Genomic DNA, 144179 nt, shown 5'->3' with positions numbered 1-144179 from the left:
TAATTCATGTCGACCGTGGTCAAATATTAAAATTAGTGATATGTATTTAGTTCTTAAATAATTGTATTGCGATATGCATAGGCATAGGGTAAATTTTTCAATTATTTCAATTTGACATTTTAAATTTATTTAAATTTATGACTATGATGATGAATTTGCACGCTTGACGGGCGTGGCGCGTTGCATGCGATCCAAAGCCGGGCGCCTTCGGCACCCTCATACTAAAAGCGTAACACTATACATATATTGTAACATCCCCATACTGTATCAATCCAAATAAATAATTTCTGATTTTCAAAGGAGTCAAAGAGCACGAAGGAATATAATCATTTTGCAGATCGGATCAGTAAAGGTGAAATACTGTAAATATATCATACTTACATACTCACAATTATATTATCTAGGAATATAATATTATTTACCTATATTGAAATTGGTTGCTGACCTAGTGAAAATACTGAAATATTTTAACTGTTGATGTAGGAAAGCTAGGCGCTTTCAAGCACCTCGTAAAGTATTAGATGCTTCAGTTATCAGAAAGTGTGTTTTTATAGCACTTAGTGACTTTTTCTTACGTTTCATATGCTTTGTTTCCCATTGTTTGTAAATGGTAAAATCACGTGACCGCGCGGAACACACTGACGCAGATCCGTCCTCTACAAGCGCTGCCGCGCGACTGAAGAGGGCGTAAGTGCGTTCGCGAGTGATGGCGGTTGCGGATTTAGTAGGTATTGAAACATAGAAATTATTTTAATGATGTTACCGAGACAAAGTGATCCAAATCATCTAGATTATCTTATTACCTATACATTTATGTAAAAAACAAGTCTAAAAAGTTTGTATTGTAGCTCTGAGATTGATTTATTGTTAAAAAAAGGCGTAACTTTGGATTTTTTTTATATCGAGCAAAGTTTATCTAATCAAGTTTTTGAGATCCAAAACATATCTGCCAGATCCTAAAGTATAAGATATATTTTTTTCACAATTTTAAAACATTGTTTCTTATATTTCCGATGGATTCAAAAAACTGGTTCGCTTAGCTCTTACGGGAAAAGCACGCCTTAAGGTAGGGTTTAAAGTCATGTTGGTATCATTTTCAACCAAATCACAGATGTACACCATCCTCAATTTCGTCTAAGTCGGTTCAGCGGTTATTTATTTCCCATACAAACTTCCACCCCACTTTTCACACCCTCAGAAGATGATTTTGGTTATAAAAACTACCTATGTCCTGTGTCGGGACTGAAACTATTTCTATACCAAATTTCAACGAAATCGGTTCAGCGGTTTATAAGCGTGAAGAGGAGTTTAAAAAAATATATATTTTTTTTAAATTTAGTTTTTACTTCGAAATAGTGTCAATGTGATACCATAAATGAATTCAGCACCGACACAGCCCGATTTATACGAAAATGATACCAAACATGGCCTAGCAGCTTCACTGATGGAGATATCAAGATAAAATTGAGAGCCCTAAATAAACTTTCAAGAGAGGATATCTCGAAAACTGTTCAAGATATCGAAAAACTTTACTACATAAAACTTGTAACAAATTTTATCAGCTTTCGGTTTGTCTAAGTAGTCATGTCGCTAAGACGCAAAGTTTCCAAGATATAAGTGAAAAACCGAAAAATTAGAGCTTCTTACCCCCCCTTTTCCCCCCAGCACCGGGGCTACGTCCGGGGACTTTTGACATGTTCACCTCCTAACTAGTCCAAACAAAGTTACGGAGTCAAAAATTGTGTTTCAAGCATTTCCCTCTACAAATTTTTTTGAGCATTAATTTCCTGACATAATACGAGGCGGCTAAATATTAGTACTTAAAATAAAATACAATGAAGCTCAACTCAAAAACAAGTATTTCATTTCATTTCATTTCATTTATTCAGTCACAATTTACATTGTATATGAATATAAATTATAATTAAAATTAAAAATAAAACTTAAATTATATCATGCAGCTATAACTATTATTTTACAAGACTTAATAATATTATTATATAATATTTACAGATATGGTATGTCAGAATAATTATTGAAATGTTAAGTATAATATAGGTTTAGTCAATAAAGATTATTATCATTAATAAAGTCCTGGACAGAATAATAGGACTTCCTTAAAAGAAACGCTTTAAGCCTTGCATTGAAAATACGATGATCTACTATAGATTTCAACTCGATTGGTAATTTATTAAATAATTGAATAGCCTGGACACAAGCAGCATGCTTCGGTATATTGAACTTGGCTATAATTTTATTAGGAATGTCTTTTCTTCTAGACAAGAGCCTGTTCTCTCTTTTCTTCTTCTTCTATTACTGGTACAGTTTACATTACCTCTGAGATATCTAAAGGAGACCCTGTTGTTTATTGGCGCGAAGTGTAACTGTCAAGTTTAAGCTTCCAATGTAGCCCACAAGGGGGCAGAACCTACTATGCAATGCACAGGAAAACCTATGTGATAATATGTGAACAACTATACATAGAAGGCAGCACTTGCTTTGGCGTGAAGTGTCAATGTATACAGTTTATAGTTTATGTATAATTATATTAGAAATGTCACCTAAAACTTTGTCACCTAAAACTTTGTCACCTAAAACAATTTTAATAATTTATCGCTCGCCTTTTATTTTTTAATTCTTTGCAGTTATAGTTATAGCCGAAAAATAAAGTACCGGTCTACGTATGTACGCATTCTGTAAAAAAATAGACTTTTTTATACCAATTACGGAAACTCCGAAATTACTTATTTTATTGGACTTTCCGTAAACGAAACAATGGTGTTCCGGATATATGGGTCAGTGGGAGGTGTTCGAGGAGGCCAACACGTCACAGCCCTTTCGACAATTTAATGAAAACACCGGCCAAGTGCGATTCGGACTCGCACACACACGAAGGGTTCCGTACTTTATCTACCTATAAAAACGGTTACCCATCCAAGTACTGACCCCGCCCGACGTTGCTTAACTTCGGTCAAAAATCACGTTTGTTGTATGGGAGCCCCACTTAAATCTTTATTTTATTCTGTTTTTAGTATTTGTTGTTATAGCGGCAACAGAAATACATCATCTGTGAACATTTCAGCTATCACAGATCACGAGATACAGCCTGGTGACAGACGGACAGCGGAGTCTTAGTAATAGGGTCCCGTTTTACCCTTTGGGTACGTAACCCTAAAAAAAGACGGCTCCTCCAGGAGCTGTCAGGTGCGTGGAGCCGCTCCCCGACAGCTCGTCACAAGCTGCCTGCGTTAACTGATTGCACAGGCACAACCACCTGGTTATTTGTTATGAAGGCTGTAGAAACACACTCTAAAATAGGGTATTTGACCGTATTTGAAATAAATTATTTTACACCATGTATGAAATAAAGAACCAGAAGATTAATCGAGAAACGTAGACAGCAGTTATTTTTAGACACAATTTATATTTTAAAACCCGTATAAAACTATAAAGAGTAGGTCATTTGATTGTGACGTCACCTGCCATGCTAGTGTTTCATATAAATTCCCCAGTAGCTATAGTTCGTTTTTTTTTAGCATTAGAAATAAGGTAAACAATCTTGATGTGACTTATAATTGAAAAACACATTTTAAAAATAAGTTACGGCAAATATGTAACAATTATGAATCTAATACGATCATTTATATTCTTCTGCTTTCATAAGTAATAGTTACTGATTTTTAAAAAGCGTTTCTCAATTAAAAGACATTTCAAGATCGCTTACCTTCTTTCAAGTTCTTTCTAATGCTAAAAAAACGAACTATAGTAGCACAATTGTTTTGACAGTTCGAAAAAAGAAACTGATTTGACTAGTAGTCAAATACGCTATTCAGCTCTAACAAATTAATTACAATTTATGAAATATAGCCATAAAATTGTACCACGTATACGCCGTGTTTACACAAACAATGGTGTTGCTGAAGGAGATCACACAGGTTCTATATTTAGTAATAAACAAATCAGTTATTCTTGTTATCGTCACATTGCTCGATGTTTTGTTTAAATAAGAAAAAAATTAAAGAAAAACTTTAGAGGTCAAGGACCTAAACCAATACCAATCTATACTTGTTCAAAATCCGGCATCTGGACGAATGAATGTGCGTCACAAAATAAGCGGCAGAAACTGGTTTGCAGAAAATATTCCATTAGTTACTTTTAAAAGAAACTACGATTTAGCCAAATTAATAATGGTTTATTAAATAAATAAAAGCGGACAGATTTTATCCGATCCATAAATGGTATTCACGTATTGTTTCAGGAATAACTTACCTCCGAGACACTAATGCATGAAAAATATTCTAATAGGTCAACTGATTTTTTTTATTATTTCTACGCCCCACCAACCTAACAGAAAAGCCGATATACCTCTTCGGCGATGGCAGAATAACTTGGACACCTTTTTCAATTTCAATTTTCATTTATTTAGTTAAGTACCAACTGAGATCATTTTTGTTAGATCTTACGACTATGACTTATATTATAAACTATTGTTAGTATTATGCTCTAATATCTAGAAGACCGAGCAACTCGGAAAACATATAAAAACTTGAAAATGCGCGTTTCCACAGAGAGAGGACCTAGCTAGATCGATTTATCGCCCCCGAAAACTCCTATATAGCTAATTTAATCGAAATCCTTAGAGCCGTTTCCGAGATCCCCGAAATATATGTATATATAAATAAATATATGGTGTTTCATACTTAAATATATAGACTATCAGCTGTAAAAATATCCGTGACTAATTTGTTAGCACCTTATATAGACATAAATAACGAAACAAGAATTGCTCGTTTAAAGGTAATATAAATAAATAAATAAATAAACAAGAATTACTCGTTTAAAGGTATTAGATAGATACACTACATGTCATTTTTGTATTTTCTAGACTTATCACTGTATTTGTATGCCTTTCCATATCTCGGGACCATGGGGTCCCGGACCTTTGGGAGACGTACGTGGGGCCGAAGCCAAGAGCGCTGAGGTTAAGACAAGTTTGATGTGATGTAAATACCTACACCAGCTAGAACCCATTCACGGGTACAAATGGATAGAGTTGGACCAAGAAAAGTCTGCAGTGGGCGATTTTGATAGCCCACGCGGTGCAAGTGTTATTTTAAACTTCAAACTTCTATGAAATAATGACGTATATGTATACCCTCCTATAGAATCCCATGGTAAAAGTTGCTCAGTATAATCCCAAAACCTCCCTGGCAACAGGAATGCACTTATTTTTTGGCCACCGTGTATAGATCTGATTAATTTTATCACCGGAACTGAAATATAGTCTGCGTTACAATTTATATCGATTAAAGTATTGCAGAACAGAATGCGCGTGTCTGTGTGAGATAAAATAAATAAACATACTTTGCAAATACATACCTGTACCTACGCCAAAAAATTGCAAAAAATGTATTGAAATAGAGCTGAGAGTTAAATAGACTAAATTTGGGGCGGCCAAGCTATGCATTTTTCTAGAAACTTATTATATTAATTAGCTTTTAATGATATTTCTAATTTGGACAAAACGTTTGCATTAATTACGTAATTATTTACGGTTTGTAGGCTCATGTTGAATCAATATGGTAATTATTAAATAATTAGGCAAGTCATTGTTGGTTTAAATATGCCTCCTAATATTGCTTTATAACGCCAATGTTCATTTGAGGTGCCAAATATTATTGCACTTGCTACCATTGGAGGTGGAGGACGCTCTTTATTTCGTAAGTTATTTTAATATTTTTAATTCAATATGTATTTCTGTGTATGTACCTATACATGGTGTCATGGTGTGCCCTGTAACAGGATCTAAAATTGAAATGGAAAATTATTACGCCAATTAGTTGTAATGTGACTTATTTATGTGAATAGTTGAAATGTGTTGATTTCAAAGAACAAATACTAATGCCAATAAAGTTCGAGGGCCTAGCAAACACTTATTACAAGTCGGGTTGAGGTGATCTTTTAGATATTGGACAGCAAATATTTAAATAAAAATGTGAGTGACGTAGTGATGACGCAGAGCAGTGGGTTGTCAGCGCCGGCGCTGCGCTCGCGCCGCCAGTCGCCTGCCGGGCTCGCCGACGGCACCACAGCCCTGCATCCACCTGTACGGTGATACGCGAAAGTCGATACGTTATTATTTGTATTCACGAGGTGCATTAATCAAGCACACTCCTGTATAAAGGATAGCCGTATACTTTTTCCGTTCATCGCGCCTCCGAATAACTGCACGTACGTACCAAAATGAGAACATGACCATTTTGTATTTATTTTGCAATTAGTAAGTTTTATTAAAAGCGGGTAGTAACTTAAACAAATTAAAGATAATGTTTTCATTACTTTTTTGTGTCACGAATGTCACTATGTTCAATTAATCTAGTCTTTATCCTTAGGGACCGCCCGCCCGTTAAATTTATACTGCTCTAAATTAATTAGTTACCTACGGGGTTTCTGATAAATTATTAACAAATTTCGTTAAAAAAGGGAAATAACGTAAGTGTGTTTACAAACGTAAGTAGATTTCATTGATAATATTGTGGTCACTAAACCTTAGTGCATAACTATTTTGATTTATCGATTATTGACCTAGACACGCATAGAAGCCAATCCGGCCATTAGCGCGGCAAGTTTGTTTACAAACTTTGTGGCATGTTGCATACACATTACACAGCTAAACTTTCAAAATTAGCTAAATGATTTCAAGTTTGTGTGATTTCGTCTGTGTTACTGCCGGCTGCTATGCAATACTTTAGTGTCGAGGACGCCGCCCCAGTATGTTTCAAAATTGAAATAACGCATTATCCTGACCATGTTGCTCAACTTATTGAGTGTTAAATGTTGATTTTATACCGATTACATGTTTAAATGTACCATATAATACATAGGTATTATATACCGACTTATAATATTGTTACTAACAATATATACCAAAATTAAAATATTTTTATGAGAAGCAGGTATATAATTCAGTAATAAATCAGATAGCATGGCATACTAATACCTATGTATTTAGGTTGTTGTCCTTTTAAAGATAAAAACAAGGAAACTTATATGTTTATAATTGGATCGACCATTCACCCGTTCTTCGTTATCAATTGGTTATGACATACATTTTCAAAAATATTAACCTTGTGTTAGGTAACATTGAACTTTGGTGCCTCATCAAGCATAGGCCTAACTTGTAAACAGACGCTCGATCGAACTAGAATGAGGACGACCCTAATTTAAAACTTGACAATTTGGTCTTCTTCAGTTACATAAGAGTTCGGCGTAGGCTTCGCGCGTCAAATTGATATGGCGGAATGTCGTTGTCTTTACGCAATGTCCCAACCTAGCGCTATTGCCTGCCTCCTGCGCAATCAAGACACTCTTATCCTTGTGACATAATTACCCAGATCTAATTAGGTGCACCCATTTAAATGGAATTCTAAGCCACCAAGGAGGCGACTGCGCTCCAAGTATCAAAGATCTCAATGTAATACCAATACCTACTTATTTAGTATCGCTATCTTAAAACCTTTAAAGTTCATTGTCTAACACCTTCCCGTTCGTCCATCCCACGTTTGCCCTCAGTTGGCCTGTTTACTTAACCTGACTATCTCTTATTTACGTTATATTGGAAAGACCCAAGCGGCAACGTTGGCAGCCCTACCTTCACAGAGGCGTAGGGCCTACGAAACAAATAAGATAACATTCACCGGGTCGGGTTTTTCCAACTGACCTAGGCTCACCTTTGCTCATATTTAGTAATAAGTTGTTCAAAACTTGCAGAACATTAGTTGAATCGATGTTTTGAATTAAGAACATTAATTCAAGAGGTTTTTGGATGGTGCGAACGTATTGGTTGTAAATAAGGGCGTTTTCATATTGTATTCTTACCACAGCATCAAAGTGGCTATACACGTGTATTGCCCAGGCAAGGGTGGATACGTATCCGCCCTTGCAAAATGTATTCTAGCAAGCTAACGTTGGAGAACATTCCATGCATCTAATAGTGGGGTGGCCGTCTAAGGCAGTGGGTCAGTGGTTCGGGTAGGGCGCGGGCGGTCTTCTGGCGCAACACCCTTACGTAAAGCGTGGACGGCTGCGCCCGCGGGCCGCACGGGTGAAAGTTGCCGGGCTTCGCGAGATGGGCCTTCCTCGCCACATGCTCGCTTGTCCTCCAAGGGTGAACTGTGGACTTTATGCACTTGTGTCACCGTTCGAATCGAGATCACCTAACCATTACCATCTTATGCAATACTTACCGGTGAATTATAAAAGTCGACCTTGCCGACGTAAGCGCTAGCCGTGATTGTTGTTTATTGATGATCGTGTGTAATACTCAAGGTCGCGGTTTGTTTTTTGGCAAACTGGTGTTCGAACCAGTTTACATACACATGATATGCACATGATGATAAATTCTGTCTTATTAATTATTTAAAATAATATTAAAATTTGTCGTCTAGATTGCACATGCCTTATAATTGCTTATTTTTCAGCTCCAATTGAAAAATTGTATACTTTGTTGTAAAATTTGAATAAGTTTCAAGTGTACGAGTGCATTTGCCGCGAAGATCAGGTCAAGGTCCCGCACAATAGGCGGTTGCGCAAGCGCCGACGGACGGCTAGACCGAGTGCGCTGTGCCATCTCGTTATTTTCGGTTAATGTTGGTAATGAATGCACTAACCGCGTAAACTGACAACCGGCCTGCACTCGCGATTCAGAGACAATAGGAATGTTGAAACAATTTGATTTTTATACCATAATCTAGTTAAATAGGTAGAAAATAAGCATTCAATCATAATAAAATAGAAATCTTACGCAAAAATCTTACGCGCTAAATTAATGTAAAAAAATACACTCCATATCAAAAAACACACTTTGCACCATTAACGCATAAACCCTCACTCTTCCGTTGAGCACTCCAGTACGGTTACCATCAGTTTGTCACTGACATAAACGCCGTCGAGAATGTAATTTACTTTCTATACATCTCACTCGCACTCGCATATTAGTGCAAACGGGATGTATAGAAAGTAAATTACGTTCTCGACGGCGTTTATGTCAGTGACAAACTGATGGTAACCGTACAGTTTACCATCTCGTTCACCTCGCCTATAATACTCATAATCGCTGCACTATTATGTCTATTATATTATCGCTAACAATCATGTTGTGCTTCCTATGAACGATTCCTCGAAATAGTCAACGGTGTTTCTAGTACAATGGCGCATTTTCAGAAAATACTTAGTACTAGAACCTATAAGATCCTTATTTTTTACCACGGGACTCAAACAAAATGCATACAAAAATGAGCCATCGATTTAAATACGCTAATAAGACGGAAAACACTACAGAGGCTATAGATAGACTCGTAAAATATAAAAACTCATAACAAATCACCAAATCACGGATTAGCAGATAGTTGACACTGCATAAATGCATATAAGTTTGTTTGATTTATAGTATAGGCAAATTGCATCCCCCTAAAAAAACGTCCCGAAAATATAAACTGCGATGAAGTTTATTGCGTACTGAAAGTGATTTCGGTTATCAATTTTGTAGGTACCTACTACCTACCTACTTAATCATTTTATGTTCAAAGGATACACTGGCGAAAAAAAATATATAAAAAATATAAGGAATATTTAGGTAAAAAACAATATATAATTAACTACGGTAGCAAAGCAAATTTCCTTTAGCGTGCGTGGCTGACTTCAATTTGCGTGGCTTCGGCTAGTATTTATTCTGTACATTAAGGATTGTTGTCAGAATCAATTTGAGCTGTAGCCATTTCCTTAGAATCATCGTCATCTAGCATAGGCGATGTGTCTCATACCAGGTACGTGACAATAGCGCGTCACAAACGTGCGCGTTAGTCCAAACGTGCTAATATCACAATTCACAAGCTACGACCTCATATTTACTTTCCATTATACCTATCATTCAATTCGTTAGGTGTGAAAAATTGCCTCATACGTGGAAATGCTACTCTATTCTAAACATTGTTATAAAAAGGCGTAATAATCATACAAACTTAGCGAAGATGCATATACTCGTATACCTATATGCCGTAATAAATAATAACTACTTTTGTAAGTTACCTCGTTCTCCTTTATACAACACTGGTATAGTTGACGAAATATAATTTGCTAATCTCTCGAACAACTTGTACAGTCGACGTCAAAGATATGTTTACACTTTTCGCCGGGTGCCCCTTAATACGCCTATTAACATTAATTGTCATAATATGAATTCGCATAACAGATTTGGCATAACATAATTGTGCATAACATTGAACATGTATAATCATTAAAAGGCATAATATTTAACGTGCATAACAATGAATTCGCATAATTGAAATATGCATAACGTTATTAACTATAACTGTAATTGTCACAAAATGAATTAGCATAATTTTATAAAGCAACCGAATTAGATGAATCAGGGCAAAACCAACTCGGTTAGGTTAGGTCCAGTATAGCTTATTACAAAGGAGTAAAGTGAAAAAGTGTAAACATATCTTTGACGTCGACTGTACTTGCCTATTCTTTAACTACATATGTACTTATACAGTATTTTTTGATTATTTATACTAGTCAATCAAGTGAATCAAGTTTAGTTAAAAGTGCGAAAAGCCCTGATTTATGGTAACTCTAAATTTTGATTACCATGTTATGTCTATAATACAAGGGTTATATACCTGATTTTAACTTTATTTCCACAAATAGTAATCACATATACAAACATATTAAAAGTTGTACGTCACAAAAAATAAATCACACTTAAAACTAATTACTGCTACTTAACCTTAACCTACCAAGCTATAACTAGATAAAACTAAAACATAACTAAATTTAAAAAATCTCCCTCAACTCACCCGCTTCCGGGAAACTCCCCAAAATGCTGGCGACATTCCCCCTCTGAATCGCCAGGCCTAGCCTCTGAACAAAAACAAGCCCGCTCTTGGGTCGCCTGAGACGCCTACCAATCGAGCCGACACTTCCTTCATAAATTTTTTGGTGTCGGTCGACCAAGGACCCAATGTTTCCACTGCAAGCGCCGCAAACTCGTATTCGTTTGTTAAGAACGCATACTTGCCGCGCTTCAGTGTCTGTGCCTGGTCCGCGGCTGTCCCAGGCTTCCGAGCAGACCTCTCAACGTGGGACGGGGCCAGCGTATCGACGCAGGTAGCGTCCCACGCTAAGGGGCGACCCAAGCTCCATGGCACGAGAGTGCAGCCGTCAGGTCTCTTGCCGTCAGCCGCCGAGAGGCCTGACGGCTCCAAAGTCGCGGGAAGAGAGGCGGTGCTGAGGGCGCGGCGGATTCAATCATTCAGGGTAGAATGCGTATAAAAACGACCAGCGCTCATCCTGCAGTGCAGGCCATGCCGTCCAAGAGTGTCCACTGGTTGGGCGCAGCGACTGCACGCATGGGCCTCACAAATTTTCATGCCCAGACGAAGGCAAACCGCGATTTGCAGAGCATTCGGTTCTAGTGCGGTGCCAAGATTGCGCGATGGGAGCGCGTGCAGCCAATATCCCGCCTCCTTTTCCGACACAGCCAAGAGTCTAGCTCGCTCATGGTGGTCACGGGATTCCTCAACGAGGTGTTGGTGTCGCATCTTAACGTTGATAACGTCGAACGCTACTGGGCTTGACTTCTCCTCCGAGACTTGGTTGACAAGATGGTCAGCCCACCAAGCAGATTCTGCCTCTGCCAGGCACGACACCGACACGTCAGCGGTTGAAGGGATACGTAGAATACCGCCGACGAGAGGGAGTGTGCTGTAGGCAGATGACAAAACCGCTGGGAGTGCTATAATATAGGTCCGCCATACCTTACTTATTATTTACGAATTATATAATTCCCTGTAGGTACTTAAAGTTTAGTTTCTTTATGTATAATGAAGTAAATATTTTGAAATAGTCGTAACATATTTTACTAGTTCATTTAACGCAAGAAGTCTTTTATATTCCGAAATGGATTAGCCCTGTAATGTAACATAGGTTGCTTAGTTAACAATAGCACCTACTTGACGTACTTATATAAAAGGCTTAAAAAATTCGCCATTGCTACTCTTGAATTAGGGGAAAAAAAAACTCTTGAATTAGGTACATGTGCGGCCAAGAGCTGAAGTAGAAGCGGGCAAGGCGTTCAATACGATCTACACATTTGTTCAAATTACTTAGTTACCATTTAATAACAATAATAACTTATTTATTTATTATTATATTATAACCCCCTTATTCATAAAACTAAGCAACCTCTTACAAACCTCTGCTAAATTTTGTCTCTTTCTAACGTACAGAAACGTTAAAATGATGGATAGGGACAAACGATTATCAAGGGTTTGTTACATTCGACATACGTTTATAAATAACGCCATCAATAAATATGTATTACTTATTGCACCACAAATTAAAACAAATTCGGAAACAGATTTACAATGTAAATAAAGGCAACACCAGACGGTCTTATCGCTAGAAGCAAGATACAAATAATAATCTTAATATAATATTCGAAATATCCAGTTGTGTTATCTGATTTCTCGGATAACATACCACAACTCGAGATAATGTAATGACACAATCTGCAAGAAACGAAACATGATAAAATCGTCTTTACAAAGATTAGTTAGGAAGTATAAATTAATGTTTACATTAAGGGTTACATAAAAAAAAAAAACCGGGCAAGTGCGACTCGGACTCGCGCACGAAGGGTTCCGTACCATAATGCAAAAAAAAAAAAACAAAAAAAAAGCAAAAAAAAACGGTCACCCATCCAAGTACTGACCACTCCCGACGTTGCTTAACTTTGGTCAAAAATCACGTTTGTTGTATGGAAGCCCCATTTAAATCTTTATTTTATTCTGTTTTTAGTATTTGTTGTTATAGCGGCAACAGAAATACATCATCTGTGAAAATTTCAACTGTCTAGCTATCACGGTTCGTGAGATACAGCCTGGTGACAGACGGACGGACGGACGGACAGCGAAGTCTTAGTAATAGGGTCCCGTTTTACCCTTTGGGTACGGAACCCTAAAAACAATAAAAATACAGTTTCGATAAAAACATTAGGTAACCTTCGCTAAAATATTTTATATATTTTACGACAGTTTTTACGCAGTGTCAAGTTTGTATAGTCTAACCTCGTCCCTGGCACTTAGTATAAGAGCGAGTAAGTTAAATATTCGTATTTGCAAAGCGTTACGCGAGATCGACGCGACGATGATATTTCCTATTCCGCATCCGTACGTCACGTTTGTTTCTGCGTACTCTATTCTCATTGCTCCAGCTATTCTAGGTAATCAAATCATTATGGAACTCGTTTTTAACTAGATATTGTATAGGTGACACTAGAATGTGAGTAACAACAACTGCGTACGTACTGCCGAGGGTTCCGTACAAATTTAACTTTTTTTACAAATTTATAGTTTTCATGTTTTTCCCTGTGGTACTTAAAGTAGTTAATTATAAGGACGATATTACTTGCCGAATTTCATATTTCTAAGTCAACGGGAAGTACACTATAATTTATGAATCCCTTGAGAGTGTTGAAATAACCGCCATACCTACCTATCTTATTTTTACATTAACTTGGAATTTTTAATTTTTCACAGTTTTAAGGGACGTCTTGACAGACGAACGGACGGTCATCAAAGTGATCCTATAAGCCTTCCGTTTTTGCCTTTGAGGTGCGGAACCCTAGAAATTCATATATTATGACGAATACTCTTATCAACTTGCATTGTGTTATCGATAGGATTCTAAGATACCGACTCATAGTCTAGTCACGAAATACTCTTTTCGGGGTAGGATAATCATTCGTTATCTTCCTTGTATTGGCGATAATTAAGTATTAGACCTGACAACCATGTAAATATTGCTGTTGTGATAACAATCTAGATTTAGGTGGTGAGTCGACTGTTGATTAATCTTACATATAAGTAAATAGATAGTAGATGTCATTTACTTTTTTCGTTAAATGTATTAAAATTCCAACAGTGGAAGGATTGTGCTTTTCAAGAGTAGTATCTACAAGTAGGTAAAAATCACGAAGTACAAAGTCCGCCTCTAACAGCGTGTCAACAGTCCAGTTTGAGTTGAGAACCGGCATATATATTGGTCATAAAACACTTAGAAAAAAGTGTATAATAAATGCGAATATATTTGAGCAGATACCTTGGCGACTAAACCAGTAAATTAGAATATCGGTTAATTTGCAAAAAAACTTATATGTATTAATCAAACAACTCATAAATATATATAAATAAAATAAATAAATAAATAGGACATTTCTTACACAAATTGACTAAGCCCCACGGTAAGCTCAAGGCTTGTGTTGTGGGTACTCAGACAACGATATATATAATAGTTATACTTAAATACATAGAAAACAACCATGACTCAGGAACAAATATCTGTATCATCATACAAATAAATGCCCTTACCAGGATTCGAACCCGGGACCATCGGCTTCATAGGCAGGGTCACTACCCACTAGGCCAGACCGGTCGTCGACTCATATATTTATATAATGTATATTATTTATATGTATACCACAATTACAGCGTTGTCAACTATAAATGATAACTTCATTATTTTTAATTAGGTCATTTACTTGTTTCAGATAACTGCGTAGAACCAGCTTTTCAAAATGACGAGCATCTACAACTGGTACAGAGACCTCTTGGATAACAGGAGTGGTAGGTATCACTATGTTTATATGCTGGCTTAAGCGTAGTCAAAAAAACCACGAGTGACGCGTAAACCCGTACGTACATCAGTTAGTTCCGGAACCGATCGATAAACAAACTAATTGTTGAAGCCTCTAGTGTTTATGTGCTTGTGTTTCCTTACGTCCGATGGACCCCCTGTACACCTGAGTATATGCAAGCTGGCTTTGCGTCAATTGCCAGCCCTGCCGGTTGCTCCAAGGTTTACCAGCAAGAGTTTGCTCAACAAAATTACATAAGCCTTAGAATGTTCCACACTCCAACTTCGCACCGTGGCGGCGTCTTAGCGTAACGAAAACGGAGTTATGTCAATGTTCTAAGCTTCAACACATGTGCCGAACCGGCATTGATCGCAGATCCGCGCTATGACGCACAAACGAATACTTCACCGTTATTTATTCACATTTGAATATTATTTACCTGCCATTCTAACTATCATTGATGATAGATACCTACCTACAGTCGTTTGTATTTTTCAATCGTTGGAAAATCCATTAACCTTTCTGTGACTATTTAAAACCGGATATACGTACCTCATAATTGACGTAGTCATTCTTGTTTACCCAAATGCGGAAAAATCATAATCGCTGCTTGACTTGTCTAGGTAAATAAATGCAGGTCGTCCTTGTTGGTCCAATGGTCAACTAGTGCTATTACCCGTAGCGTATGACTTATTGTAATCATCATACACTACCCATTGTACTTAAATTGCTGTACGATTGTGTAAAATTCATGCTCGTAGTTAGAGTTACACAATTAATTAATATTTAAAATTTCCATTCCAATTATTTGAACAGAATCCATGCACCGTGGTAGAAGTGATAGTATATAGAACAGTGGTTCCTAAACTTTTCAGTCCGGTCACCCCTATGACTAACTAGGGAACCTGATTTTACCCCTCCTCCCAATGGTAATAAAAAATAAAACGTGTACGTTTGTTGTATTGTTATATTAGGTTAGCTTATTACCCCCGTAAAATACCAGTTTTACCCCCACGGGGGTAATTACCCCCAGGGTAGGAACCACTGATATAGAAAGATGGGACGTTCCCACTTTGCGTGACCTGAAACAGTTAATTTATAACAACGTATATTTGAGGGACGAAATATTTTATGGAAATGATTATACACCACGCCCGCTCAGTATTGAAGAGAATTATGATTGTGTTCCAGATCCCCGGGTGAAGGATTGGCCGATGACGTCGTCGCCGTTGCCCACGGTCGCGATATGTCTGGCCTACGCCTACTTCTCCAAATCCATCGGGCCCAGGCTCATGGCCAACAGGAAACCCTTCGAGCTGAGGGGCGTCCTCATAGTATATAACCTATTCCAAACCCTCTTCAGCGCCTGGATATTCTATGAGGTAAATACCCAAAATTAATTACGTCCTAGAGCGATTAGCATTCTGCCACAATACATTTCCGCTTCGACGAGCATGCTGCCTTCACGGATGGAAATGGGTTGACTGTTATGACGTATTGTTAGATAATTAACCTCGCAGACGGAAAACATTGACGTAAATGTAATTAAGTAATATTCAAACCAATTTAATTCTCCTTGTTGATTTTTACCGGATTCGTGACAGAATCTGCCTCTAAATGACAATGGTTCACTTGTTACCATTACCAACCACAATAATAGCTTATAGGAAGTTTAAATTCTATATCAAATTGATATTTAAACATATGTACTTACCTACATAATAGTTTATATTTATACTGCCGAATAATTTATACAAAAACATACCACATGTATAAAAAGCTGTACATATAAAGTAAAAAAAGTTAAATTCTTGTGTGCCTACTTTTTCTTGTACGATATATCGTCGAATTGTCTCTCAAGATATGTAGGTATCTCTAAAAAATATATAGTTTCGTGAGCAATGCATTTTTTAATTGCAGTACCTAATGAGCGGCTGGTGGGGTGAATACAACTTCACTTGTCAACTCGTCGACTATTCGCGGAGGCCGACAGCAATGAGGGTTTGTATTTGATCCATGTTATGACTGATACTAGTACTAGGACTACAGACTTAAATCTCATTCTCTAATGCTTAACACGCTCAATAATACACATATACTTACACCATGATGAGAACTCGCTCGGTAGTATTTAATAGTCATAGTCGGAGTCAAGCTAAAATGCATCACATAGTCCCAGGGGTAAATAAATAAATGCGGTTTTGCATTTTACATAAACAGTAAAACGAAATATTGTTTATTGAATACTTCTGGGAACCTTGGTCATGTTTAAATTGTACCCTTAATTTAAGTTTTTATTATATGACACGGACATAAGAATATGACACGGATTAGAGTTGGGATTTAAAATATAATTTTATCCATTCCGTTTTATACGTAATGTCAGTGACGATCGGAGTCCTCATCACTAGGTATATGATAGAAAATCATAGAATTAATTTAAATACATCTGTCGTTTATATCCAGTAAGATTTGCGTGGTAACGTTAATCTTCCGTATATTTTGCAAGATTATTATACATATAATTTTGTATTCATAAATTACCATACCATCTAAAAAGCTTGTCATGGTTCAGTGTCCTTGACATTAAAGTGTGACGTGTTTTGCAGATGGCAGCCACGTGCTGGTGGTACTACTTCAGCAAGTTCACAGAGTTCTTCGACACGCTGTTCTTCATTCTGCGCAAGAAGAACGAGCAGGTGTCCACGCTGCATGTGATACACCACGGCATCATGCCCTTCTCAGTGTGGATGGGCCTGAAATTCGCGCCAGGTAAATGACACAACATACTTACTCCAATACCATGAAACCGTTCATTTTTGCACTGTAAAATAAATTTTCCCATTGAGAAATCATGAACAAATATACATAACGAATTATAATGATATGAACCCTTTGCGTGGCAAGTTCTCGCAGCGGGGCATGTCTATTTGAAATGTAATTACATAATTGTAATTTCAACTATTCTAAAATAATATATGCCACTGAAAGGGTTAATATTCTAGGATATAATTCGTAGTTTGATTACTTGATGAAGGTATACATAGTCGCTCCTGCTCCTTACGGCTCGGCCTTAATACAATGTCGTATTGTATTGTGCGACTGGCGACGGCGGCAGCGACAACCATAGGTGGGAACGAAAGGTCCGATCGCTATGACTCGCTCCAACCTATGGTTATCGCTGCTGCCGTCGCAAGTCGCTCAATGTATAGTTGTAAAAATCAATGAATTATTATTACATATACGGTGTCTCGAGTCTTTAAAACGAAACATCGCCGTGAAACTGAGAATTTCGACTATTATCAATAAATATTGGTAAGACAAAGAACATTTATAATATAAAGTAAAATTGTACAGTGGCGACAGCAGTCATTTAAAAGTAGGTAGAATAAAAACATCATGGTGATAAATTAACAGCTTATTGCGAGGAACGGGGTGGATTGATGTTTTAATGAAAACCCATTGTATAATTAGCTTTCGCCGTCGGTCTCAAAAGTATCCTATGTAGGTTTTAATGTGCACCAAGTTTCACCAAATGCGTTGTGATGTTTTCTGGATGATCTTTCCCACTTATTTATATTAGTAAGATGATATATGTACTTTGTTTTATGATCGTTATACTTCCCCTCACGAGTAAAATACAAGAACACAGATTAACCAACGAGAGCAATCAAAATTGTAATAAGATCGCATGTACAGATTAATTTGTTTGCAACAAAAAACATCTAAACGTTTCCGACGAATTTCAGTAGAAGGCCGAATGCAAGACTGATGCATCAGCGCTTTCTAAAACAATGTCACGTGAGTCATCGTACTTACTGGTGATTAATCGCTGCTCGATGAATTAAGCAGGCGACGCAATCGGCCATCGCTGAGCTCTCGCGGTCATGGTTAATTTCGCGTATACAACCGCTTTGTTATTGAAACTTGGTTGGGATTCATAATAATCATAACAGTCAGAAGGACAGGTTAAATTTATTTATTTATTTATTCGTATGGCAAAAATACAATCGTTCATAACATGATATACGAGTATAGTATATTATAGCAGTACGCCCAATTGCTGGATCCATTGGGTGACATTGTTGTCTAGGGTGAACAAGTCCCCGGGGTTGCCCTGGTATTTGGTGAGTGGGCATTCGCGGATAATGTGGTCCATGCTCTGCACCGCAGCCCCGCATTCGCATGCTGGCGACTCTCTCCAGCCACATCTGTGCAGAAACTCACGACTTCTACCCCAACCCGTTCGTAGGCGATTTAACTGGCACCAATTTCGTCTGGGTAGTGAGAAGCCTGCTGGTTTTTCTAGAGGGTCGATGTTTGTCGATGATTGTTTGTCGAACCTAAGGAGGTTGGCGGGTAAGTTCTCGTTCCATTCGTGGGCCCATCTCTCATTAACGTCGAAGGAGGTGTTTAAGAGTATCGAGGCAGTCTTATGTGGCGGTTGACGTGAAATCAGCCGGTTGGGTGGAGGGTTCTTGAGATCGTCGTAGGCGGGTAGATTTGGGTTGGCCAGAATCTTCTGAGCTTCTCGGACCAAAGCATGTTGCCTTCTTAAGTGCGGAGGAGCTATGTGGCTCAGCACAGGTAGCCACTCTACGGGGGTGCTCTTGATGGTTCCTGTTATGCATCTCATAGCTTGTCTCAGTTGCACATCCACCCGATGCACATGCGCACTGTTGAGCCACACCGGCGCGCAGTACTCTGCTGTTGAGTACACCAAGCTGAGGCAGGTGGTTCGAAGGACATCAGCATTTGCTCCCCAAGTAGTACCCGATAGCTTGTGCAGGATATTATTTCGGGTTTGGAGTTTCTTACCCAGCTTTTCTATATGTGGCGCGTACGTAAGGCTGCTGTCGGGTACAGGTTAAATAAAAACAAGCTAAAATAGTCACAATAGCGAGCAAAAAAAAAACACAAGGCAACTTAAAAACTTAATTATTAATTGTTAATTTATTAAATAAAAACAAGCTAAAAATAGTCACAATAGCGAGCAAAAAAAAAACACAAGGCAACTTAAAAACTTAATTAATTGTTAATTTATTGCCGCTAATACAATAAATAATTTGTTCTTCATACTCGCATTATGCGGCGCTGTGTACTCTTTGTGATGGGGAAAAAATGTTAAACTCGCGACAGGTCACGTGACCGTAAGATTCGTGACCTGATCGAAAAACTGTTACAATGTCATTGAGTTTTCACTTCTGCCGGCACTCCCGGAGTGCAACCCGTTGTATTTTTTGTTAAGTATTTTTTTAACAAGCATGTTAATTTATTTGAAGCGATTGTCAAAATAGAACAGTAATAACATGAAAACAATTTAAAAATCACGGTCACCGCACACCACTCCCATAGTCGTTATTATGACAGCGCATCCGCTTATTTTAGTTCATGTTTACGACCTGTACTCGTGTGTACTTTGAGTTCTAGGTATAAACAATCTTAAGAAGTATATAATAGTACGCCACTGGGCTGCGCGTTTCGCGATGGTGTAATATTTAACAAAGTACTAAAGCACCTACCTATGTATGGTGAACACATAGGGCGTTATAATGCTGTCTTTAGGCTTAATTTGAATAGTTCGAATAATATGAGTTTGACTGCACTGTGCTGTTTTTCGCGCGACTGCTTCGCCGTTTATACCTTTTGTCTTTTTTTTGCTGTCCGATGCCCTAATTCAGGAATAAAAAATTCAGATTGAAATAGTCCCGTTGCGTCAGCTAATTTAGAACCTGCTTCATTAAGATCGTTTTCCGATGTTTTTTTCCACTACACATAACCTTCTACGTTTTGTTTTTACAAAAGTAAATTCAAACCCGGAACAGACTGTATCGTTAATTAAAGTTAGGTTATGGATTGAATTTGACAAACAATGTATTATGACCACTGTGTTACTTATTCGTTCAATTAGCATTGTCTACGTGACAACATAGAATCTAATACGTCATTTTGAATAATGATCACGGTCAATATTTTTGGTATAAGTAAGCCTAAGCGGACACACTGAAAAATATCTGTTCACCTCATCACCTTGTAAAGGCTCTCTTGATTGTTCAAAAACTAATGGGAAAGTTGCATTTTATCCACAAGGGTGGCAAAGTAAATTGATGCAATTTTTGAGTTGTTTCCTTAAGTTGGCTGGTAGTTGACTTTATATGATGATTTTGAATGACAAATATTTAATACCGTTCATTTGGATTTGGTTTGATTTTGTTTAATGTTTTACAGTTAGTTTTTCCCTCGAGTTGGTGTGGTGAACATTTTTGTGTTTCATTCGGTGGCAAAAATTGTTTAACCCACGTGCCTTTAAACCCTCGCAATGCTCAAGATCCAATTCCAGATTTCAATTTTGTAATCATCGCTTGCTCGGGTATCAATTATCAGCATCAGTACGAGCGTTTAAACAACAACTTCGCCCCCTTGTAAAACAAATAACTAATATTTTACTATTTTTGTTGGCACTTGTTGAGATGAAACTTGTCGTTTGTCACCTCTTGCAACTGTGAATATAATGCCGCTGTCTCGATATTTAACTTGGCAGTTCTAGATATATTGTACTTATTTGAATTTTTGGATTATTTTTTTCATATCATAACTTATTTTGGTTATAAATACCTAAATGTCATTATGTCATATAAAAGTCAATATCTGGGAGACCGAGCTTTGCTCGGAAAACATATAAAAAATGCGCTTTTTCCCAGAGATAAGACCTAGCTAGATTTTTATCAATTTTCGCCCCCGAAAACCCCCATAAGTATAGCAAATTTCATTGAAATCGTTAGAGCCGTTTCCGAGACCCCCGAAATATATATATATATATAAATAAATAAATAAATAAATAAATAAACAAGAATTGCTCGTTTAATAAAAGTCTTCCTTATGATTCAATACCTACTTTTTTCTTTTTTAAATACCATTAAAACAAAACAAGCATTGTTTTTGTGACACTGAACCCTATCAATTAGACAAGTCACCGTTTGACGCAATGATTTAAGTTCTATGACTCGTGAACTATTCAAATTAAGTTGGTACGCAAATCTTTGTTTACTGTGGTATTCACCAGAAGTTTGAGTTTTATACAAATAAGGTAGCTAGGCACCTGCATAGAGAGGTACTCTTCTGGTTTATTTATTTATTATTATCATATGCGTCACTTTAATGCTGTGACTTCGCCAAGTTAGCCCGCCGGTAACCTTAGCTACCTTTTCTTAACCAAATGGATAAGTGGATAAGTATCAAATCACATCATAAGGGATAGATCAGGTAGATGTATGAAATAAATTAGTATGTGGACACCGATAGGCCCGGATCTAGGGCGGCAAAATATTAGGGGCGGCAAATTGTGACAAAAAATTAGCTGATGATAACAAGAAATAACTCACAATGTAGTCAATATGATGGATGCTGAGAAAGGGGCGGCTACAGGGCCTGGGCCAAACACTGCAAATCCGCCACTGCCGATAATACTATTGTCTCACGGTTGGCAGATTACAACTATACGTTACAAAATAAATCTTAATTGCACTGTACATTCTATTTACTTTTTATACTGGAGTGACTTAAATATAAAGCCAATACCTAAACGATTTTTACTTTAAACTAATTAATTGTTCAGTTTATTCGTAATTATAATTATGCAACGGTACTGTAACAAGGCGAGAAGACGCCTGAACGCTCTACTAATTAAGCAGTCGAATTGTTTTATCTTATGTAATGCGCAATCCCTTTCAATTGGATCCCCGCTGGTTTTTGTATACGATCATTTCTGCAAATAGTTGACGTATTTGTAAAATCAGTTGGTTAACACTATTTTGTTTATCACGCACGGTAATTGATTTTCAAAAACACAAAACATATTTTTTTTATTTTATATTTATACCTAGCAACGAAATCTCCTACAACTTATCTGGGTGATCTAGCCTAATATATTATACATATTGGGCTAGGTCACCCACATTATGTTTTTTTTTTTTTTAGGTATTAGTTTTAATTTTAGGTTAATTTTAATTGTAAGTTTGTTATTAATTATGTTTATGGTTTTATTAAAAATTAAACTTATAAAAGTAGTCAAAGTTATTGCAATAGTTCCTATTCCATATCCAATGAATACATTTATGAAATGAATACGTTATAAACGTTAACCAACTATTAACTTCAATTCAAGGAAAATCGCAACGCAATATAATTTTATCCTTATTAAGATCAGATGCATTTTTTATTACTTCCTCTAAGGGCCACTTGCACCATTAACTAACCCGGGGTTAACCGGTCAAACCTGCAACTACCATGGTTACCAGTACAATTTGACACTGGGTTAACGGTCGGTTTAAAGGGTTAACCTGGAGTTACCATGTGTACCAGTACAATTTGACACTGGGTTAACGGTTTCATGGTTACCAGTACAATTTGACACTGGGTTAAACGTTTAACCTTAACCCCGGTTCAGTGGCATGGTGCAAGTGGCGCTTAGGCAATTAGCATTTAATCGATGCATATTAATTAACCTTTAACCCGGTAGCGTTATTCATTATGTTGTTTTATTTTAGTCCCATAGCATCAAAATCCTGCCTTATCTTGCTACTACTAACGCCACTTGCACCATCCCGCTAACCTGGGGTTAACCGATTAAACCGTTAACCTAGTGTCAAATTGTACTGATAACCATGGTACCTCCAGGTTTAATCGGTTAACCCCGGGTTAGTGAATAGTGCAAGTGAATTTATTTTAAGCGTGCCAGCACGTTTCTAGCGTTTGAAGAGTTTTAATTATTGTTTTCTGTTGTACAGGCGGCCACAGCACGTTCTTCGCGCTGCTCAACACGTTCGTGCACATCGTCATGTACTTCTACTACATGGTCTCAGCCATGGGACCAAAGTACCAGAAGTACATCTGGTGGAAGAAGTACCTCACCGCTTTCCAGATGGTATGTATTCTCGTCCATTAACCCCTCCATCAATAATTCCTCCTTAGGGATAACTCCTCTTAATAACTTGACACAATTACTCCCTTCGGTCGTGTTTTAATTTATCGCCACTCATTCTCCTAATTCTCGAATTCACTCGAATTTCCTATTTCTCGCACTTGTATCATAATGTACTATTTCGCATATTTCGCATGACAACATTTTTCATTAATTGTTGTTAATTAATTGTGATTAATACAAACCGCGATACAGTGTTACGCGGTACGGTAGTACATAAAAGGAATTTGATTTTTTGTGCCACTTGGCACATTGTCACATTGACAATCAATACGAAAGCCGCTAGTTTCATGGTATTGTCACTGTGACAAGGCGGGATGTGGCGGCGGAAATCAAATTCCTTAACCATACAAATTACGACATTAAGATAGGTATACTAAATGTGTATATGTATGGTTAAATCGTTTAACGCCTGCGTCAAGCATCGCCTAGCCCTTTAACACGTGTAAAGGTTACTTGCGTCCATGTCACATTTGCATACCCTGATGTTTCCATTTGTATGGTATTCACAGATTACCTTCCAATAGACCACACATTAAGGGTCGATTGCACCAAACCGTCGGTCATCGTTATAGTGTTCGCTAAATTTTCTTGTATGGGAAGTTAGCTGAGTGACGTTGGCCAGTCCGTCAACTGTGGTTGGTGCAACCGGTCCTTAATGTCATATAATATAACACTACTGGCTTTTATTAGCCATGAGAATGCTCGGACAATAAAGCATTCTGCCGCCGCAAGTAGCATTGTCCTAATAGCTTTATGTGGCTATAAAAAATTAATACAAAAGCGTACGATGCAAAAACTGTACGGCTTGCATCGTATTTTATATGCACAGTCAGCAGCAGAAGTTGCTAAGCGGGCGAGATGTTCAAAATTACGTTGACACACTCTTATTCTCTTAACAATAAAGTCGCGTCAAGACCATTTTAAACACCTAGCCCGCTTAGCAACTTCTGCTGCTGATTGTACCTACATACAAACAAGATACAAATATTTATGTTAGAAAAAGCGTGTTTTTCTATAGCTATGCTCCGTCTAGTGGTAGTTAATAGTCTGCGATAGGAAGATAACTTGTTTAGAGGAACTGGTTTTGCTTTAATTGTAATATTCATATTAGATCGGCAATAGACATATTTTGTGACTGAATGTACAAACAACAAGTGTGTGATTGAATCGATATTAGTTGTAGGTGTGTAATTTAATGTGTTTATTTATGTTTTTAATTTATAGATAAACTTTCATAATTTATCAACTAATTTATGTACCTATTATATATGACTATTTTTACTGATGTAGGCCGTATTAATATTAAACAATCTATTAAATTCGGTTTAAACTATTTTAATGTATAATCACGGAGCTAGCTGACAGCACTTTAAATTACTATTTTACAAATCACAACTGTTTTCTCATTCTGTACTTGGCTTAACACCCACCATACATAACATTTTTTAAGGTAATTCGAATCTTGTATAATAAATAGGGTTGGATTTATTTCGTTATTTTCCCTTGGGGGCAATTCGGTATACTAAACTGATAGTCTTCTTCTTCTTCTTCTTTTATTTTAGTGGCGGTCTGGCCAAACTAGTTGGCACAAATTTAAACTGATAGTATGTGATATCATATCACTCTCCACACGAGATAACTATTTGTTTGACAGGTGTGGACAAATAATGATAGTTAACTGTCAAAGTTTGACAGATGTGACTTAGAGCATTTAATAACCGGAGCCGCCTTTAAGAAATTACCCCTCTGCCGAAAAACTTGCACAATTGTGCAAACTTTTTTATGGACTGACGTTTATCTAACATGGCAATGTACGTTACGTACAAATCATGTACAAATAGCCATATATTTGACGTGCACCTCCCCCGCAAAAATCGGCAGACCGTTGTGTACAGAAAATGACAACCAAGGCGTCTCCAGTTACTAAATGCTCTAAGAGATGTGTTCACCACGCTTTTTCTTTTTAAGAAATTGTTCAAATTATATCCTAACGTAATTGTAATGTGCCTCGAGCTTCGAGCAACACGGAAGGGAGGCGGCATTCGCACTATTTCCCCTCTGCCGAGGTACAAGATTAGCGCATCAATCTAATCTAGCGCGGGTAATAAAACTAGTTGCACTTGGATTTTTCACTAGACCGAGTCCAGACGCGCGCGTGAACACTGCTGCACAAAAATGCCTGCTGTTTGCTCGGTTTTTTGTTATAAAAAGAGGTCGGGGACATCAAATTTACAAAAAGAAAGTGTTACATTTCACATGTAATATTTTTTTTTACATATCATACGTTTAATTACATTCAAACACAATTATTATATTTTAGTCTCATGTAATTGTTGGATTTATCGATTTTGATCGCTCAGTACAAATTGCGGATCGGTCGAGCGACAAATCTGACTTCTCGTAATTCAACGAAAATGTGTTAGTGTGCGTGTTGTGACTCTTGTCACTCGTCCGTACACAAAAAGAGATCGAGGTTTGCAAGATTTGTCTTTGACGTGTGTCATTTTCTATGTATTTGTGTCGTCATTACAGATAGGATTTTGTATGTAAGTTTGTGAGAAGTGCACCTTTCCCCCCGCGAAAAATGGCAGAAAGATTTGTACGGTGAGATATCGCTTGGGCCCCTCCCTTCCGATGTGTCGGAAGCCGGTGTTGCTCGAAGGCCTCGAGCCATTTTAACACAATACAAGGCACTCAACTTGTCTCCCACCAACCCCACCAAGCACCGTTGTTGAACATTGAGCCCTATTACAACGGAGTACGTTATTGTTTGCAGGTGCAGTTCGTGATGATCTTCAGTCACCAGCTGCAGGTGCTGTTCCGGCCGTCGTGCCAGTACCCGCACGTGTTCGTCTACTGGATCGCCATGCACGGGTTCCTCTTCCTGTTCCTCTTCAGCGACTTCTACAAGGCGAGATACACGCAGAAGGTGCAGAAACGCGCCGATGGACTTTGTATGGTAAGCTTAACATACACGATAGTGCCCGCTAATTCTAAAGGTTCATATAGACACTGAGAGAACTCGCCTGCCTGTTTTATTATATTATACCTATCAATGTGGTGAACAATGTAACAAAATTGATATGCCTGTTCTCTGCTTTATTGCTGGGAAAATGCTTCCCAGTTTTTCTGTCACGTATCCGAATTTATCAATCAACAAGGATCAGAACCTATTAGATGCTCTTAATGGTTGATTTTGTCCACAAAACCTCTCATGTCCAGCCCAGTCTTATACACCTACCTCAGCTATACTACTATGTCAAACCCTGTGTTTTCATCCTCTTACCTAAAGTCATGTCATAGTAATGGCAGTAAACTCTTTATTTTGTTGTTTATGGTTACTTGCGTAACCAATTTTACCTATACGTAAAAGTACTATTCTAGAATCCTTTGCTTCTGTTTTTAATATAAGCTCTAACACTATTAAACAACAATCTTGTGGTATTGCATAAGCAGTAGTACTATTGTGTTAAAATGTCGGAGGGCGTTGACTTCTTCTTTTTTATATTTCCTAGTATCAGGTACACTGTCATTGATGGTGGCAAGCTACTCTATTTTGGTCGTTAAATCCATAACTAAAGTAGTATCCAATGTTTTGTAAAAGTGTAAAGACTTGCGCGGAATACCGTCTTGCGAAATGACTTAAAGCCTCAAGGCCGCGACTGCCCGCAGATACTACTTTCGGACGCGATTCGATGTGTGTCATGTTAAACGAAGTTTGTTAATGTTATGCCATGTTGCAACACGCCGTTGAATCTTTTATGTTCGTCTTGCCTCTAACCTAACGCGTGTCAAAAAACTTGACACCTAACTACCCGAATCAGCATGGCATTAATATGTGATGCAAGACTTAGGGTGGGTTGCACCAAACCGTCTGTCACCGTTAAAGCGTCCGCTAAATTTTGCTATGTGGAAAGTTTCATAGTTCACTGCTGAGTAACATTGGTCAGTCTGCTAATTCTGGTTGGTGCAACTGGGTTAATTTAATTGAAGTTGCAAGATGAACTGCCGGAACTGGGTTGGATAGTAGATACTGTGTGGAAACAGGGGTAGGAGCAAAGATGATAAACTTAATCGCCAAACGCCAATCGGGATCGTCAAAAATGTGGCTTAAAACTATGTTACAATGGGGTAGTTAATTATGTTTTTTATAGAATTGGAGTCTGCTAAATTAAAGGGATGTATATTTCCAAGTACGTTTACGAGCTCCGTCAGTGCGCATGTCCGACTTGCACTTATGGGCGATTAAAATCATTGATAGTATCCATTTACTACTTAATAACATGTGGCGGTAGTCTTTTTATTGACCTATAATTGCGAAAGGACTAACACTGGGCAGGAAGTGATTACCGGGCGATGTTTTTCTCGTTTGATTGTTTACATGTTAATTCATAAGTGACTGTGAAGCGGTCTAAAGCGTGGGAGAAACGTCAGGGATGGTTATTTTAATTTCATTCCATAGTACGAGTAAATTAAAAGGATCACGCGTGTCTCTACACGTGTCTGCGGTTATTATTTTAATTTGTACGTCTGCGTGAATAATAGCAGCTTTAATAGGGATACTTTTTCTCTCACTGTGGCAATTACAGAGGCGCGATTTTTTTATTGAAGTGCTTTTACATTGTTTCTACGCGGGGAGATAATAAATTTATGGATTTCCGTTCATTTACAAGAGGCTATTGTGTGGAATAAGATGTGAAATGACAACTGTAAACGTGCTAATTACGCTAATTAAACTAGTAAGCCTCTGCCCGCAACTTCATGTGCGTGCAATGATAATTTCCGTGCTAAAACTATCCTATGCTTTTTCCCGGGTCTCAAGCTATTTTCATATTACCTACCAAATTTGATCTATATCGGTTCAGTGGCTTAAGGATGAAGAGGTAAACAGACAGACTAACAGAGTTACTTTCGTAGTTTTGATATTAGTAGAGATATAATTTTAATCAACAATTACTTAATTATTTAAAATGCACTTAGTTTGGCCAAATAAATGATTAAAAAAATAGCCCTAAAAGCCATATTTTATCTTCCCAAACCCATGTTATGGGAAATGCTAGTGAAGAAAATAGACAGTATGTTTTCAGTCTGCCTATAGTGCCTATGCTTCAGAAACAACCATTTGCATATCCACCCGTTTGCTTTTGTTAACTGCAGCTACCAACCATCACCCTTATTATCTAGACACTAGAGTTCAATAAAAAATGAGTGGCTACTATGGGTACTGGAGCAGGCGTTTGACAATATGTTGTTTGTTGCAGGCGGTGGACGTGGGCGCGACGCGCGGCTACAAGGAGGGCTCGCAGGTGCCGAGCGCGTACGCGTCGTCGGCCGCGGACGCCTTCGTGCGGCGGCGGCCCGTCTCATAGTGCCTGTGCCTGCAGACATGTTACACGAAACTTTCTTAATGCACAAACTCACCGCAACTCGAATGCCTTGTAATTTCTCTAAGTACAGAACTATGTTCCGAATATATTCTATGGATTGTTATCGATTCGGCGAGATGTAGGATGTTTAATGAGGTGTGGTCTGTAATTTTTAGTCACAATTGTAGATCTTACTTTGATTTCTTCGCGATATCGTGGACGGGCATTGTGTATTATCGTCACTGTAAATAATAATGTTTTTGTAACGTTCGGGTCTCGGCTTACGTTTTGAGGAGGGTAGTGGATTGTTTGTAAATATTATTTTATCGCTTAGGTAGTCCATAATGCGAATAACTGAAATACGTTACCATAAAATTCTGTAAGATGTCCAGTGTCCATATTATTTCGGTATTTTCCTAAATAAAATGTATTTTCGTAGTTTCTTTCACGTATATGATGTCTACTGTTAATACCAAAAAATGAACAAGTATATGAATCGACACGATGTGTCGGGTCTGTGTGAATACTGTATAGATTGCATTTAAGTTGTGACATGAATATTGTACTTGTTCGCGAGTACGGGAGCAGCGGCGGCAGGGGCCGCTGGTAGGTTATGTAGATGTGTGCGCGGGCGACGATTCGCCGAATAATGTTAATTATTATTTTGTATCATGTTTTGGTGTATTAATGCTTTGAATGTTGTGCAATGTGAAGCGCCGGTTGCTTGTCGCGACAGATATGCTCAAATAATACTGCGTATTCACCGTTTTGCTATTCTATTTATTATTTTAATAAAGAAGTTTACAGTATTTTTCTCGTGTTTCATCATTACCCCTACCACACTAGCAATAGGTATCAGCAACAGATTTAAAGTCACGGACACGAGAAAACGTCATCTAATGACAGCGAGATTTTAAAATTAGTGTTCTTTCTTTCGTGCAGATATCAAGTTGAATAACGAAGTGCAAAATTAACCAACAAAACTTCAATATCGTATTTACATTTAAATGTTTTTACGAGTAGTGTGTAATCATTCACATCCACTCTTTTGCCGACACCTAAGACGCAATATAGCATCCATTTTATCCTATTTTACCGATAAAAATGCATAGTAAATAGTCCTAGTAAGGACTCATCATCTCCACTCAGGATTGGTAATCCATATTCAATGGCAAAAACCAAACAGTAAACATACCAAATTATCAATACTTAAGTAGTTAGCTAACCGACTAACTACCGAGCCTCGGGACCGTCGGGCGCCAATTTCCACATGAACTTTGCCGGCAAGGCTGCTGTAATCTGCATAGCATTGCAGATGATTATTAGGGTCTTGAGAAATACATAATGTGGCCATTTACTGGACCGAGTCGCAGCTAAATTCGCATTTTGCGTAGGTTACTTCTGGGCCTAAACTTATTCATTGCCTATAATAATGTTTAACATACTATGCAGTCTTCAAAAATTCGTTTTAACTAAAACGCTATTATAATAATTTATTGCAAAGTGTATTAAATGCATGTAGATACATCGGTTTTATCACGGAGTAATAAATAAGATAATTTTTATCCTCCTAAGGCCCGAGATCCTATAACTTAAATCATTTCGATGAAATTTAAACCATATTAAAATAGGATTGTTGTTTCGTTCAATTTTCAAACAAAACAAACTCAACTCTATTCCCTGCATTATAGGTTCAAATTTCAGTGGCAAATTTTGGTATTTTAATTTGTATGGCCGGGCCTTTTAGGAGGATAGGCCTCATGTTCACTGATCAGTACATTATAGGTACCTAGGTATGTTTTTAAGCATTAGATCCCTAAGACGTAATTAACCTTAACTTAAACTTACACCGACATAGTACCTACCTACAACTCCGAGCCCTACCAAATTTCAAAAGTATAATGAAACTTGGTGTGCATTTGGCTTATATTTTCTCGGGACGAAACATGTGGAAGTGGAAACAAGATAGACGATATATGCTTCTCTGTCATATTTACAATAAATACACTACTTATACTCTGTATCTGTAGGTATTTAAATAAAAGTAAACAAATAATTTGTACATTTTGGGGTAGTTATAACATTTATTGGTTTAAGCTTAGAATAAATTTAAAAGTGGAAAAATTACTGTCTTGGGTGAGACTTGAACTCACGGCCTCTGGATAGATACTCCAGCGCTCTGCCATCTGAGCAACCAAGACCTCATCCATAGCCAGCAAATCTTTTCACTATATTATAGGTCAAGGGGATCCTTAGCGACATCTACCGTAAGAGTGTTACACTTCTTAACGCATTCACTGCCAGGGGGCGTGGCCTAGGAACAAACTTGTATGGCGGTGAACGCACATGTGCGTTGGGGGCAGTGAATGTGTTAAACGGCTACCGGAATTCCAAGTCATATTGGAAATTCACCAGTTACGATGTGCTACCCATACTAAGATGTCGCTAAGGGTCCCCTTGACCTATAATATGGTGGAAAGATTTGCTGGCTATGGATGAGGTCCTGGTTGCTCAGATGGCAGCGCGCTGGAGTATCTATCCAGAGGCCGTGAGTTCAAGTCTCACCCAAGACAGTAATTTTTCCACTTTTAAATTTATTCAAAGCTTAATAGCATCGTTCGCAGACGTTTATGCTTGTTAAAAATTAAAAATGTATTGGTTTACCAACCAAATAAAAACCGCCTGGATCTGTCACTGAACGACCTGACTTTAACCTACACATTATTTGATTGTGTAATGTTTTTATTCTACACTCAACTGGCTTGAGGAGCCATTTGAGGGTAGATTTGTTTATTTTTATTTAAATACCTAAAGATACAGACTAAGCTACGAGCACATCGTAATTGCGGACTTCCGGTTCGAGCGCCATCTTGATGGCACGCGTCGGGATCAATTGCTTTGTTTTTTGCTCATTAATATTGTTTAAAGTGTAATATCGATAGCCTATTATACAGTAAACTAATGTGGTAGTGTGCAGTGAATGGAGAATTTATCTTGAAGCACGTTTAACCATAATTTTGGAGTCAACGGCCGGTTGTCCACGTGTTTCTTGTAAAGTCCGCTATCGCTTTACAAGAGCTAAATCACCGTACACTGTCTTGTACTAACCGTACAATTTCAATCGTTTTACCCTGCTACTACGACCTTGACACTGGCGAAATAGCCCCAATGGGCTGAAGCCATAATTTTAAAAGAATGAATGAATGAACATCGTAATTGCCAGTACTTTGCAGACACAGAGAGTGGAGTGTCACAATTTCCGACAAATATGATTAATATGATTTTTATACTAGCACTTCCATACTTTGTCACTTCAAAGTCAGTGCTGGGTGCAATATTAGTTTAGCTTTCTACTCGCTGTTCATGATAAAGAGATACATTTGTTTACGAACCTTATTTTATTAGATAAGTAGGTACCTAAATGTATAACAAACCGCAATTGAATGTCTCTCATTTGGTGTAAATTTCCACAATAAGTAGGTACAGTCAGCCCCGATACTATCGGATAAATCAACGCTTTAAAAAATTGCTATGCTAGCTACATATGCCCACTTGCCCAGTCTACGTCGTCAATGTCGTAATTCTTTATTATCGCTAATTTTAATCAAATTTGCGCATAATAACAAAGTAACTACCTACTTACTTATAAAAACAGCTCCCCAAATTCCAAAGTTGGTACGTAAATTCTAAAGGCCCCTGTACACAATAGACCGGGAGATAGTGACACATTTTACTGGGTAATTTGTACCAGTATGGCGGTTCGTCAGGGGTCTACAATGGGCCAGCGCCGGCCAGTCCAAGGGATGCAGCCATGCGGTAGAATGAGATAGCAATATCACTTGCTCCCTCTAACGCATAAATGCGTCCCCCAGACTGGCCCACGCTGGCCCATTGTGTACAGCTAGGGACCTTAATAAGTTGAAATACGGTACACTTATCACCACACGTCACATCACGGTGTCAAATGTGAAGGTGGTAAATAATTCGGGTAAGTATATGTACATAAATCGAATCTACATAGCTACTTGATTTAATTTGAGTAGAAACCAAACATCCCGTTGACGTCAAAGCTTATTTAAATTAATTTACTTTATTATTGGAACATTATTAGTATTGGATTTCTTAGTTTATTTACAGGTATACTTGGTAAGTAGGTATACTTAACGAAATTATACATGAGCAAACATACAAAATGCATATATATTTACCTACATATGGATATTATATGTAGGAAGATCGTTCTTTTTGGTGTCTGTAAAATGCAGGTATTATAAGTACGTACCAATTAGTAAACCTACCAAATTACCTATCAAAAGTAAACTCCACTATCTACTTGTTGAATCTGTAGGTACTTACCTAATTGCAATTACCATTATTGCGTTATTTTATTTATCGGTTTTTTAGTAATAATAATTTATTAAATGCATATATAAATACAGAGAAACACATAGCTTACATTTTACTTCCTTCCGACATCCGATATCGGATCGGACAATGAGAAACTTAAACCTAGGTTTGTTTGTACGGATTATGCGATCGATAACACATACGCAATTCTTCCTATTCGCGATTCCCATACAATATGGATTCCACACAACTGCAGTTTACTTGAGTTTACTACATTCGTGATGGCACACAGTCGTTTTTATTACGCAATCAATATTCTTCCTATTCGTGATTCTACACAATATTTTTTCGACGCAACCGCAGTTTACTACATTCGTGATTCCATACAGCCGTCATTTTAACGCAATCGGGATTCTTTCTATTCATGATTCTACCCAATATGGGTTCAACGCGACTGCAGTTTACTACATGCGTAATTGGACTCAATTGTTATTTTTACAGAATAATATAGCGTTTCATCTTAATCAATAAATTCATACTTTTAACTCGGCCGCAATCAAGAGGCGCTGGTAGGTGGGTAGTCTAGCGGTGGGAGCGGGCGACTTTCAACCCGGAGTCGCGGGTTCAAACCCCCGGCTCGTAGCAATGAATTTTTAGGAACTTATGTCCGATATACGATTTTTTGATATTTACCAGTCGCTTTTCGGTGAAGGAAAACATCGTGAGGAAACCGGACTACTCATCCTACCCATCGAGTTTGAAAAATACTATAGTCGCCTGTGCTCAACCCATAAAAAGGTCAAATATTAGGTACGGCGTTCCCTGAATAAAAGATTTCCTTTGGCAGAATCTATACATATAATAAAGCTGAAGACGGTAGAAAGTCTGTACATGGAAGATATTTGAAAAAAAGTTGGCTGGGGATACTTAGAATCGATAACAGAACACGTTCCAAAAGTTTTTAGAATTTTTGTCTGTTTGTCTGTTTATCTGTTTATCTGTTTGTCTGTTTATTTGAACGCGCATCACGTGAAAGCGGCTGAACGGATTTGGATGAAAACATTACTTATCTGTCGAGAAAATCCCCGGCCAGGTTATAGGCTATAAAAATTCAACATCTAAAAGGGGGGGTAGCCACAACAGTCGATTGACTTAAGTTTGCCCCTGAATCTTATGGCGCTACTTAGGAAGGAGGGGCAAACTTTTTTCAAATATGTGCTACCACTATTGAGTACCCTGGTAAACTAACAGATGGCGCTGAATTTAGTACGTTGTGACATGAATAAGCTACCGAGGAAAGATTTTGCCAAATTAACTCTAAGTTTAGAACAGGGGGTACGGATATCAACAAAAATAATTGAATAATTATGTTGATTTAATAAATTAATAATACAACAAAATTAAACGACAGTAAATTAATTGCCCCTCATTGCACAGTCTTTTGGGGAACTGAGTAAACATTAATTAATAAAGAAAACTAAAAATGAGTTTACATAGTTACATAGTGGTAAAACACACATAATTATCAACACGCGTATAATTGCATAATTATTTAAAATTATTAATTTTCTCCATCATGAATTATACCTAATCGTAATTATATCGCACCCATATCAAATCCATATTCATACAAGGTGGGTACTTTGAAAAAAAAAAAACATTGACTGCAGCAGCATTACTCTGTTGCAACGTTACTGCTGCAGCACTGTAAATTTTCGTGATAAAATGATGTGACTGATTTCCATACTAAAAGTAAAAATGTACAACTGTCTATCAAATTGCGTTTTTATATCGAAAAATTTTCGCGCTCGCTTCGCTCGCGGTTTCAATACCTTTCTGAGGTATAGCGACTGCAGCAGCATTACTCTGTTGCAACGTTACTGCTGCAACACTGTCAATTTTCGTGATGAAATGATGTCACTGATTTCCATACTAAAAGTAAAAATGTACAACTGTCTATCAAATTGCGTTTTTATATCGAAAAATTTTCGCGCTCACTTCGCTCGCGTTTTCAATACCTTTCTGAGGTATGGCGACTGCAGCAGCATTACTCTGTTGCAACGTTACTGCTGCAACACTGTCAATTTTCGTGATGAAATGATGTCACTGATTTCCATACTAAAAGTAAAAATGTACAACTGTCTATCAAATTGCGTTTTTATATCGAAAAATTTTCGCGCTAGCTTCGCTCGCGTTTTCAATAACTTTGTAAGGTATGGCGACTGCAGCAGCATTACTCTGTTGCAACGTTACTGCTGCAACACTGTCAATTTTCGTGATAAAATGATGTGACTGATTTCCATACTAAAAGTAAAAATGTACAACTGTCTATCAAATTGCGTTTTTATATCGAAAAATTTTCGCCCTCGCTTCGCTCGCGGTTTCAATACCTTTCTGAGGTATGGCGACTGCAGCAGCATTACTCTTTTGCAACGTTACTGCTGCAACACTGTCAATTTTCGTGATGAAATGATGTCACTGATTTCCATACTAAAAGTAAAAATGTACAACTGTCTATCAAATTGCGTTTTTATATCGAAAAATTTTCGCGCTAGCTTCGCTCGCGTTTTCAATAACTTTGTAAGGTATGGCGACTGCAGCAGCATTACTCTGTTGCAACGTTACTGCTGCAACACTGTCAATTTTCGTGATAAAATGATGTGACTGATTTCCATACTAAAAGTAAAAATGTACAACTGTCTATCAAATTGCGTTTTTATATCGAAAAATTTTCGCCCTCGCTTCGCTCGCGGTTTCAATACCTTTCTGAGGTATGGCGACTGCAGCAGCATTACTCTGTTGCAACGTTACTGCTGCAACACTGTCAATTTTCGTGATGAAATGATGTCACTGATTTCCATACTAAAAGTAAAAATGTACAACTGTCTATCAAATTGCGTTTTTATATCGAAAAATTTTCGCGCTCGCTTCGCTCGCGTTTTCAATAACTTTGTAAGGTATGGCGACTGCAACAGCATTACTCGGTTGCAACGTTACTGCTGCAACACTGTCAATTTTCGTGATTAAATGATGTTACTGATTTCCATACTAAAAGTAGAAATGTAGAACTGTCTATCAAATTGCGTTTTTATATCGAAAAATTTTCGCGCTCGCTTCGTTCGCGTTTTCAATAACTTTGTAAGGTATGGCGACTGCAGCAGCATTACTCTGTTACAACGTTACTCCTGCAGCACTGTCAATTTTCGTGATAAAATGATGTGACTGATTTCCATACTAAAAGTAAAAAATTACAACTGTCTATCAAATTGCGTTTTTATATCGAAAAATTTTCGCGCTCACTTCGCTCGCGTTTTCGATTACTTTCTAAGGTATGGCTACTGTAGCAGCATTACTCTGTTGCAACGTTACAGCTGCAGCACTGTCAATTTTCGTGATAAAATGATGTGACTGATTTCCATACTAAAAGTAAAAATTTACAACTGTCTATCAAATTGAGTTTTTATATCGAAAGATTTTCGCGCTCGCTTCGTTCGCGTTTTCAATCACTTTCTAAGGTATGGCGACTGCAGCAGCATTACTCTGTTGCAACGTTACTGCTGCAGTACTGTCAATTTTCGTGATAAAATGATGTGACTGATTTCCATACTAAAAGTAAAAATGTACCACTGTCTATCAAATTGCGTTTTTATATCGAAAAATTTTCGCGCTCGCTTCGCTCGCGTTTTTTAACATTACTCTGTTGCAACGTTACTGCTGCAGCACTGTCAATTTTGGCCCTAGGGAGAGGGGGCACCATGGTCTACAAATGCTTAGGGCATCAAAACAGCACTGGTCGTTTGCGGAGTCAAACGATTTGGGACTCGCATTTAATACGCATTACCATGCTTTCTAGAAAAAAATCCAATCATTCGCGAAAGTCTCGCAACGCATTGAGGTTACAAGGGGCACGTGGTCTTCCTCAGGAGTCTGAAGAAGACCACAGTGAGTAGCGCTCTAGCCAGGCAGGCCGCTTCGCTTTCGCTCGCGCGCGTATACCTTACTGTATCGTCCGATATACATCTACTACTCTGTCGTGCGTTTAAATCACGTGTAAAATTTGAATAAGAGCGAAAAAAACTATTGATTTTTGGAGTGTAGTTTTATTTAGTGGTACCTAATTGTAAAATATTTTATCTAGACTGCAGTCCTCTAGCATATCCATCTGTCAACTTTACTTCAAGTTCCGCCTCGGAGAGAAATTAGGATTAGTAATTAGCCGCTTACTGACACAGACCGAATTCCACGCGGGCGGAGCCGCGGGCACAGCTAGTTAATCCTAAGGCCCAATCCTGCCAAAGGAAATCTTTTGTTCACGCAATGCAGTATTTGAGGACCTGCATCACCCTCGACTATTCCTACTGCTATCTTTTGCTGCATAATGTTGTCAGCTCATGTAGGATACAATATAACCACCAACATATTATAAATCCATGCAGGCCTACGAAGTCGCGGGCAACAGCTAGTTTATTATTAATAGGTACTCTTGTGCTAACGATATTTTAGAATCATATACCTATTTTGATTGCGATTTTACTGTTTTCGCAGCTGAAATATTCACTGCGTGGGCTTTGGTGAGCCTGATGCATCATCGGACCATAGGCAGATATATTCTACATCAATGCATCGGACACGTTGTGGCACCCGTGGCCGTTATTCATCGTTCGGTTCTTTGGACGAACAAGTTAAGGCTAGTGACAATCTTCTATTTGTTACATACACAGTACTGACCACGGGCGTAGCCAGGTTTTAGTATCGGGGGGGGGGGTTCAAGAAAATAAAAACTGGTCAAGTGCGAGTCGTACTCGCGTTTCAAGGGTTCTGTACATCACACAATTTATAGCAATTTTTTTTGTACGTGTAACGTGAGTGAAACTTTGTGTTTTAAAAGCGAAGGTCGAAAAGAGATAAACATATCTTATATTTTTAAACGAGCAATTCTGTGCATGGTCCTGGGTTCGAATACCGGTAAGGGCATTATTTGTGTGATAAACACAGCTATTTGTTCCTGACTCCTGAGTCATGGGTGTTTTCTATTAGGGCTTCCAATACCGGGATCCCGAAATACCGGGATCCCGTCTGTTTAAACGCATTTTTCAATACCGGTATTTTTTTTAATGCATTACCGGGATCCCGGTATTTTCAAAAACAAGGAAAATGTGCCGATTATACCGTTTAAAATCCTATAAAATGATTCAATTCGGCTGTACACAGAACATTACTTGCCCATTTAATTAAAGATCATTTAATTTAAACAATATCTGTGCATATGCGTCAGATAAATATTTGGTGATGTGTTCTGATGTTCAGGATATGATATTAATATAATGAGGAGGCAAACTGTCACTGTTTCTGTCTGAGGGCTTACCGCGAACCAATTGTGGAAATATAGGATCTCCCTTTTTTCCCAAGGACCCGATATGCATAAAACGGTGAGAAAAAGCTTTGAGTATCAAAAACTATGGCAAATGACAAAGACCGTTTGCATCATTTGTAAAGGCTGCATTTTAAGGAAGATAAATATTTTGGAAAGAGTAAATACACATGTAGCTTAGTTTTAATAAGTAGTACATAATTTAGGGCATAATAGCTTGGCTACACATGCTGTACTCCATACGCATCACGACTTTGTGTACCTATCTGTTGTGTCGTAGGGCGGGCGTATATGAAACGCCTTCTTGTACATCCAGGTGATCCAGGTATACACCAAAGTTTGTTTTCGATCGAACACTTGTAATATAAGAGGAAAAACTGCACGTGAGCCTTCGAAAATTTGAATAAACGGTAAAATACACAAGATAACCTGAAATATATTAAGTGATTATCTTTGTATCAAATCAGCCTTTTTACCACCAACTGTAGCATTTCTCCTTCGAAGCTTGGTTTGTAGTTCCCGTACAGTCATAAATGAATACATTTTTCTTGATAAATCGCCAGTATGTATTAGTAAAAAATTCGCAACCATACGCTTGTCACAATGACGGATCACAGAGACGACATCTGTCCCAACCTTTCAGTGTGCCTCCTCATTAGTTCTTTTATATGGTTCCTGTTTTTATTTATTGTATTTTGGTATGTTTTGTAATATATATAATATATGAATAAAGAGATATGTTATTAGTTTTTAAAACAAAAAGTAGAAAGAAATGAGCAAGGCATTATAGTATGGCAAACGAATTTTTGGTGACAAATTTGAATATAGTTGGCTGGTTTATTATGTTGAACTAAAAATGAGACTGGTGAAGTCAACAAGGCGGATAAAATGATTGCCAATCTGGAGGGTGAAATAATAATTATTGCAGATGGCGATTATTGTTTAATATCCTAAGCTAAGGACATACATATCTGGTGTTACAGTGAGCCTTTTTTTATAAAACTCAAAAATTTTAAGCGATTCATAGTAAATACCGGGATCCCGGGATCCCGGTATTGATGAAGACAGTTTCGGTATTAATACCGGTATTGAAAGAAGTCCGGTATTTGGAAGACCTATTTTCTATGTATATGTATAAGTATGTATTTATCTATATAAGTATGTTTATATCGTCGCCTAGTACCCATAGTACAAGCTATGCTTAGTTTGGGGTTAGGTCGATCTGTGTAAGATGTCCCCAATATTTATTTATTTATTTATTTTATATATTTATTTATATTTATATTTCGGAATCTCGGAAACGGCTCTAACGATTTCGATTATATTTGCTATATGGGAGTTTTCGGTTGCGAAAAATCGATCTAGCTAGGTCTTATTATCTCCGGGAAAACGTGTATCTTTGAGTTTTTATGTTTTCCGAGCAAAGCTCGGTCTACCAGATGTTAGTGCTAAAACAACAGTATATACAAGTACCTAATCAATCAATAGTACAGTCGCCATCAGATATATCGGAGCAGCCGAGGTGCTCAAAAATATCTGAATATCTGATGGCTCCGATATATCTGATGGTGACTGTACAAGTACCATTGCGGCTGTGTGCCAGATACAGCGCCTAGTTGACATTTTTTGTCTTCAATCGGACTCACGCTTGAACCTAAAGGGACACTTCTTCGGGACGCCTCGGACCTTCGGCCTTATGCAGATATCGGCCTAGGGCCTTCGCAATAGCTGTCTACACCACGTTTCACTTAAACCATTGCTGCTGCGTCCCTAAAATTACCTAAACGCATTTTTGTTCCTAAATCCGTCTCACACTTGACAGTAGATTTTTAATAGGTTTTCCTGTCATCTTTCGGTAAAGAACTATTTTGTGTATTTTTTTCAAAATTTTAGACCCAGTAGTTTCGGAGATAGAGGGGGGAGGGAATGGTCGTTTTTTGTCTACTTTATTGAATAACTTCTAAACTATTTATCCTAAAATTATAAAAAAAATATGCTTGAGATTCTCACAATGAGCCCTTTCGTTTGATATATAACAGGATATAGTTTGCTAAATTTTGTTTTTAAATTTTCTTATTTACCCCCCAAAAGTAGCCCCTATGTTAAAACTTCATTTGTTGACGTTACATGTCCGTCTTTGGGTCACATACTTACATATGTGTACCAAATTTCAACTTAATTGGTCCAGTAGTTTCGGAGCAAATAGGCTGTGACAGACGGACAGACAGACGCACGAGTGATCCTATAAGGGTTCCGTTTTTTCCTTTTGAGTTACGGAACCCTAAAAACGACTAAAAGTACATAAAATAACCCTTATACAAGAAAAATATTAGAGACTAGCTGTGCCCGCGGCTCCGCCCGCGTGGAATTCGGTCTGTGTCAGTAAGCGGCAAATTTCTAATCCTAATTTCTCTCCCTCTCCCCTGGAGGTGGAACTTGAAGTAAAGTTGACAGATGGTTATGCTAGAGGACTGTAGTCCAGATAAAATATTTTACAGTTAGGTACCACTAAATAAAACTACACTCCAAAAAAAATAGCTTTTTTCGCCCTTATTAAAATTTTACACGTGATTTTAACGACAGAGTAGGTGTATATCGGACGATACAGTAAGGTATACGCACGCGAGCGAAAGCGAAGCGGCCTGCCTGGCTAGAGCGCCACTCACCGTGGTCTTCTTCAGACTCCTGAGGAAGACCGCGTGCCGTTTGTAACCTCCATGCGTTGCGAGACTTTCGCGAATGATTCGATTTTTTTCGGAAAGGCATGGAAATGTGTATAAAATGCGAGTCCCAAATCGTTTGACTCAGCAAAACGACCAGTGCCGGATTAAGATATTTTGATGCCCTAAGCATTTCTAGACCATGGTGCCCCCTCTCCCTAGGGTCATCAAGATTACATTGAATTTTTTTGGTAAATTGAGTGACGTTCCTTGCCGCATTACAGCTGAGAATGGAAATCAGTCACATCATTTTATCACGAAAATTGACAGTGCCGCAGCAGTAACTTTGCAACAGAGTACCTAATGCTGTTGTAGTCGCCATATCTTAGAATGTAATTGAAAACGCCAGCGGAGCGAGCGCGAAAATTTTTCGATATAAAAACGCAATTTGATAGACAGTTGTACATTTTTTACTTTTTAGTATGGAAATCAGTCACATGATTTTATCACGAAAATAGACAGTGCTGCAGCAGTAACGTAGCAACAGAGTAATGCTGCTGCAGTCGCCACCCGAATGTTACCTTTGTTATATCTTAGAAAGTAATTGAAGACGCGAGCGAAGCGAGCGCGAAAATTTTTCGATATAAAAAACGCAATTTTATAGACAGTTGTACATTTTTACTTTTAGTATGGAAATCAGTCACATCATTTTATCACGAAAATTGACAGTGCTGCAGCAGTAACGTAGCAACAGAGTAATGCTGCTGTAGTCGCCACCCGAATGTCACCTTTGTCATATCTTAGAAAGTAATTGAAAACGCGAGCGAAGCGAGCGCGAAAATTTATCGATATAAAAAACGCAATTTGATAGACAGTTTTACATTTTTACTTTTAGTATGGAAATCAGACACATCATTTTATCACGGAAATTGACAGTGCTGCAGCAGTAAAGGGGCCCACTGATTAACAGTCCGCCGGCCGGTATCGGCCTGTCAGTTGTACGGAACTGTCAAAATTTTGTTCTAACTGACAGGCCGATACCGTCCGGCGGACTGTTAATCAGTGGGCCCCTTTACGTTGCAACAGAATAATGCTGCTGCAGTCGCCACCCGAATGTCACCTTTATCATATCTTAGAAAGTAATTGATGCGATCCGATAATCGACGATGGCGGAGAAATCCAAAATCCAAACCACCGTATACTATAGGTAATAGTTAGTAATCAATGAAATATGCCGCACGCCTGTTCTTATTTTAATTCTATGAACCCCCAAAACCCTCCCCCTGGCTACGCCCGTGGTACTGACGGATATTAGATCCATTTGTCTATCCAAGTTTCGAGCCGTTACTCCTACATTTGCACTAAAGATAGAATTAAAGGACAAACGTCTATCGGTTCTTCAATCTTTTATCTCCATTCTTTTTGTTTTCCTACCGGATTTTGAAAGACATTAATACTTTTTTTGTTACTTATGTTTAATTTTAAACATTGTCTAAAAATACACTTTTTTCTTAACTTACTTAATTGCTGTGAATTCTTCTATATGAGTTCAAAACTCGAATTTAATTTGTACTTGTACAAGTACACGGGGACTTACGAGGTTAAGTATAGGTACGAAATCTACATATTTCGGTTCTTCTTTGACGTATCTAGAAACTGGTGAGAGATTTTAATTTAAAACTTAATTATTAACACAAAAGTTAATTATGTCCAGAAAACCAGTTTTTTGGCCTAAAATTGTTCAACATTGATGATGATGCCAAATAGGTATCTCGAAGACAATGAACTTTGAAGTAAATATGGGATACTTACGATATATATTGCTTAAAGCCGTTACTGTTAATATGATAAGCTACAAAAAACATTAGAAAACTAAGGGATTCAGATCGAAGGTCATTGGGGCAAGGGAGTCCCTTAATTTGTGTACAGTATACTACATATTTATTGTTTTATTAAAAGAACTAAGTTTCATCTACATCAGTTAGCCGGCTACACAGTCATTGTTTAGGTATACTGCCTACGCATTAAGGTTAATACTATAGCACGCATTTTCAAGCGTACATATGTACATTAATTTTAGATAATGATTGAAACAGTTTTCATAGATTTGATTTTCTACCTTAATAGTAACAGAATAAAGTCGACATTTGAAATACACCGCACTAGAATGTCGTACTACTGGTAGGGGAGGTAGGGGACTATTGTGCAGTCGGCGGCAGTGGGCCCTTGTAAATCGTCCTGATTTACAAGGGGGTGCCCGAGCCTCCCGACTGCCCAATGGTCCCCTACCTCCCCTACTTGTTTATGATAAGAGAAAATTAAATGTATTAAAACCTAGTAATCCCAAACTAGAGGCAGGTAACCATTTACCGAGGAAGCAGGAAGATCCCTAAGATGAAAAGTTCATCACAGTTGTTGATCTATAAAAGCTAGCCATACACGTACGGATTTGTCCGTCAGATCTGCCTGTAAGATGTGTCCGGCGGACACATCCGTCCACGTGTGGCGAAAAATTTACATAGAGTAGTCTGCCAGATGTCTGTCCGCTGTCCATGCTCAAAACCAACGGATCGGACACGGAGCAGACAGATCCAAGAGCGGACTGGGCGTGTGTGTGTAGTAAGGAATGTGTCCGCCGGATCGCACCTCAGTTACGCTCTAGTGAAAACAAAGTGTTTTGTATGAGTTTTATAGAGCTTTATAAGTCTTTACCATGTTTATGGAAGATCAAGGACAAAAAATTTTACGTAGTCAAGGATCTTAAACAACAAGCTTAAGATCAATTGGTCGAAAAATGCAAATTCTTCGACCAGTTGATTGTAAACTTGTTTCCTTCTTCGAGACATATAAAACCGCCACATAGCCAGTTTTTGTTTAAACAGAGACATTGTTGCAGACAACCGTGACTAGCTAAATCCGGATCACAACTGATGTCCGTCGCCGTGTGTGGCGAAGTCGCGGATCTGATCCGAGACGTGTCCGGCGGACAAATCCGTGCGTGTATGGGTAGCTAAAGACATCGAGCTTCATCTACCACGACACTTCTCCGTGATTAAATATACCTAAATACCGGTTATGTAAACATAACGACTATCCAGCCAGTTCGTATACTAAATTGATCATTAGATTATAAGCTGTGACGCAAATTGAATGGAAATTTATGATATCGTGTTGGTTACAGGTTGATTAGTTGTATGTAAATTCTTTTATTGCGGTCTGAAAAATTGGTGTAAATATAATTGTCCCGGTGTAAAGTGTTATTCATAATTCAAGACCAATAGTGGTAAATATATTTACTTTATTATATAATGGTAGGCGAGAGCGTAAACCAAAAGCAAAGCCAAACTCTCTACCTTCCGCTATGACACTTCCAGGGTTAAGTGGGAGGAACTGGCAGAAGAATTAAAGACCGAACAAAGCCCTGACATCCCATCAGGAGATCACAACATGTATGGGGTTTCCACGGAAGACCAGCCTCAAGGTCCTTAGGTGGTATCTTGACATTAAGCTGAGTGGAGCTGGAGACCTTTTCAGTGACGCTTAATAATAAAATAGTTTTGTTGTCTCATGTACCTAATACCTAAATTTAAGCGTTTTCTGAATAAATTTCTTCTATTCTATGTAAACAGGGATTCAACGCGAATAACTTAAGGAGTTATTACATATTAAGCATATAACGCGCATGCATATGGAGCAGTGGCGGCGCGTCAAACATATCCATAGGCAAGCCGGGGCTAATTTGGCTTACATATTTCGTTTACAACTCTGCTCAAACGTCCAAAAACAGGCAAGCCGGTAGGAATCGGCTTTTATAGACGCGCCGCCACTGATATGGAGCATATGCAAAGCATATGGAGCGGTGGTGGCCGAGTGGATATGACGTCCGACTTTCAATCCAGAGGTCGCGGGTTCAAATCCTGGCTCGTACCAATGAGTTTTTCGGAACTTATGTACGAAATATCATTTGATGTTTACCACTAGCTTTTCGGTGAAGGAAAACATCGTGAGGAAACCTGCATACATCTGCGAAGAAATTCAAAGGTGTATGTGAAGTCCCCAATCCGCATTGGGCTAGCGTGGGGACTATAGCCCAAGCCCTCTCGCGCATGAGAGGAGGCCTGTGCCCAGCAGTGTATAGGCTGAAATGATGATGATGAATGATGAAGCATATAACACTTTATAAGCTCTCTCGTTTTGTACACATATTTAATTATACAAACGGGTCTGCCGCGATATAATTTCATTCCGACGTTTCAGTTGAGTTGCACCAGCTGTGTGGTCACGGAAAGACACGGAAAGAGTCTTTCCTTGACCCAACTGGTGCAACTCAGCTGAAACGTTGGAATTTAAGGTAAAAACAATGAAATTATATCGCGGTAGACCCGTTTGTGTAATTAGAGTTATTACATCTCTCATTTCGCTGGACACTTTCTGCTACGAGGGACAAGAAAACAACATAATTACACCTATTTGTGCCTCTCAACAGAAAGTGTCCTGAAACCACTTTATCTGACTATTCATACAAATACCATATTGCGCATCTTAACCAATGAAGGAAGAGAAGTGCATGACAGGCCATGACTTTGGCTTCAACTTGACATTCCGTCACATGCGGCAACGTGGAACAAACACTACAGTACACCCTGCCAATGAGCGTAACCTTTACATGCGTAGATGTGTCAATAGAGGTCGGCAAATATTTGACCAACCATTATAACTTACAGCATTATACATACCATGTATAGTAAATATAGACGACGTACAGATCCGCTCACTGCGTAGTGCGTACAGTGGTCCGGATTTCCTTGAAAGAGGAGCTTGGGTTTACTATTGGCTTGGTGAAAGATATTTCAAAAAAGGAACCCCAAAGATGTAACTATAATCAAGTGCTGGGTATTACATTTTCGAACTGTCTAATTAAATTACCTTAAACAAAATGTTTGCTCAAACAACTTAATCAAAACAATATTATTAGGTACATTTTTAATTTTAGCGAAAAAGAAGCAGTAGGTACCTAATAAGCTAAGTAGTACCTACATGAGTTTTTTTTTATGAATTAGGAAATATGTACCTATACTTATATCAAATTTCTTGTTCTTGAAAATTCGTAGCATTGAGCCACGATGACATTAAAGTCTTGCAAATGGATTATTTTTAAGCTGTTAAGTACATTTCACGTCACGTATTAAAATTTGAAAAAAATTCTAAGCTCAAGTCAAGGGTCAAGGGAATGTCCTCAAAATAGGATCGTCTAAATATACCTACGTCATATATGTCCACTAACGTCATATATTTTGCTATAGATGACCCGAAGGTTTCATATCCGCAGTCCATTACCTATTATTTGGCGGTCAAAATGCCCAGCTCACCTTGACTGTTAAATCAATGCATAACTTATTTATCCAACAATGCTTAGGTACCTACTAAAATAATATATGCCACTTACACAGCTGGATATAGATAGTGCTAATACAGATGTCTCAACTCAATGGTCTATGAAAATATTTCAAAAAACGGAAGGTCAATTATATTGTCTCACCCTAAAGGTTGACTCACGCTAGACCGGGCCGTGCCCGGGCCGAGGCGTCCGACATGTCATTTTCTATGATGGCTGATCGGTGATCACGTGGTGCTTTCCATAGAAAATGAAGCTCCGGAAGCTCCGGCCCGGCCATGGCCCGGTCTTTCGTGAGTCATCCTCAACGCATGTTCTACGAGTAGGTATGCCTGAATTATTTTTCGGAGCAATCGTGAGCTTGAAAACAAGGTCTGTTTGAAAATTCCAATAAAAATGCACTGCCCAAATAGGTATATAGTCCGAATGATCCGTCCACTAAATAACTACTTTTAGGTACGTATTTAATTTATTTATTAATTAAGACCAACGATTTTGTTACCTCCAGAGATATTAAATAGCAATTTTATTCTTAAGAATATATCGTAAATTTCGTAGTATAGGTATAATAGTTTCGTGGGCTGTTTATGTGGTTGGTAAAAATAATGGTTAACTTATAATATAAATAACTGTAAAAGGATTTGGCTTTACTATTTGTTTCTTACTATGTATACCTACGACAGAGAAGAAGAGATAACGAAAAAGAGAAGTATGCCTGATTTTCGGAATGTTTCTTTTTTTATCAGCGCTATATACTTAATAAGCTTTAGGCCAGTTTAGTTTAGGCTATACAAAATGACTTGATAAGGTATAAAATCTTATCCTTCGACTATTTACCACACCAGCCTATCCGCCTGTGAGAATAATGCCTAAAGTAACTTCCCAGCAACGATAATTGGTTTATCTGCAACAAATAAACTTAAGCATAGAATAACGTTAAACGGTTACACAATATATATGTACTTTGTACATATATTTACCTACACGGTAAAGTTTGGTTTGACTCATTGTTTAAAAATAGTAGTAACTTAAATCTGTTATTGGCGATATTCTACCAATAATTTTCCTTAAGTACGGTTCATAGTAAGGTGTAGTGGGATCATTACGACAGGTTTTTGGGCGAATTGAGAATGATGATCAAGTTTAGACTCGGAAATCCCAAGCTATATGAATCACAATTTACGAAGTTTATTAATTGACGCCGTTATTCTTTGATTGGATATATTAATAAACGCTTGATGAAAAAATATTACTGGTTTTGGAATAAGTATCAGTAAAAATATTTTTAATTATGCTGTATGAATAATTAAATGAATGATTGTTTATTTGCGGAATTATGGGTGACTTACAATAAGTTGTTACAATTTTAATTATGTAGTAGGACCAGCTCTACATAGTTAAGCAACTTAATAAGTATGTGTACTTAAATAAAAAAATCTATATTTCGTGGCCGAAAATTCTTACAAGATAAAGATGACTTGTTACTAATCTAAATGTAAACTTACATTAAACTATAACAAGCTCCTTAAATATTACCTCAATTTGGAATTAGAATATAACGGCACATAGGACACACAGCGTTGGCTCTGAAATTTGATTAGGTACTTTACATAATATACACCGACTGCAGGCGTTCAGAGTGAACGGCAGTGGATTTTCAAATTTCTAAATTAACTTGTTTATATGAAATACTTAACAAAATACTAACAATATTTTATAAGTCATAGTCGTAAGTACTAACAAAAATGATCTCAGTTGGTCCTTAAATAAATGATAATTAAATTAAATTACACAAACGGGTCTACTGCGGTAGACCCGTTTGTGTAATTAAATATGTGTACAAAACGCGAGAGTTTAAAGTGTTATAAATTAAATTAATTAAATTAACACCGACCTGAATATAACAAAATCAGGGAGTGTCATTATAAACGTCATATTTTCATATTTTTTTAACATTAATGATGACGACAGTGCCACACATTGTTATTGCAAATGCAGAGTTAGCTTTTGGTCCAACTCTGGGTACTATGATTTTCAAGTCATAAACTCGCTATTTATACTATTTTTCGCGTTTTCACATAAGTTAATGTAAATAATCTAAGTACTCGTTCTAATCATCCAAGTGGTACCTAACCAATGTAACCATATTTCCCTCTCGTGCTTTAGAGGAGTTCTGTGCCCACTTTTGGGACGTTATGTACCTAACTAAATTATTATTATATACCTAATTTTGGAATCGTACGGAATAAAACAAAATTAAAGAATACTATACGAGTTAATACATGTATGTTCTTAACGAGGGTAAGTACCTACCTATAATAATTTTGTGCAGTAATTTGACGTACCTACATAGTCGCATATACCACAGCCAACCACAGCATGTATAATAAAGTAATTTACTCAGCGAGCGAGGTAAATAATCGCCTGTGAAGTGGTTCTCCTTACACTATGCTTAATTATAAGGATGTCGACACGTACGACGTAATCTTTAGTTAACTACGATTTAATGATGATTCCTACTCTAAACTATGAATTACGACTAAAGCATTTTGTGTTTGTGTATATGTAAATACCTGAGTAAAATATACAGATAACTGCAAGTTAATTACAAGAATACAGCGACGCTAAAAAGAAGGTTTATGATTTTAGAAAATCATATTCGTTTGTTTGTAATTTTGCCCCAGTTACATTACGGCACACGCGTACATTGCCGTGGTGTACCTGCCAAGATAAATGTTCTTAGCATGATTTATTAAAATGCTAACATATCGTCCGCTCCCAGCTATTCCTACTAATACTGCTATGGTCCTAATTGTATATTATATGCATGTTATTTGCCGCCTGAATTTGATCTCAGTAAGTTTACATTTAATCATGGCATGCGTTATCGTCACTTTTAGTTCTCCTAGCTCGCACATGACAAATAACCGGTATCTTCTACAATGTATGTTACAATAAGCATTAATTTGTACCATGGTTACGCTGTCAAGAGTCAAGGGGTAATTTCGATAATTATACAAAATGTGCGTATCATGTGCCGCTGTGGGAAGATCTTCTTTACGAATCGACTAAAAGTTACTACGAAGTACAACGGGTAATGAAAGTATATACAGTCAGTTGCAGAGAAAAACCGGGCAAGTGCGAGTCGTACTCGCGCACGAAGGGTTCCGTACCATAATGCAAAAAACGAAAAAAAAAGCAAAAAAAAAGCGGTCACCCATCCAAGTAGGTACTGACCACTCCCGACGTTGCTTAACTTTGGTCAAAAATTATTTTTATTCTGTTTTTAATATTTGTTGTTATAGCGGCAACAGAAATACATCATCTGTGAAAATAGATAGATAGATAGATAGATAGCGTTTATTGGTAAAAAGTAATATTTTACATGTCAACAGTTCATCAATATTTACATAGTGCGGTAAATTTCATCACATTGTAATAATAATTATAAGTACTTTAATCAAGAAAAGTCATATACTTTTATACATTAAAAACAAATTAAATTATTAAAATAATAAATTTCAACTGTCTAGCTGTCACGGTTCGTGAGATACAGCCTGGTGACAGACAGACGGACGGACGGACGGACGGACGGACGGACGGACGGACGGACGGACGGACGGACGGACGGACTGACGGACGGACGGACGGACGGACAGCGAAGTCTTAGTAATAGGGTCCCGTTTTACCCTTTGGGTACGGAACCCTAAAAAGTACCCCCTCGGCATAAAAGCTAGTATTTACGTACGAGGGGGTACCTTATCTCTGTATAGGTGTATGTACCTACGTTACCTATGTAATTAGTAAGTTGGTATCGCATAATTGACCGTATAAATTTCTCATCAATGAAACATGATTTTCTAATGAACTATGCAGGTGGGTACTGGAAACGAATATGTGATTAAATTTGTAAGCGTTTACCTACATTTACTGTATAATTAATTAACCCTGAACCTACTGACGACTGACGACATTTCTGCACGACCACAACAGCAAGTGATATAAGAAAATCAAATAGAACTTGGAATTTATTACGCGATAATACGTTTAACAATTAATTACTTTTCGAATGTCACTTACGGTTGTTATGTCTGGCGCCGCATTATGTTCCTAATAACACCTTACTGAACCCGCTGGAGTCTCAACAGGCAAATTACACTGAACAACAATGAAGCTAGTTATTAGGGTTCCGTACCCAAAGGGTAAAACTCGGGACCTATTACTAAGACTCCACTGTCCGTCTGTCTGTCTGTCTGTCTGTCTGTCTGTCTGTCTGTCTGTCTGTCTGTCCGTCTGTCAGTCTGTCTGTCAACAAGCTGTATCTCATGAACCGTGATAGCTAGACAGTTGAAATTTTCACAGGTGATGTATTTCTGTTGCCGCTATAACAATAAATACTAAACAGTGTGGAACCCTCGGTGGGCGAGTTCGGCTCGGACTTGTCCGGTTTTCTAATGTATGGTGATTAAAAATTCTACGTGGGACCTGTCCCAAACAACGTTTAACCATTTTAGCATAAAGGTAAAGACATAGGTAGGGTATATTCACGTCATCGTTTTTTCCAGTCCCAGTATTTGGAATTGCTTTAATTGTCAATACTCGATGTTGATACACCAGCAACACTTAACGTTTAATTTTGTGCTTTAAAAGACAAGGGTTAGGGTCCGGAGGTCAGAGAACAGTTTTTGGAAAATCGTAGGGCATTTTTAGATCACAATACGGTTACCAAACAATTTATTAGCAATCTTGAGGCCTTTTTCTAGTGCCTAACTCCATCGATTCGAATACTGATTTTTCGACTTTCGCTCGATAGAAAAAAATCACGACACATAGAGCTAAAACGCACCTTAAAAATTTGTAAGAATTTTTGCACAAAAACATATGAAAATTGCTCCCAGAAATGAGCAATTATGTTTAATCGAACTTTTTGTTTTGTCACAACTGTCACAAGTCACAAGTTGTTGTTGTTAAGTAGGTAAGTCCCAATCGCAATGCTGTTTTTATTAGGGTTCCGTACCCAAAGGGTAAAACGGGACCCTATTACTAAGACTTCGCTGTCCGTCCGTCCGTCCGTCCGTCCGTCCGTCCGTCCGTCCGTCTGTCACCAGGCTGTATCTCACGAACCGTGATAGCTAGACAGTTGAAATTTTCACAGATGATGTATTTCTGTTGCCGCTATAACAACAAATACTAAAAACAGAATAAAATAAAGATTTAAATGGGGCTCCCATACAACAAACGTGAGTTTTGACCAAAGTTAAGCAACGTCGGGAGTGGTCAGTACTTGGATGGGTGACCGTTTTTTTTTTGCTTTTTTTTTTTGTTTTTTTTTTATATGGTACGGAACCCTTCGTGCGCGAGTCCGACTCGCACTTGCCCGATTTTTATTAGAGCCAGAAAAAGAATGAAACAGTGCGAAAATACGACAATGTTAAGTTAAGCAAACAGCGAATGAGCGAACACAGGAAAAACACTGACGTATGAAAATATAATTAACATAATAGGTAGTTATTAATAAAAAAATATCGATGTAAAAAATAATCAAATCAGGAGCTCATTCTGATTAAAAAAGGGTTAATGATATGATATTACTCGCTGTGCATCGCGCTTACCCCATTATGACAGGCAAGCAAAATAAATACTTTTAAGTTAAATGTTTAAATACATCAGACAAACCTTACAAAAAAATCTCCTTAAAAAACAATGATGTAGTTCTGTATTTTTTTGTATGTTGTTTGAAGTCCTTGGATGAATGTGAAACTATGTTTTGCAAAAAAAAAAGTTGTGCTCCCTGCGTAATTTACAAAAAACTGCAAAAATTTCGGACTTTTTTCAGTTTTTGCACTTTTATTATAAAACTATGGCTTTATGGTCAAAACTTGCTATGTAATGTTGTAAGAACATTAAATTTGGAACAATTTAAGCCCATTTACAGCGCCGTATGTCAAATAGGTCATGAGATATGGAACTTAAAAAAAGGGTAATTTTACCCTTAGAATGAAAATTTCAGTTTTTCCTATATTTCAAGACAAATATCGGCTCAACCGCTCATGCTATTAGATATATTGCGATAAATAAAGTAGTAGCAAATTTAATTACCTTTCATTTAAGTGCAAGAAAGGGTCAGTAAGTTTTACAGTTCTCTAGTTATCGTAATAAAATGAAATTGCAAATTACGCAGGGAGCACAACTTTTTTTTGCTTGCAAAACATAGTTTTACATTCCTCCAAGGACTCCAAACAACATACAAAAAAATATAGAACTACATCACGCAATGTTTTTTTATTGTAAGATTTGACTGATGTAGTTAGTTAGTAAAAGGTAGGTGTTATTTAAGCTTATTGTCTCAGAATGACGCTCCTGTGTTGCCTTTCCCAAAAAATTACACTAATCCTGTTTCGTAGCACAGACTGCTACGAAATGCTACGAAAAGAAATAACGTAACGAAAGAGCTACGAGCCGTTATCCTTAGGTAAAGTTTAGACAGTAGGTACAAGGACAGGAGGCGTATTGTGATTGTAATAACCAGGGATCGTACATTTTCCAGCGTTTTTGATGCACGAAGTGTTGTTAACGGAATTGGTATAAATAATTTCAACCCTAATGATTAATTAGCGTTTATTACGTTGATATTAACCTTAATTTACCATTTCAGTTGAAATTATCTATACCAATTCCGTTAACACCACGCGAATCGATTTGGTGCAGCGAAGTGGTGTTAACGGAATTGGTATAAATAATTTCAACCCTAATGATTAATTAGCGTTAATTACGTTAATATTAACCATTATTTACCATTTCAGTTGAAATTATCTATACCAATTCCGTTAACACCACTCTGCTGCACCAAAAATGCTGGAAAATGTACGATCACTGGTAATAACAGGCTATGAATTTGATCTGGATCTGTTATGGATTTATGGATATGATCTGTCAATGTCAAAAGTGAGGTTTATGGTTATTAAGGTAATATGGTTAAAAACTGGCACTAATTCATAGCCACAAAGGCGTAGGCATTGTTTGCCTATAAGTAGATAGAGACAAAACCGAATAGAACTCTGATCGAACCAAAAAAACACCTTAAATCAGAATTTCATTCAATGAAGGCACGCAAACAGATGCGGCAAAAACATGACATTTATTATAACATTAACGTATTTATAGCAGTAATAAAACATAAGCGTTACTTTGTTTTCAATATACTCCATACTGGTTTGTACACTTTGTACTTTATGTCCCTTATCGACACGTGGCTAGCAGTTAAAGTTGCTTCCATGCCGTCATGTAAGCTTTACACCTCACCATTACCCCAACCCAACGCATGCCAGGCTCGCACACAGCACGCAACCTACAGCAAACATGCGTCCGCACTCGCATTAGCTTAGATTAGGAGTATCAGGACATTCAGGACGCACCTTTGCACAGTGAACGAACGATGCAGAATGTTGTTTTTTATTACCATTATTATAATCAAACATTGTATTGGTGCTATGTATTAAACTACCATGTATATGATTGAATTATTAACAACGATTATTAATGGAAGATTGTGTAGGTAGTAGGTACCTTCAGCATCAAAAGTAAAACGGATCAGACTACGCGTCAAACGTATATGCCATTCAACGCGATTCGGGAAATGAATTGGAGATTCACTAGATATGAAATAGTGAAGATATGTGACGTTCCACGGCAAAAGGTACCTTATGGCGGCCGCAATAATATTGGAGCGGTGTTAATAATAGCGTAAGCGCCAACCGCCATAAGGTACCTTTTGTCGTGGAACGTCACATATCTTTACTATTTCATATCTAGTGAATCTCTAATTCATTTCCCGAATCCCGCCGATTCTCTAATAACTTTACAAACAACATATATCTCTAAATGTAGAACTATTAGTATATTACACAACACCTCGGTTCGCCGGGGTCTCTCCCAGAAGTCGTCGGCAACATCAAGGGTCTGCTGGGCTTCTTGGCAGAGTTGGGTTGGCAAGAGCAGTGCTGCCAGTGCTGACAACCCACCACGCAAAATAGGCGCAATTTTATGACGTCGAGTTGCGGAAACCAGTCCCGCGAATACCTATAACCTATATATGTCTGTATCTCACGGAAGCTTTGTTATTAAAATTACCTACATACATAAATTTTATGGCAACTATCTTATTATTACTTACTTCAATGAAAAAGGGATTCCCACTATATGACTGTGACGTTTAATGTTGCTCACTGGTTTGGGCTGTAAATTTTCCACATTTATTTGGCGTTGGCATTATAGCCAGGTGTCCGCTAAAAAGCCAAATCAGGGGTCACTTGACCGTTGAGCCGGTGACGCAAACGCGCCAGGTATGTGCGGGTACGTAAATAACGGACGGGTTTTTGTAGTGGTTTTGCATTAATTCGTCGGTCTCTGTCCGTGATCGTGTGTTCTAACACGTGTATAAACATTTTATGGCACATGTTTTAAAGCAGCTTTTCAGAAATGTGACAAATATCTATCTTAACATATTAATAAGTTGTGACTAAGGCTTTGTTTCGTAGTTGACATCTAGCGTCAAGTAGCGGAATTTATCAGTAGGTACTGCTAGTAGTAGACAATACATGTCGCGACGAACGAAAACTCTAATCCTCAACAATTTTCAGCTAATATGATAACCGGATTAACCGGAAATCAATTTTCCACTCCTGCTTATATTAGTTGTGAATTGTTTTAGTAGTAAATTTTTCGTCTGTAGCGACACTTTGTGACATCCGGTGTCAAGTAGCGGTACTGATAGTTCCACTACTTGACGTTAAATGTCAACTACGAAATAACTCGCGTTTTGGTAAGAAAACTGATGTATGGAGTTACCACTCTTTCTTTCGAAGTAAAAAGGCAGCTGTTCCTCAGTTTCTGTACAAGCGTCTACACTGTATAAGTGCGAGTGCCATGTTCACAGAAGGGCGCGCGCCAGGCTGGGACGCGCTGCTGCGCGTAAGGAGCGCCACCGCCAGAAAGGCGATCTACTTCTCCTCCAACACTCTACTGTCGGCGGTCAGAGAGTGGGACGCCAGTCCGCTGCAAGAGCGATGGAGGGCCTGTCGTATCGGGGTCGGGGTGACCCGAGACTCAGGTCCTTATAATTAATTGTTGTGTTTGTGTACGTCTTAATTTAATTTAATTTAATCATCATATTGTATTATGTAATTAGTTTTAAATGTTTTAATCACATATGGATTCACATTCTGGAATAAATTAATTTCATTCATTCATTCATTTACTTAGGTAAGTATATTACTCTATGGTCCTTACTGTAAGAGGTACCTGCCAAAGAATACCAAATTCCGCCTAATACTTACCACTCTTTCTTTATTTATATTTCTCTATGACTCTACTAGAGCACGCAGCACACAACGCAACACACTATGTAGTAGCATATAGAAAAAAATACATACACGTACTAGATCCATTCTAGATACGTTATAGTTTAGATATCAACTAGTTCTCTTTTGCAGCGCAATTCGGGCAACCAATGTCACTTTTACGTTAGATAGAGTAAGATATCTATTAGATGTGAATTGGATCTCTAAGTCATATCCTGTGGAAATCGTTCAAGATTATCTCCAGAATCGCGCAAATGTCAAATTTGACAGGTTAGATCTTAAACATATCGTTATCGTATCTTGGTGATGTCTAAAAGATATCTAATAGATGTCTATTTCAAAATCCGAATCGGGCCCATAGAGTGCTCACTCCATACTTCAGTTTTAGTGCCAAAAAGAGAGAGAATTAGAGAATTCTAGTATCGAGTAGCGGTACTGATAATAGGGTATTTGACAATTTTTTATGAATGGTATCAATCGATCAGGTTTGCTTTGAGGATCAAATATCTGTGTGGGACCCATTGTCTTAAAGCAATACAAAAGTCACAAATGATGGTCAAAGTCTGCCCCGCACTTTACTAACGAAACGCTTCTAACAAAATGGCAATACATCGTGACGTCACGATGTAACGTTAGAGGCCGTTTCGATGTATGAGACTAGTAGTCTCATAAATACTTCTAAGAATAAATTGACTAACTGGCTTTTAGAATTTTTTTTTCTATAGCGTAAAAAAATATCTGGATCGGAACTGACATTTGGTTTTTCTATTGTAATACGTAATTCTTTTTTTTTTCTATTTTATTAAATGACATTCATAATTTGGTACCTATTGTTAAATTCTAAATGTTATCTTAATAATAGCCTTGACATTGATTAGGTACTCCATTTTTACCTATATTTATATTATTTTATGCTTTATTATTGCCTGTTTTTACAATATTTGCACGCCTGCATGCAGACTGAATGCACGGAAATATTTTATTTTGTAACACCTTCTCATTTTTTCAGTGAAATATTGCGTTTATGTATATTGTTGGTATACAATATTTTTTTTAATAAAATGTAAGGAATCGTATGGTACCATTATTTTTTCCTATTTGGAAGTTGGAAAAAAATTTTTTTTTAAACTTTAAGGTCTTGTATTTTTTTATTATTCCCATATTATATTTTTTAAGTTTCTAATTTATTGTGATAAATTGCTCATCTTCTATCTATTTAACTAGATTTAGTTATACAATTCAACATGTGTCAACAACCCTATTCCGCTACTCGAGGCTGGATGTCGACTGCGAAAATAATAGTCGTTTTGGTACCAAAACTGATGTAGCACTCTATTCTTACTTATATTTCTCTATGGTAGTAGGACGCACAGAGCCGGAGCAGTGCTGCATTCATTACACATACTTAAGGTACTGATTTGGCCTTTAACTTTTACGCTTAATACAGAAATTACGGAATTAGTGGTGGTACAAAGTTGCCTAGGTACAAAATTAATTTTGCCGAACCAAATTGTTTTAAAATCCTATTTTGACGTTTTTAATTAGCGAATTAGAAACAATAGTGCGAAAAATAAAAATGGTTGAGGAACTCGGCTTTGGCATACAAAAGCAACATGCCTAATATGAATATTTTATCGAAGTATTATAAAATAATTACAAAAAAATATTAGTCTTAACATCAAATACAACGCCTTAGGCCTTAAAATAAGATTGCCTTCGGCAAATCTGGTTCCGGCTGAGAGATATGTTTTCGTGTTCAGTATTTATTTATAGCAAGCATCAAAACCTGTTTCGATATTTTTAAACATGATTAGTTTAGTAAACCTTGATGAACTTTTTGGCAGCTATGTGCTACATAAAATGAGATCGCGTATATTGAGGTGTTGCACAGATTTACGCTCCGCGGGGTTTGCAACAGATCATGACGAAATTATGATACAAGTGTAAATTAGTTCGCCTACCTTGAGGTTCGTGCAATTTTGGGGTAGAATTCGGAGTTCCTAACATAAGCAACCAGCTGCGAATTAGGTTTCAATAATTGGACAAATTAATTATTTAACCCACTTTTTTAACAGAACTGTTACTTACAAATTAAGCAACCTAGGTCAAGCTGACAAGCCTGGTGAATTTCAGAAATGTAGACTAAGCAAACACAATACAATAACAAAATACAGTACAATAGTAAATAAGTACCAATTTCTAAATACTTAGTCTAGCCAGAAGCTAATTGTGAAATTTTTCTTGGCCTGTTATTATTTCTGGAAAGGTAAATAAAATGTAATTTGCGTCAAATCAGTTATTGGAAAAAGTCAGTACTTCCGAGCCTTTCACCACATTACCCAAAGCATCAATATAAAAGCGGGAGGTTCTATTGAAAATACCCAAAGCCTTTACATTAAATCCAATTAGATTAAATAAGTTCCATTTTAGGTCTTCTAACTCTTTATGGGTCTGGTCGCCAGGAGTGAATCTAATTATTCGGTTATAAATCTTTTTTTGAATGAAAAAAAAACTAATTTACTGTAGGCGCCACCATGAATAAACTCTTAAATAAAACAGTAACAAATATTATGAATTAGGTAGTGCTGTCAAGTGTCAGGTATAAGAGAAGATTAGTAGGTACCTAAATACCTAAAGGGAAACGAAGGAATCAAGTAGGTATCGGACTCTATAATTAATCGAGATCTCGTTCTTTTAATACAAGTTATAAACTTGCACATTATTTAAATTTAATACATGTGCGAAAAAAAACACTATGAATCATTTAATTATTCGGCGAAATGTTCTCTGCGGATTAAATAATCAACTCCCCGATTATTTTATCGGCGAATCATTTAAGTACATGGAAAACCACAGCCTACAAGGCGCACTTATTCGGAAGGAGATGTATGTGAATATCCTTAGTTTATGAAACATCAAACCACAGGCAAACTAAGCATTAAGGGGCCCACTGATTATAGTTCGTTTTTTTAGCATTAGAAAGAACTTGCAAGAAGGTAAGCGATTTTGACAAGTCTTTTAATTGAAAAAGCTTTTTAAAAATCAAAATTTAATACTTATGAAAGCAGAAGAATATAAATGATCGTATTAGATTCATAATTGTTACATATTTGCCGTAACTTATTTTTAAAATGTGTTTTTCAATTAAAAGACACATCAAGATTGTTTACCTTATTTCTAATGCTAAAAAAAACGAACTATAACAGTCCGCCGGACGGTATCGGCCTGTCAGTTAGAACAAAATTTTGACAGTTCCGAACGATTGACAGGCCGATACCGTCCGGCGCGGCGGACTGTTAATCAGTGGGGTCCTTTACGCATTAGCAAGAAGGAATCGGAATTACGAGTAGGTATATGGTGATTGCGGCCCGGTACGTAGGTGAGCAATAATCAAAACTAACTACAATAGGCCTAAACTGAAATAAATGTCATATACTAAGAAAAAGTTTTTTCTTAGTATATGACATTTATTTCAGTTTATAATTTATATAGTAGTGTTTCTACTTGATAAAAACAAATTAAAATATTTTCTGAAAAATAATTTAATTTGTTCAAATACTTCATAGTACAATAGGCCTAGTTTATTTTTCAACAGATCAGGAAATTATTAAACACGGGAAACTTTCTCATTAAAAGTCATATTCTTTTGTGACAAATCAAAACTCGGTTGCTCAAGATTAATCAAATACCTCCCAGTATCCCAGTCGATCTGTCTATTGATAAAAGTTTTCGCTGGGCCATTTTTATCCTGTTATTGATCTGTATAGGAGATCCATTTTTAAGTTATTGGGTAACCAATTAGGGCCGGTACCTGCCCTGAACCCTGAACCTGACTGCAACTTGTATGGGAACTGCACGCCGACGTTGCAGGTGGCATGCAGTCGGCGTGCAGTTCACATACGAATTGCAGTCGGGTTGCAATCCGTCTGTATCACAGCCTTTCGGACCTTAAACTCAACATTAAAATCTTCAAAAATAAATATTTAACACATAAGTACTGTTTGTCCCTTGTGAACGACTTATATTATATCTTAGAGTTAACACTTTTTGGTTGATATGATGATGATGACCATAACAGCCTGCCCTCTGACATCAGACAGGAAGCCAATAAAGTAAAATTTGGTAAAAAGCTGCGTAGTTACCTCGTAAATCGCGTATAGTAATTGTGGAGCATTATTAGTAATGATAGATGTAAACGATTTTGTTATAAGAGAGTAGAGACTACACGATCCCACAGTCAAACCGTGTAAACTGTTTTGTGGGACACTGTACTTGTATAAGCTGTATATTTTTATGTTAATAAATATATAAATAAATAACATAAAAAAAAAATAAAAAATAATAATGAGTATATATTTAGTACAACATTTGGAATACCTACGTTAAGGCTGTCTGGAAGAGGTCGTTCTTTGTAACTTGTTTGATAATTTATGTAATTACCACTATTGGTGGTTTATTTACATGAATAAAATTAAGTTTGTAAATCGTACGCACATCTGAGTATATTTAACATTACTATGTACATTTCAAACAATGACAAAATAAGGTGAATATGAATTGCCCGTGATCGAGCACGTTTACTTATTTTAATTAGTCTTCGTATTCTGGATAATTTGATTATCTAATTGTAACAACTTAATAAAATTTGTTTTCAGATTTATTTTTAAATACCTTTTAGTATAAATAAGGTGGTGGTACTATAATAGTGCTCGACATGCTAATGCCCAATAGACGACACCCTGCTGTCACCTCTATTGACAATGACTTAAGTTTCAAGATGACAATACATGTACTGGGACCGCGTCGAGCACCAGTACCGCCACCTTATTGAAGTTATACAAAAATATGAACTTTAAGTGAAAATAATAAAATAATAGTTTTACGAAAGTATGCGTTCCGTATGCAGAATTTAACATTATACTTTTGTACATTATTATGTAGGTACCTAAATAAGTTACCTTCAAAATTAGTAAGCAATTCCCGATATTACTTAAATACAGTTGAAATTGAGCACACCTCTAATACGTAACTCTGATGGGAATATAATGTTAAAGTGTCATCAAACTGATCAGGGCTGATAGCGACTAATGTGAAATTGAAAGTCTTAATTCTTCAATGTAGGCATATTAGTTACAATGCACTTACAAATCGCAGAAAATACCACCAGCTCTAACCGTACACCACAGTCCCGAGAAGATACCGGCTGGCGCAAGAAACTCGGCGGGACTCAATTTTAAAGGTGGCCAATTGGCCATACTTAGAACTTTTGTAATAAAACAAAACAACGCAGCCTTATTCAATTTAGGATCGTTAGAATCGGCGCGCTCATTCTTTCTTCCGTGGTTAGAATCACAAGCGCGGCGCGCTTATTCTTTCTTCCGTGGTTAGAATGATCTTGAGAAGCAGATAACTAGATATCTAACTATCTTAAGAGAAATGCAGTCTGCAATAAAAGCTTGAACTAAAAATGAATATTTTGACACAATTTAATTAAGTATCTAATGAGGTGCAAGGTTTGGATGACAGACAAAGCATAGGTAAAAAGTCATTATCCCTCAGGAGTAAACACAAATCAATTTATTTTGTATAGATAAGGCCTCCCGGAGCCGAGCGGCTGATGAAGTCAGGCGCACCTGTCATGCTGTGTTGACATTGCCCGGCTACGCAAACGCGAAGATCTTGTTAGGGTTCCGTACCCAAAGGGTAAAACGGGACCCTATTACTAAGACTTCGCTGTCCGTCCGTCCGTCCGTCTGTCACCAGGCTGTATCTCACGAACCGTGATAGCTAGACAGTTGAAATTTTCACAGATGATGTATTTCTGTTGCCGCTATAACAACAAATACTAAAAACAGAATAAAATAAAGATTTAAATGGGGCTCCCATACAACAAACGTGATTTTTGACCAAAGTTAAGCAACGTCGGGAGTGGTCAGTATTTGGATGGGTGACCGTTTTTTTTTTTGCTTTTTTTTTGTTTTTTTTTTGCATTATGGTACGGAACCCTTCGTGCGCGAGTCCGACTCGCACTTGCCCGGTTTTAACGTATAATCTCTTAAACTTTTAAATTAGCTACTAGATGGATACAAAACGATTGTATAAAATTAGTAAACGGTGGCCGTAAACACGGAAATCCACTTAAACTCAACTAAAATTCAACGTTGAAAAATGGGTTCTACTACCTACTACTATTACCACCTCGTAGAACTTCTACGAGTAGGTAATTTTAGAACGTATAGAAAATAAGTTTACCTACATAAAAATTCATGAAACGTCGATGCTTATGGAATGGGCTTATAACTGCCATAAAATGTATGTTTGTGTATTTTAAATACCATAAAACCATGGTTTAAAGAGTGACCCAAACGACCATAAGCATAGCAACGAGGAATAAGAAAAAGTTGTTTTCACCCATTTACGTGCATATTTTTCAAGGGGCAGACGCAGAAGAAGGTACCAGAAAGACGCCCTGTATAAAGATGTCGTCGACAGGCGAACGTGAGCTACATAAAGGTTAAAGGTCTTGCCTAGATAATAACAATTGCTTTTATAAATAACTGTTCATTATATTTGCATGTCGCAATTTCGAGCACTCGACTGTAGGTAAATAAATAAGTAAATGCAACTGTAAATACATAAGTACCTACACTTTTTTGCTGTTACTTACTTGTATAGACAAATACATACTTGTACAGCATATTTCTTGTAGAAATAGGAATACAGACTTAATAATTGAAGAACGAGAAAATGATGCACTAACTCAGTTATTAAAGTTAGTAAAAAAAATTTTTTAGTAATATTAACAAGCCGATAAATATTTATGGGTTCAGTGAGAGAAATATACTGCCGTATTCGAACTTCAAGATATTCACAAGAGACGACACGTACTAGATCCATTCTAGATACGTTATAGTTTAGATATCAACTAGTTCTCTTTTGCAGCGCAATTCGGGCAACCAATGTCACTTTTACGTTAGATAGAGTAAGATATCTATTATATGTGAATTGGATCTCTAAGTTATATCTTGTGGAAATCGTTCAACAGTATCTCCAGAATCGCACAAATGTCAAATTTGACAGGTTAGATCTTAAACATATCGTTATCGTATCTTGGTGATGTCTAAAAGATGTCTAATAGATGTCTATTTCAAAATCCGAATCAGGCCCATATACTCGTATGGATGAAGTAAGAACGGCTGTGAGAAGTATGAAAAATGGAAAATCTAGGACCAGACGATATACCACGAGAAGTAGGGAAAATTGTGTTAGGATGTAAATGGCTTTGTTCTTCAAGAAGGTGTTGTGTGAAGAAAGTGAAGAAACAATTCCGACGAATGGTGCGACAGTTTGCTGGTTACCCATTTTTTTAAACAAAATTCGTAGCTGCCCTGCTGTAGGTACCTACCCTATCTCAATTTCGATTAGCTTAGGGCAGGGGTCTCGAAACTTTTTTACCTGAGGGCCATATTGCGCCTCAGAATTTTCGCGCGGGCCACCTTCGGCGCCGAGGGGGGGTGGGTGTATCTGGGGTTGCTGCTGTTAGGGCTGAACACCTGGAGCCTGGCTCCCGCGGGCCGGATTGGACCGCTGTCGGCGGGTCGGATTGGAACGCTTCGCGGGTCGGATTTGGCCCGCGGGCCGGGGTTTGGAGAGCCCTGGCTTAGGGGTTGGAACGTTACAGCACAACTAAGCCCACCTTTATGATGTAGGTATGTAAATATTTCCAGGACTAATGGAACATGGACCCTTGTAAATATGTATAGACAAATAATTCATCTAAAAGCACAGCTTTTTAATACCTCGCTGACAAACAAACACGCCCGCCTGATACTAAGCGATCTCCGTAGCCTATGGCTGCCTTCAACTCTAGGGGTTTTACATGCGCGTTGCCGACACTCACTTACAAAATGTATTAAATACAGTTTAGGTACCCGTAGCATAAAATAGCATCACATTAGAATGTTAATTGCAAATGCAATGACTGATTGACAGTTGGTAATACGGGTACCTAATTTAAGGCATATGTGTAGTGTGTACACATTCGGAAAGGCTGTATCAGATAAACTAATTCATGATTATCTTCAAGACGAAGTTCATTTAGAGTAGATAGGTATATAGACCTGTGTCTGTGAAATTAACTTCATTTACTTTCAGAAATGTACCCTTTATTTTATTTTTTTATTTTATTTTTTATTTTATTGATTCATAAAATTTACACAGCATTACAGCGGACAAATACACTGTGAAATTTATAATAGACAGTATTTATACAAACAAGGTACATGATACAGTCTAGAAAGGACAAACAGAACAAAATGTCAGAAAGAAAAACTAATACAAGACAGTTGATTCACGCTTATCCAACGCCTCACAGAACTTCATACATTCTTTACACAGATCCATCCAACTACTTGCAAATACATCACATTCCGGTGCTGATGCGAGGAGCGCATTAATATATTGTAGAGCGCGGACAAGTGGTGATTTGCCATGGGACATAGTGCGTGTTTTAGGCACATCTAACAGGTGATGACTTCGTGGTCGAAAATTAAATTGGGCCTTCTTAGCCATAGATGGAACGAACAGGCGTACGAGCTGTGCAACCAGTTCAGGGCAGTCCGAGTTCCCCCGTAAGACATTACATACTGTGGTCAAGAGCCCGTAGTTACGCCTTACCTCTAAGGAATTAAACCCTAAAACGCCAAGCAGGAACTTTGAAGGGTACAAGTATGGGTAATAACCGTACATCTTTTTATAAAGGAACCTCAGAAAGGCTTTCTGGATTTTTTCCAGAAGCAAGACGTACTTGTCCTCATGCGGGTTCCACACGACCGATGCGGCTTCAAGTTTACTCCGGACTAATGCAGTGTACACTAATTTAATAGCCCTGACGTCATCGAAATCTCGCGCATTCCGAACCCTTGAAATTAACGAAGATAATAAAACCGGCCAAGTGCGAGTCGGACTCGCGCACGAAGGGTTCCGTACCATTACGCAAAAAACGACAAAACATCACGTTTGTTGTATGGGTGCGCCACTTAAATATTTTTTTTTGTATTTCTGAGATCTGTGATCTGTGAAAATTTCAACTGTCTAGCTATCACGGTTCTCGAGTTACAGCCTGGTGACAGACAGACGGACAGACGGACAGCGGAGTCTTAGTAATAGGGTCCCGTTTTTACCCTTTGGGTACGGCACCCTAAAAACACGGTGCACGGTGTATTGTTTGATCTGGGACATCATTTCCTTTAATTTAACTTAACCCATTCAACGCTAATCACAGTAATCACGACACGTTGTCGTTTTTCCTCTACGATTATCTTCTACGAAGCATTTTCGCTACATGCCGGGAAACCCATGTTATCGGCTACGACGTAGCGCTACGACCGTAGCTCAGCGGTGAATGTTAACCGTTAATTAATGCAATAAATATGACCCAGTGTCACCCACCTGAGTGACATCATTTGCATCTTTGATAATAATGACGAGAAATTGTATGTTTTTGATCAGGTCGGTACCTATAAATAATACATAAATATTTTATAGTTCTTGCTTTGTATACGAGTTTGATGTACCTACCTCAGAGATGGGCATCATTCGAATAAACTTTTATCGGAATAATCATTCGAATAAACAATTCACGATTTTTTTATTCGCGAATGATTTATTCGCGGATGATTCATTCGCGAATAATTCATCCGCGGATGAATCATTCGACCACTTTTCAAATGAAGAATGATTTATTCGTTATTTCATTCGAATAAATCCACGAAAAATATTTTATTTTTTTGGCTTATTCCATTCAAATAAACAACACGAATAATAACACGTTTCATATGACTTGTTTTTACTGTATATTTGTTCTGAAGTTAAAGATTGTTAAGGGTTAAAGGATAAGCCCATGTAGTATAATAAACAAAGGATTAGCGTGAACAATGAATTACTCACACACAAAGTTAGTAACTTTCTGGCCTGACCCAGAAAGAGATGGCTGTATAATAAAAGAGTGAGAAAACCAAATTTTCTTAGCAGTTGTTTGCTTCAGAGCGAATCGCACAACGCATAATAATTTATATTTACAGTAACTATTTAGGTAGTTGCATTGCACATCACAGTTGCCAAATGTTTCTAAACAGTGAAAAGTTAATAAGGTATTCCAATAAACAAATTATTCGTGGCAATTCATTCGACGAATGAATTATTCGCGGATAAATTATTCGACGAATAATTTATTCAAATAATAATAACCCATCATTCGCGATAAATTTTGTTATTCTTATTCGTTATTCGTCATTCGAATAAATTTTGCCCATCTCTGACCTACCTATTTTATATTTTGTATCCGTCTGTTTACTCTCCAGGTGAAAAAAACCTTGGTTTCGTGGTAACATTTCAGGTAATATGTGACGTCCCACGGAAAAAGGTACCTTGTGGCAGTTGGCGCTTACGCTATTATTAACGCCGCTCCAATATTATTGCGGCGGTTGGCGCTTACGCTATTATTAACGTCGCTCCAATATTATTGCGGCGCTATGCGACGTAAGCCCCAGCCGCCATAAGGTACCTTTTGCCGTAGAACGTCACATATAAAGTGTCAAAATAGAATATCAATGAAATATCGTATCATTTGTTAAAAAGAGGCTTCCGCTTGCTTTACTGTTTACATGTGTTTATAAAAATGGTCCACTGAACGATTTCATGATATACGTGTTAATTGGTGCAAGGTTTCATTTATAAATCCTTCAAGCACTATAATTGTTATGTTTCAGAGGTGCTGTAGCGTCAGCGTCAGCGAGGAGTCAAGTTGAAGACGCGAGCGCATGCGATGTGATAAAAGTGCGAGGTATCGGCGCGCGCGGCCAGTACCGAGCACACCTGCAGCGTGACCGCCGGCGCGCCGCGCCTATGTCCATACCGTTCACTCCACCGTTTCCGTGCGTTTAGTCCCGTCGCCACCCGGTAGTGCATGTGCTCCCCTCTGGAAGATTCACAAACAAGCCGAGCAGTGCCGCACTCTACGCCGAGCACTCGCAGGTAATTCAATATCATAGGATACCGACCAAGTTTAATTATCTTCTTAAATGCAGTGGCACAGCCAGGTGGCCAACATCAAATATGTGCTTGCTGTTATGGCAAATTGTCCAATTATTGTGGGAAATATATTGCGACACAAGATTAAACAATCAATCCAGGTAAGTAATATAATAATTAATTTACTAATTATTCTCACATATTGCAGTGAAATCATCCATTGGGTGACGATCTTATTTAAACATCTTCGAGCTACCGATAAAAAGTGCTGCGATAAGATATAGCAAACTACTGTCCATCGAGCCCAGATAGGTATATAAAATAATAACGATACCTAGAGACAGATTATTCTATTCCACGCTAGAAAAATATGGTCCTTGCCTAAGTCATAAATTACAGCATAATGCAGGTAGATTGAAATTTCTAGGTAAGATACGAAAGCAACCGTTACAGCCGTTTATTAACTTGAGTACCCCCGGTGGCCTCGCCGAATGACCCAATCCAATATACCAAGCTAAGTGTTAATGAGCGGTATAGGTACTCTTAGATGAGGTAGTACGGTCAAAGGTCTGCACTGTACCTATATTAGAAGCGAGGCACGAATCATTGTTTTAAAGTAGAATACGAAATTGCCTTCATCCAGGCGTATATGTCACTCGTAGACGCATCATGATTGCGAAATCCGGTCAATGTTGATTAAAGTTTGTCAACATGCAGTGTCGGCTTGAGGACATCCCGCGATTAATACGCATCCACCGCGGACAGTTCCAACAACAGTGTTATGCTAATAATGGCAGCGCCAGATTGGCTCTCATTACTAGAAAATACATCGTAGTGAGCGCAATAGTGCTAAGAAAGGAGCTCGGTTTTGAAGCCAAGGATCACCCAAGGCGTTCTGTTGGCGTTAGTATTCCCGCCGCGCGTGCGCGAAGCCGTGGGCGCGCAGCGTAAGGTCGCGCCGCTTGCCCATCGGACACTGACTTGACAGGATTATCATGTCGTATACTACGTACAGAAACAGATACCGTAGACAATTTTTATTCTTTCACTATCTACATCGCACTTTATTCAAATCAAACGAATGACCTTAATGTATTTGCTTTGCAATTGTCTAAGTAGAGAGATGAAGGTGACCATTAATTCAAGATCAACTTCTTTTTTTCCGCGTTATTAGTTTTGCATGGTTTGTTTTTCCCTGTACATTAGTATTCTTAGAAAGATGATCACATAAGCAATCAAGTAGCAATAATTAATATAAGTACCTATACTAGCGACCCGCCCCGGCTTCGCACGGGTTACACAAAACCTTAACAAATTATACACCTAAACCTTCCTCAAGAATCACTCTATTGATAGGTGAAAACCGCATGAAAATACGTTCAGTAGTTTTTGAGTTTATTGCGAACATACATACACAAACAGACAGACGCGACGGGGGACTTTCTGCCCGATTTGAACTTTAAGATACGTCAATTAATAGAACTAGAAAAGATATGTATTAGATGTGTCAGTGTCAAAAGTGACGTTTTTGTTTGAAGAAACGTCACATTGACACTCTTGGCACGATTCGGAAAATGAATTAGCTTTCTACTATATAGACTTCATCAAGTTACGATATGGATAATTTAAAGATATATATTTGTAAGATAGATATGTCAAATTTGACGTTTCCGCGATTCTGGAGGTCCTCTTGAACGATTTCGACAAGTTATGACTTAGATATCCAAGTCACATCTAGTCGATATCTAATGTAGATCTAGTTGATCTCTACATCGTCTCTAGATCTTGTGATTATCTCAAAATCCGAATAGGCCTGACTGTCATATCTAATCCATATCGTTTCTAGATCTATTAAATGACGTATCTTAAAGTTCGAATTGGGCCAATTATTTTATAAAATGTAGCTGTAGTGGTACATTCATAGTAGTACCTACCTACTCCCAAAGATATATATAACTCTGCTACTCCTTAAATCGTAGATTCGTGACGTAGACGTTTAAATTTTACGTTTAATTCCGTTCCTTCTAATTGTGTTTTAACTTGACAATCGTTCTAATTACATTTAGTATTAAGTGAGCTGATTGGATTGCGGATAAAACAAATAGAAGAGCCCTCATTTCTAGCCACTTAATTGAACCTATTAACTATATACGTCATCTTTTTCCATCCTTCTGACTATCTTAGACCTTTTAACACGTCAGTAGGTACCTATACTGACCGCTTCCGCGTTTATATTTAAGTATATCACATAGGTAATTTGGTATCAATTCCACTAGGACATAAACAGACTTTTTCAATATTGAGCAGAATGTACCAATACTATAAGTACAAAGACCTAAAAAAATAGGAAACTGCCGATCGAGTGCGATACAAATGGATGACCAAAGCCAAGTCGTTTAGAAACACGAGGCTGGTAATCCATATTCCAAATTTACCTACGAACGTTAATAATCTAAAAGTTTAATTAACGACGCGACGTGGTTGCGACTGAAGCCGTCTTAACAGACCTTTACAATATTCCTGGTTTAGTCCTGTATTTAATATAATATATGATATTGAATATATAATATTCCTTTACCTACAGACGTCTCGGCTCACCGCGCCGAAAGTCAAAAAGTGCTATTTTTGGTAAATCACTATGTAACCTCTAAATGCCTTGGAAGGAAACTTTTGCATCCAGTTGCTTAGGAAATTTCGGATTGGTTTCAGCTACCTATTCAATATTTAATAAAGTACATAAGGACATAAATAAGAGAAATTTAAAAAAAGATATAAGGTAAATTATTCACGTCACGTGGTAATTGGTACCTAATTAAATAAACCATAGTAAAATATTGACAAGTTGAAGATTTATATCGGTGATATCAATCTAACAAGAATTTTAAGACAGGAACATCACCATCAGATATACCGCCTCTGTATTAATAACATAATAACGTAGGGGAGATGCGTGTATAATGATCCGATCCCCTTAAGAGAGAAACTTTACTGTGTTCAAAGTTGAATAGATAAACACAAGATTTAGATATTTATGAATGGTACTTCTCTCTAAGCAACTGCATAGTTATTTCTCATATTTTGCATGTAGTTTATTAGTTATGTTATGTTTTCTAAAAGTCTAGTAAAGGATCCTTTTATACCTTTGTATGGATAAAACGATCCCTAGGGTAAGGTATGTGGTAGGGTTAAAATGATCACAGATGATTTCTTTGTGATATCAGGATTTCTTCGTCTAAATAATTTAAGCCAGTCGATTCTAGTGTTTCTTTATTTTCAAAAGATGGATGCTGATTTTTTTTCTCTTTTGGCCTTCTTTTTACGCCACCAGAGCCACAGATTTTGCTTGCTATTTTATAAGGCGATCCATAATTTAACCGCATCAAGAGCACTTAGCATTTCTCCCTAAGGCAATTTTTTCGGAAGTAAGTGCCTTTGCGTATATACATTCGCGACATGATATGTTATGTAGGTAGCTTTGGCCTGTACACGAAATGCTCATAGTAAATTACTAATGGGGTAAAATGATTCCAGGGATTATTTTACGCCTACGAATAGGGATCATTTTACCTCAAAAACCAAATTTGAAAACATCGATAAAAATATAACTTTCAAAAAACTTGCGTCAGTATAAACATCGTTAAAGTATAGCTATACATCGTTAAGATCCGACAGTAAAACACAATTTGAATAAAACGTAACATGCTAACAGTAAGGGAATTCGGAAAATAGGCATACTTACCGTAGATTAGACGTATATTTTTTCATTATTTCCTAATAAAATCTCGCTGCATGCTCGTACTGTCATGTCATGACACGAGGCAACTGGCGGGGTCACGGGGCATACGTTTATTGCATATTTAGATAGATGGGACCAGTAGTTGCTCAGATACGATGGGGGATCATTTTACCTCGAGGGATCATTATACACGCATCTCCCCTAGGTAGATATAATAAGTGTGCCTGCCTAAAGTGTCTATCATAATCACTTCAGTAATTAATAGGATGATCTCAGCTTAATGAAATTCAATTAGGTAAGTGGAAAAATACAAACACGTCTGTATTTTTCACACACAATTGTATTTTTAAACACGTTGGTTTTCCGAAGACTACTCAAAATCTTAAATCACGATATTACCTCCTCGTACATATAAAATTGTGCATTAAGTTGCGGAAAGTTTCAATAAATTTGTAATTGTTCGGAAATTTCATAGGAAGTTAAGAAAAGTTTCATTTTGGAAACCGAATATGCCGATCGCCATACAAAAATAATACCTATAAGGAGTTTCCGAAATATTAGAATGTCGAAATTTCACAATTTTGGAAACTTTCCGACGGCACATTATGTATGTGCCGTCGGAAAGTAGGTACCTGTAAGTACTTACCTTCTTTGGCTGTTGTCAATATTACTAATATTAGCGATTTGTTTATTATTCTTTGGTATCGTTGACATTTAAATAGCAAATATTTAACAAAGTCAAATGTCAATGAAAATTATAAATGGCATTACAAGTTCGTGAAGATAACTAAATTTGGGAGTAACATAAATAAATGTGGGAGTAGCGAACTTGATTTCCTGTAACGGATCGATCAAACCACGAATTTTAAGAGATATAGTTACTTACACCTACGCGAAGGCATATTATCATATTACGTGTACAAATTTATATGGCTTATTATTAACCGGGCAACTAAAATATTAAACAGGAACTTTCATTGGACATATAATAATATAATTTGGCTGTGCATTAATATTTTAGTGCCAAAAAAAATATTAGCCTCAAATATTAAGCATCATATTATTAAATAAACTGGCAGCAAAATCAAGCCACCCAAAAAAATTATAGGGAACTTAAAGTGATAGGTTGGCGACTAATATTGTAAAGCGATCATAAAATTTAGTTGTCATCTAGTTGTTCACACCTAAGTAATCAACTATAGTCATAACTGAGCATGTCGTTTCAGCTAGGTAGTATTTTAACACGAAAACGGTTACATTTAATGAATATTGGTCACTTTTTACACAAAACACCTCAAAATAATTTACCAATACGTAATTTCTAATCATGAAACTCGAAATTTCTAATCATGAAACGCCTAATGGCCATTATACTATTAGATCTTTAAATTTTTAATTACTAATTTCAATAGTTACCCTGTGTTCTGCTAGAGTAAACAGATAGGTGCGACGACGAGCAAAGCGAGGAGGAGCGTGTTAGGTTGACCGTGTAATGACCAAACAAAATATTTTAAAAGAACTTCATTTTTGAATTAATAGATGGCCGTTTTCTTTTTAAACTGTGCTTCATAAATGGTCTCCAATATAATAATTCAGTTGCCAAATAAATACTTGGTACCTGCCTAAAAATAATCAAAAGCTGTAACGGCATTAAAATACAACTCATATTGATATATTTTAAGGCTCCGTTTTTGTTGTCAAACTATTAATTTTAGTACCCATTTCTATTTTTTTAAACTACCCTGATTCGATTAATTAGTTGACCGGTTAAATACGTGCCAATTTATATTGATATGTTATCATTATTAAATCAAAATACTTTCGCGCTGATTTTGGATATGTGTTGAATTAAAAAAAGATATAAATATGTATTAACTAACCGTTTCGAATATTTCAGAAGTCGTACCTACATGTCGTAAACGCACAATGCGAAACTATATAAGTAGATAGATTGCGGCAGTGTCCAAAGAGCAATTATAACAAGAGCTACAAAAAAACTCTTAAAACTGAAGGTCATATTTCTCAATTGTGATAAAAGAATAATTGCACTGCACCGAATACCCCATAATGTAACGCGTGGCAACGAAATGTAAGCTACCAATCTAATTTACAAAGAATACCCGCCATTGAGTAGCTGCGCATTAAAATTCCGACACTTGCTACATTTTTGAAAACTGAAGTGATTCTCTGAAAACTGTAAGGCATAAGGTTTTCTTATTGACATATCGGAATTTACAAGTACAATTATGACGCTGATTGTCCTTAAATATGATTTATTCCAACTATTGCGTGGTAAAAATGTTTGTACTAAGTATATACAATATTTTCAGGCTGGCGTATGATGGATGTGAATTATCTACGTGACAAAGTAACTGTCACTTTTTACGATAGTTGTACCCGTACGGTTGTCTATCGTTTGTCCGAAAATTATATAAAATAATACTCATATGCCCGAATTTTATTTGCCCGAATTTCATTTGCCCGAATTGTTTGTTTACCATAAAAATGATGTGACATACTCTTTGTTTACCCGATTATTCGATTCCAGAACGTACGAGTGCCATAAGTACGTGTTGTTGTCCATATTATTAATTGTAATAATATTATTTATTAGAATATTTAACCTCACCTAACCAACTTTTCCAGTAGTATTTCTTTTCTGTAAGGGTCGCAGTTCAAACCTAACCTAACCCATTTTTCTAGTAGCATTTGATTTCTGTAAGGGTCGCAATTCAAACCTAACCTAATCCACTTTTCTGATAGCATTTATTTTCTTTAAGGGTCGCAGTTCAAACCTAACTTAACCCATTTTTCTAGTAGCATTTGGTTTCTGTAAGGGTCGCGATTCAAACCTAACCTAACCCACTTTTCTGATAGCATTTCTTTTCTGTAAGGGTCGCAGTTCAAACCTAACCTAACCTACTTTTCTAGTAGCATTTCTTTTCTGTAAGGGTCGCAGTTCAAACCTAACCTAACCCACTTTTCCAGTAGCATTACTTTTCTGTAAAGGTCGCAGTTCAAACCTAACCTAACCCATTTTTCTAGTAGCATTTGGTTTCTGAAAAAAAATTATATTATGGCTAGTGATAATTATGGCTTACAATGATGATGACAAATGATATTATTGAAATTGATTTTATGGGAAACAAAGTTTCTGGCACGTGACTAATATAGTAAACAAATATTGCATATGTAATTATGGGAAACAATATAATGGCTGTTGACTATTATGGCAAATGAAATTATGGCAAATGAAATTCTGGCAAGTGGGTGTATACCATCCAGGACGTGCTCTTGGTTACAAATAGCCCAACGAGACAATAAAAATACAAATTGAGGTACTTATTCATACTGCTCATATTAATTATGACTTTAAAAAATAGAAAATAAAATAGCGCTTCGAGCAAGGTTCGTATTTGTTACCTTTCGGATCATCGGTCCGGTCATTCTGACCAACTATACTACCAAAACGAGGCTTGCCAGACCCGTGCGATTTTTTCCATTCCTTCCTTTATTTAAAAAAAGTAACATCGCTCGCAGATGTATATGCTTGGGCACAAAAAATAAATAGAGTTGAATTTCCCAAGTTACGAAAACACCAACGTATTACTACGAATGTGCGTTCCGTTCCGCGTACTTCCCACCATCAATGGTGCTTGTCGAAGTGCAAAACACGATAGGTACATTTAATTCAATATGCTAATCATTGAGTTCGGTTTCGACTCACGGCTTAAAATAGTTTTAATTGGCTTTTATTAACTATAGATAATTAAACACTGCCTTAATATTTGAGTTGAGTTCGCGGCAGCGGTTGTGAAAGTTAGGAATCTCTGATTTTCTTAACCTATCTCATAATTTCATATTATTATGACATCATGGGCTGAACATAACAGATGAAGGTAGGAATTCTTCGTAATAGATCCTAGACCATTATGGCCACTAAACAATACCTACCTTTAAAATGTACTTCCAATTCTTAATCGTATTTACGTACTTATAACGTGCGTAATCATAAATAAGTAATTAACATTAATCATACCTTCTTAAACTAGTAATTAAACAACATTTTAATGTGATGTTTAGATCTGGCGATATATATATATATATATATATATTTTTGTGCAAATTCTCCAGAAAGCTATCAGTTAACAAATAAAACAGTAAATCTGACAAGATAGAAAAGACTCGTTTTGCCCGGTTATTCTGGTTACTTATATATTTATATTATAGCTTCACTAATTTGTCGTTTTCGTTTGAAATACTTGCTCCACTCATTTATTTTGATAATTAATACGTTTGGAGATTTTAACATTTGAACAGTTACATAGAAAGGCAATACTTATGGCTTTATTTGATTATAAAAAGCAACCAGTTACAAACCAATCAAGCTTGAAAGCAAAATTGTCATGAACCATTAATTCCACACTGGGTGGGCCCAATTCCAATGAAACCCACTCTACAAACAGGTTTATCATTTACGTCAAACACTTTTTATGCAAATTCGCGAATACTAAGTCTAATTTATGAAGATGGACCACCGTGAATCTAGAAGGCCGGCAATAATCGACCCACACCGCATAAGTAGGAAGCAGGAAACTTCAATTCATTTGAAAACGTATATAAATTCTATAAAATAATGCAGATTTAGAAGGTTATGTTTATCATTCTTACAGTTTATCTAAAAATATATCCCTCGTGAATAAATACACATGTCGCTAGTTAGGCGTAGGTATTTAACTTCTGTCATGTGGTATTAATTAAATCTTAATTATTTGTTTTACGTAGGTAAGTTGTTCCAACGTAATAGCGCGTTGAACTCTTATTAAAGCAATTAAATTACAAACAACAAATCGAGTAGGTACAACATGCTGATCTATTCACGTTGTAGTAAACAAGTATTATCATTAGGATACAATCAACAAGTTTGTTTTGTGACTGGTCACGGCCAAGTTACACCACCGGTTCTATAACTATGATTTTACATCTCAATTAACTAAGTACATATATGATCACCACAAATAGGAAATATGTGCTATGGAGATGAGATGGAATGGAAACCTAAACAAGCCGTGTATAATCTGTGGTATTGTATCGCACCATTTTATTTATTTCCGGAATTAGATATATGCGCTTGGTTTTTAGTGATTTACTCGTAGTTCGGTACTAAAAATTATTTATAAGTAACTAAAATAAACAAAGACAAAACAGTTTAAAAAGACAAAAAATGACATCATGACAATTACAAACATCGTTATATTACGGAATATTCTGTTAATCATAGTAAAGTACATATTTTGATTGATTCGCATGCGACGCTTGATTGAACCTCGGCCAAACATGATAATATTTGTATTTGTAAATATGTGCAAAACAGAATAATCAGATAGAGCTCACATGACCATAACACACGGAACTTACCGACATCACACCTTACGGTTTGACTTCAGGATTGGTTTGATTTATGATTTTTACCATTAGGTATACGCAATATAACCGCCAAACAATTAGCCCTTTGAAAGCGTCAAATAAGGGGTTGTTGCCTCGGCTGTTTTTTGTATGTTAATAGTGACTAAATGTAGGTACTTGTTAAATTTTAGTTTTTGGCCTCCTTAACCCATCACCGGGTCATAGTCAAATACTTGAAAAACCATGAAATTTTCGGATTTTTTTAATTTTGTGTACGCCGAAGCGTTTGTTATCCACCAAGCGATATGCCTCATAGAACCAGAATATATCTGACAATACGATCACACTAAGGATCAAATTGTACACTAGGGCTTCCAATACCGGGATCCCGGGATCCCGAAATACCGGGATCCCGTCTGTTTAAACAGATTTTTCAATACCGGTATTTTTTAATGAAATACCGGGATCCCGGTATTTTCAAAAACAAGGAAAATGTGCCTATTATAACGTTTAAAATGTATTAAAATGGTCAAATTCGGCTGTATCAAGAAGATAACTTGCCAATTTAATTAAAGAAGATCATTTAATTGAAACAAGATTTGTGCATATGCGTTAGATAAATATTTGGTGATGAATTCTGATGTTCAGGATATATTAAGGGGCTACCCCACGCGAATGACCTTCGATCTGAATCCCTTAGTTTTCTAATGTTTTTTTGTAGCTTATTATATTAACAACAACAGATTGAAGTAATATATAATGCAAAACGTAATTCAAGACAAAAAAAAAGTAAGAAAATGTTGCCACTTTTTACTAGCGCGTCTTGTATTTATACAAAAATAAGTATATAAAAGTACTTTTTTAAATCGCAGGAGTAAAATTACTAATAAATAAATTATCTTAGCGTGATTATTTATCAAAAGGAATTTACTATTTTACAAACAAATTATTGCAGTCGCAACATTGTCTTACTTTTTTTGGTCTTGAATTACGTTTTGCAGTTTAGTATCCTATATTTACTTCAAAGTTCATCGCCTTCGAGATATTTGGCATCAAAGTTGAACAATTTTAGGCTAAAAACTGGTTTTCTGGCCATAACTTTTGTGTTAATTAGTTTAAAATGAAAAGCCTGGACACGTTTCTCGAGACGTCAAATACGAACCCAAATATTTAGATTTCGTACATGTAATTGTAAGATTCTTCACTGCAAACTAGATACGAAAAAAGTGGTTTTTTTTAGAAAAAATAGGAGATTCGATTCAAAACTTGTCAAAAATGTCGGGTAGCCCCTTAACATAATTAGTTCTTAAAATTTTATCAAAAAGTAGAAAGAAATTAATTGTAATGGCATACGAATTATTGGTGCCAAAGAATATTTATTGGCTGATTATTAGGTTGAACTAAAAATGTGACTTGTGAAGTCAACAAGGCGGATAAAATGATTGCCAACCTGGAGGGTTGACATAATTATTGCAGATGGCGATTATTGTTTAATATCCTAAGCTAAGGACATACATATCTGGTGTAAAAGTGAGCCTTTAAAAAAAAACTATTTTTTTTTAAGCCATTTATAGTCAATACCGGGATCCCGGGATCCCGGTATTGATAAAGACAGTTTCGGTATTAATACCGGTATTGAAAGAAGTCCGGTATTTGGAAGCCCTATTGTACACTTGATGAACTGTCTGCCACGACAAAGGTTTTGTGAGGTATGTAGTTAGCAAGGAGGCAAGCACGTCCGCGTCGGCCTCGGCAGCGCCCGCGCCTGCAAATGTTTACATTTGAACCGGCGACGCACCTCGCCCGCGCCCAACGGCGGTAGTTGCAAAATTATTGCGCCCGAATTGAGTTCAGGGTCGAGCGTGATGCCTCCGGGTCTTGCGTAAAATTATCGCGCACTCACTGATCGATCTTTGACAGATAGTGTAAGCTAAAAGCAAGTCCCATTCATAAGTTCTGTGACTTGCATTGTTCTCTATCCATTCGCAGGTCCCATTCAATGATCGATTTATGTTAGAGTAAAAAATCTTTTGATTAAAAATGAGGATTCAATTCACATCTATGAGATTGTAAATTCTGCGAATAGGGAAAATACTCATGAGCTTCCTATATTTAACTAAGAAATTACAGCATTTAATTCCTAATGATATGTACTTACCTCAAAGTAATTATGTATTTAGGAAATATACATAACGGTGATATTATAAAATAGGTAAAATGTATTTATCATAGCACTACTGAAATGTCAGTTCACCAATTACGGTTCAAAAATAGGTTCGTCGCATAGGGCAAGCGCGACGCAATATTGCTGACAACGCTGATAAAGCCAGAAAAGTTCCCAACAAAACAACTTTAGCAATCTGACCGCCATTCCATTTCGTTATCGTCTTCAAATCCACATCATGGCGATTGTTATATTTTTATTTTATAAATTTTATAATGAACTGGTTGCCCCATCGCACCTATTGCCCTTGCGGACCCGCGACTAGTCAGCGAGTATAGACGTCATTTTCAAACGTGACGTCAATTATCTTTAGAAGGTGCGAGATTCTGTAGATAGATATGGGCACAGTTATTGCGTATGATTCATATTAAAAGAGTTCGTTACACCCGCTTTAAAAGGTAATTCGATTAAATAATTATTTTCTAACATTAAAAATATCCACGGACCTCATGCGGACCTGCAATCTTAGACTTTCAGTGTCCGCATGAGGTTCGTGAATTCGGGCTAAAGAAGCCCGAGTACGTACAGTGCTCACTGGGCTCTATAACCTGCCAAGAGCTCATTTCACTTCATTGATCTTCGTGCGCGAAGTGTAATAATAACTACCTACATTTTGTCATCATGATTGCCCCTACTAGGAGCGTCTATAAATGAACCGCCTGGGTCCGGAGGAACATAACACTTCCGAGCCGCCGAGGTCAAGTGCAACTAGCATTTGTAGACGATTGGACTCACTATACCTGCTAAATAATGTGAGTCATATTGCAACCGAGCATATCGGCACAATTAGTGGGAAGAATTCAAGGTCTACCTGTTATTTTGGCCATGCGTGGCCAAATCTTTACGTAATATTTTGACCGAATATCAACCTAAGTGAGTAACATTTAAAAACATCGTTGTTGGGCAGGCCGCCAGTGAACTTATTAATTTCAGTTTCATCATCGCAGTTTTTTAGGACGGTTTCGTGTTAAAAGTTTTTTAAATCATTTTACGTTGTGCTGACTAAGCAAAAATCTCAATTACTTATTCCTTTCTCGGGCATTGCTTGTTTATCCATAATAGCTTGCTTAGGAAATTGTTAATGTATATTTGTAACGTATATGGAACAAGAACACTAAATTGCCTCATATCTAACTCTGCAAGTTATTAGGTTTAAGTATGAATAATGTTCAGTCAGATTACCTAGGCATCGTTGCGAAATAAATGTAATGAGCTCATAGACCCGACTAGCGACAAATGCTTTCACGGTCGCGCGTAATGTACAACGGATTTCCTTGAAAGTTAATATTACAATTACAAAACGGAATTTTCGTGGAGTAATTGCGTGCAAGCATGCGCGCTGCGCCAGTGTCAATGCCGCGGTGGAGACGCGCAGGCGCGACGCGAGCTGCCCCGGTTCGGCTGCTCAACCTGTCAGTGATGTCAACACTGTCAACATGCTTAAGAGCGCTCTTACAAGAAAAGTCGAAATAATGCAAAATTGATGATACTAGTCGACGAAATTCAGGACTTTGCGCTCATTATTAGAAACAATGAGTACGTGTTCCAGTAAAAGCGTCTTCTTATCTTTATAAATATCGTTGTAAATATTAGAAAAAGGACTTATTAAATTAGTAATGATTTTTTTTCTGATGGTCGTTTCCGAAAAACCCCGTGAAGCACTGAATGGCGAGCTCTTATTTGGAAATGTTGAGAATTTTACTCTGCTAAACCTGGCTATTTTGTATTACTAATACCCTGTACTTTAGGCATATCAAACTATATTTTTCCTACATACCTTTGAGAAAGAGAAAATCAAAGTAAAACGAACTCGATTTTCTCTCCGAAACAAGTGTCAATTCCTACGAAAATCTACTTAATATCGAAGTCATTTTCATACTCAAGCAATCTGCAACGTTTGCTTATACTGTTGGTATACATTAGTGTTTATGAAATTCTACTATAATTTTTTGGCAATTTTTTAAAAACTACTCTATATTACCGATGACGCGCGCTGCGCCAGCTCAGTGCCGCGGCAGAGCTTGTAGAGGCAGGACGTGTGTCGGTCGGCTCCGCACATTTTCAACGGCGACGACGAGGTTTTTTATCATTGTGTGCGGCGGGCGCCGTGTAAAACGCTATACTGTGTGCGTGTAAACCGCAACGAGAGACTTTGATCCTAGCACCGTTTTTATAGTATTATAATTTATAATGGTACAGTTTAATAAACTACCGGACAGGATTAAAAATATTTGAAACGACCTGACATTCTATATATGTATTTATTTGACTCAAGATAGTTTGACTCAGGGTCTGATGATGGAGCCGGAAGGTGGTCACCGGTATCAATCAACCATGCAACTAAACCACTTCGTGTTTAGGCTCGTTTTATTCATCTCAACAAGATCTTTGACACAAGATAGTACTCAGGGTCTGATGATGGAGCCGGAAGGTGGTCACCGGTACCAATCAACCATGCAACTAAACCACTTCGTGTTTGGGCTCGTTTGATTCGGCTCAACAAGATCTTTGACTTAAGATAGTACTCAGGGTCTGATGATGGAGCCGGAAGGTGGTCACCAGTACCAATCAACAATGCAACTAAACCACTTCGTGTTTAGGCTCGTTTTATTCGTCTCAACAAGATCTTTGACTTAAGATAGTACTCAGGGTCTGATGATGGAGCCGGAAGGTGGTCACCGGTACCAATCAACCATGCAACTAAACCACTTCGTGTTTGGGCTCGTTTGATTCGTCTCAACAAGATCTTTGGCACAAGATAATACTCAGGGTCTGATGATGGAGCCGGAAGGTGGTCACCGGTACCAATCAACCATGCAACTAAGCCACTTCGTGTTTAGGCTCGTTTGATTCGTCTCAACAAGATCTTTGACACAAGATAGTACTCAGGGTCTGATGATGGAGCCGGCAGGTGGTCACCGGTACCAATCAACCATGCCACTAAACCACTTCGTGTTTAGGCTCGTTTTATTCGTTTCTATAAGATCTTTGACACAAGATAGTACTCAGGGTCTGATGTTGGAGCCGGAAGGTGGTCACCGGTACCAATCAACCATGCAACTAAACCACTTCGTGTTTAGGCTCGTTTGATTCGTCTCAACAAGATCTTTGACACAAGTTAGTACTCAGGGTCTGATGATGGAGCTGGACTGTGGCCACGGGTACCAGTCTACCATGTAACTGAACCACTTCGTGTTTGGGCTCGTTTGATTTGTCGCAACAAGATCTTTGACACAAGGTAGTACTGAGGGTCTGATGATGGATCCGGAAGGTGGTCACCGGTACCAATCAACCATGCAACTAAACCACTTCGTGTTTGGCTTCGTTCGATTCGTCGCAACAAGATCTTTGACACAAGTTAGTACTCAGGGTCTGATGATGGAGCTGGACTGTGGCCACGGGTACCAGTCTACCATGTAACTGAACCACTTCGTGTTTGGGCTCGTTTGATTCGTCGCAATAAGATGTTTGACACAAGATACTACTCAGGGTCTGATGATGGAGCTGATGATGATAGACAGGTACCCGTCGCCACCTTCGCGCTCCATCATCAGACCCTGAGTACTACCTTGTGTCAAAGATCTTGTTGAGATGAATAAAACGTGCCTAAACACGAAATGGTTTAGTTGCATGGTTGATTGGTACCGGTGACCACCTTCCGGCTCCAACACCAGACCTTGAGTACTATCTTGTGTCAAAGATCTTGTTGAAACGAATAAAACGAGCCTAAACACGAAGTGGTTTAGTTGCATGGTTGATTGGTACCGGTGACCACCTTCCAGCTCCATCATCAGACTCTGAGTATCACCTAGTGTCAAAGATCTTGTTGAGACGAATCAAACGATCCTAAACACGATGTGGTTTAGTTGCATGGTTGATTGGTAATGGTACCTTCCAGCTCCATCATCAGACCCTGAGTACTGTCTTGTGTCAAAGATCTTGTTGAGACGAATCAAACGAGCCCAAACACGAAGTTGTTTAGTTACATGATAGACTGGTACCCGTGGCCACCTTCCAGCTCCATCATCAGACCCTGTGTATCTTCAGTGTCAAAGATCTTGTTGAGACGAATCAAACGAGCCTAATCATGTTACTACATGGTTGATTGGTATCCGTGACCACCTTAATTATCATCAGATCCTCAGTACCAGTTCGTTTTTAAACCCTCGTTGATACAAACTTTACAACCTATAGGTACCAAATGCAATGACGAAACATGTAAATAAGCGAGTAGGTACCTATAATTTCTTTCGAGTAATATACCTTCATAAGTACAAGTATGGGGCTATTCATAAATTACGTCGTTTCAAATGGGAGGAGTGGGGGGGGGGGGGTCTGGACATCGGATGATGGTAACATGACGTAGGAGGAAACAGATTCATCCGAAGCTTGATTTTTGGATGATTTGAGGGGGGGGGGGGGAGGGGGGGGTCAAAAATCGTCAAAAATAGATGACGTAATTTATGAACAGCCCCTATGTACATTTGCACTGCATTTAGTATTTTCAAAATAACAGTTTTAGAACTTTAAAAGTTAAGTACAGTTAGTGTTGTTATGTTTGATTTCAATATGCTTCGCGAAGGATCAAGAATGTTTAATCCATCATTGTAGTGCGAGTGTGGTAGAAGGGATCGGCGTACTGAGCTCGCACGGCCTGCCGCAGCGCGTAAAATACCTAAACTCGCTCAACGCCGAAATGTAATAGCGCTCTTAATTTAATAACATAGCAAATTTTCGTTGCTAGGTTGCTTAATTATAATAAGTTTTTGGCAAAAAATTCATTTTTGGTACAAGCTTTTATCGTTGACTGTACTTTTCTTACGACAGACAACTAATACTCATCGAGACAATTCTAAAAACCCCTAACACAATTAGGTTACTTTGTTTCATCACAGAGTTCCTATGGCCACCTCCTGTCTCCATCATCAGATCAGCTCGATGGTACCATAATATTGCATTGTCATCCGATTTATACATGCATGCAAAATTTCAGCTCAATCGGAAACCGGGAAGTGGATCAAATTTAACTTGCAAGATTTGATTAGGTACACACAGACAGACAACGGTCAGGTGAAACTAAATAAAAGCTTGTAAAAAGAAAAAGTTCATCATGCGAGGAATTCCAAAATCAATGCATTTTAGCACATAAGGAATATAGCTACCTATTCATTTTAAATAACATAATTAACTTTTTAGTTTTCTCCGAGTTAGCAACAGTGGCTACATTATTCTAATTTCGATAAATATGCGCATGTCAAAAATTATCAGGCATTTATTATGGCAATAACGATTTGATGAAACGAGTTAGTCGATACACAAGTTAACATAAACATCGTAAATTTACATATATGTATAGGTATGTATTTCTTACATTACACAGTCATGTTATAAAACAGTATAGATACCATAAAGTGCGGCTATTTAGAGCCCATAAAATTATAGAATTCTTTGAAACCCTACAAACCATTTTGACCTATGAAAACTACCTTTACCTACTTATATTCAGTGATTTTAATAAAATTCTTCAATGTTATTCCATTCAAAAGTTAAAACGAGTTTTTTTGTTAGTAAAATGATGCACCACTTACCTACTACACTTTTAAATATAATATACAATACAATACCCAAACGACGGTAAAATAAACCTCAATTAACATAAATTTATTTTTATCTACTTTTTCTTGACTATTTTTACCTACTTTTAGTAAGTAACCAAGTTACGCGAAGAATTAAAACAAATTATTTATTCTATGTTTAGGTCATAAGATTTTCAAGCTGATAGGTACCTATACAAGAAAGAGTCTGGAAGCAGAAAAAGAAAGCAGTGTTTTACTTGTACCTAAAATCCCTAAATAAACTAATATCTAACGAATCCCGAACAAAATCACGGATGTCGCGTAACTGATGGTGATGACCTCATAAATAGCAAAGCAAACAATGTTATGGCTTACGCTATTTAAGAGCAACGTCCATGTTCAAGTGCCGGCGTATTAGCAACCCTATGATAACACAACCGTACACACGAACTCTGGTCAACGTTTTACTATCAAGCTTATTAGTTAGAAAGAAATTAAGATTGAATATGGAATTTTTGAAGTGAAAACTTCTTTAGCGGCGCTGTGCACTTTTTGTGACGGGGATAAAATGTTAAACTCGCGACAGGTCACGTGACCCTAAGATTCGTAAGACGTAAGACGGACACGTGACCTGATCGAAAAACTGTTACAATGTCATTGAGTTTTCACTTCTGCCGGAGTGCAATCCGTTGTTTTTTTTTATTTCTTCCGGAACTGAGGACACGTGATAAAGAGGTGTTAGTGCCCGCGCCATAATAAAACAATTGCTTATTTAGTCCTTTATGTAAAAGGTAAGGTATGTTTGCTCTTAATCTTTTATTTATATGCTCGGTGACGAAGCAGGCGTAGAGCACGAAGGCAGAATGTCAATAACAGTCGGGCCTCCCCACTGGTTACTTACCAGTTACAATAAATGGTCATTTATGCATTAATATGCCACAAGACTTACTGTCCGCAAGCTTTGAGCATGCGAATTTAGAGGAATAGGTAGGCATACCAACGTACAGTCACCTGCCATTAGGGATTGCAAACCGGATTGATTTTCAATCCGGCCGGATCCGGCCGGATTTTGGCCTCAATCCGGCCGGATCCGGCCGGACCGGATCCGGTTAGGTATAAGGATATTAAAATTAATTAAATGACATATTTTTCAAGTTTTATGCGTTATATGAGAAACAAAGGGTATTTTTACAAATGTATTCATAAAACAACATTTTGAAGTTAATAAGAAATAACTTTTTAACAATAAAATAAAACTAAGTATTAAAATGTGTCACATAGTCAAAGTCAATCTCATTTTAAAAATAAAATTTGAAATCTAAGTCATTTATTAATTTTATTATATTTAATCATTCACATTCTGCTCAAATTTATACGTTTACAATAAAAATATAACTTTGATTAGATTCCAAAGCCTGTTAATGGAATAATTATGGGATGGGAAATGGAACTCCTTGAAAGGACAAGTTTTCGTAACTGTTCTTTGATGGAATTATTTGTAACGCTGACATCCATTCTAGTAACAAGATATTTTACTTTTAACCAAAATTGTATGAAATGCGCTCCATTATTATCTTGCTTTCATTTTTTATCGGTGAAAATAGTTTTATAGCCTAAATCACAAATAAATAAATAATTCATGAATAAATATTTGGGGACAATTTTATACAGATCGACCTACTCGTAGCCCCAAACCAAGCAAAGCTTTGTAATATGGGTACTAGCTAGCTCTAGGTAGTACTACTAGGCGACGATATATACACGTATAGTATATTGATAAATACATGCTTATACCGGGTGTGGCCTGTAACATGAGCAAATAATTAAAACATAGATTGCACTCCTCAAACGGTGACACTTTTGTTCAACAACTTTTAAAAATTATGAAGTATTTAGACTCCCTATTTTTCATACAAAATAAATATTATCTTCAATGGTCGCCATCGCGACGCCATATCATTGTGATTGACATTGCTTGTCACGCCTTAAACATAACAAAATTCGCAATACATCGCGTCTAAGAATAAACTTTAAAGTGTATTAAAAATCAAACCCCAAGTTATTTTAAAAGTCGCTGATCAAATGTTGGTCAGTATGAGGAGTACAGCATACTGTTCAATTTTTTGCTCATATTACAAGCCACACCCGGTATACGTAGAAAACACCCATAACTCAGGAACAAATATCTGTGTTCCTCACACAAATAAATGCCCTTACCGGTATTCAAACCCAGGACCATCGGCTTCATAGGCAGGGTCACTGAATGGTCACTACTCACTAGGCCAGACCGGTCGTTACAAATGCCTTCCATGGCATCTCCATCCTTTAAATTTTACTTCTAATTATTTAAGTAATCGTCGTATCGTGCCGATTCGTGCCACCAACATGAAAGAAGAGGAAATCCTCTTCTGTTCTCAATCATACTTAATATCTTCTTATTTTACTAAATATGGATTTTTTCATTCGTTTTTTATTCTGTTTAACTTCTTTCTTCTATCCGTCGCCTTTATCTCACCTAAAACGCGCAGTGGGTGCTCCGTGCGGTCTTTTTTTCTATTTTCCCGGATCCGGTGATTTCAACCGGATCCGGTAGCTCCTAAAAAGTGCCGGATCCGGCCGGATTACCGGATCCGCCGGACCGGATTGCAATCCCTACCTGCCATAATATGTTAATGGACAACGAAGGCCGCAAAAAAAATTGACACGATCTTATTTGTACCCATAAGAGCGTGTCATATTTTTGCGGCTTTCGGAGAGTAACATGATATTGCAGGTGACTGTACTCATTTGAATCATTGCATACTAGTGTTTAGGTACTTTAGTGATTCACTGATCTGATAATGTATATTTAAGTATTAAGGACTTTGTTAACACGTGTAGCCTATCTATTAATTAGTCACAAATAGTATTGAAAAATATGAGATACACTTACACCATACATCATTATTAGGAATTGATCGAAGTTTCCTATATGTAATTAAGGGTTTGATTACAGTATTTGCAGCAACAATACTTAATGAATAATGATCTACTCGTATGATGATGGAAAAACTCGAGATTATCATTGACTCGAGTCACTCATTATTTACAATGCTCATATAAGTCATAATTACTTGACCCGTGTCTCAGTCTTTACTCGTGTAAACGTGTAAAAAACACGGTTTTCATGGCTTAGTATCATAAAAAGTATTAAGCTTAGAATAAATTTAAAAGTGGAAAAAATACTTCTGGCGTGAAGTTCAAGTCTCACTCAAGTCAAGACAGTATTAATTTTTCCACTTTTAAATTTATTTTAATAGCATCGTTCGCAGACGTTTCTGCTTGTTAAAAATTAAAAAAAAAAGTATTATATAATTGTCTTAATTAGTCTGTGTTTTGTATATTCCCTGGAATCGCTATGAATTAATTGAAGGCCGACAAAATTACGTATAATAATCATCAATTTGGGGAAAAAATCCACAACCCACCACAAAGACACCCTGGCATCAGGCCATTTGATAGTAAGCGGACACAGTAGCCTAGCATTTTATATACAACAACTCAGCATACAAACAAAATTTATTCACTAGACGGGCCTAGTAACCGGGCAGGTCGTTAGATTTTCCTTATAGTCTCTTTGTCAGGTGCCATCTACATTTTCTTTGCTTCTTGAAGGCTGTTAAAACTACATTAAACGTTGCGACGACAGTACAAGTTAGGAATATAAATATGTAATTCCAAGTACACTGTATTCCCACGAGAGGACAGTGCACAGTGGTGCGAACCGAGACGACTGACACAGCTTGCTTGTTCATTGTTGGAAACATGAGGACAGTGGAAATATCATGATTGACGTGATTTGTAATTATTATACAGCCGGTTGCTTTAGTTGCAACTTTTTTGTTATTTTTCACTTACCCACTCAAACTCTGTATTGTTTATAATAAAATGTCAATTAAAACTTCCACACCAAGGTATTCCGAAATTTTTAGTTAAGAGTGAATTGCAAAAAAATTGTACATAGTTAAGCACCTGTAATTAGTCTAAAGTTAATTGATTCCATTGTGTTACCACAGTTAAGTCATTAGATGCATGAAAGTGTGTTAGAGTATACTATAGACTTATATATGTATGTACGAATTAAGTACAATAAATATAATACAATAATCTTTACTGACTTGTTAGACAATTTTCACAAAAGCATATTTTCCGAGTAGCGAATTTTCACATCGCATTTTATCACGATCGCAAATTTCATTAATCGTCTTTTTTAATGCAGCGATTTTTCATGTAGCGTTTTTCAATGCTCGTATATGTTACCAGTTGATCATTATATCACAAGCAAATATTTCCAGTATCTATCTACCTAGGCTTTTCCCCCCAAAGTGTACTATTTTCACGAACGTCACACTAAACTAAATCAATAGGTAGGTTAGGTTCGTTAACGTTAGGTAGCTTCAGATGCCCGAAGGGCAAACCGCCCAGAAATAGGAGCCCCGCATAGCGGGGCTCCGTCTAGTTAAGTTGTAAAGGAAATATTTTTTGAAAAGAAAGTTTCGTACGTTAGACTCTTTACTAATACTAAAAAATTCAGTATGGCAATTAAATTTTCGAAACAAAAAGGTACTGGAAATATTTGCTTGTCATATAATGATCAACTGGTAAAATATACGAGCATTGAAAAACGCTACATGAAAAATCAGTAAAATTTAAAGGCAGTAAGTACCTGCTTACATAATATAATTACAAACGGAAACTTGTGTAGGTATCATATAAAAAAAATACGTCATACAATCATCCAAAAACCATAACAAGAGTGAAACAAAATATAATATAGTCAAAATATAATAGTCCGATCTTAACCTAATACAACTAATATGTAATTCTCCTATCCTATAGCATAATTAGTCGCGTTTTTATTTCCATCTACGCCAAACACGATGACCTCGCTAAATCTATATAGTAAGCATTAGGTAACATTTTTGCAACATAAGTATTTATTTATAGAATACATATTAGGCAGCCAACCTATCCAGTTTTATTGACCTAATGCGTGTGAACTTGAACTGCCACATGTCTTGTGAGTAAACCTTGGAAATGGATTTTTGGCACGCATGCATGATTACCCGTGAAATGCGTTGAAAGTTTGCTTCAAACGTTTAATTACTTAATTGTACAGTAAGATTTATAAATGAACTACGAATACCTATTTGGTGTACTCGATGATTACGATTAGATAAATCTATTAACTAATATCGAATACTCCTCTAATTATTTCTATATAGTCCCTTTACTAGTTTACCTATATTGTATGTTGGATATAAACACACACGTGCTATTGATGTTAATAGTATTATATGAGGTAGTGTAATTAATACTTTTTTTTTGCCTAAATACCAGAAAGTCTCATACTTTACCAAGAATTGATTTCGCATATAGGTACATTTCGAACGGTGAAGGTGGATAGCCTTACTGGCCTCATTAAATCGCACAAGATTGCGTCTACAGATATATGTAGTCACTGTATTAATCTTACAACTGTTAAAATAAATAAATATCTAAGCTTCGCTTTCTTTCCTACCTTTATTTTCGCTTTCTGTAATGCCGATTGATGTGTTCACATCTGTCTCAAAGCAATAATATTCAAACGAAACTTAAAATATGCTGATTATATTCGGTCCAACCTAACTAATACATAAATAACGTAGGTATCTATTTTAATATCTCCCACTGTATAGTTGTATTTTTAGGTCGTGACACTTTTAGTGAAATGCATAACAATAGCTCGTATTGAAGTTAATTTAGTGGAAGTTAAATGTGTCGAAAAGCGAGTGTCAATGTGCGTTGCGCGGGAGTGCGGGCTGCTGCGGCCGCGGCGCGGGCGCCGCACCATGTCAGCGATTACATAACTCTACGTGCAGCCAATGACCCACTTGATTCAATAGAACTAATCACAAAAACAAAGCCTTATTATCTTTAACACTATATTTACATACGCCCTATACAGTCTAGACTTGGGCAAATGCAATCGTTCTTGTGGTTTAGAGATTACCGTTAATATACCGATACACCGATACCGATACATTAGGATAATAATTATAACTTGGTAGTTACGACAGTAAAAGTGATGGATGTTTTACGAATAGGTTATGGGGTATTCGATTAAGTTAGCGGTTCTTAATAGTGCCTATTAAAACAACGGGAAAAAAGAAACAGATAGGCTGTCTCTAACTGGAACGCAGTGGAGAAACCAACGTGAAAAGTCTTGTCCGCGGTAGAGTCAGATCTCGTTTCGGCTTCGGCCTTCGCAAGGGCTCTAAGTTCACCGTCGTGCACTCGGCTCACCTCATATGTTTACTTTTGAAGTCACTGACAATTAGGTCATGTCCGATCTCGACTTTGTACTCGCACTGAAACGAGCTATATATATGGTTGAATGTTCAGGGCCCTCAGCCCTCCCTGACTTCAGCCTACTTACGACCTCAAAATTACCTCCTTGGCAAACGGGTAAGCTCTGGTAGATGAAGAAAGAGTGAAACCATGTGAAACTTAAACTGACGTTTTGACGCGTTGAATAAAAACAAATAAACGCTGTTATAAATATAAATAAAAATACAGGCTAAGCAATCATTTCATAAATGTAAAATAAAAACGACTGTATATTTTTTGACTTTGATTATCTGTTCTATTCGCGCAACGCGATTATCGCTCAAAGCCTATTATTACAAGACTAAGAAGATAGATGATCAATCTAAATGACACACAATGTAAGTAGGTAATATACTTACTTACACACTATTGCCTGATAAGAGTAGGTAATGCTAATTGATAGTTATAACGCGTTATCTGATCTGAGTCACATGTGAAGAAAAGATAAACCGTGTAGTCGTTATCCAAGTGATAATTTTGTGCTGACGCGAGAAACGTGTTAGTACGTCGTTTGCATCACAACTGTCACGAGAATCCCGAAACACGTACCTATCGCAGTGATAACGAAACCTTCTCATTGAGGCTTCTGTAAATAGTTTCAATGTGGCTGAGTTTTACGGAAGTACTGACGTCTCGTTTTAGCAAGATATTAAACACTAAAATGTTAAATTTGGCATGTGTACTCGTACTTATCAGTCGTGATCTTGGACATCAGTGAAGTGCTGGGCGCGGGCAAATTGTGAAACTGTAATAATTTGGACAGCAAGTTTTAAAAAGGCTAAATTACGTTGTTGGCGCTTTCGAGACCTTGACAAGGACTGCAGTAAGTGCTTTTAAACGTGCATTAATAATAAAAGTAGCCAAATAATAGGTACCCAAAGGGTAAAACGGGACCCTATTACTAAGACTCCGCTGTCCGTCCGTCCGTCCGTCCGTTTGTCACCAGGCTGTATCTCACGAATCGTGATAGCTAGACAGTTGAAATTTTCACAGATGATGTATTTCTGTTGCCGCTATAACAACAAATACTAAAAAGTACGGAACCCTCGGTGGGCGAGTCCGACTCGCACTTGTCCGGTTTTTCTAAATGTTAGTATCATATGACATATCATATAGGGACAAATCCTGTAGAGAAATATAACACAAAGTCACTGCTCTAAAGAATCATTTTCACTATCAAGGCAACATTAACCTTATGTGATCTCTTTTAATGATTTTGTATTTTGTTTTAGATTTTATTGAGTTTAAAAAAAACCGACTAAGTGCGAGTAGGACTCGCGTTCGAAGGGTTCCGTACATTACCCAATTTTTAACAATGTTGTTTTTATGTGGAACGTGAATGAAATGTCTTTAAAAAACCCGCAGGGGTCGGACTAAAAACTAAGTAGGTAATTAAGATCGACTCACGCTTGATTGCACATTTCTAATAGGTTTTCTTGTCATCTATAGGTAAAGAACTATTTTGTGTATTTTTTAAAAATTTTAGACCCAGTAGTTTCGCGGAGATAAAGGGGGGAATGGTAGACAGACAGACATACGCACGACTGATCCTATAAGGGTTCCATTTTTGCCTTTTGAGGTACGAAAGCCTACAAAAATCACAACCAGTGATACTTACATACTTACTTATAACTTTTGTTATTTCAAAACATTTCCTTAACTTTAATGAGATCATTATGGAAACGATTACTTACAATTATAATTTAATAATTATTAATTACTTCGACGATCATTTTAAATTTTCCCGTGAAATGTTTTAATGCACAGCTTACTCATGAAATTACAAAAAAGAAAAAAATATTCGTAAGTTTAGTAACGTTCGAGATATTTATGTACAGCTACATAGGTATTAATAAATTTTAATTATGATAATATGATTATAATTTTATGATATGCTTCCCGCATTTTCTACTGTAGAAACGGCGATCCGTGGAAACTGGAAAGGATTTCAGGGATATGCAGCTAAATCTAGTGGTTTGGTCCTGACTCCGGTAAATGCTCAGCCACGGCAGAGTTGTTCACCTGACGAAGTCCCGTGTTAGTTAATAATATATAATAAAATCGTGAAAATTTAAAGCAGCCTAAATATATACAAGTGTATGTTTGTCTCGTGTTTTCCACCGTAGTAGCGTGCAAAACAAAAAAACTAGGTATATTAGATACTAAGCCGAATTTGGTGAATGAGGTGTCAATCGATTTGTTTTTATGACGCAGGTTATTTTTTAAACCGATTTTAAAAAAGGAGGTTTATTTGACGAACAACCTTAGAGGCTTTTAAAGTTGTTTAAGTTTTGCTTGTTGGTTTATAAGTATCAAATAATAACTATTAAGTTTCATTAGTTATCTGATTATATGATGAAATACATAGACGTATGGTCAATGTATTAAGCTTGCGTTTGTAACGTTACACAGTTAACCTACTTACGAAAATTAACAAAGATATGAAAATTTACCTTTCCATAGAATTTAATTAATTTCTCATATTATCTACAGTACAGTGATGTGATAAGAGTGACAATGATGTGTACTCCAGCCCGATAAGGCATTGCCAAGAGCCAGACGCTCCCGAACTAGGTCATACGTCATACTTAATCAGAGAACATTATAAGCACTTGACAACCTTATAGGTCTACCACTTATATTGCAGGTGGTTGGCAAAATAGTTGCGTAGTGGTTTTCCTGTAGATTAGTACCTACATGTACACTGTTAGTTTTACAGTCAAGTGATTTATTTTTAACTTAAGACGAAACAGGAGCTGAGTTTTAAATATTTTAGGTAAATATACCCGTCTCGCTAACGGAAGCGGCACCTAAAAGTAGTGCGATAAGGACAAGGCGAAAAATCCTGCGTAAAAATCTCAAAAATCGAGGTTTCGTACTCCTCTGTTTCCTCCTCCAAAACTTAACCAATCGTAACCAAATTTGGAAATCTAAATGATTATGAAATTATCTGTGTCGGACCGTTTTGCTGTTTTGGCTAATTGATATCAGTTTTGAATGCCACGCCTCTCATTGCGGCATAGTCAATTAGGCCATTTTGGCCATTTTTGAAGGGCTCTAGCGCCGTAAAAAACAAAAATATCAAAAAAAGCAAAACGGTCCGACACAGATATTGACAATATTAATCTGTGTTGAAAAAATCATTGCTCTAGCTTCAAAAACCACGGAGGAAAAAGAGGAGTACGTTTGTATGGAGAAATGACCACTCCCGTTGGCTCTTAATAAAACTATGGAAACGGATTATATATTATATCCCGTATAATGACTTTATCCCTACGCTTCGAACCTTTTACAGCGTTTGTGGCCAACGGGTGACGAGTGGTAGTTTTATTTCATGAATAACTATCGCGGTAACCGAAGACAATATTATGTTTGACGTACTTACTTAACCTAATAGGTCAGCTAGTTAACTATGAAATTTTTACCAACCGCATCAGTGGTAAATGTTAATTGTAGGTAAGTAAGTAAAAGTTTTTTAATGATTGTCATTGAAATTGCGCGTGATATTGACACTGAGTTAATTTACCAAAACAAAGTTGCAAATTAAATACATAATATATTCGCATTAATAGCAAGTAAGTATTTACTCAATTGTTGCATCGCTTATATTAACTGAAATTGTTTAGGTAGGTAGGAATTTTCTTTAAAAAGTTAACGAACAGACCTACAAAGAACCTGTTATGTGTAAAGTAAGCTTTTGGATATAAACCATAGTTTTTCCCCATGTTGTTTTAGGAACAGAGTAAATACAATCAATATCTAAGGGTAATGAAACCTTTGTAAAATTTGATACCAAACGCTTAGGTATTGTAACTGGTCTGATATTCGTAGGTTTTGTTTTTACAATTTTCTGAGCTGATGGCTTTACTAACCCTACAGTCTGATTGTGTCAGCGTCTAGACTCTCTGTAAAATTTCCTGACTCTAAAAGGAAAGTTTATTTTTATATAAGTTAGGTTTTAAAGAGATTTCAGTTTTAGGTATTTTTGTGCGCTCGCTGCTTTTTAAAGTCAGTTTAAAGGTAAATTTAATATAAATACCGGCGCATCATTAGAAACATCTAGTAATTTTTTGCAGCATATACCTAATGCGAATGTCTTTACGAACGTCACTTAAATTTTTTGAGACTTTTTATAAGTAGGTATCTATAAAAAATAAAATATTCCTAATGATCGTTAGTTTGAAGACAAAGCCTTTATCTCTGCTTCCTATCGCGTTACCGCTTTGGACAATATTTTATCTTAGTATAATATGTTATGATTTTTTTTCTATTATATCTATATGACAAAATACTTATTTGATCGAAACAGTCCTTCCAAAAGTGCCTTTGAATTGATTAGCACATTTTCGTGCTAAAATTTGTCATTGAGATGCCCATTAAAAAGCGCAAATAACTCTAAATTAATTAATTCATTCACATTAACGCAATGAATAATTACGTACATTTGAATGTCCAGCTTAAGCAATAAGACTAATTAATTTGGAATCATTATGTTTACCCACTCACTAATCACGTGCTTAATATTTGTTATACAAAGAGGTACCTGGAGGCATAATTAGATTCTAATACTGACACTTAAGTGTGAATCTCTGGCACTAATGAGTGCGAGTGAGATGCACTGATGTCATATTTTTGAAGTCAGAATTCGGCCCCTATATATTTAATAACAAATCACCATACCGGTGTTAATAGTTTGTATTGTTTGTTCACAGACACTAGTCGTGCCTGCCTGAGTGCAGACAATTTTGAAAGTTGCCTCGACAGTTTAATTATAAGGTGAGCATTAAATATCCTTCTTTTCTAACTTTTAATGCATTGTTAATCTCTGTTGCGATTCGTATTTCTATGATCACGGAACATCTGAATATATTCCGGGACCATAGAGATTTAGTTCTAAATATCTGAAAATATCCAGTGTATGTGCGAATTGTGCGACGTGTGTGCCCTTTATACCTACTCTGTATCTTTAGTCTTTATTAATTATTTTAAATAAAAGTAAACAAAATCTACCCTCAAATGGCTCCTTAAGCCAGTTGAGGGTAGATGAAAACATTACACGATCAAATAATGTAGGTTAAAGTCAGGTCGTTCAGTGACTGATCCAGGCGGTTTTGTAATTGGTGGGTTAACCAATAAATGTTATAATTACTACCCGAAAAAGTACAAATTGTTTGTTTACTTTTATTTAAATACCTACAGAATATAGTAACATGTCATAAAAAACAACGGGTTGCACTCCGGGAGTGCCGACAGAAGTGAAAACTCAATGACTAGTCCAAAATGTCTGCAGCACTATGTATAATTGATCCATCCTCCTTATTTTGAGTTTTATTCACCAGTACTAGAGTTCACTTTTATTAGCGATTTCATCAAGATGTAGCTTTATTGAATTATATTGGAGTGATATAAAGTTAGAATGTAACTGTGAGATCCTCGTATTTCAGCCCGTACAAGATTAGTACATTGTGCTTTATTGCTTAATATAAAAGTCCAGTTTTAAATAATTGACCTGATTATGATACGTTATGACTAAAGTTCTTTGGTGAATAAAAACGAAACAGCGGGCCAGGCATATATTTTCGCCGCGCGGTAGAAAGAGAGGGTTACGCCTTACGCCTTACGCCTTACGCTGTCTCGAGTTTAACATTTTTTCCCCGCCTCAAAAAGTGCACAGCGCCGCTAAAGAAGTTTTCTCTTCAAAAATGTTTAAATTTGTACTTTATTAAATTCCAGTAGAGTTCAATATTATAACTGCCATATGTGTCGCTTAACTTCAAACTCGGGTAAATCCATTCGACCCTCTCAGCAAATATCTACCCTATTACCTTTTCTTAATACCAAAATCGCATAATCTGACAGATGGATTTACCCGAGTTTGAAGTTAAGCGACTCATATATACCTATTGGCTTGGTATGAACTAGAGTACCGGTCGGCAACAAGCGGCCCGCGAACCTCTCGCTTGCGGCCCGCGAGCCTGCCTGGCTATTTTGGATGTAGGTAATATTGACAAACGACAATGTCTGCTAAAGTCACAAATATTGCCAAAGTGCGGCCCGCGTCAACTTCGTTAACTACTATGTGGCCCTTGCCTGCTAAAAGGTTGCCCATTAACCCATGGAATGTCATTAAACATTGTCAAATTCACCTGCCAGCTGATAACAGACGAATTAGGTTTTTACCAGGCTAATTAGTACGCAGTGACAGACTAAAATTTGTAATGGTAGACTTATTGATTTATAAATATTCGATAATATTAAATAAATTAAATAAATAAATAAATTAAATAATTAAATAAATAGATTATACCGAAAGATAGACCTTTAGATAGATCCTAATATTAACATTTTAATAGTTAATAAATTCTATAGGTAGTTATCATCAAAGCACTTTACGAAAACTAGTTTTGACTAATTTAAAGATGTTAAAACCAAGCTTCAGTGTAGGAAAATTTATTTACTATGACATAATACCTATATCTGTAATTAATAAAATGTAATTAATTTTAATTAAACATGTACTTAAAGTAAATGAGAAAATGTAAGCCTTTCGTCGTTTCTCATTCATGTGCATTTCATGTGTAGGGTCAAGGAGTTTAATTTCAGTACCATTTCGTAGGTACCTTGTCACAGTGACAATAGTATGAGGTCCTACGCAGCGTAAGAACTTCGCTTCGGTTCGCTCGCTCGTTCGACTAATCGCGAGTCAGACACGTATTCTGTATAATTTGTGATATCACGAAGTTAATGACCCCTTTTTCTTTTACTCCAATTAAGGCGTAGAGTGACTGAAAAATACCCGCAATTTGCGAAGTTCAGTGTTCGCGGTAGGCCCTCGCCCTCATATCGGCTGCCACCTCTGATGCACCCGGTAGTAGCCAACTGCAAATATGTATGGATATTTGTATCATTTATTTCGATGAAAATATCGCACTACTTACTATAAGTACATTTCAATATAATTAAGTAACAAAAAAAATATTTGCCCGCAAGTGTACATGATATGATATATGGGATATGACCGCGAAAATCGAAGTTCGCAGATTACGGGCATCTTTCTCTGTCACTCTAATTGCTCCTTCATTGGGGTAAAACAGAAAGATCCCCGTAATTTGCGAATTTCGGTTTTCGCGGTAGGCCCTATGTACACCCTTAACTTAAGGTCTTATGTTATGACCTTAAGAAAAGATAACTTTTGGCAACAAGGCTTCTGACCACGGCGACCTTAATAGTTTCTGACTGAGTAGGTTAGCAACCAAATTTTATTGAATCCTTACCAAAGTCAAGGTGATCTAGGACAGTCGGATGCTTGGTTACCTGCCGTATAGGCAACGCTTAATGAATAGTGGAATGATACAGAAAAGTATGCTTACTCCCTCTAGTGAATAACTGCGTCGTTTTCATCAATTACTTTATTGTTTGTTAAAACTTACAACAAATTAAAATTCAAAAACATGTTATCCGCGGTTCCGAGCACGCACAATCATCCCGCTCACGCTTACGCTCAGTACTTAACCCTGGCCGCACACGTTCGGAATTTGCATTCGGTTTCCGTACGGAATGACAGGTGGGAACGGGACGTCGCTTTACAAATGCATAGCGCTGTCTCGCTTGCACATGCCATTCCGTACGTCTGCGGCCAGGATTGTATCATGCCATGCGTATTATTTTTAATGTATACTTGGTCAAGCAAATCTTGTCAGTAGAAAAAGGCGGCAAATTTAAAAAATGTAGGCGCGAAGGGTTATCGTCCCATAGAAAATTTGAATTTCGCGCCTTTTTCTACTGACAAGATTTGCTTGACCAAGTATATATAGTTGGTCAAGCAACGTTGTCAGTAGAAAAAGGCGCGAAACTCAAATTTTCTATGGGACGATTACCCTAGGCGCGTACATTTTTAAAATTTGTTGCCTTTTTCTACTGACGGAAATGGCTTGACAGACTATAAGTAACTTCTTTAAAAAAATTGCCAATATTTTCCATTGATATTTTCCCAGTTCATGATATTTTTTATTGCTATCCTTAAAAATCTCCAGAGATTTTTTTATTGTGGCAAACATCCTGCCGCACCTGTCAGTCAGTCAGATCGGCCAAGAGATTGACGGGCTGGGTAGTTCCAGCGATGTTTTTTATTAAAATTCCTTTAATTGCTTCCTGTTGTGCTAAATATTTGTATAGCTTTAATTTAACTCTTTAAGTTTTACATATATTATCCATGCAAAATAACTTCAGTGTTTGAATTCAGTCAACTTGTCCTTAAAAGGTACACTAACCTTACTTATCACTTTGTTGCATCGACTCCGCCTACCTAAAAACCCCGGGTAAAATAAGTGACTATCAAGTATCTTATTTTTAAATCATCGTTTTCTTTTATTTTTCAGTAATCAACAGAATGGCGCTAGTTTTAGAGTATATAGACCGCATGCATAAATTTATGGATAAATATGGAGGTAAGAGAATATAATTATTCATTTTAGTATTAAGTAAGTATGTGCAAGTTTTTTTTACAACTAATACAAAATATTTTTGAGTAGTAAGTTTTATTTTAAAATTTTTAATTATATAAATTAAATATTACCTAACAGCAGAGGCCTTATTAAGTCATAAATAATTAATATATACATTATACCTACAGTAAAACACTTGTTAAGTGCAATAGTTTAACATATAGTGTGACACTGCTCCTAAAATTAACAGTTCTCTGTGTCAGGACAGATTCTATTTACAGCTGACCCATAAAACCCCACCGGTAGCTCTTCTGCAGTTTCATATTAAAACACAAACTTATTTTAGTTTAGTTTTAGTTTATAAAAGTGGCTTGAAATTTAATTAAGAATTTCTTGATAAAATAATATACAAGCTTTTCTCTGCTGAAAGTACTAATGAGTGCATTAACTTAAAAACTGCATTAGCAATAGAGATGGAGTTCTTTATTTGCATCCGAATTCACTTTTACATTACATGGTATTTAACATTTAGGCACATCCAAATTTCAAGTCGTTCTGATCATTGAAAGTATACTTTGTTTATACCTAGCGAAGATAGAATAAAAACCTGATATTGGATTTTCCATTCATAAACTTTATTTTTGTATTACCTGTTAACCTCTAACTGACGGTGACGACCTATATGTCACAGACATCATCACTTTAATTTTGAGTATTATTTTTATACTACGCAACTTGTCAGTTGCTAGTCAAAGGTTAAGAACCCATTGAGGACATTTATTTTTGTGTTTATAACTAAATTCTTTTTTTATATAAGTATGTATTTATCTATTTAAATAAGTAGGTACATATATTGTTGCTCGCACTCAAAGTACTACAAGTCTTAGTTTGGGGCTAGGTTAGTATGTTACCACAAATATTCTAAAACTAAAGCTTATTGTACATGTGAATATGTTTATGTTAATCTTTTAAGTTTAGGATTAAATATGCCAAAAAACACAAAGTTATTATTAACTTGAGTCCCCCGAGACATCTTATTTCCTTATGCCATGTGCCTATGTTAAGCAGATTTTTGTCAACCTAACAAATACTAATAAAGTATAATTCAGTTCCGTCCTAATCATCCAAAGGTCCGAATGGCCCAGTTATGTTTCTTAATTCTGCATTAATAATTCATTTTTATTTCCTAAATGATGAACTTATCAAAGTTTCTATGTAGTTACTTTTCCTTGTGTCTATTTTCCATGAAAAGGGAGTATTAAACGGAAAAGTAAGAATTCTACTCTAGCCACCAAATCTTTACTAAACTTTTTTTTCTTGTTTTACAGATTCCCGGACAAATCCATGGTTCCTGATGAGTTCCCCATTACCTACATTAATATTATGTTTAAGCTACGTTTATCTAGTCAAGGTATAGTACAATTATTTTACATTAATCGTACTAGGTAACTTATTTGCAACTTTTTCATAAACTTATGTTTCTTTTTTTTATTTGCAGGTTCTAGGACCAAGGTTTATGGAAAACCGAAAACCATACAATTTAAAAAATATTTTAATAGTATACAATTTTTCACAAGTGTTGTTCAGTACATGGTTGTTCTATGAGGTAAGACCAAAGCTCAAATTTTATATTTAGTTTAACCCTTTAACATACCAGATTTAAAAAATACACGATTCAAGCCTCATCGCCTCTTTAAAGTCCGAAAAATTCTGCATAAAAACAAAAAATACAAAAAGATGGTCTTATAGGGTGGTCATTTTTACCGTATGATACCTAAGTGTACCCTAAAGGGTTAAGTTATTTGAAAAGAAAGTATCGTGTATTTTTTACGCTTGTTACAATTATACTTATAAATGTATGATGGTTTCTATGATCAGCCTACTGTTCTCATATTGAGTTAATTGTCACTTGCTCAATGCTATTGTTCTGCGTAGGGAGGTCTAATTACTGCTTGAAACTTGTGACATTGTAATAGCACCTTAATGACGGTGACGATAGCTGCTTTATGACCCGAGCTATCGTCAACAAGGGTCCTATTAGAAGCAGATTGTACCTCGTGTGGTAGAAGCTATTCAACTTGATAACGATTCACTAAGCTAATTATACGGTTAACTCACGTGTTTTTAGTCATTCGCGCGACATGTTTCGAAGAGCCTCCATTTCCTTTCTATACCTAGACTGTATATTTAGGTATTTAAATAAAAGTAAATAAAATATACGCTCAAATGGCTCGTTAAGCCAGTTGAGGGTAGACGAAAACATTACACGATCAAATAATGTAGGTTAAAGTCAGGTCGTTCAGTGACAGATCCAGGCGGTTTTGTATTTGTTTGGTTATATTATATAACCAATAAATGTTATAACTACCCGAAAATGTACAAATTATTTGTTTACTTTTATTTAAATACCTAAAGATAGAGACAGAGTATAGGTTTCCATTGCGCGACCATCGTAACCGCTACTCATGCACTGTGTGTACTTGAAAATGAAGACCTCTCCGAAACATGTCGCGCAAACGACCAGAAATACTTGAGTTAATAATTAATTAGCTTAAGGGGCCCACTGATTAACAGTCCGCCGGACGGTATCGGCCTGTTAGTTCTTCGGAACTGTCAAAATTTTGTTAACTGACAGGCCGATACCGTCCGGCGGACTGTTAATCAATGGGCCCCTTTAGTCTTAGCATGACTCACGACAGTTTTAATTCGATTATTGATGACGTTTGAACGTTATACGTTATTTTAAACAGTGAATTGTTCCTATATTTGGATGTAGGTACCTGTTTCTCCATAAATTTTGGCACAATGATAGAATACTTATAGGATTCTTTTTTTCTCGCATTTTATCCCGAAGATAGAGTAGGGGTAGAGATCTAGCACTTATAACGATTTGTGCGGACGAAGCCGCAGGCAGCGATTAGTTGTATATAAGATCGTCGCATTAAGGAGCGCCGAGGTCATAATCATTAATCAATAATTCATTAATTAATAATTTAATATGTGCATAAAGTACCTATATTAATTTATGCAAATATAAGGGACTCTCAACTCAACCTCCCGCAAGAACTCCATTATTTAGATAATACAACTATGTATAAGGCGGTCTTCACATTTAATGCGAACTGCGGTGTGCGAGCGGGACATAGCTATATACGTAGCACTGTCTCGCTCACACACAGGAGCGGCATGCGGATCCGCATCAGTGTTATAACTATAACCGCGTAACTGTTATTTACACAACAATGCTAGTTTCTTTTGTTTCGCATTGCGTCATGGTCATGAAGAGGGCAATTAAATTAGACCTTCAATGATATTATTATTGCATTATTTTTATACAAATATATTTATATACAGAACGACCGTGGAATTTGATTAATTCCGTAGCAAAGCTGGTCGAGAAGTATGCACCTAAAAAAACATGAATGGTGTTGCTTCTAGTGCAGATATAACGAAAGACAATGATAGAGAATCTTATACACTACACTACCTACCCATACATTATTGTTCAGTGATAATTAATGGTTTTTGCTGAACCGTACTAATTAACCATTGTAACTTGATTGAACTTGAAACCTAATTTTCACTGAACATACCTAGTAGGTATGACCCCTATGTAGGTATTATCTACGTAGGTATAGGGGTCAAATCGGCGGCTTTTAAAGTTCTCTGTCGTTGGCTTTCGTCTGACCCGTAATAAAAGAGACACCCTGTACCTATAAGTAACTGCAGGCGCAGCATGGTTCCATTTTTACCGCCTGTCTATGCCCGTCACTTTCACACTTACATACTAGTTAGAACGTGACAGGCGTTTTTAAAATATATATCTATATAACTTGGCTGAATATTTTAATTATTAACAATTAAATGCACTACGTGTAAGTATTAGCATTTAGCATTAATCCAACAATAGAAAAAAATAATTTAACTTAAACTAGTGACTGATTACGTATGCCTAAGGAGGATGGGCAGATTTGTATGGATACTGGCCTATGAACCAATAAGAATAAGCGACAAACCATGGGAAAGGTTTTTTTATATACTCCATTTTTTTGTATGGCGAGACTTGTCAAATCTCTGTTTAAAAAACAATTATGACACAAAAATCATATAAAAACTAATAAAAAACTAAAATATCGTGACACAAATCATCCACAATAACAAAACCTTAATGATCTGCGACACAGGAACTTAGTATCGAAAGAACTATACAGTCACGTTTCAACTCACACTACTTTTTGCGGTGATAACTTTTTTCACACAAATATTTGGGACTATCTGCCATAGTAAAAGTATTAGAACTAAGAGAATAAGCTATCCAGTGACATATATTGCTTGTCCTTATTGGTCATATAGGCTAATTTGCCCACGCTCCTTTATCACTAGTTTACAAGTTTAACTTTTAGAGCGTACCTATATAATCTAATCTGTAGGTTTATAAGTTTTATTATGTTTGTTTATTTCTTTCTTTGTTTTTATCAATAAAATATATTTTTTATACCATTAACAAATCATCGAATCGATAATTTAATTTGAAATGCCCACGGCCAGTGCTTGATGGGCGGCTGGCTGCAGTATTACAGCTTAAGGTGCCAACCCGTGGACTACTCCGACAACCCCCTGGCTACGAGAGTAAGTAGGCTACCAGGTAGCCGGGGACCAGGATGCGACGATAATACTAACCAATCACTGTATATAATATTTTACATTTGCAGGAATTATCTGTAAATATAGGTATTTTTAAAGTAGCTAGGATTTTCAAGCACTTATTTCAACAATAGCCACACCATGTATAACAAAAGTTAAAGACATTCGAAAACGTTTTCAATTTATACGGTATTTTCGCGCTATTAAATTCCAAATTCAAAAATGGTTTTCCATGTCAGATTACGTTTGATCATGCGTCGTGAAATTGACAATTTAAAAGTTAAATGGATCTGATATTGACTATTCGTCGTGCATTTCTGATTTATAAACGGCAAATTGTTAACGTCAGATGAAAAATGACAATTTGTTGAAATAAAGGCAAGATGTATAATTAAGATTTAAGACCGGTCGTTGATTCACGCTACAGTCGGCTACACGTATGTGGCGCAATTTATTTACATGGTCCAACGATCACGTTCAGACAATTTTCATATCGCACCGCCTGAATTAACGACTCAGTTGAAAAGTGAACCAAAGTCCTCAGTGCAATGATAAACGTAAATACCGCGGTGATAAACTGAGAACTCTCAGTTCATAGCTCAACTACAGGTGATAAGATGTAGAGCGCGTTAAATGACGCACGCTGACGCGATTATATGTCTAGGTAATTACTATACTGTCTACTCGAATCCTAACGAAAACTACGGTCACACGTCTCTACCTACTCTATACTACACTATGCGCAAACCAAACTGATGACTGAGGTCGAAAATCTTCTCATTCGCACTCGCGTGGTCGTGGCTGTCGTGAGAGAGATAATGATATGAACTCGGTCCTCAGTTTGATTTGCGGCTACTATAGTTAATATCACGTTAATTCCGTGTTCAGTGGTATAGAACAATAGTTCATTAGCAGCGTCACCATGCGTCATTCGAATTACGGGAAAGTTATCAAAGTTATATTGCACACTAACCTGTAACAGTTGATTATGAAGACGATATAGCATGCGTCTATTGTGCTAAGGATTGTCGAAGATGTACATATACTAGTAACACAGGGCCAGGTGTCGGTGTATTGTTTCAGATCGGGATCTCTGGATGGTTCACAGGCAGGTATAACTATCAATGTCAGCCCGTCGACTACTCCAATCATCCACAGACAATGAGGGTGATTTACCATTTCAACCTTTTATTATACTATCCTGTCAGATTAGCCCCCTCCTTCTTTGACTTCTGCTGTTCCCCTACTGTTCTGTTTGTCTCTTCCACATCTCCGCACCTCTTTCCCTTTTAAACGTATATACCTATTGTTTCAAGTACCTATTGACCGAGATACCTGAGAGCAACGACTCGGTGTGAATTTGAACCCTTGTTGTAACATAATTTTCCAATTAGAATCTTATAATTTGTTTACTACTAGATCTTAGCATGTAAACGCATGCATTTATGTGTAAATATGTGAACTGCCTATTAAGAAAGGTTTCCATTTAAAATTGGACCAAGTCGCAGATATATTAATCGGAAATTGCATAAATCGGTCAGAACTTTCTAACGAATTCTCGGGAATAGAGGAAATAAAACATCCTGTTTTTACACTTCTTAAGTTTCTTTCTTCGTTATGGGTATACGTAGCGTGAACCTTAAATTTAGCTTTTCTTAATTGGCATTTTTCAAATCAATAGATTGTTGTCAAGTCTATTTTATACGTCTGTCTTTGAACGACACCTAGTTATTTGTCACCTCGTGGAGCCACGAATCATTCATAGCATTTGGATTTTATTTGAAAAACATGAGGCCAACCTGCCCCAGGAGTATAAATATAACATGTAGCCTAAAATGCTTCTAATATCTGTCTTTACTTTGGAGTATTAGATACTTAAAATACATATAAGTTATGTTTATATATGTACGTAGCCCAGTTTTATGATATTATCCACAATCGTTTTTCACTAATAGACTTGACAACAACTTATCTTCTTGTAGATTTTCCTGTCTTAATACCACAAATGCACGAATGACTGCACGCTCTCTTGCACCAAAATTCTAACACCTTTTTGGTTTTATTATTTCTATGTTCTAACTACCTACCAATAATTCGAGTTAAGTACCTATACAATTTCAATTCTTTAGATTTTTCTTACTTCATTTTTTTTCACTCTTATAACTTCCTTTAAGAACAAGGTACCTATTTTTTATGGTACCTACTTATTAAAATATATTATCAATATTTTATTTTATATGTGGTTTTAATATATCTTAACACATTTTCAGATGGTACACGCTTGCTGGTGGTACTACTTCTCAAAATTCACAGAATTTTTCGATACGGTGAGTGCATATTTTTATATCTTTTCAATCTCTTGTAGATTTTGGGCCAATGTAATTTACTTTCGGCACTAAGTCAACTAGTAATAAAAACTGTAAGTACTTATATAAAACTGTTGACCACTCGGATCACGTCTCAATCAGTTGAAAAGTGTAGAATAGATTAAATAAATTTCACGGTTTCACATATTATACCCGATAAAAGTAAGAACCATTCTTTGTTTGGCATGAATTGTGTTTTATATTTACTGAGCGATCCTGATATAGATAATATAGGTATAAGTATGTAGGTACGTTGTTTTTCTCGTCTTAAGCAAAATATCAAAGACTACTTCAAAAATAATTATTGTTCTTTAACGATCAATAAAACAGACTTCAACAATATAATAAGTATATTATTAATTACACTAGATTGTCTTTAGTACCTATAGGTACGGTATATACATTACATCTTCAACATGCTGTTGTTATGTAATTGGTTCGTTATACAGGCACTTGTAGGCTGTAGTTAACTGTAATTAAACGTATTTTTATACATAAATTACTCAATTTATTTATGACAGCCTCTACACGTGCCACTAATACCTGTTCCAAGACTGACTTGTCATTTCCGTTATAAAAAAATCTAGACTTCTCTACCTTGTTAAGTAAACAATGCTAGGATAGTTCAATTATAACTTATAACAAAGTTGCATGGACTTTAAGGAAGGCCACTAGGTATAGGTATCCTTATGGTAGAAGAGCCGGCCGCAAATTTTCTAACCGACTTGATACCACGATGAAATGCACAATGGTTTCCCATAAAAGTGATGCTAAGACCGAATTCGATAGTCTGCCACGACGGAACGTGCCGAAAGTACGAAAAAGAAGGCCACTTCCGGTGCGAAAAAAGGGGGCTGATTTAACCCATCTGATACCGAAATAATAGTAATGGCAGCAGTTAGAAATTTACATGTAGACACAGAAAAGCGAAGTCTGCCAGTATTTTTTTTGCCGGAAGTGCTTGGCAGACGCTCTCAAAGGTGGCCACCAGGACCCCTAATTTAACCCATCTGATACCACCATGAAACCAATTCCAGTCGGTAGGTATGAACCCTCATGTCAGGATATAAGTCTGCCAAGGCTTTTCCTGCCGAAACACCTTGGCAGACGAGATTATGTGAGCAAGGTAACCATCGGTTACCCTACACTAACCCATCTGATACCACCATGAAACCAATTCCAGTCGGTAGGTATGAACCCCCATTTTAGGAATATATAAGTCTGCCAAGGTTTTTCCTGCCGAAACACCTTGCTAACATAATCTCGTCTGCCAAGGTGTTTCGGCAGGAAAGGCCTTGGCAGACTAATATATTCCTGAAATGAGGGTTCATACCTACCGACTGGAATTGGTTTCATGGTGGTATCAGATGGGTTAGTATTCGGTAACCGATGGTCATCTTGCTTATAATCTCGTCTGCCAAGGTGTTTCGGCAGGAAAAGCCTTGGCAGACTTATATATTCCTGAAATGGGGGTTCATACCTACCGACAGGAATTGGTTTCATGGTGGTATCAGATAGGTTGCTGTAGGGTAACTGATGTACACCTTGCTAACATAATCTCGTCTGCCAAGGTGTTTCGGCAGGAAAAGCCCTGGCAGACTTATATATTCCTGAAATGAGGGTTCATACCTACCGACTGGAATTGGTTTCATCGCGGTATCAGATGGGTTAGTGTACGGTAACCGATGGTCATCTTGCTTATAATCTCGTCTGCCAAGGTGTTTCGGCAGGAAAAACCATGGCAGACTTATATATTCCTAAAATGGGGGTTCATACCTACCGACTGGAATTGGTTTCATGGTGGTATCAGATGGGTTAGTGTAGGGTAACTGATGGTTACCTTGCTCACATAATCTCGTCTGCCAAGGTGTTTCGGCAGGAAAAGCCTTGGCAGACTTATATATTCCTGACATGAGGGTTCATACCTACCGACTGGAATTGGTTTCATGGTGGTATCAGATGGGTTAAATTAGGGGTCCTGGTGGCCACCTTTGAGAGCGTCTGCCAAGCACTTCCGGCAAAAAAAATACTGGCAGACTTCGCTTTTCTGTGTCTACATGTAAATTTCTAACTGCTGCCATTACTATTATTTCGGTATCAGATGGGTTAAATCAGCCCCCTTTTTTCGCACCGGAAGTGGCCTTCTTTTTCGTACTTTCGGCAAGTTCCGCCGTGGCAGACTATCGAATTCGGTCTTAGCATCACTTTTATGGGAAACCATTGTGCATTTCATCGTGGTATCAAGTCGGTTAGAAAATTTGCGGCCGGCTCTTCTACTATTAGAGCATTTAATAACCGGAGTCGCCTTTATTAAGAGCTTACTGCTCTGCCGAAAACCTTGTACAATTGTGCATACTTTTGTATGGACTGACGTTTATCTAACATGGCTAATAGTACGTTACGTACAAAAAGAGGAAAAAACAAACGATTGAGGCTTTTGCCTGAACTGTAAATAGCCGACAGTTTATCTTTTTCGAGCGTTGTACATAAAACAACTATTTTCCTTTCAGATCTTCTTCGTGTTAGCTAAGAAGTACGACCACGTGTCCACCCTCCACGTGATCCACCACGGCGTGATGCCCATGTCGGTGTGGTTCGGCGTCAAGTTTACGCCCGGCGGCCACTCCACGTTCTTCGGGCTGCTCAACACGTTCGTGCACATTGTCATGTACACGTACTATATGCTGTCGGCCATGGGACCCTCTGTGAGGAAGTACCTTTGGTGGAAGAAGTACCTAACTGGTCTGCAAATGGTAAGTTTTATTTTAGGTAATGTTTCATTAAGTACACGTACATTCCTACGGTCAGCATTAATAATAGCCATAGAAGGTAGGATCCTATAGAAGTGGTATACGCGTGCCTCCGTGAGGGACAAAACATACGCAATGCGACACTATGATTGGTCGAATTTATTTGTTGCCCACCATAATCCATACTAAATTTACGGGGGGGAACAAATAAAATGTGAGACTGTGACAAGGACAAACAATAATAGCTCTTTCGCTGCTACTCCTACTGATACATTTAAGACTATCCTGTTCAGTCACTTCCCCCTACCTTTCATGCCAGATTCAGTTATATACTAGATTCATGATAATTGCGGATAAAACAACGCACCAAAATTATCTGCTGCACTCCAATTGTTTTACATAAAAGTGATATAACTATGTATTTTTGTAGAGTTATTGAAAATAACGTATGAATTTGACAAGCAGTCTTATCTGTGACGTATCTGCAAGCGTTACTTTCAAGTTTATATGTGTGTATTTATAAGCTATCTATAGTCAGTGTAAGCAAAGACATATGTAACTTCGTATAAGACGAATAAAGTCTAAGGAAAAAACGTGCCTCGGAATTCCAGTAAAAGTCATTCTCGAATAGGTGGCGCACACACCATTAGCCTATCCTCGGCTAGATGGCGTGACGACACCGTTTCATATTTAACAATTTTAACACATAGATATCAGTGAATGAACATGGATCAAAATGATATAAAAATAATAAAATCATTTATCCATATATATATACATTTTTTGATAACTTTATACGTTTTCATTTTGAGTTTTAGTCGTGTGTCGATAGATGGCAGTAAATTTACAGTGACTACAAAATTTACAATGACAGGACCCCTCTATACTATCTATTCTTTTTGGTGTAAGTTAAGAAGTAATATTCACAGTTATGAATTGGCCCTTATATACATATATGACACAAAGGCTGTCAGTTAAACAGTACTGGGAAAAAAATCCCACCTTTTACCAGTGGAAAGTTACCATCAAACCGAGTTGGTGGTAACTACTGGGAATTATTTTTCCCAGTAGTTACCACTGGTAACTACTTGGTCATAACTAGTGGGAATAACCCAAGCTAATGGATTCCACTGTCAGGCGCTTCGAATGTTCCGATGGCGTGTCAACGCAGCAGAAGGCCGATGACAAATATATTTTTTTATTTTATACCTTAATGCTATTGGAATAAGAATTGCTTACAAACTACTCAGATATGTAAATACTAAACTCACATAGCATAAAATTCGCTTTAGTTCTAGAAACTTCCTTAAAAACAAGACCGAAGTGATCCCATAAGTGTTCCGTGAACAAAGTTTTGTACGGAACACTAAAAATGATGCGAACGCAATCTACTTGTGGCTTTTTACCACAGACATGTCACATCTCGCACCTATATTATAATATGATGAATGGCAGTGTGAAGGCCAAACAAACCAAATTCTAGATTAGTTAATCATAGAACTATCTTTGGTACGGAAATTTACTTATTAATTGACAGCTTTTTACCATATTCGATTGCGTATTGCGTAGTTTTGCCTATTTGTTAGCGAGGTTTGTTTAGTTGCCTGTGATCAACTGTCTTGCCCGGTGATAAGGGTGAATATTCTGCCCTGCTAACCTTTTGGACGCCAATGACCGATATATCCGCACCGCAGGTTCAACGCCAAAGACCGATTAATCGGTCACAGACCACAGAGCAACATAGACCTACGTGCATATGCATAAAGTTCAATTTCAGTTTTGACACTTCGGTGACGTGGCGTCTGAGTGACAGCTTTTGTGTTTGACACGGCGTCGAAAGGGTTAAGCCAAATAGCGCTATCTCAAAAGGAAATTCTTACTTTAGTTTCTATAACTGAGAATTCCATTTTCAAACTTATTTGTTTTTGAGATAGAACTATTCGACTTAGCGCCACTTGCACCATTCCACTAACCTGGGATTAAGCGCTTAAACCGTTAACCTCAGTGTCAAATTGTACTGGTAACCATGGCTACCCCAAATTTAACCGGTTAACCCCGGGCTAGTGAATGATGCAAGTGGCCCTTAGGAGGGCATTATTGATGGTTAGCAAAATAACCGGCCAAGTGCGAGTCGGACTCGCGCGAGAAGGGTTCCGTACCATTACGCAAAAAACGGCAAAAACAATCACGTTTGTTGTATGGGAGCCCCACTTAAATATTTATTATATTCTGTTTTTAGTATTTGTCGTTATAGAAATATCATCTGTGAAAATTTCAACTGCCTAGCTATCACGGTACAGCCTGGTGACAGACAGACGGACAGCGGACTCTTAGTAATAGGGTCCCGTTTTTACCCTTTAGGTACGGAATCCTAAAAAGTAAACTATACAACGTGTACATATATTTCGTCGTCCAGTACCAACAACACAAGCCTTATAGATTTTCTCATATATTGTATTGTCATGAACTAATTAAAATTGTCCGTTTCCAGCTCCAGTTCATAGGCATCATGGTGCACGCGTTCCAGCTGCTGTTCATCGATTGCGACTACCCCCGGGCCTTCGTGTGGTGGATCGGCATGCACGCGGTCATGTTCTTCTTCTTGTTCAAGGACTTCTACAACCAGTCATATGGCAACCGCAGATCTAAGCAAAAGGTAAGGTTTTATAACCTATTACATAGTATGTCTGGCATGCCTCGTTACCGTCAAGGGCAGCATTAGCTGTCTTTGTTGCGCGATTTATTTTTAACCTTTTGAACGCCAAACGGCGCATCCATTTGCCGTGCCAACCTAAAAGTGGGGTATTTTTCAGTAGATTTTCGTCAAAAAACGATCGACGTCAAATGCCGTCTTAGGCGTCCTTGTTACGATTTTGCGTTGACGTCAATTGCCGTCTGTGGCGTTCAAAAGGTTAAATACCCATCCGCTTACACAACCTAGGTTGTGCACTTAGCAAATATAGAGGGTTTAAATACCATATACATATTTAATTTACCAATCGACCTTTTCCAGCTTTGTAACTGAAATAGCTGCCTCCGATGATTTATCATTATTTGAAAGCATTATCTAGTAATTTATAGATGAAATCGTTTAGTGAACGAACCTAGTCATTTATGAATGATTGAAGGTCACGGTGAAGTAATTGCCCTTTGTGGATATGATATCATATTCAGGCAAATAAGGTAGTTACATTAATAACTAAACGACAAATCATATTAACATGTAGGAGTTTAAGACGCAACTATCATTAGCACCCTCTCGGAAGCATGAATTAGTATGTGTTATTGAAGTGTATTTTTCCGTCGCAGGTGGCGGCCGGCGCGAACGGCAAGGCGGCGCACGCGACGGAGCTGGCGACGCAGGCGCCGTACAGGAACGGCAGCCTGAAGAGCGGGCTGCTCAACGGCACGCTGCGCGCGCGCACGGTGCTGCCGGCCGGCAACTGACGCGCCGCGGTGGCGTCCCGAGTTCACGAACCGAGCCCCAGCTCCTAGTGTTAAATGTGATTTTTATCTAGTGTACATACGGTTAAGCGGTGTAAACGGTGTATATTTTATTCATAAGATAACGTTAAAGCTAGATTTGTGATCGCGTAAAGTTTTCTACATTACCTGACGGCCGAGCCGCCGTTTGCGTTTACGATATGCTTGGTGCTTGCGTGAGATCCGTGACGTTTCACCATATACGAATCGAGTACCTTGCCTATGTTAATTTTAAAGTAGCACTGGCGAAGCGACAAAAAACAAGTTAATATTAAATTATGAAAAACTAGTTAAAATTTATTGAGATGGTATGATATGATAGATAAATTGATTTTATAAGGATTGATGTAGTTGCTATTGTTCAAATTTTATTATAATTTAAATCCCACATTGCACATATTATTACATTTTATAATTGAGTACAAAAAAATGTACTGTGTACGTCAAATGTTCAATGCAAATATAAGTTAATCGAAGCGTTGAAAGGGTTGTGTTGGTTATTTATTGTTTTGTTTAATTTATGTTTTATTTAAGTTTACCAAAATTATTTGTACATAGGATCAAATTAGTAACGGGTTTTATAGTTGTAGCCGTCAATGTTCTTCCTTTGATATGTTATTAGTCTTCCGTTTTGTTTTGTACTTACACTGAATTATCAGGTGCTCTTTGGTTCTGACAGACCATGTTATCAGCTGGAAACGAACTCGCCATGTTAGTCAAATTTAATCAGTTCTGAAACCATGTATGGAATCAGTTTTACCTGTTGTTCTTTTTTATACAAAGAAACCGCAAATAAATTGTAAGTAAAACTAATATATTGTTTCCATTGATTACCCCAAAGATTACACATTATCTATTAAAACTTCAGGTCTGGCTACAAATGCCTTTCTCTTTTATGCCTTGCCTTTCCTACCAAGGCACAAGCAATGTCATTGCGTCTCGCACTCTCATTAAGCAAAATGTGAGACGCAATACACATTGGACAAAGAAATAGGAGAGGTGGAATACCATCCTATGATACGTGAATCAAGATATTAAACCGTAGTGACAGGCCACCCACCATAACTACATGTACAGTCAGCAGCAGAAGTTGCTAATGAACACCTCGCCCGCTTAGCAACTTATGCTGCTGACTGTATGCACCTGTATTTTTTTACATGACTGCGAGATTCAATGGGATTGGCGTCTGTCAAAACTTTTTTTATAGATGGCGCCAGCGAAAGTTTCTCCTGTATCTCGTCCGGTTCATAAAATTCCAAAACAACAAGAATTGGTGAGACTTATAGATATTGGCGCCATCAATAAAAACAACAACCAGACGATCCCATTTATTGATCATCATCATTAGTTCCATTCGTCATTCACACTGACGCCGCAACCGGATGTGGCGCGATACTAATAGTCGCCTTAATTACGAACACACTTGACCTTTACTCGTACCTAAAATAAAAGACAAATCAAAGTGAACATTTTATTTGGTCATAAAAGTACGCCTACTGATAATATTTTAAAATATCAAAATAATCACAATCAATTATAGTAACATATTGTTACTAGATACCTAAATGTATGGTAGACGTAGTATTAGGTTATTAATAAATTGGGTAGATATATCTACGTATAGTGGAAGCAAAGAGAATAGAGTGTATAGAGAGAGAGTTACCGTCATGGTAAATTATGTAGCCAAAGTAAATTTATAATATATCCTTATTCTTTCACTGATATGTGTTAATTTAATAAATATTGAAATTAACGCCATCTACTCGACAGTAGGCCAAAGGTATGGTGCAATCTTTTCGAGCGATGGCGCCATAACCTTTGGCCTACTGTCGAGTAGATGATTAATTTCAATAGGTATTTAAGAGCGCTATTACATTTCGGCGTTGAGCGAGTTTAGGTATTTTACGCGCTGCGGCAGGCCGTGCGAGCTCAGTATGCCGATCCCTTCTACCACACTCGCACTACAATGATGGATTAAACATTCTTGATCCTTCGCGAAGCATATTGAAATCAACCATAACAACACTAACTGTACTTAACTTTTAAAGTTCTAAAACTGTTATTTGGTAAGTACGAAAATACTAAATGCAGTGCAAATGTACATAGGGGCTGTTCATAAATTACGTCATCTATTTTTGACGATTTTTGACCCCCCCCACCCCTCAAATCATCCAAAAATCAAGCTTCGGATGAATCTGTTTCCTCCTACGTCATGTTACCATCATCCGATGTCCAGACCCCCCCCCCCCCCCCACTCCTCCCATTTGAAACGACGTAATTTATGAATAGCCCCATACTCGTACTTATGAAGGTAATCGCCATCGAGTAATATTCGAAAGAAATTATAGGTACCTACTCGCTTATTTACATGCTTCGTCATTGCATTTGGTACCTATAGGTTGTAAAGTTTGTATCAACGAGGGTTTAAAAACGAACTGGTACTGAGGATCTGATGATGATTAAGGTGGTCACGGATACCAATCAACCATGTAGTAATATGATTAGGCTCGTTTGATTCGTCTCAACAAGATCTTTGACACTGAAGATACACAGGGTCTGATGATGGAGCTGGAAGGTGGCCACGGGTACCAGTCTATCATGTAACTAAACAACTTCGTGTTTGGGCTCGTTTGATTCGTCTCAACAAGATCTTTGACACAAGACAGTACTCAGGGTCTGATAATGGAGCTGGAAGGTACCATTACCAATCAACCATGCAACTAAACCACATCGTGTTTAGGATCGTTTGATTCGTCTCAACAAGATCTTTGACACTAGGTGATACTCAGAGTCTGATGATGGAGCTGGAAGGTGGTCACCGGTACCAATCAACCATGCAACTAAACCACTTCGTGTTTAGGCTCGTTTTATTCGTTTCAACAAGATCTTTGACACAAGATAGTACTCAGGGTCTGATGTTGGAGCCGGAAGGTCGTCACCGGTACCAATCAACCATTCAACTAAACCACTTCGTGTTTAGGCACGTTTTATTCATCTCAACAAGATCTTTGACACAAGATAGTACTCAGGGTCTGACGATGGAGCGCGAAGGTGGCGACGGGTACCTGTCTATCATCATCAGCTCCATCATCAGACCCTGAGTAGTATCTTATGTCAAACATCTTATTGCGACGAATCAAACGAGCCCAAACACGAAGTGGTTCAGTTACATGGTAGACTGGTACCCGTGGCCACAGTCCAGCTCCATCATCAGACCCTGAGTACTAACTTGTGTCAAAGACCTTGTTGCGACGAATCGAACGAAGCCAAACACGAAGTGGTTTAGTTGCATGGTTGATTGGTACCGGTGACCACCTTCCGGATCCATCATCAGACCCTCAGTACTACCTTGTGTCAAAGATCTTGTTGCGACAAATCAAACGAGCCCAAACACGAAGTGGTTCAGTTACATGGTAGACTGGTACCCGTGGCCACAGTCCAGCTCCATCATTAGACCCTGAGTACTAACTTGTGTCAAAGATCTTGTTGCGACGAATCGAACGAAGGCAAACACGAAGTGGTTTAGTTGCATGGTTGATTGGTACCGGTCACCACCTTCCGGATCCATCATCAGACCCTCAGTACTACCTTGGGTCAAAGATCTTGTTGCGACAAATCAAACGAGCCCAAACACGAAGTGGTTCAGTTACATGGTAGACTGGTACCCGTGGCCACCTTCCAGCTCCATCATCAGATCCTGAGTACTATCTTGTGTCCAAGGTCTTGTTGAGACGAATCAAACGAGCCTAAACACGAAGTGGTTTAGTTGCATGGTTGATTGGTACCGGTGACCACCTTCCGGCTCCAACATCAGACCCTGAGTACTATCTTGTGTCAAAGATCTTATAGAAACGAATAAAACGAGCCTAAACACGAAGTGGTTTAGTGGCATGGTTGATTGGTACCGGTGACCACCTGCCGGCTCCATCATCAGACCCTGAGTACTATCTTGTGTCAAACATCTTATTGCGACGAATCAAACGAGCCCAAACACGAAGTGGTTCAGTTACATGGTAGACTGGTACCCGTGGCCACAGTCCAGCTCCATCATCAGACCCTGAGTACTAACTTGTGTCAAAGACCTTGTTGCGACGAATCGAACGAAGCCAAACACGAAGTGGTTTAGTTGCATGGTTGATTGGTACCGGTGACCACCTTCCGGATCCATCATCAGACCCTGAGTACTATCTTAAGTCAAAGATCTTGTTGAGACGAATAAAACGAGCCTAAACACGAAGTGGTTTACTTGCATTGTTGATTGGTACTGGTGACCACCTTCCGGCTCCATCATCAGACCCTGAGTACTATCTTAAGTCAAAGATCTTGTTGAGCCGAATCAAACGAGCCCAAACACGAAGTGGTTTAGTTGCATGGTTGATTGGTACCGGTGACCACCTTCCGGCTCCATCATCAGACCCTGAGTACTATCTTGTGTCAAAGATCTTGTTGAGATGAATCAAACGAGCCTAAACACGAAGTGGTTTAGTTGAATGGTTGATTGGTACCGGTGACCACCTTCCGGCTCCATCATCAGACCCTGAGTATTATCTTGTGCCAAAGATCTTGTTGAGACGAATCAAACGAGCCGAAACACGAAGTGGTTTAGTTGCATGGTTGATTGGTACCGGTGACCACCTTCCGGCTCCATCATCAGACCCTGAGTACTATCTTAAGTCAAAGATCTTGTTGAGACGAATAAAACGAGCCTAAACACGAAGTGGTTTAGTTGCATTGTTGATTGGTACTGGTGACCACCTTCCGGCTCCATCATCAGACCCTGAGTACTATCTTAAGTCAAAGATCTTGTTGAGCCGAATCAAACGAGCCCAAACACGAAGTGGTCTAGTTGCATGGTTGATTGGTACCGGTGACCACCTTCCGGCTCCATCATCAGACCCTGAGTACTATCTTGTGTCAAAGATCTTGTTGAGATGAATAAAACGAGCCTAAACACGAAGTGGTTTAGTTGCATGGTTGATTGGTACCGGTGACCACCTTCCGGCTCCATCATCAGACCCTGAGTACTATCTTGAGTCAAATAAATACATATAGAATGTCAGGTCGTTTCAAATATTTTTAATCCTGTCCGGTAGTTTATTAAACTGTACCATTATAAATTATAATACTATAAAAACAGTGCTAGGATCAAAGTCTCTCGTTGCGGTTTACACGCACACAGTATAGCGTTTTACACGGCGCCCGCCGCACACAATGATAAAAAACCTCGTCGTCGCCGTTGAAAATGTGCGGAGCCGACCGACACACGTCCTGCCTCTACAAGCTCTGCCGCGGCACTGAGCTGGCGCAGCGCGCGTCATCGGTAATATAGAGTAGTTTTCAAAAAATTGCCAAAAAATTATAGTAGAATTTCATAAACACTAATGTATACCAACAGTATAAGCAAACGTTGCAGATTGCTTGAGTATGAAAGTGACTTCGATATTAAGTAGATTTTCGTAGGAATTGACACTTGTTTCGGAGAGAAAATCGAGTTCGTTTTACTTTGATTTTCTCTTTCTCAAAGGTATGTAGGAAAAATATAGTTTGATATGCCTAAAGTACAGGGTATTAGTAATACAAAATAGCCAGGTTTAGCAGAGTAAAATTCTCAATATTTCCAAATAAGAGCTCGCCATTCAGTGCTTCACGGGGTTTTTCGGAAACGACCATCAGAAAAAAAATCATTACTAATTTAATAAGTCCTTTTTCTAATATTTACAACGATATTTATAAAGATAAGAAGACGCTTTTACTGGAACAAGCACTCATTGTTTCTAATAATGAGCGCAAAGTCCTGAATTTCGTCGACTAGTATCATCAATTTTGCATTATTTCGACTTTTCTTGTAAGAGCGCTCTTAACAAATTAACACATATCAGTGAAAGAATAAGGATCAAAGTCAAATGGCGTTCTAACAGTTTTAATCTTCTGTCTAAAGATGGCAGTAAACGTACTGTGGCTACATAATTTTCCATGACAGTAACTCTCTATACACTCTATTCTCTTTGGTGGAGGTATACCTACTGGATGTATCTACGTAAGTCTAAGTCCTTAACATATTATCTGAGTATTATTAAGTTTAGTCAGAAAAAAAATCTGTCACAATTTGCGTGGACTTGGGCAATTTCGGTATTCGTTCAACACATTATTACTTAATCATAAAAAAATGTATATAATACTACCTACGAAGTCTTCCAAGTATTTTGTCGATCAAATAGTTATACCTATTACCTACCTAAATGAATAAAGGCTCCTCTTCACGTTGCGCCAACGCCAACGCCAACGAGGGACGCATTTATGCGATAGAGGGAGCAAGTGATATTGCTATCTCATTCTACCGCATGGCTGCGTCCCTCGTTGGCGTTGGCCCAACGTGAAGAGGAGCCTTTATTCATTTAGGTCTTAGGTAATAGGTATAACTATTTGATCGACAAAATACTTGGAAGACTTCGTAGGTAGTATTATATACATTGTTTTATGATTAAGTAATAATGTGTTGAACGAATACCGAAATTGCCCAAGTCCACGCAAATTTGTGACAGATTTTTTTTCTGACTAAACTTAATAATACTCAGATAATATTTTAAGGACTTAGACTTACTGATGTGCCACTGGAAATGTCCAAAGTTGCGAAATTTATGCAATGGTAAATTCGGAAACTTCCCATATTTTTCTATGGCGATTTTAACTTTCGGTTTCCAAAATATAAATTTTTGTAAACATTTACAAAATTCAACGCCACTTGCACATCTGTTACTTATGGTGTTTCGATATGCGTCGACATCTATTAAAATAATCAATTTGGTACTTGCGAGTTTTGTCATTTTGTAAAAGGCAGCTAAAGGCGGAAACCTACTACGAAGTGGTTCCATTTTTAATATGATAAATAGCGACTTCAAAACACACGTAAGCATGGCCGTGCGCTATAGTGGGCATCCGCCTTTAACAGATGATAGCAAATACGAGTATATAAGGTATATTGATTTACTGTATAAACTTTCAAAAGAGACTATCGCAATATATAAAAAAAAATTACACACCGTGTTTTTTTTGATTTCCGTTAATTTCAAGGGTGCATTCCTGAGCTTAAATCAAGTAACTTTCTCAAAGACACCGATGTTCTAATTAAGTCCATTTCGGAGATAATCCATAATTTATTTTTTTCCTATAAGGCCTCTACAAGCGTGTACACTTGCCTTAGGGCCGGCTTACATATTGATTAGTGTTTAGAATGAGTTCATACATTTGCTACTAAACTTAAGTACAATCTCGGTCGATTGATGTACGAAATGACATTGATATGTCACAGATTTCAATTGTTTGGTTGAGTTAAATGTAATGCCCGTGTTACAACAACGCTATATGCTACATTTAATTACTTTTTAAACAAAAAAAAAACAAAAAAGAAAACAAAAAAAAAATTTTTTTTTTTAATTAACTATGCCATTTAGTTCTTATAAACGTACTTTACTATACCCCGAAGTTAACGGAATTCAATAAAAACACGGTGTAGAAGAGCACGAACGCTAACTGATTGTCACACCAATACGATTATATGGTTTTACGGTTGAAATTACCGATACCTACATCACTAAAGCACATCCATGAGTTATGCCATAGAGTTAACCCTTTGAACGTCAGTCGTCATGCCTATTGTACTATGTATTATAATGCGCCATTGTAATGTTTATTGGAATGCACGAAGGTTAATAAGACTAACCATGGGCATCTGTGGCCGTTTTTAGCGGTCAAGGGGTTAAGCTGACTTTGCACATCGGAAGCCCAAATTTCCCGCCGAGCTGTCTTCGGTGTTGTGAGATCGCGCGGAGCATCTGTAGCGGTAGCAGTATGAGCGATGGCATAAGTATGAACCACCCTTTTTCACCTTTTCTTTTGGCTGAAAAGAAATACCAAATCTTTAGGACTGTATAGCAATACCGTCTTTACCATAAGGGCACACAGGGCCCCCATTCTCAGGGGGCCTCGGAGGACAGACAGTAACAGTATACTAAATAGAAGATCATAGTAGGAAAATGTTAGTCTACTTAATTCGCTTTCTTTACTTTACAAAAGGGCCCCAAATTCTTGAGTGACCAAGGGCCCCAGCAAAGTTTAAGATGGCCTTGTGTATAGAAATCAAAAAGTTTAGTTATCAACTTATCATTATCAGCTCTATTGAGGTAAGGGAGATACAAGTATAATATTTGTTTAGGAAGGGTTTAATACTGATTAACTCGTAGGCAAAATATCAGATGTAGGCACTAATATTGCATGTTTGTCAAAACTATCATAGAAGAAGGCATTACCATCGAAGATTGCTAAACAGAACAATATCAACAAAAACAGTATGAATGGTAGTTGGGAATTACTCATAATTATTTTTAGGCTTTCAACTGATTATTTAAGACATTGAGGTAAGTATTAGGAATTATTTAGCAACAAGACAAGCATGAAGACCATCAAAAACTCCTATGGAAAGCATAAAGCTTAAGATTAAATTGTAACCATGCACTGTTGACATCTTTGGAAGTCTTAAGGGTTAAATATATGTAACATGTGTTCATACTTACAGCATCTTTAGACCAGGAGTCTTCAGTCCACTCCCACACATTCCCAGCCATATTATGAAGACCAAAACCATTTTGCTCAAACAAGTTCACAGGATTGGTGCCAATGTAACCATCCTTTGCAGAGTTGTGATTGGGAAAGGTTCCTTGCCATATGTTTGCCCTGAAAAATATATTGTGTACTATCGAGTTCTAAATTTCACTACACAGACTACAGTTTGCTAGACTTACAATTAAATTGATATAAGAACACAAAGATTAGACCCAATATAATATAAATCTGTTATGATCAAGTACCTAAACAATGCATTTTCATCAGAGATCATCACAATCAACAGTAATTCATGACAAACTAAGTCAAATTATACAGAAAAAGTGTTTAAAATTGTAACCTCCTATTCCTCCTAAAAGGCTCAGTGAAACAAGAAACAAATCCAAAATTTGGCACTGAATTTGAACCTATAGTGTAGGAAATAGAGTTGATTTTGGTTCGCGTGAAAATTGATTGAAACAAAACTCTAATCTGATTGAAAATTATTAAAAAATTACATCAAACTTTACTATTTGTAGGACCGTGAGCCTTACAAGGTAAAGGCGCCATAGTAATAAATCATATTTTTAACTTTGCTCAAGACAATATATATACTAAAAAAAAATTTGACATTTGCACCACTTACATATGTGTTCTATCAGGAAACAGCTTGTCTCCCCAGGGGTACTTGGTCAGGCGCTTCCCACCGCGGCAGGCGGCCTCCCACTCCCCTTCAGTTGGCAGGCGAGCCCCTCTCCACTTGCAGTAAGCTTGAGCATCTCTCCAGGACACATGGATCACAGGATGGTCCATTGAGTCTGAAATTGTACTTGTACCACTTACATATACATATGTGTTCTATCAGTAAATAGCTTAACTCCCTGGGGGTACTTGGTCCCGCATTTCCCGCCCCTCACTCCCCCCTCAGCAGGCAGGTGAGCTAGAACAGCTTTACAAACTTTATTCTCTAGCCACCCCAAGACATCGAAATTGCATTTAGCTTGGCATCCTATGTTATAACTATGACCTTCTGTTAAAGAAATAAACTTCTACCAAAAAAATAAAACAATTGTACACATATTTACAAAAAAATTAACAAAATCATTATGTATGCATAGAAATTACCTTGAATACTTGAATCAGGGCCATAAGGATGCTTCCAATTAGCTCCATCAACTTTATACCACCACGGAGCTTGAGCCACTCTGAAGTCTTGTAATTTTTCTCTGAATGTAGCATTCAAAAACGTTGTAAAAACAAAACTGTCCCCAAAAATTTCCGCTTCAGTCTTATAATTTGTAGATGAAACAAATTTCAGGAAGTCCTTATTTGAGACTTCATATTTATCCATTAGGAATGTTTCTAATTTAATTATTCTTTGAGGTCCCTCATTATCAGCTTGGATCATGACGTCATCAGTTCCGAGTTGGTATTCACCCGCAGGAACAACCACCATATCACTCGATGCGTCTTCTACATTAGAGTGATTTTCAGACGGACAATTATCGGCTTCCGATTGCTTCGTATGATCTAGGTATTTACTTTGAATGCCTTGCGCCCGGTCAACAGTACATCCGCATTTAGTGTTTTCATTGTAAACACACGCAATATTCAGCATACAAATAAGCAACACCCTAAACATAATTGTTGTAATTGAAACTCGCAATATAAACAAAACTCTAAAAATGATCGACAGGTAAATATACAAAACGCATGATATTTATTTTCATAATTCGAAGAAAGTAGGATATTGCACTTATAATTATAGTAACATCATTTAAAAATTATGAAAAAATACAAGTTGCATTAAAATAATTTAAATAAATACAAATGAAACTTTCGACCATCCATTCTTTTGACGCAGATAATGTTACTGTCACTGTCAGTGTCAAATGTTAGAGATGTCATTGCAGGGAACGTTCAAAGGACTCCACTGAGCTTACAACAAATCACATGCAATTTTCAAAACACACGCCCACCCCCTCTTCCCCTCTTGTAGTCCTGTGACCTATTTTATAAAGCTACAAGTTACAATTTACAAGCGGAAGTCTCGTTCTAACACATAGGGTTAGAAAGAGACTTCCGCTTGTAAATTGTAACTTGTAGCTTTATAAAATAGGCCACTGGTAGAGTCCTGTTATTACCATCCCGCTAGCGTGGGTGTTTAAGCAATCGAACCAACCAGCTTAACATGACCGAGCGATGTACTACCCGAGCGTAATTGGAATGCGAGCCTATGCTGCTTAGTCCGAGCAGTCAGCCCATCCGAAGCGCGCCCTAAGCGGTTTTAATAACAACCATGCTCTTATGTAGCCAGACTACAAATTATGAATACCTACATATTCCAGCTCTGCGTCGTGTTATAATTGAATAGAACGAAATGAAGTAGCTGTATAGTATTTTATGCAACCGTTGTTTAAGGCCAAGCGCGCACCACGATTTTTATTTTTGCGACACGATTTTAGAATCGCGCTGTAATATATCGCAGAAAATCCACTGCGCGCACTGCGATGAAAAAGTCGACGATTTGTTCATTCTCATCATGGATTTCGTACCAGTCGCTTGTCGTGAAACGTGTCTTCTTATAGACACAAAGGTGATCTCCTTCTATTTCCATAATTAAACGGTCAACATGAAGCGTCTCATCTTGTGGTTCCATTGGAGAAGCAGGTCCCGATATGTTGACGCTTGGAGAGCCAAATGCCGACTGAGGTCCGGGGTGCGATTTTATAATCGCAGTGCGCGCGGGGCCATACAGCTCCGTATGCTGCAATTCACTTTGCGACAATCGCGTCGCGAGCAGTCGCGGAAAAATGTGACAAATCACAATTTTAAAATCGCTGCGATTTTTTTGTCGCATATGCGCGCACTGCCATATAAACACATACGTTATATTTCTGCGAATAAATTATCGCGCGACAAAAAGTCGTGGTGCGTGCTTGGCCTAAGAGAGGTCAAAAAAGGCGAGTGGCATGAGTAACAATTTGAGGCGAAGCCGAAAATTGTTAATACAGACGCCACGAGTAAAAAATTGTAAATTTAACAAATATTTTTAAATCAAGAAGTAGCAAAAATGGAGGGTACGGGCGGGAAAAGAATGAATGAATGAATAAAATTAAAAAAAAATGTCTATGGTTCACTTATTTGTCAGAGATGACATTTAAAATAAGGTTGGCAACACTGTATTTCATTCAATATTTTTTAAGTGGTCATTACACGAAGTATCGTAAAATCGTCAAAAAGATACTGCGTGTATGCACAAATTCTTTTTTGGGGAATAGACTAAAGACTTGTCTTGACAACTATAAGGCCCCATTCGCACGGCAGCTTTTTCAACGCGCGTTAAAAAATCGTTTGAATGACACAAATGGATAGCCATGTATGTATTCACACGACAGCGGTGGCGCTTTTTATCAAGCGTTGTTGGATTTTCGACTTTAAGTCTTGGACGTTAAATCGAATTTAGAGTGCGGACAGATTCAAGCGCTTTTTTAACGCGCGTTGAAAAAACTGTCGTGCGAATGGGGGCTAAGGCACAGAATAAATAATAGTACTACCGTACAGAAAGGAAACTTCCTACAAAACCGAAGTTTGACAGCGGTTCAGGGTCGAATCATGCTTTCCCTTTCTAATATGTGGCACTATCCCTTTCGGCTATTTAGGGTTGTCAAAATTCAAGTGATTATCTTATCTATGGTCGTGCACGCAAAAGGAAGTCAAGTGGTGCCAACCCTAATAATTGCTCGGAGCAATGCTGAGCCGAGCGGAGCCGAGTTTGGCCGAAGTCAGGAGTTTCGCACCCCTGGCTAAGGTAGGGTTTTAAAGGTGTGTGCACGACTCTTTAAATGACAAATAAAAGTACGGGAGTCATAGACCTAGTATTACATAGATGAGCTAAACGCGTGCCTCCGTGAGGGACAAAACATACGCAAAGCGACAATATTAAAAACACGTTTTAACGTTCCTGACAACATACCAAAAACAATCTACGTAATTCGGTCGGGTTATTTGTTGCCCACCATAAACCATACTAAATTTTTGGTGGGGAACAAACAAAAAGTGAGACTGTGACAAGGACAAGCAATAATACCGCTTTCTCTGCTACTCCTACTGAAATTTCCATAAGTGCATCTCGTTCGGTCGTTTGGCCCCTCCCCCGTGTCATCTCTATGTTATTGTACCTCTATGACGGGAGTAGAAAAAATAATAAAACGAAATCATGGTCTAATAAAACATGGTCTTCTATTCCCAGAGTGACACAGGCCTACGTCACAATAACATGGCCGCTATATATAGCGCTATCGCATATTATCATATAGCGCTGTCGCATGATGACGTAGGCTTGTGTCAGTTAGGTGACCTAGAAAAGACGGGAATAGAGTACCAGGCGGAGTATATTATTATACCATGAACGAAATCAGTTGTGTCGGTTTTTGACTGATTTGTTTGTTCGTTTGTATAAATATGTAATTCAATTTACAGTTAATAATAATAAGATAAATTTAATCCGGATAATAAGTTAATTTCGACTTAACTAGAATGAGACTCTTCTATTTTAGTTTTTACACTTATACCGGTAAAACTGTTTTAATATTTGTGATCACTTTTAAAGCAGTTTACTGAATCACTAACTGACACATAATTATTTATTACAGCACGCTACATTTATACTATACTATTTATATTGTTTTTATTAGTATTGAATTCTAACAATATTTTGGTGGTAACTACTGGGAAAAAAATTCCCACCAAAAGGTAAAAACCAGTGGTAACTACTGGGAATTTTTTTCCCACATTTTACCACTGGTAACTACTGGGAAAAAAAATCCCACTAGTTATACCACCAACTCGGCTTGGTGGTAACTACTGGGCATTTTTATTCCCAGTAGTTACCCAGTGGTAAAATGTGGGGAAAAAATTCCCAGTAGTTACCACTGGTAAGAACTTGGTGGTAACTAGTGGGAATAACCCACGGGCTTGAGTAAATGTTTTTCGTTATAGATGGTCAAGCAAATCTTGTCAGTAGAAAAAGGCGCGAAACTCAAATTTTCTATGAGACGATATCCCTTCGCGCCTAAATTTTTCAAATTTGCCGACTTTTTCTACTGACAAGATCTGCTTGACCAACTTTAATTTACATAGGTACTCTATTTTATATTTATGAGGTTGTCTTTTTTTTGAACACTCATATCCGTTACAAAATACAGTAGAAAAACTGCTCAATGATTGTTTGTAATTATTTATTATAAATAACTTTGCTTAAATAATTACATCTGCAATTTATATTTTCAACAAACCTGTCTCAATGGAGCCTACTTAGCCAAATATCAATCTGTAGAAGAATGAAAACACCAGAAAATAAAACGTATATTTGAGGCCATTCCAAAACAATACAGAATACAACGGCGGTTGAGGAATCCTGAAAAGATTAAATTTGTTATTAGGATTGGGTATCAGTTAGGGTAATTCGCCAGTAACTGGCCGGTTTTAGTAACTGGCCACCCTAAAGTAAAAATGAATTCTATTCACCTATAAACAGAATTCATTTTAGTATGAGGCGGCTAGTTATTGAAACCTTATACTAAAATGAACTCTGTTTATAGGTGAATAGAAGTCATTTGGTGGCCAATTACTAAAACCGGCCAGTTACTGGCGAATTACCCTACCTAGCTATCAATAATCAATTCATACAACTCTATATCAGTGGTGCATTTCATTGAAAATAAGGACTGGAGAAACTGCGTACCCTAATGTTTAGAAATAAACAAAGGAAAATAAAAAAAATAATCATTGTCTCGGGCGAGACTCGAACTCGCGACTCCTACATACCAACCTAATATAGCCCGCCATTAAATAGGGAGTATTACTGCAATGTTCTGCCGCCAGAGTGCAGCACTAGTTTATTTAGTAAACTTATACATACTAGGCATTAGGCACTATGACATTGATGCATCAAGGCGGTTTGTTTACCTACAGGGGGCCTACCGCGAAACGCGAAAAACAAAATTTTCTTTATCTGCCTCTCTATCGATCGAATAGGCAAGAGTGATAGAGAGGCAGTAACCGAACTTTCGATTTTCGTGTTTCGCGGTAGGCCCTGTGATTGCGCTTGTGACGCCCACTATCCAGAGTTTTGCGTAATATTCCCTATTGATTGGTTGGATTTTTCGATGCCACCTTTAATATATGGAGATATTCTATACTATTATTAAAACGTGAAAAAAAGGAATAGTTCTCACCTTCATTATGAGATGGGTACCGTCTAGGTTAACATTTGTGTAAATCAGTTACAAATTTTCGTAACAAAATATATTTTTCGAGTTGTCATTGAAATTAAATTATTGACTGAAAATAAGTAAACAAAATTAATCTCAGTCGTACAATCTTTGAAAATACATGTAGGTAAGTAACAAATCAATATAAAAAATAATTTTATTACAAACGACATTGACAGGAGCCATGAATGTTTCAAAAGGCTATAATACTATTAAATATTTCATCAAATAAATATGGCAAAGTATGTACGACCGTGATCCTACGATGAACTAAAAATGACACCACGACCGTTTTACTAACTACATGCTGAGAGAGAGCCGACATTTCCTATTTGGGGATAGAGGTATTCCTGCCTGGTAACACTACTAACAAATTGAATTTACCAGCAACCTACCTTCATAACCCCGCAGTGGTTAGGCATCAACTATCTACATCTACTCAGCTACTCACCATGGAACAAATCGCATGCGATTTTAGATACATTGCCGACTAAGTAGGTTCAACGGATTCAATTGATCGATTATAAGTCGCAAAGTATCCAAAGCGTAATGCGATTTGTTGCAAGGCGAATAGGTAGTGAACGTAGAAAAAGTGTCGCGCTATTCGCCTTGCAACTAGCGCGAGTGTGTAAGTGCGGAGTAACAGCATTTTACAATGAAATCTTACCGAAGAAGTGGTAAGATATCCTCCTGCTTCATACGTCCGTAGTATTTTGTAATGCCATCAACATGGCCCATTCCTACGACGGCTAATACCCTTGCATGCTTAGCCGCTGTAAATTGAGTAATATTAAGAGTCCGATGACGTAGGTAGACCATTCGAAGAATATCATAGACGACCAAGAATGCCAGACTTACTACGCAAGTTTTTTTTTGTAGTAGCCATTTCAGTTTTACAAGGGCACTGCACTATTTCTCACAACATAATTTTAAAAAATCAGGAAAAGTGGTCTAGGATTGGTCAGGATCCTTACACCCTCATTACCCGTTTTGGACTAGGTAAGTACCTACGCAATTTCTTGGTACCTATTCCTCAAATACCCTACCTCTCCCCAACCCTCCCTATACTTCTAAGTACCGGCTAACCCTTTTTATTACACCACTCTGTCCGACGATTAGGCTTCGAGAAATAGTGTAGTCCAAAATATGTTTATGGGAGAAGACTTACCCCTTTATTCATAAAGGCGCTACAAACCCCAATTAGCTAATAATCGTTTGTCCTTATTTATCATTTTGACTTATGTATTTGTAAGAAAGGGTTAAAACATAATTTAACTAAATCAGTCCGGTAAAGTTTTATCAATAAGGGAGTATGTATTTACTCACTATTACGAACACACTCCTGTAAAGAATAGGCTAGACATCGATCGCGTTCGTCTACGAACACATGAAATATCTTTTTGAAAGCTGGCACGTCCCGAGTGATCTCCTCAAACTGAGCTGCCACGAAGTCTTTATCCTTGTATCTTTCCAATGCGCGCTTGCTGTAAATATGTGTAATTTTACACTATACAGGGTAATCAATCCAAATGGGTCAGTATGGAGAAGTCAGAAACTATGAGAGATAGCGAAATCTGTTCTTAGGAACCATAGCTTCGATTTTAGATTTAATAATAATGGCATTCAATTTTTTTTAAATCTCTCATACATAACTGGGACTCGAACCTGGTCGAAGTCTCTGTAAACAATGTTAGGTATAAATTGCAACCTTTAAGTTATTAAGGGGCCGGGGTATATGACGTTTTCGATTTAGACCTCACTTTGTGACCATAATTTGTTCAATAAATGTTTAATAATTGCATTAAATTACACGTAAATTTGTTCACGAAGAAACCGTGTACCGACTCTTCATGCCATTATATTTTTAATTTGCTGTTATTATCTACAAATCGACACTAAAAGCATCAAAAAATCAAAATATGGAGTTCCGTTTGAGAACGAAGCAAAACAATTTTGTCTTTGACAGTAATTGAATTATTGTGTGATTTTGAAAGCTAGATAATTCAACTACCAATTTATTATCGATTTATATTTTTACTCACAAAGACAACACAGAAATTCAATCTCAAATGTAAACTTTCGAACAATTTCCATACATTGACGACATCACTCAATTCTTCTTCAAGTCAGATGCCCGCTGGGGCTGCACCGGAGCACACGTATACTTCTTCAAATGAAAATGACAGCTTGATTTGCTTGCTTTTGACAATTATATTTACATTAAATCATATACGCACACGAGAAAGCATACCAGTAGATAAATTGTATTTCAAAAAATAGGGTACATAAATATCAGCTCGCGTCTCATTTAAATTTGATTTGCTGTTATTTACGGGTCATAATGGTTGAAAACCGCAGTAAACTATCTTAAAACAATACGATTACAGTCGAATTTAAGTATTATGTTCCTTCAAAACTCGCTTAAAATGAAAAAAATTTAAAGACTCATTTTTACTGATTGGGATTAATTTTCATTATGGTGGTATTCATTTTGCGTCATTTTAAAAACGTATTTGACTTCTGTACGTCAATGAATTTTGATGACAATTGTAATCTTGTATTATATTATAGAACTTTTATCTTAAAATATTGCCTATTAACAGGAAGCGTTATGTAACTCGTATAAGTAATACCTGAAAGTCTTGTACCTAGATCTGTAATACCATGGATTGCGACGAATAAATGATTATGATTATGCCGTTCGTTCCGTCTATATGTATAATGCGTGTACGTGCTGTTCTCTGAAAATCTTCATAAAAAATAACGGCTAGACCAGCACTAAGTACTAGCGAGTTTTTGCGGCTTTGGAGACCGAGATGAAGCTTACAGGCCAATACCGATGCAGTGGCGGTACTTCCATACAAGCCCAAAAGCCGGGCTTGCCTTACCGAAAATACGTAGTGATAAGATCAATAATCAATATAGATTATTTTTAAACCGCGCGCCAAATGAACCCGTATTATTAAATTCAAGCCAAAGCGCGCGGACCGCGGCGCCAGCGTGTTGCAAATTTTTGCCGTGGTGGCGACTCGTCCGCGCGAAAGAAATCAGGCATATTATGTTCTAGCTATCCTATTCGCACTCGTCGGCTTGCAACCGGGCTTGCTTTTTCGTCCCGCTCTTGGCCCTTTAAGCCTACAAACGCCATAGAACGATGTAACTATTTGTTGGTATGTATAGCAATTTTATAAGGCGATTTAAAGCCTGGCTTTTGGTGTGAAGTTGCTGCATAAGTTCACACGGGCACGCGTTTACTTCAAGTGTATTATTATTTAGTCAAGTCCAAAGTAACTAAAGCTCAATTTATTTAAGTGAATTTGAATTTTCTTTTTCTTTCTTTTTTTTTTTTTTATAAATAAATATTATAGGACATTTTTACACAATTTGACTAAGCCCCACGGTAAGCTCAAGAAGGCTTGTGTTGTGGATACTCAGACAACGATATATATAATATATAAATACTTAAATACATAGAAAACAACCATGACTCAGGAACAAATATCTGTATCATCATACAAATAAATGCCCTTACCAGGATTCGAACCCGGGTCACTACCGACTAGGCCAGACCGGTGAGACCGGTCGTCAATTAAGTAGTGAATGTGGATTTGTTTGTTTGTTGTGATGTTTATAAGTGTTAACAATGGATGAAGTTGTTCCTTGTGACGGTATGAGATGCGTCCACGTTCCTATTACTCAACGAAGACAAGGTAAAATCGTTAAACTTTGTAGAAAAACGGGATATCATTTCCAACACCCGACTTGTGTATTCTCAGGTAAGTCAGTCGCATTAAGAGAAAATTTTGTACGGCCGTTTACAAAAGACAAGGATTGTAGGTTTACTCCAATTAAGGCATAATTAGAGTGACAGAGAACGAAGCATGCAAAAGTTGCAAACTTCAGTGTTCGCGGTAGGCCCTCTATGTTTGTAAAATTCTATCTAGTAGTTATAGTAGTACTTAGTATGCCCTGTGTGCTATGATAACTCGCCGCGATACGCTAACAAATTCATTTGAGTCCAAAGAGTGAGATTGGACATTTATTACGAAAACATATCTTTCGGCTTGCCTTACTCCGAAACCCTAGGCACGCTACTGTACCGATCTGGCCTGGTTATTGTTATGTATACCTATGTATCGAATGTTTTATAAATTTACTATAAACAGCAATGTTTTATTGTTTTTTTGGGTTGTTGAAAAAAAAATAACCTCGAAGACTAAGGCTCTGCTCCCGCCTTAGTCTTCTAACCTAACCATATCCAAGTCGGCTCTGTCCAGGAAGGTCTTGCTCGCTCGCTGCCACTGGCTTCAAATATTAAAATATACATTATAAAAAGTCCAACAACTCGGCCATTTTTTATTTTTTGGTATGTATTGTGTCTTTTTATTATTTGTAACTTGCCTAATGTATGAAAAGCGAACTGTAGCTTCAACGAAACGTTATTCGTCCAAGAGTTGTTCGACCAAGTGAAAGATTTGACAAATGATAAGTCTCCCAAAAGTTTAGAGGCGTTATAATAATCTGCTTTACAATAATTCTACCAATTGAAACGTTGTCATACAAAAATTTTGTAATCGTTAGTTGTCAAAGTAAAACGTCGGCGAAATGTTGGTTGGCAAATGAAATTCCGCCAAAAATAGTTCTGCGAAAAGGCAGAACACCGAAATTTTACCCACCGCTACCGTCGCCTTAAGTGTTCCATTTTCAAATTTTAAATAAATTGGCACGCCCGCTGAACGAATGCGTTTGTATGCATAATATCGATGGATAAGATTAAGTGGTCTATTCAGATAAATGATTCATAATAATGACCGATTCATATTAATGACAACATTTTGCAAATTATTTAAATTGTGGGCATTTCAGTCTAATGTGTACACAAGATTTCATAGCAAAATTTGGCCCTTATACTTTCAGGATCAATTATAAAAACAAATACTACATGTGATTACATAAAGAATATTGACCAGGTTCGATTCCCGATTATGTATGAGAGTACAAAAAAAAGTTTGAATGTCATTATTATTAAATCTAAAATCGACGCCATGGTTCCTAAGAACAGATTTCGCTATCTCTCATAGTTTCTGACTTCTCCATAGTTCCATACTGACCCATTTGGATTGATCACCCTGTATACCTACATATGCCTGTGACCTACAACCTCTTTCATTATTCAATGTTCTTTATTATGTCTATGTTTTATGTATACTCTGACACAGCGACATTGTCAGTAGAAAAAGGCAGCATTTTAAAAATGTAGGCGCGAACAGTTGACTACCCTTAAAAAAAAACACTTTTTTTAACCGATTCGGTGTGTTTCAGTATAGTTACGATATGAAGTCGGTAAAAAATCAGATAGGTATAAAGATACATACTCTAACGGTTTGGATTGGCTTGACGACGTCAAATGATATAGCACTTGACCGAGTTCAAAAACGCTTAAAGACTGAAATGCTCTGGCTATCGTTATTTGGATGGGTCTATCGCCAAGATACATTTTGCAACCTGGTATTTTCTGCATCTGAAAAGTTTTTTTATTTTATTTTTTAAAGTAGTGGGTCCTCGCTTCGACTAGGGGCGGCCCACAACTCTAATTACGACTCGGCCACGACATCGAGCGACTTGCGACGGCGGGAGCGATAACCATAGGTTGGAGCGTGACACAGCGATCGGACCTTTCGCTCCAACCTATGGTTATCGCTCCCGCCGTCGCAAGTCGCTCGATGTCGTGGCCGAGCCGTTAGAGTTAGACCAAGAAAAGTCCACAACGACTCCGACAGCACACGCACTGCAAGCGTCACTTTAACCGTCACAGCCATATTCGAACTTTAAGATACGTCAAATAATAGATATGGAAACGATATAGATCGGATATGTCAGTGTCAAACAAGTGTCAAAACCTACATATTAACCCTAGCTTCGTATGCGTTCTCCCGCGTCCTTTCCAAGCCAAGGTTAGATAATTTACTTAAATTTCAAAAGATATTACCTACGACTATGTTGAAGATTATGACGGCGAAATACTTATGTGTACAAATTATAGTTAACTAAATGACCCGGCAAACTTCGTTTCGCCTATATCTAAGTAGGTAGGTATCAATTTTTTTTGCAGTCTTAATTTTTTCTATCATAAGAACCTTCTCCTGATAATAACAAAAACAATAAAAAATTATTTGCGAAATTGGTCCACCCGTTGGTGACTAAGTGAAATAGGGATTGAATTATATGTATATATAGATTAACAAAAAAAAGTAAAAAGAGGCGTGGTACCTACTTCATGGTAGGCCCTGCGGAATTCCCCGCCTGGCGCCACATCCAGCTCCTTCGCTATGTCCGCGTATGTCTTGAGCAACATGCCGTGCAGCATACCGGACACAACGTTCTGCCCCTTCATGGCTTGTCTAAAGGAAAATAATCATCGTTACCAACATTTAAGACGATTGGTAGGCCCAATGCCCTTGAGCGTCTGGGTGGAGCTAAGCGCTCTGAGGGGCTACCGCGAAAACCGAAATTCGCAAATTGCGGGGATCTTACTCTTTTACTCCAATGAAGGCGTAATTAGAGTGACAGAGAAAAATGCCCGCAATTGACGATTTTCGGTATTGGCGGTAGCCCTACTGTACCCGCACCACCCGCTTACCCCGCTCACTGCGATCGTACGTGAATTTTGTATCGCTGCACCGCCACGAGGTTCAAAGAATAAGATACAGCCCAGAGGCGCGCAGTTGGCGCTATACTCGTATACTCTTTTGTTTGCAGATATTTTGTTGTTTGAGTATGAGTAGATCATTTACGACCTCCACTAAATGTAGTGGAGGTCGTAAATTACATTTCACGGTTAATACGACTCGCGTCCCGCGTAATACGCCAAATAAAATTATATTATTATTATATATATTACTTACCCATCCCGTTACGCACCGTGCACGTTTGTGTAATTGACATAACCGTCGTATTGGTAGAGTGTCATTCTATGAAACTTGCTAACTATGTAATCAAACTTGATGAATGAATGATTTTACTAGTAACTTTTGTTTACATAGTTAGCAAGTTCCATAGAATGATACTCTATGCAATACGCCGTTAGCCAACATTTTTTTTAATGTGTTTATTACCTACCTTATAGGTTTTTTGTTTTGTCTAATATCTAAAATTATCTTTTATCGTATCCTTATCGGCGTAAGAATGCGACGCCATCGCCATGGACCATTTGACCGCTATGGACCACGGAGTGCAAGCTATCGCTCCCATATTTATTTGCAGTCAGTTACTCCACGACTTTCTAGCTGGGCCTATCGTGGTAGCTTTGAACGAGGAGGTTATAATGTCGCTCCGTGATTTCTTTGTACCTAGCACCTACTGCTACTGTTTACGCTTGTGCTCGGCCCAAGTGCAGCCAAAAGGCTAATTTGTTGTGGCGTAATTACACTAAATCAATAACGCATGGACGTTTTAGTGTTTAAAGTATTATCAGTATTAAAGTAGTATCAGATGACCGCTTCCCATCAGGCGGCTCATTTGCTGACTATCAGATAAAAAAAGCGGCTAAGTGCGAGTCGGACTCGCCCATGAAGGGTTCCGTAGCAGCAAGTAACATACCTAATAAAATTGCGGTTTACGATTTATGACGTATTAAAATAAAACTACTTACTAGATCTCGTTCAAACCAATTTTCGGTGGAAGTTTGCATTTCAGTTCTAAGTATGGGGAACCCCCAAAATTTATTGTTTTTTTTTTATTTTTATGTGAAAATCTTAATGCGGTTCACAGAATACATCTACTTACCAAGTTTCAACAGTATAGTTCTTATAGTTTCGGAAAAAAGCGGCTGTGACATACGGACGGACAGACAGACAGACAGACAGACATGACGAATCCATAAGCCGGAACCCTAAAAGCATTTCTCGAAAGAAGATATTTAATATTTATAATATTTACACATGGCCGGGATATCCCTATTATATGCCTGCCGAGTATGATATTAAACACATAGCAAAGAAATTATATTTTATGAACGTAAGGCCGGTAAATGTTATCGCGATTGAAATAATATGTATGTATACTTACTTTTCTCAAAAAATGCGTGGAAATACTTATAAAAGTTCAAATCAGGACGGGACGTAATGACAATATTTCCACGCATGTTTGAGAAAACTTAATAAAAACATTATTTTAATAGGTAACGATCCTAAAAATGTAATAGTTTCTGAATCAAACTATATAGTATATAGGTACCTACAACATAAGTTGCCAATGTTGATAATAATTATTATTTTTTAGGAATCGAACTTCATTAAAAACGTTAAATTATAATGGCAATAATATGTCGGCGCATGTTCGAAAACATTTTTTATAAATTTCGAATGAAGCTTTGTCAAACATAAGTGGGAATATTGTCATTAGGTTTGTAATACATAATAGGCTGCGAAACACCGTGTTGCGCGCGCTAAAGGGCGTCACAACCAAATCAACTTTCTGCAGTTATTTAATCTTTGGCCACAATAACTCCAATTTTATTGCACTTGGGCTCATCGCAAGCGGGTGGATTTCAGCACAAAAAATTTCACCATACAAAAAATTAATTTTTTTAAATGTTTAATTTAACACGATTCTAGCTGGGTAAAGTAATGGGGGGCTGTATATTGAGGATATGTATGGTATTTATACAATCATTTGTGGCTTATATTTGAAGTTATCGCTTTCGGAAAATAAAAACGTAAGATGGTGATGACAACCATGGTATGGTAATGACTCTTTTATAGACGGTAATGACACTGCATGTACGGTAATGACGATTTGGGAACTAATTTACACATGTATTAAAAACGTATTAAAAAAACAAAAACTTTTTTTAATTGTAAGACTTTAGAACTTTCATAAACATTACAAATAACATGGTTTTGAACATAAGACTAGCTACATAAATTATTTTTATAAAATTATAAAAAATACATTTTATTCATATAAATAAATATATAACAAGTATTTTTATTGTATAATTTTAAATAATTCATGTTCCGAAATAGGCAATTTATGTATTCATTAATTTTTTTGGGTTTTTTCAATGTTAAATCATATTAACAATATTGTACTCTTATTATCAGTTTAAACCCGCATCTTCTTTTATCTACTGCATAACTTGGTATTTATGTCATATTATAAAATTACTGGCTTACCAATGAGTTTAATTTTTATGATATATTACTTTTTTTTTTAAAGTTTGATTCATTGCACAAGTTTGTATTTTTGTTGTTTTATTAATTAACTTTAAAAATAGCTATAATGATTTAAATCCATATATATGTTGTTTAATAGCTAAAAATTAATATATAATCAGTGTTTTATAAGTTGCAAGACCCCTACTTGTAATGCATGTCATAAGTTACAAAATGTTAGGTATTGGGTCCGGTGACTACCCAATGGTATAATTATTAATTGCTGTAATTATATATGTACATCAATTAATATAATATTATCAAAAAACATAAAGCCATCACGATAGTGAGCCAGTACCGTAGCCTATGGTCGCTTAAAACTTAATATATGTTGCTTGTTTAAATACTTTGTTTTAACACGACTAACATGCAATTACAGACTCTAAGTGGCACGATTTACATTATTAGATTATAAAAAAAAAACATTTGTATGTTCTAAGTTCTAAATGACCTAAATTTTGCCTACTTCAGTCAAAATGTTAATTAAAAACTAAGCATCCTCTAGTGTGAAAGAAATAGTTATATCTTCTTCTACATTTATAAGGTAGACATTATATAGTGTTAGAAGACATAGAGAACGTTTTTCAAACATACAGCTTAATTTCATAATGAATTATAGCAAAATAACTAGAAAAGTTTCTGAGAACCGTCATCACCATACACATGAAATCATCACCGGTCGTCATTTTTTCCCGGTGATGATGGGTATGGTGATGACGATTTGAGAGTTTCTTGTTTTTATTTCTAGAATACGAATAATAGTAGTTAATGTCTATGCTACACAATAAACTTCATGTAGTTTGCCATTCATTTCAGTAATTATTTCTAATATATCATTTGTAACTTTTTTAAACCAAAGCATAACGGTGATGATGCTCTGTTGTGACAAACTACGTTTTACAAATTTGTTCGTAATATTTCTCACGATTCAGTGATGTGACTTTATAGTGAAATCATTTTTGGCATTCTATACTAAAGTGAAAAATAGGGCAAGGACCTTTAGCGGTATTTCGTTGTTCATACACTGAGATAAGCTCACATTGACATTACCATGACGGTGTTGACGAATATTCGTGACAAAATTTTAAATATTTTTAAATGTACTTTCTCGGTGAAGGAATTATTGCATATTTTTTCATGTGTTAAACAACAACATGGAAAAGATATAAGTAAAAGAAAAATCGCAATCGTACGATAGGTATGCTATAATTTTCACTGCAAACAAAAAGGTTCAGATTTTTCCGGTCGACGGTGATGATTTTAGACACATAAAACATTTTATATAAAAAAAACTATTAAGTTATTGGAGATGGTAATTGAAGGAACATGAAGATAATAGTTCTTAAAAACATATAAAAAAGTTGCAACTCGCACAACCTACTAGTTTTTTTTATAAAGACCGAACCATAAGTTTTCGCTGGATTTTGAAATCCACCCAAGCATGGTATAATAATATACTCCGCCTGGTACTCCATTCCCGTCTTTTCTAGGTCACCTAACTGACACAAGCCTACGTCATCATGCGACAGCGCTATATGATAATATGCGATAGCGCTATATATAGCGGCCATGTTATTGTGACGTAGGCCTGTGTCACTCTGGGAATAGAAGACCATGTTTTATTAGACCATGATCGCAAGCATGCAGAATACAAGGAAGGCACGGAGCGACGAGCGACACAGTCTCCTCGTCTCAAAGCTAGCACACGACTGCCGGCCACGCCTTTTTCGAGCTACATACGCACGAAATGTCGAAAAATATTCGATTTCTTAAAAAAAAAAGATTAATTAACATTATTCTACGTTGCATTTGTAGTGTCGGTTAAAACATTTATTTTAGTTTAAAAATAACTTTAATCGAATAAACCGTTTAGTAGAAATAGGCAGATATGTCGCAAAACGGCCTCTCGTAATGCTCCTTTTTTCGAAAAATTATAAGTCACAGGAAAAAAGTCAAACGTTACAAATGTTGTACATAAAACGTAGATTCATATATATTTTTTTCATAATTTTTTGTTGAACCGTTAAGAAGATATATACTCTAGAAAGTAAGAGTTTACGGCCAAAAACGGCGTGTAGCGCCTTAACACTAGCTTTTGCCCGCGACTTCGTCTGCGTGGAATTAGTGACAGCAGCTAAAATAGGTATAGCGCCTGGATAATGCTAATAGCAATAATTCAATTCGCGCATTGCTTACTTCAATTATTAGGCAATTCGTTAACTCTTTCAATTCCACCCCCCTTTCCACTCTCTTCAGGGATGATTTCCGACATAAAAACTATCCTATGTCATTCCCCGGAACTCAAACTATCTCGATACCAAAATTCAACTAAATCGGTTCAGCAGCTTAAGCGTGAAGAGGTAACAGACAGACAGACAGACGGACAGACAAACAGATACATTTTCGCCTTTATAATATTAATAATATATAATGGATATGGATTAGAAGCTAAGCTGGTTTCTTATTTAATTTGGAACCTTATTTTATGCAAGATATTGTACCTAAGGCCTTTAGTTTAGGGATCTCTACAATACTCTGAAGTTAGTCGTGACATTATACGTAGAAAGTCTGTATTTAGTACGCCGGTATTGCTATCGTCTTGGGTCGTCCCATTCGTTTTTCGTCAAGTTCTTAAATTAGTCCTATTCTGCTTTAGTCACTCATTCTACATTCGTCGCAATCGTCGGTGGCTTTCAATGTAGAATGAGTGACGAAAGCAGAATAGGACTAATTTATGAACTTGACGAAAAACGAATGGGACGACCCAAGACGATACCAATACCGGCGTACTAAATACAGACTTTCTACGTATAATGTCACGACTAACTTCAGAGTTTTTAATGATGTAGGTATCTACCCTACTATTTTTTTATTTAATCTTTATTGCGCCATAAAAATAAGTACAAATATGTAACATGTGTTATCCTGTTTAAGATACAAATTTTAATAAAAATGCCCATACTAAATTTTATTATTACGTTAAATTAAAGTGTAGATATATTTTAATATATAGGGACCATGCGCGTTGGAGGGCCTGCCATCTTGTGGCCTGAATCGGAAACATATGTACACATGTACATTGCCAAAGCAAGTGCTACCATCTACCGTTCTCGTAAGTACGTCTCCTTGTGCATAGAAGGTTCTGCCTTCTTGTAGCTGTATTGTAGCCCACATCGGAAGCATAACGATACATTTAGATACGCCTCGCGCCAAAAATCTAACGGCTCCTATGCTGCCCCCTATAGTTCATGCACGGGGCCTATAGGCAATAATTTAAGGCTGTAGACTAGGTAGGTATTAACGAGATAAAGTGAATTGATAGATACTTACTTCATTTTGGCTGCGTCGAATTTTTTGGCATCCTCTATGAATTTTTTTTCGTCTAGCTCCAATAACGATACTCTTTGACGGCACAACTCCACCAAAATTCCGTTAGGATTCAAGGCTCTCACCACCTAAGAAAGTAAAAAATAAGTTCCTTAGATCATCCAACATTATAAAATAAATGGCAAAAATTAAAGCTAGTGGGCCACATTTTTTGAGTTGAGTTGATGATGATGACCTAGGGTGCAAGCCTTTTTTGAACAGTCATATTTTTAATGATCTACGACTACACGCTATAGTCCACGAGTAAAAAAATATTTTAGGTAAACTATAATAAATATAAATTATACCTGGGATACATCCTCCACGGATTTTTTACTAAAGTGCACGGTGCCGAGCAACACGACCGTCCCTTTTTCATCATTTTGCAACAGAGTCGCAGCGGCCGGGAGATTTAGGGAACCGTTGCTATAGTTCCTGGTCACAAACGAACTGGGTGCCGAAACTGTAACACAAAATAATATTAAACCAATTTTTTACAGTAGCCATAGAGACCAGCGGCCCTTGGTGCGCTGACGTTAAAAAAAATATAAGAAAGTTAGGTCAACGCATCCGAGAAAAAAGCGACGATCCCAGGTCAGGCGCATATTTAGTCCAGCATATTTCGCTGGCTGTTCAAAGAGGCAACGCCAGCAGCGTGCTAGGCACATTTACCCGGGTACCTATCGACCCTAGTCTGTAAATTTGTTAATTTCTATGATATTACTTTTTATATTTGTTATTGTCGTTGTCGTGTCGTAATAAACCGTTAACTAACCTGCGTTTTGCGGAAGCCATTGTCTTTTTCTCCCATACGGCGTCTCAACTGCAACACATGCTACAAGATCTCAGCACTGCGAGGAACTTCAAGGAGTTGGACTCACAATGAACAGAGCGAAAACTAAGTTGATGACCAACAGACCAAGACATGGGCTCACGGTAGAAGGGCAGGATATACAGTATGTTGATGGGTACATTTACTTAGGCTAGATAGCATCCTTCGAAAACAGACAAACCATAGAAGTCAATAGACGTATCGAAAATACCTGGAAGAGCTTCTGGTCCATGAAGGCGTTATTGAAGGGTGACCTTCCTCTGTGTCTCAAGCGCAAACTCATCGACATGTGTATTCTGCCTATGACGCTCAAACATGGTCATTAACGGAGGCTCTGAAGTCCAAACTCAAGGTCTGCCAGCGAGCGATGGAGCGCAGTATACTAGGTGTTAGCAGAACCGATCGAATCAGAAATACGGAACTGTGCTACAGAACTTGAGTTGTAGATGTGGGTGTCAAGACCGCTAAGCTTAAATGGGACTGGGCGGGACATGTCCGCCGCATGAACCCTGAAAGGTGGGCCAAAATAGTTACTGAGTGGGACCCACGGAACACCATAGATGGTGCTGGCCGAAGTGCAGGCAGACCAAAAAGGAGATGGCGGGACGACTTGGACGCATTTTATCCGGATTGGCGGGAACGTACAAACGACAGGGTTGAATGGAGGAAAGGAGGGGAGGCCTTTGCCCAGCATTGGGACGCTAAACTAAGCTAACAAATATACATTTGTCATACAATAAAATATTTGTTTACAAAATAGGGGAGACCGAGGGGTTTTGAAACAGAGGTGAGTTGAAACAATGTTAATTTCGCGGAATCTATACCCGTTGTCGAGCTGGCAACAGCGCTGTTTATCGGCGTTCCACCGCCCGCGGACCCCTCAGTGTGCGTCCTTGACTCACGGCGCGCGGTTGCGTAGTTCTAGCACACGTGTCAAAATAAATATGAAAAGTAAGTTTTCATCGTTTTTTTTCCCTGCCTACTATTTAATAATGTGTTAGTGTTTTGGCATGTATTATATATGTTTCGAAAGCTCATTGACTAAGGATTGTGATGAATAGTATTGGTGGAAATTATTAGTTGTGGTTTGGTTTTAGGTTGTGATTTTATAACGGATGGGTGGATTTTTGCTACTGAGGAGATTTGAAACAGACTGTTTCAACTCTCCTCGGTTCTATTTTGTATGGCTTCTGTTTTGTTAATACGGTGAACTTTATTTTTGTTTTGCTTTTTTTGGTTTAAGCATGCCTACGGAGTCTATCTACAGAATTGTCATCTAATATGCAACCTGTACACTCTACATCGCGTGATTGTCGTGAAACTCCTTTCTCACCTGAAACTCTCAGACCTTTGCCAAAAGCTCCACCAAGGAAAGGAAAACAGACCATTCGACGAAAGGTGAAATCAGCCGTTTTAACGGACACTCCCGTTAAAAATAAGCTGCAATTGAAGCAGCTAGGTTAGCAAAAAAGAAAGTCAAGGCTCCAAACTTCAAAGAAAAGATAACACCCAAAAGGTCAAAGGCAGCTGCTAAGAATAGTGGAAAACAGGCCAATAAAACAAGAAAAAAAATGAAAGTGAAGAGGAAGATGAAGAATGCTTCTGCATTTGTTGTTTTGAACCCTATGCAAATAGTAGAGCCAATGAGAAATGGGTCCAATGTATGGAATGCAAACTATGGTCTCATGAAGCTTGCACTGGTGGCGAGTTGTCTTATGTTTGTCACAACTGTTTATCTGTCTCTATGTCTGTCTGTTTTGTTCTTATAAGTATATTAAAGTTGATATTTGAGATTATCTAAGTTTAGGACTTGCATTTATTGCATAAGACTTATTAAGATGAAAAATTAAAGACTGGTTGCTGTGCCATTACATTAATAAGTGTCATTTAATTATAACATACGTCTCTAAGATACATATTCAAAGCTTTGTGATTACTAGTTTGTTGCTATAATTAAAAATATATTGTTAAAGTCTGATCTTAATTAAAATTTTAAGGCATAATTTGCAGAAACCTCATGATTATTTTTAAAAAGAGGTTTTGTCTTGTTTAAATTAAGCAGATATTACTTAATAAGATGATTGTTACATTTTGATTTTATTTTTTAATAAAACCCGTTTTAAATTATTTATTTTTTCTAATTTACAACCCTTTTTCTCTGATATAAATAACTGTTTCAACTCTCCTCGGTCCCTGTTTCATCTTACCTCGGTATTAGGGGAGTTGAAACAAAATGACTTGACACATTTAAGTTTAGATATCTCGCCAGCATTCATACTCATGCTATTTTTGTTGGTCTTACATAAAAGTGGAAGAAATAAGCTGTCGAATGATACCAATCTCGTACGATTCTGACAGTTAGACTTTTGTGTATGTCATAAAATGTGAAAATTGTTTCAACACCCCTCGGTCTCCCCTAATATTGAAAGGAATAGTATGTATAACTGGATTGCCAAGTCACATCCATATCATAATTTATTCAGTTCTCTTAATCTCGTTTAATCTCTTTTCAGCATGCTCGTATAAGTAAATAAACATGTCCTGATGTACTTTAGTGAGTAGTACATACTTGACAAACATTAAATAGGTATCTTATTATTCTCACTTTTACTTACATTGATTTTTTCGCAGAAAATACTTCTGCGAAAAATTTTCGGTCAAATGCCACAACAATCTGCCGGCGTGTGTCCATATTGGGTACCGCATCTCATAGTTGGTTCAAGAAATTAATTACACAATAATTTTGGCATGTTCCAGAAGGATAAGGAGAATATATTATTTAGTGCCTAAAATTCATCCATACTTGTTAATTTTATGCACCCAACGTCACTTGGATTGCATGTTATTGAAATGTCACATTGATATTAATTTGTATTTAAAACCGTTATGCCTTAAATTTATGCCAGTTAATATCATCGCAGAAAAGAGGGATGATGACACATGAAAATGTATAAAAAGTATTTTTTATCAAAAAGGTTGCGTTGTTTTTTCATTTTTATTAAGTATCTGCTTAAGTTTCCGTTTCTACGGCCACCTTAGGTCTCCGTCATCAAATCAGCTCGATGCTATTTCAGTGGCTCGATGTTAACAAAGCTGATGTGAATGTAATAAATCTATTGAACCAAATGGCCATTTTGATGTAATCTAGCTTAATTTAACAAAGCTGATGTGAATGCAATGAACCAAATGGCCGTAACATCACTATGGAAAAATCAGCTTAGATATGAAGCTTTTAGGTTACTCCGCCCGCTTTTATTTAGTTTCACCTGTCCCATTGACTGTATGTTTGTATTGTAATCCAATCTTCCAAGCTTAATGATGCCACTTTCTCCCTATTCGATTGAGCTGAAACTTTACATTCCAATGTAAGTTGGGTGTCAATGCAATATAATGGTACCATCGAGCTGATCGGATGATGTAGAGCTCTGTAATAAAACAACGCAACTTCATTGTGTTTGGCTTTATTAGAATTGTTTCGATGAGTATTAGTTGACTATTAAAAGAGTTAGCGATAATAGCTTGTAACAAAAATGAAACATTTAAATTGGTGGTTCGTAACAAGTCAACTTTTTGATAAGAAATGTACCTAAAGGAAATTGATCCAACGCCTTGAAGAAAACAAGGTGAAAAATATGGTTGTCTG

General features: G+C 37.3%; 4 protein-coding genes across 7 annotated transcripts; 2 read left to right on the top strand and 2 right to left on the bottom strand.

Annotated features, from left to right (window-relative positions):
* The first annotated feature begins 6050 nt into the window (after nucleotides 1-6050).
* Nucleotides 6051-29859, top strand: LOC134793655 (very long chain fatty acid elongase 7-like). The gene is made up of 8 exons (XM_063765295.1): nucleotides 6051-6231; nucleotides 14615-14690; nucleotides 15893-16083; nucleotides 16622-16702; nucleotides 17311-17473; nucleotides 23488-23624; nucleotides 26461-26643; nucleotides 28946-29859. The coding sequence occupies exons 2-8, from the start codon at nucleotides 14642-14644 to the stop codon at nucleotides 29051-29053; spliced, it is 912 nt and encodes a 303-aa protein (XP_063621365.1). The 5' UTR covers nucleotides 6051-6231; nucleotides 14615-14641; the 3' UTR covers nucleotides 29054-29859.
* A 37140-nt stretch (nucleotides 29860-66999) lies between these two features.
* Nucleotides 67000-113063, top strand: LOC134793652 (very long chain fatty acid elongase AAEL008004). Of its 3 annotated transcripts, none has more exons than XM_063765290.1 (10): nucleotides 67000-67216; nucleotides 95276-95339; nucleotides 98942-99010; nucleotides 100336-100418; nucleotides 100506-100613; nucleotides 103556-103636; nucleotides 105922-105978; nucleotides 108528-108770; nucleotides 111259-111423; nucleotides 112077-113063. In XM_063765290.1, exons 3-10 carry the CDS (start codon nucleotides 98953-98955, stop codon nucleotides 112212-112214), a joined length of 933 nt encoding a protein of 310 aa, XP_063621360.1. In that variant the 5' UTR covers nucleotides 67000-67216; nucleotides 95276-95339; nucleotides 98942-98952; the 3' UTR covers nucleotides 112215-113063. The 3 variants fall into 3 exon arrangements, with proteins under 3 accessions (XP_063621360.1, XP_063621358.1, XP_063621359.1); XM_063765288.1 differs by lacking the exon at nucleotides 103556-103636 and adding an exon at nucleotides 104735-104818 and having other exon boundaries at nucleotides 67005-67216; XM_063765289.1 differs by lacking the exons at nucleotides 67000-67216; nucleotides 95276-95339; nucleotides 103556-103636 and adding exons at nucleotides 98654-98823; nucleotides 104735-104818.
* A 6864-nt stretch (nucleotides 113064-119927) lies between these two features.
* LOC134793649 (formylglycine-generating enzyme) lies at nucleotides 119928-122694 on the bottom strand. The gene is made up of 4 exons (XM_063765286.1): nucleotides 121974-122694; nucleotides 121495-121666; nucleotides 120821-120980; nucleotides 119928-120147 (listed from the first exon to the last, which is right to left on the bottom strand). The coding sequence occupies exons 1-4, from the start codon at nucleotides 122488-122490 to the stop codon at nucleotides 120007-120009; spliced, it is 990 nt and encodes a 329-aa protein (XP_063621356.1). The 5' UTR covers nucleotides 122491-122694; the 3' UTR covers nucleotides 119928-120006.
* A 3377-nt stretch (nucleotides 122695-126071) lies between these two features.
* LOC134793648 (traB domain-containing protein-like) lies at nucleotides 126072-143383 on the bottom strand. 2 transcript variants are annotated; one of them, XM_063765285.1, is made up of 9 exons: nucleotides 143152-143382; nucleotides 140013-140167; nucleotides 139669-139793; nucleotides 133398-133524; nucleotides 132499-132644; nucleotides 128450-128607; nucleotides 127791-127896; nucleotides 127088-127193; nucleotides 126194-126267 (listed from the first exon to the last, which is right to left on the bottom strand). In XM_063765285.1, exons 1-8 carry the CDS (start codon nucleotides 143240-143242, stop codon nucleotides 127187-127189), a joined length of 915 nt encoding a protein of 304 aa, XP_063621355.1. In that variant the 5' UTR covers nucleotides 143243-143382; the 3' UTR covers nucleotides 126194-126267; nucleotides 127088-127186. The 2 variants fall into 2 exon arrangements, with proteins under 2 accessions (XP_063621354.1, XP_063621355.1); XM_063765284.1 differs by lacking the exon at nucleotides 127088-127193 and having other exon boundaries at nucleotides 126072-126267; nucleotides 143152-143383.
* Nucleotides 143384-144179: the final 796 nt, after the last annotated feature.

Source organism: Cydia splendana, chromosome 9 (genome assembly GCF_910591565.1).
Source record: "Cydia splendana chromosome 9, ilCydSple1.2, whole genome shotgun sequence".
NCBI classification, from domain to species: Eukaryota; Metazoa; Arthropoda; class Insecta; order Lepidoptera; family Tortricidae; genus Cydia; species Cydia splendana.
This window is presented reverse-complemented; position numbering and strand designations above follow the sequence as displayed.

Bases quoted from the DNA above. Each gene is read 5' to 3' on its own strand.
- LOC134793655 (XM_063765295.1), top strand. From the start codon at position 14,642: ATGACGAGCATCTACAACTGGTACAGAGACCTCTTGGATAACAGGAGT. The intron at 14,691-15,892 runs GTAGGTATCACT...ATTGTGTTCCAG, and splicing joins CCTCTTGGATAACAGGAGTG to ATCCCCGGGTGAAGGATTGG. The intron at 17,474-23,487 runs GTAAATGACACA...TCTGTTGTACAG, and splicing joins GGGCCTGAAATTCGCGCCAG to GCGGCCACAGCACGTTCTTC.
- LOC134793649 (XM_063765286.1), bottom strand. From the start codon at position 122,490: ATGTTTAGGGTGTTGCTTATTTGTATGCTGAATATTGCGTGTGTTTAC. The intron at 120,981-121,494 runs GTAAGTGGTGCA...TATATTTTTCAG, and splicing joins TTTCCTGATAGAACACATAT to GGCAAACATATGGCAAGGAA. The intron at 120,148-120,820 runs GTAAGTATGAAC...ATTTCTTTTCAG, and splicing joins ACTCCTGGTCTAAAGATGCT to CCAAAAGAAAAGGTGAAAAA.
- LOC134793648 (XM_063765284.1), bottom strand. From the start codon at position 143,242: ATGCGGTACCCAATATGGACACACGCCGGCAGATTGTTGTGGCATTTG. The intron at 139,794-140,012 runs GTATAATTTATA...TTACTTTCTTAG, and splicing joins CCGTGGAGGATGTATCCCAG to GTGGTGAGAGCCTTGAATCC. The intron at 126,268-127,790 runs GTAAGATTTCAT...TAATCTTTTCAG, and splicing joins GATATCTTACCACTTCTTCG to GATTCCTCAACCGCCGTTGT.
- LOC134793652 (XM_063765288.1), top strand. From the start codon at position 98,953: ATGGCGCTAGTTTTAGAGTATATAGACCGCATGCATAAATTTATGGAT. The intron at 100,419-100,505 runs GTATAGTACAAT...TTTTATTTGCAG, and splicing joins GCTACGTTTATCTAGTCAAG to GTTCTAGGACCAAGGTTTAT. The intron at 104,819-105,921 runs GTGATTTACCAT...ACACATTTTCAG, and splicing joins ATCATCCACAGACAATGAGG to ATGGTACACGCTTGCTGGTG.